A 144,179-nucleotide genomic window follows, 5' to 3' on the forward strand; every position below is an offset into this window, starting at 1 on the left:
CTGAGACACGCCTGCCGGGCATCATCAAGCCATTTTAAAGAGTGAAACCAGGTGACATTATACTGTATATAGAGAACCCTAAAGAGTCCACCAAAAAACTACTAGAACTTATAAATGAATTAAGTAAAGTAGCAGGATACAAAATAAATATCCAGAAATCAGTTGCATTTTTATACACCAATAATGAACTATCAAAAAGGGAAATTAAGAAAACAATCCCATTTACAATTGCAAAAAAAAAAAAAAATTTCTCACTGGCCAGTGTGGCTCAGTTTTTTGGAGTGCTATCCCATACACTAAAAGGTGGTGGGTTCAGCCCTGGCTGGTGTTGCTCAGTGGTTAGTGTCACCCAGGGCACAGAGGGTTGCAGGTTCAATTCCCAGTCAAGAGTATGGACCTGGGTTGCAGGTTTGATCCCCAGCCCAGTTAGCTCATGTGGGAGGCAACCAACGGATGTGTCTCTCTCACATGGATGGTTCTCTCTCTCTCTCCCTACCTCCCTTCCACTCTCTAAAAATCAATGGAAAAAAATCCTTGGGTGAAGAGTAACACAAAAAAGGTGGCAGGTTCGATTCCAGGTCAGGGCACATGCAGGCAGCAACTGATTGATGCTTCTCTTTCCCTTCATCTCTCTCAAAAAATCAATAAAAAACTTAGTAGTACTAAGTACTAATATTGCATACCAAGGACAGACTGACAGCTGTTAAAGGGAAGGGATTTGGGGGGTTGGGTGAAAAGGGTGAAGGAATTAAGCAAAAAACAAAACAAACAAACAAAAACCCCCCTCACAGAGGCCTAGAGACAACAGAGGGAAAGGAGGGGGGAGGGCACAGAAGAGGGTAAAAGGTGAGATAAATGGCGATGGAAGGAGACTTGACTTGGATGGTGAACACACAATACAATATACAGATGATGTATTGTAGAATTGTACACCTAAAACCTATATAATTTTATTAACCAATGTCACCCCAATAAATTCAATAAAAAACAAACAAGGGTGAAAAACAAACCACAAAGTATGAGCAATACATTCCACCAGAAAAGAACTTATAACCAGAATATATAAGTTCTAAGAAATAATAAGAAAAATATAAGAAGCAAATAGAAAAATGTGTAAAAAAAATTAACACACTTCATAGAGAAAAATCAAATAGCCAATAAACATATGAAAATAAACTCAACCTTAGTATTAATCAGAAAAATAAAAATTAAAAATACATTTACACTCAAAATTATTTTTCATGAGGAAAATACAAATCAAAACAATGAGATCCCCCTACACAGTTATTAGAATGACTAAAATTCAAAAACCTGACAATACCAAGTGTTGATGAGGATGTGGAGCAACAGGAACTCTCATTCATTGCTGGTGGGAATAAAAAATGACATCGCTCCTTGGGAAAAACAATTTGGCAGTTTCTTATAAAGTTTAACATAGTGCTTGGCTTATGCAGTTGTTCTTTTTGAAGAATTAGTAGAAAGGCCTTCTAAGTAAAAGTCGCAGCAAATGCAAAATGCTAAGACAGGAATCAGCTTGCCATGTCCAGGAACAGAGAGAAAGCCACTGTGGTTGAAACATGGTGAATGAGGAGAATGGAGAAGCTTAGTCTGAGTTTATTTCCTTGATGGCTAATGATGTTAAGCATCTTTTTATGTGCTTATTGGCCATCTGTATTTTGCCTTTGGAAAAATATCTATTGGGATTCATTGCCCAATTTTGAATTGGTCTATCTTTTTACTTTTGAGTTCTAAGAGTTATTTCTATATTCTGAATACTATGCCCTTATCAGATATATTATTTGCAAGTAGTTTCTCCTATTCTGTGAGTTGTCTTTTCATTTTCTTGATAGTATCCTTTGATGCATAAAATTTTTTTAATTTTAATGAAATCCAATGCATCAAATTCTTTTTTAGATTTTTTTTTTTGGTGCCATATCTATGAAACCATTGCCTAATCCAAAGTCAAAAAGAGTTATACCTATGCTTTCCTTTAAGAGTTTTATAGTTTTAGCTCTTACATATAGGCCTTTGATGAATTTTTAATTAATTTTTGTATATGGTGTGAGGTAGAGGTTTAAATTAATTCTTATCCATGTTGATATCCAGTTGTCCCAGAACCATTTGTTGAAAGAACGATTGATTCTTGCATATTAATCTTGTATCTTGCAATGTTGATAAACTTATATATTAGTTCTTAATTCCTTTTGGTAGTTTCAATTGGATTTTCTACATAGATGATTATATCATTTGCAAATAGAGATGGCTTTACTTCTTCCTTTTTTAAAAAGTATGTTTTTATTGATTTTAGAGAGAGCCCTAGGGAGATGGAGAGATAGAAACATCGATGAGAGAGAAATGTCAATTTGCTGCCTCCTGCACACCTCTACTGGGTTATTAAGCCCACAACCTGGGCATGTGTCCTGACTGGGAATCAAACCGGCGACCTCTTGGTGCATGGGTCAACACTCAACCACTGAACCATACCAGCCAGGCATACTTCTTCCTTTTTTGATCTGAATGTATTTTATTTTCCTCGCCTTATTGCACTGTCTAGAACCTCCAGCACAATTTTGAATAAAAGTGGCAAGAGCAAACATCCTTGACTTGTTCCTGATCTTAAAGGGAAAGCATTCTATCTTTCACTATTAAATATGATGTTAGCTGCATTTTTTTTTTTTTTGTAGATGCCCTTTATCAGGAAGTTCCCTTCCATTTGTAGTCTGCTCAGAGATTTTATTGGGAATGAATGTTGGATATTGTCAAATGTTTTCTGCATCTATTCAGATAATCATACTTTTTCTTTTAAAATCTATTATAATGGTGAATTGTATTGGTTATTTTTCAAATGTTAAGCCAACCTTACACTATGGGTAAACCCCACTTGATCATGGTGTATTCTTCTTTTTTTAAAATATGTTTTTATGATTTTAGAGAGAGAGGAAGGAAGAGGAATAAAGAGAAACATTGATGAGAAATATCATCGACCAGCTGCCTCCTGCATGCCCCCTAGTGGGGACTGAGCCCCCAAGCCCAGGCAGAGCAGGAACTGAACCATGACCTCCTGGTTCCTAGGTCAATGCTCAACCACTGAGTCACACCTGCTGGGCTGTATTATTCTTTCTAAGTCAGATTTGGTTTGTTAAAATTTGGTTTAGAATTTTTACATTTATGTTAATAAGAGATTAGATTGTAGTTTTCTTATAGTGTTTTTGTCTGGTTTTGGTATCAAGGAAGTGCCGTCTTCATAGAGCTAAGAAGTATTCCCTTCTCTTCCATTTTCTGTAAGCGTTTGTATAGAATTTGCATTCTTTCTTTCTCCAGTGATTGGTAGATTTCACCAGTGAATCTATCTGATATCTACCATAGCTCACTTCAAGAAGAGAGAGAGCATGAGCTTCACATCTATTAAAGAAATTGAATTTGTAGTTAAAAACATTCCCACACAGACTACTCCAGGCTTGGATAGATTCACTGGTGAAATCTACCAATCACTGGAGAAAGAAAGAATGCAAATTCTATACAAACGCTTACAGAAAATGGAAGAGAAGGGAATACTTCTTAGCTCTATGAAGACAGCACTTCCTTGATACCAAAACCAGACAAAAACACTATAAGAAAACTACAGTCTAATCTATTAACATAAATGTAAAAATTCTATGGTAGTTTGTGTTTCAAGAAATGTGTTCATCTCAGTTGTTTATTGGCATAAATTCATTCATAATATTCTATTATCCTTTTAATATCTTTGGACTCTGTAGTGATATGAACTCTTTCATTGTTAATAATGGTAATTGTGTCTTTCCTGTCCTTTTCCTGAATAGTTTGACTAGGTGTTTATCAATTTTAATGAATTTCCCAAAACTAGTTTTTTGTTTCACTTGTTTTCTCTATTATTTTTGTTTTCTATTTCATTAATTTCTGCTCTGTTATCATTTTCTTTCTTCTGCTTACTTTGGGTTTAATTTGCTCCCTCTTTTCTAGTTTCTTAAGGTGGAAGCTTAGGTCACTGATTTTAGATCACTTTTTCTTCCGTAATTTAGGTTTTTAGTGTCATAAATTTCCCTGAAGCACCGCTTTAGTGGTATCCCACAAATTAATTTTGATGTTTTTATTTTCCTTCAGTTGAAAATACTTGACAACTTATCTTTTAATTTGTTCTTTGATCCTTGGGTTATTTAGAAGTGTGTTATTTAGTTTCTAAATATTTGAGGATTTTTCAGAAGTGTTTCTGCTATTGAGTTCTAATTTAATCCATTGTCAGAAAACTTACTTTGTATGACTTGAATCCTTTCAAATTAACCAAGAATTTGGTCTATATTGGTAAATATTCCATGTGTACTTGAAAACAATAGGTATTCAGCTATTGTTGGGTGGAGTGTTCTAAAATATCTATTAGGTCAAGTTGGTTGATAGTATTGCTCAAGTCTTCTTTATATTTATTTTCTGTATCTTCTATTAATAAGAAAGGGATGCTGAAGTCTCTGGACATAACTGTAAATTTGTCTATTTCTATCAGTTTTTCTCTAATATAGTTTGAAATTTTATTAAGTGCATGTGATTTTAGGATTATGTCCTTGATGTGACCCTTTTCTCATTAGGAAATGATATTCTTTTCTTTGTGTTGATAGCATGTGTATATATTTTCAATCCATTTTATCTATTTATGACTATTTTTAAAGTATGTTTTTTGTAGGCAGCATGTAGTTAGATCTTTTTAATATTTAATCTAATGATCTACGCCTTTTAGTTGGGGGTAGATTGTTTACACTTAATGTAATGATATGCCTAGGTTAAAATCTATCATCTTGCTATCTGATTTATATCTCTTCTTTGTTCCCAAGTATGCTCACCGCTTCCCTTAATGACAAACATCCCAGATAACCAAGAATCACTGTCCTTTGTTGCTTTCTGTCCGATGTCTTGAAAACCATTGTTTCATATATTTTGCTTTTGTTTTTTTCATGCAGAAGAGAACATCTAGTGCCTGTTAAACTTTATGGGCCAGAATCAGAAGACCATGGCCTGAGAGGTGATATTGAGGCATGTTTCTAGGTTGGAATGACCTAGGAGAGAGAAAGAGAGAGAGAGAAAGCGCGCGCGAGAGAGAGAGAGAGAGAGAGAGGAGAGAGAGAAGAAAGAAAAGAGAGAAGACCACAGAGAAAGGGGGTAATTGCAGGAGGAAAATCCTTGAGAAGCAGGAGGGATGTAATTCAGGTTCCTGGTAGAGGGTGTAACCTTACTAAGGAACTGAAATACTTCTTCCATTGTGACTATAAGAAAGTCAGGTATGTGGGTCCAGATGAGAGTAGATGAGTAGTAACAGCGGCTGGGACAGTGTCTTCGTTTGGGTTCCGCCAGCAGATCCCGAGACAGGGAGCTGTGTAAAAGTTATTCACTTAGGAGGGGATCCCAGGAAACACTACTACAGGAGTGGGGGAGTAAGACAGGAAGAAGGCAGGCAGCAAAAAAGGGTAACATTACCAAGCAAGTTACTACTCTTGGTAACTGGGCCTAACTTAATGTGGGGAAAATGCCTGTGTTATCCCAAATTAAGAGGGAAGAAAGCTGGATTATTTTTACATCAACTCCCATCAGTTCTTGGTTGACTGAGATGTATAAATTCCCCAGCACTCAGTGCCTGCACAGGGCAGAGCAGGCCGGGGAAAGCTGTTAACCAGATCAAATCCAGCCATCCTGCTCTGAAATGGAAACGCTTGAAGGGGTGATGGGTGGGGCACTGCCAGTATCCTAGCATGTGACCTCAGCATGTCACCTTGCTGCTTGTGGATCCAGTATTTAGCCTATACAACACCAGGCAACATCATCCGAGGGTGAAGACTTGAGGACAGAGGAAATGTTCTCAGTTGCGGTGTCCTAAGTGAGATTGCATGGGCCCCGTGTGCTACAGCTGTACAGCTCAACCTTTCGTTTTCACACAGGCATACACATGTGCATGCAGATGTAACCATTTCCCCCAGCATTGTCACAGCACCGACAGTCCACAGAGCTGTGTATGGCACACAGGTATGGAGGAGACAGGAAGCAGCAGTGAAAAGAGCACTAAATGTGGAACTGTGGGCTCCGGTTTGGCCCCTTTGTGAGCTGTGGGATGACAAGAATTGGTAGGTAAAATGGTGCTAACTTATCTCCTAGGACTATTGTGAGAATGAAGAGAAACAGAAACTAGGAACACAAGACCACTCTATAAACTTTACAGCATTGTGCACATGGAAGAATTATTACTGGTAGAGGCCTGGTACTTGTAAGATGCCCCAGAGAAGGTCGCTAAAGATAAGCTTCCCAATAAAACTGATGCACAATCACAAGAAAACCTCTGGGAGGTCAACTAAGACTTGATATTGAAAGTAGGGTCTGTAGTCCAGCAGCACCGGCATCTTCTGGGATCTTGCTAAAAATGCAAAACTCAAATCCCGGCTCAGAACTGAATCCAAATCTACTGAATTGGAATCTGCGTTATAACAAGATCACCTGGTGGTGTGAAGGCACACTGAAGCTGGAGGCTCGCTGGTCCTGTTGGTGGGGTCTGGACCTGCCCCTTTTCCCTTACTTGGCCAGTTTCTGGGGCAGCTCAGCTGCTCCACCTTAGATTTGGGGCTCTCATCCAGACCTGCTCTCGGGAGAAACTGCTCATGAATTACCCTGCTCTTACTCCTTGAGCAAGGTTCTGTATTCTCATTCCCGAGCTGCAAAATTATTATAACTGTGACCATAATAGTAATAAGAGATAAGAAATGTTCAGAAAAGTATGACAATGCATTTCTGAAACTCACCACCTAAAATTATTAAAATGAACAAAACAACAATATCCTATTGCTTAATTGATTTGCACTGTGGTAATCCGGAAAAGCCGTCAGTGCAAAATGACTCATTCCCCGAGGGTTTTAAATAAGATTATAAAATCACCTCCCATGGTTTTCCTGCACTTTGAAGTGACAGAATGACAGCAGAGATGGGCACTGTCCCCTTAGTCCAGAATGGCTGATACACAAACACCACAACAATAACATCCTCATTCAAAAATAATCTGCAATAAGGATGCTATTTCTGGGATTTGCTTGTGCACTTTAGTTAACAAGCATTTGTGCACCTGTGGGCAGATCCCCAGGACCAGGATGGTCTGGGGGGCAGGGTTTGTTCAGTAGATCAGCAAACTTGTTGATGCTTCCTCCATAGGAAGTCCTGTTCTAAAAACATGCAGATGACTCCAACTCTCAGAGCAAAACTCACGGAGCAAAAATTGGGAGCGATAATGAACATATAGATAAGGAGGCTGAGAAGGAAAGGGTCTGGGACAGCATCCCAGGAGGTAACCTTGGAGATGAAGGGTGAAAAGGGGGTTCGATCAATAATCAGGTAAGTATGAGGAGACAGCCTGCGCAAGGCCCAGAGCGTTCTCCCAGCAGGACAACAATCTATTGTATGGAAGAAAAACAAGATAAGTAACCCTTTGGATTGTGAACAAACTGTGGATACCTTCTGGACCCTGCCAGAATGCTTTGCTGGTCTCTGGATGTGTAACAGCTTTCAGGTGACTGCTCTGAAGGCCCATTGCTCCCGTCACCCCACATCCAAGCCGTTTCCCACCCCATCTTTGGGTGTTCTGCATATTTCATTCTTCAACCCCTTTGCCCATGAAGATATCTACTGGTCTTCCAGTTTCAGCTCTGGGATTTCCTTTTTTTGAGGCCTCCACACCACCCAAAAACTGGACTCTTCCTCTCCTCACCATGGACAGGTAGTAATGCAGCAGAAAGCATGAATTAGAAGAAAAGGAGCTTTTTGGTTTGGGAAACTTGAAGTACTTGTAGGAAATCCAGGTGGGGATGTCTCAGGCAGTGTGTTTGGGTCAGGGAAGAGATAATGATTGTAGATATGGATCTGAGACTCATAAAATTGAAGCAAATGTATCTACCACCTACCTGCTTCTGCCTCTGTGTATCTTCTCTTCTGTTGTAATGGGTGAACCCAGTGCCTCCACAAATCCCATGCTCTCCTACTACTCAAGAACAGGGCACCAGCATTCTCTTCTCATGCATTATAAACTTTCTTCTCTCCATTGGATCAATGATGCTGGGAATTCCATTTCTTTAAATTATTTTAAACCCAGAAACCTCTTGACCTCACTTGCCTTTCCAACAAGTACTCCACATCTCTGCTCCTCTTAAAGCCATTCATTTGATTATCTGTATTCTCAGTCTCCAATTCCCTCCTTACATTCTCCTCTAGCTTCTGTTGCCAACCCCACCAAAACTACTCTTGCCAAGGTCACCAATGACTTCGCTTGGCTAACTCCATAGTCGTCATTTTATTGACTTAGCAGCTTTCTTTATGTCCAAGACACTACAATATCAATCTCCAGCTTCACCTTCCATCCTTCTGGCTACACCTTCTCAGTATCTTTTCCGGTTCTGCATCTTCCTGACTCCTATGTGCTGGGCTGCCCAGAGATGAGGCCTTGAACCTCTTTTCTACTTATCTACTTGACTTCTCCACTTGATGTCCAACAGACATCTTGAGTTTAATTTATCCCACACTGAGCCCTTGATATCCTCCTTCAAAATTAGATTTTACCTTTGATATCCTCCTTCAAAATTAGATTTTACCACCTCAGTTAATGGCCATTTTACTCTTCTAAACTGCTCAGGACAAAACCGTGTTGAGAATGTCAGCAAATTGCAGTGTACGCAGCTCCAAGTTCTTATCCTCCCAGAAAAACATTGTAAAACAAGCAGAAACTGTCAGAATCAACTTTGTCAGAACTCTGGAACATAGTCAAACGTAACCACTACCAAATGCTGCATCAAGAAAATGGCAACTTCAAAAGTGTGAGGTGGTTAATAGGGGAGATGGGAATGGGAGGCTATTTATAATAGGCAGAGTTTCAGTTTGGGATGATGAAAGTTTTGGAGATGGACAGTGGTGATGGTTGCACATATGAATGTACAAAATGCCACTAAACTGTACACTTAAATGATTAAAATAGTAAATTTTATGCTATGTATATTTTATCACAATACAACAAAATGAGACAGAAAAAAATGGTAGGACAGCTTTGTGGCATTTTTTACTAGCCTTTGCCCTACCTTGCTCAGAAGCAGTCTTGAACTTGTTAACCCATGTTACCAGTGTGAGGTCCTGTTCCTTAGTTCTCAAAAAAGCACAGCAGACTTTATTTGCAAATTATTGTATACATCTGCTCTAATCTGTCTCAGGGCTATTTGAAGAACTAATGCAAGGCACTTGTCTCGGTTTTACCGAAATCAGAACTCACAGAGTCTGGAAAAGCAGCAGGCATTGCTTAAAAACATGTTAAGGCTAACAGCCCTCAGACACCTGGGGCAAAAGATTATGGTTAAGATATAAAATAGACCACCAAAAGCCTGGGAGGAGAATCCAAACACAGTTTCTTTGGGAAACTGGGGCATTCAAAAGCACCAATAATATAAAGGAGGAATTTCGAAAGCCACACAAATGCTTAGAAAAGAGCCAAGAAGATCTCAAGCTTTCACCTCAGATTGGTCCCTAGGCTCAGTGAAAGTGATGGTAAGTGTTGAAAAGAGCCATAGCACAAAGCAAATCTGCAAAGATGAGAAGTGTGTTTGTTCATTTGTTTGCTTAAATTCTGGGGTTCAAGAAAATCTCTGTCAAAACACTAGTTGAACACATGCTAAGGAACAGAGACTTCTGTGACCACATAGGAAAAGGAATATAGTCTCTGGAAAAAATAATTAAGTCACTAGACAAATGAACCACTATAGCCTTTAACAATCAAAAGACCAAACCAAAACAAACAAACAAAATCCCAGAAAACACTGAGGGAAAGGGAAAATCTAATTTCCAGAGTTACCACATCATAATATTCAAGCATTTCACTTTTCAACAACTAAAAAAATGACAAATATACAAATAAACAGGGAAGTACGGCCCATTCAAAGGAACAAAATTAATTGACTGAAACAGTCCGCAAGAAAATCCAGACATTGGACTTACTACACAAAGACTTTAACTCTTAAATATGCAAAAGAACTAAAGGATAACATGGACAAAGAACTACAGGAATAAGGAAAGTGCTGTATGAACAAAATGAGAATATCAAGAAAGATAAATTATAAAAAGGAACCAAATGGCAATTCTGGAAATGAAAAGTAGAGTTATTGAAAAAACTTTGTGGGAAACAGTATAGTGTTTCCTCAAAAAATTAAAAATAGAATACCATAGGATCAACAATTCCACTGCTGGGTATATCCAAAGAAAATGAGATCAGTATCTCAAAGAGATATCTGCACTTCCATGTTCATTGCAGCAGTAATATTCACAATAGCTAAGATATGGAAACAATCTAAGTGTGTCAACAGATGAATGGATAAAGAAAATGTGAAATACATAACACACACGCACACACATACCACACACACACAATTATTCAGCCTTAAAAAAAAAAAGAAATCCTATCATTTGCAACTACATGGAGGACATAATGAGAAGTAAAATAAGCTGGACACAGAAAGACAAATACTGCATGATTATCACTTATAGGTGAAATCTAAAAAAGCCGAACTCATAGCAGCAGATAATAAAATGGTAGTTGCCAGGGGCTGAGGAAATGGGAAATATTGGTAGATAAAAATTTAAATAACCTCATGAGGGGTTCAACAAAAATTTGAGCATGCAGAAGACAGAATCAGTGATCTTGAAGGTAGGACAAATGAAATTACCCAGTCCAAGCAGCAGGGGGAAAAAAGAATTTAAAAAAGTGAACAGAGTCTATGGGACCTGTGGGACACCATCAAAAGGATTATATTCATTTTGGAAGTCCCAATAGGAAAAGAGAGAAAAAGCGAGACAGAAAAAAAAAAAATTAAGAAAAACTGAAAATTTCCCAAGTTTGATGAAAGGCATGAATCTACACATTTAAGATGTTCAAAGAACTTCAAGTAGGATAAACTCAAAGATCCACACTAAGACACATTATAATTAAACTGTCAAGACAAGACAGAGACTCTTAAAAGGATCAAGAGGACAGCAACTTGTCATGTACAGGCACTACTCAAAAACATTAACAGCCCATATCTCACCAGGAACCATGAAGCCCCCAAAGCAGTGGGATGACATAAAGTACTGAAAGAAAAAAATCTGTCAATCAAGGATCCACTATCTGGCAAAACTGTCCTTCAAAAATGAGGGAGAAATTAAGACATTCCCAGATAAGCAAAAGCTCAGGGAGCTCATTATCAGTAGATATTCCCTAAAATAAAGGCTAAAGTGAGTCCTTCAAGTGCTTTTATAACGCCACATAAAGAAGTAAAGATCTCCAGGTAAAGGCAGCTACATGGACAAATATAAAAGTTCGTATTATTCTATTTTTGGTTTGCAACTTCACTTTTTATTTCCTACATAACTTAAAAGACAAATGCATAAAATAATTATAAATCTATGTTGTTGGATATACAATCTTTAAAGATGTAATTTGGGATGACAACAACATAAATACAGGACAAAGCTGTATAGGAGCAGAGTTTTGTATGTTACTGAAGTTAAGTTGGTATCATTCAAACTAGAATGATAAATTTAAGATGTTCAATGTAATCTCTATGGTAACTACAAGGGAAATATCTAAATATCTAAAAAATGGACACTAAGGAAATGAGAAGGGGATCAAAACATTTCACTACAAAAAAAAAAAAAAGATAAACACAAAAGAAGGTTGTAATAGGGAAAATGAGGGATTAAAAGGAATTATAAGACATATGGAAAACAAATTCAAGATGGCATAAAAAAATTCTTCCTTATTAGTAATTACATTAAATGTAAATGAATTAAACTCTCCAATCAAAAGGCAGAGATTGGCAGATTGACTTCTAAAAAAAGAAGATCCAATATGCTATCCATGAGACTTATTTTAATAAGTTGCAAGTGAAAATATGGAAAAATATATTCCATGCAAACGATAACCAAAAGAGCGCTGAGGTGACTATGTTACTATCAGACAAAATAGACTTTAAGTAAAAAACTGTTACTATACACAAAGAAGGACAATTTTAAAAAGGAGTTGAGTCATCAAGAAGATGTAACAATTATAAACATATATGCACCAAACAGAGTCCCAAAATATGAGGCAGAATTGAAGGGAGAAAATGACAGTTCTACAATAATGGAGACTTGTGCAGACTTAAGTACACCACTTTCAATTATGGATAGAATATCAACAATGGAATAAAGACAGAAATTACCAATAGAAGTACAACTGGAAAATTCAAAAATATGTGGAAATTAAACAATACACTGAATCAAAGATTGAAGAAATCACAAAAGAAATTATAAAATACCTTGAGATAAATGAAAAACACATAACATACCTAAATTTAGAGAGTGCAGAAAAAGCAGTACTCAGAGGGAAACTTATAGCCATAAATGTCTATATTGAGAAAGAAGAAAGATCTCAAATCAATAACTTAACTTTATACTTTGAGGAACAAGTAGAAAAACTAAACCCAAAGCTAGCAAAAGGAAGAAAATAATAAAGAATAGAATGGAGATAGGTTAAATAAAGAAGAGAAAAACAATAGAAAGCATCGATGAAACAAAAAATCAGTTCTTGGAAAAGATCAATAAAATAAAAAACCCTTTACCTACTGACAAAAAAAATAGAGAAGAGGTGCAAATAACTAAAATCAGAAATCAGAGACATGACTGCTTCCTTAACAGAAATAAAATTATGAGAATACCATACACAATTATACACCAACAAATCAGATCGTGGAGACTGACAAATTCCTAGAAATATACATAATACCTAAACTGGCTTAAGAAAATCTCAACAGACTTATAACAAGAAAAATAATTGGGTCACTAATCCAAAACCTCCCAACAAAGAAAATTCCAGGATCAGATGGCTTTACGGGGGAATTCCACCAAACATTTAAAGAATTAACACCAATCTTTCACAAACTCTTTCAAAAAATAAAAGAGGGGAACACTTTCTAACTCATTCGATGAGACCAGCATTACCCTAATACCAAAGACATAACGAGAACATTTCAGATCAATATCCTTCATGGATACAAATACAAGAATGCTTAACAAAATACTAGCAAATGGAATCCAACAGCATATTAAAATGAAGTGGGGTTTATAACAGGAATGCAAGAATAGTTCAACATAAGAAAATCAATTCATTTACACATTAATAGGTTGAAGGGGGAAAAACTCACATCATCTCAATTGATGCATAAAGAGCATTTCCTGGCCCAGCCGGCGTGAGTCAGTGGTTGAGCATCGACCCATAAACCAAGAGATCATGGTTCAATTCCTGGTCACAGGAAATGCCCGGGTTGCGAACTCAATACCCAGTAGGAGTGCAAGCAGCAGCTGATTAATGATTCTCTAACCATTGATGTTTCTCTCTCTCTCCCTCTCCCTTCCTCTTTCTGAAATAAAAAAAATGTTATTTTTTTAAAAAAGCGTTTAATAAAATTCAGCATTTTTTTTCATAATAAAAACACCTGGAAAACTAGGAATAGCTTTCAGTTCTCTGACCATCTATTCTACTGCTCTCTCTCTCCTCATTCACTCTAATCCTATCTCATCATTCTCCTGTTTGTTTTTTAAAATATATCTTTATTGATTTCAGAGAGAGGACGGGAGAGGGAGAGAGAGGGATAGAAACATCAATGATGAGAGAGAGTCATTGATCGGCTGCCTCCTGAACGCCCCCGACTGGGGATAGAGCCCGTAACCAGGGCATGTGCCTTGACCAGGAATCGAACCATGATCTCCTGGATCCTGGGTCGATGCTCAACCGCTGAGCCACGCCTGGCCAGGCACTCCTTACTGTTCTTGAACATGCCAGATACGCATTTCAGGGCCTTAGCACTTGCTGTTCCCTCCACCTCAAACACTCTTCCTAGAGACATCAGCCTGACTCCCTTATTTACTTCAGGTTCTTTTCAAGTTGCCTTCATGTGAGTACTTCCCTGTCTATCCTTTCTAAAATTTCACACATACCCATAGACAGACCCTGGAATTCCATACTCTATTTTTCCTCCTTATTATCACTAAGATACTATGTAATTTTAAATTTGTACTTATAGTCCATTTGGGATGTAAACTACATAGGGTAGGAGTTTTCTTCTCTTCCATTTTGTTCACTGCTATATCCCTATTGGCTAGAACAGTTCCTGGAACATAGTAACTGTTCAACAAATATATATTCAATGATTTAACCCATATGCAGGCATTGGTTGAAGCCATAGTATAAATGATAGCCTCAGTTAGACTGCAGAGTAAGAAGGGATGTAGGTTGAACACAAACCCTGATAAACTCTACCACGCAGGGAAAAGCAGTTGATCCCATGGAGAACCAAATAGAATGTTATTAACTGAAAAAGAGTGAATCCTACCTACCAACATTATCAATGATCTCAGAAAATTGTAACAAACTTGAATATTAAGCCTTGAGATTCAAGGGCATAAAGAGAATGGAGAAAGCTCAGCACCTTTCACTTAAAACTGAAATAATTTTTTTAAAAAAATATATCTTTATTGATTTCAGAGAGAGGAAAGGAGAGGGAGAGAGAGATAGAAACATCAATGATGAGAGAATCATTGATCAAGCCCATAACCCGGGCATGTGCCCTGACCAGGAATCGAACCCTGATCGCCTGGATCCTAGGTCGATGCTCAACCGAGCCATGCCCGACCAGGCCTGAAATAATTTTTTAGAATAACTCCCTAGCATGTTGCATTTCAAGGATTCACTGAGAGGCACATTGTGGGGAATTCCTATTAGATATTATATGAGACTGAGTGACTTAAGTGAATCCTTGCCTACAGAGAAAACCGTTATGCAATGCAAATAATTCACAGTAGGTAATTATCGGTGAGTGCTAAGTAAACGTGTTTCTCCCCAAATGCTACAGGAACCCAGCAGCGGGGTGGGATGAGTCCTCATTAAAGAGATCTGGGGAGTCTTGGTGAAGGAGGGGAATTCAAGCTGGACGTTGAGGAATGAGACTTCCAAATGCAGAGCATAATATGTGTGTGCTGGGGGAAATAGGCAGGTCAGGGTAGTGAAATGGGTTTTGAATCTAGAAACAAAAGCTGGAGCTTTGGCTGAGACCCTCGTATGCCAGGTTCACAAGTACAGTATTGGGGAAACCACTGAAGATGTCTGAGAAAAGAACGGAAGTTGAGACTGGGATCAAAAAAGTAACTATCAAATATCTATTTCTGTTCTAATGGACCAACAACGTAACTTCAAATAATTTGTAACTACAGTAATTCATTTTGCCAACTCCAATGCCCCTGAAAACTTTTCAGTGACTTCTCATTGTTCTTAAAGACCCAAACCTTTATCATAACCCACTGGACCCATCTAGTTGTCTGTACTCTGCTGCCACCACGCTGGCTGTCCTTGCTCTCTATGCTGCTGCCCCACTGGCCTACTCGAAGTTCTCCTCCCACCACAGGGCTTTTATATCTTCTGTCCATCTGCCTGGACAGCCATCCCCCCTCCTCTTTGCCTAAGTTTCTTCCTTCAGATCACAGCTTAGGCATTCCATCCTGAGGGACACTCTCCACCCTCCCCATTTCTATCCTGACACTGAAAATTTCTCCATCACAGCACTTAGTGTATTCAGTAATACACTTAGTTGTGATCTTTGATTGACATATCTCCTTTACTGGGCTGAAGCTCCATTAGGGTAGGGGCTTTTCCCCTGGCTGACAACTATATCCCCCATATCCGCACATAGAAAGTACCAATAATTATTTGTTAGATGGGAAGAAAAGATGCCAGAATCATTCAGAATCATTCGGGGGAAGATTGCTTATCAGCTTTTTTTTTTTTTTTTTTACAGTGGGAATTAGATAATGTGGCATTATAATTCATTCCGTCTTCTGCTGTTTTAACCCTTTGTGGTCGTTTGTCTACTCTCAGCCACCAAAGCTTTTTTACCGTTCTGGTCGTATGCCTGCTCTCAGCCACCACAGCAAGGAACCATACGAATCTTAACTCCATTCATGTATCAGTTCATAATTTCTCTGAAAGCTATTAATTCTGACCAGTACGACACCCATGTCCAAATTTAATACGACCGCAAAGGGTTAAGCCTCTTGGAACGTGTCCAAGTTCACATGGCCTGTCAAGATTCAAACCCAGGCCTGTCTGGTTAAAAACAAAGCAAAAGCAAGCATGTATTTTCAGTTATAGTGTGTATATGTGAGCAAGGAAGTAGGAGAAGATGGAGCAAGCCTTCTCACAAGTACAAATCTGATCCCATTGTTTCCACTTTCAATATAGGTCATCAAGCCTTGCTTACTTAAAAAGCTTATGAACTTACAAGCAGACATAGCAGACTGTTTTTTCACTGTCCTTTCTTGGAAAAGCCTTGCTCATATGCTGCTTTTTCCACTCTACTTCCTTATCTGGGATTTGTGACACATAATTGAACTAAAAAAAAAAAAAAATCAATTGAACACCTGTGTGAAATCACCCAAGGCTGGGAAAGAGATGATGATGTAGACTGACGCCAAATCCCTGTACCTTCCCAAAGGCCAGGCCTGTCTTTGGTGGAACACTCCTCTATAGAAAGTAGCAACTCCTGGCTCAGCATGCCTATTAGCATTTAATCTGTGAGTTTTAGTACATCATTTGTCTCTGAGTTTTCTGTTTATAAAGTGAGAGTAATATAAATACCAGACTTCAAAAACAGAGCGCCTAACCTTGTGTCTGTCATTTTACATGCACTATTTCATCTACTGTTTACAATAATCCCATGGTGTCAGAAACACATTGTATTATGGGTAATGTGACTTGCTCAAGTTCATATGATCAATAAAAAGAGGAGCCTGGGACTCAAATTTAGACCACCTGACCACTATTTTTTTTTGTACTATGTCTCCTATCCCAGCAGTTTTGAGAGAACCACTTCACAAAGAAATGTATTTTAAAATATTTTCAACTATAAAGCTCTACAGTTTTAAGAATATTAAGCAATTTTTTACACTAGAGAGGAAGAATTAGAACCTGATTAAGATTTTAAGGATGACAAATTAATTACCAGAGAACAGCTTACTTTTTCTCTTACGAATCATAATATTTTCTGTACTTCAAAAGTTCTCAATTTAAAGAATAAAACAGAAAATAATTCAATTGAAAAATGGGCAAAGGACCAGAACAGACATTTCTCAGAGATATATGAAGGGACAATAAACAAATGAAAAGATGCTCATCATCAGCCATCATGGAAATGTAAAGCAGAACCACAATGGGGTAGCACTTCACACACTAGGATGGCTATAATTTAAAAGACAGTAGCAAGTGTTGGCAAGGATGTAGAGAAACTGAAACTCTCCTACACTGCTGGTGTGTAAAATGTGCAGTCCCTGTGGAAAACAATTAGGCAGTTCCTCAAATCATTATGCATAGCTACCGTACGATCCAGCAATTGCACTCCTAGACAAATACCGGAGAAATGAAAACACAGATAAAACTTGTACACAAATTTTCATAGCAGCATTATTCATAAGAGTAAAAAATTGGAAACCTAAACGTCCATCAACTGATGAATAAATAAAATATGGTATATGTCACCCATGCAATGGAATATTACTGAGCCATAAAAGGAATGGAACACTGCTACATGTTACAACATGGATGCACCTTAAAAATACTATGCTAAGCAAAAAAAGCCAGTCACAAAAGACCACATATTATATGATTCTATTTATAGGAAATGTCCAGAAGAGGCAAACTCACAGAGACAGGAAGTGTTTCAGTGGTCGCCTAGGGCTGGGGTGGTTGGTGGTGGTGACGGTTTCAGGCGTGAAGGCTAAGGGGTACAAGGTTTCTTCTGGGGATTATACAAACGTTCTAAAATTGACTGTAGTGATAACTGCCCAACTCTGTGACTTAATACTACCAAAACCCACTGAACTGCACACTTTAAATGGGTGAACTGTATGGCATGTGAATAAAGCTATTTTTTTAAAAAGTTCATTATAAACTGCATTTTCAATACGAAGTATTTATCAAAGCTTACTTTAAACCAAATGCATTTTTCTTATCACCACCTATAACAGGATTCTAATATTTTTTGGAACATTATCTCTGAGTATCTTTCACAGGGATAGCTTAAAATTACATTTAATTCATGGATTTAAACATGAAATTACTAATGCTAAGATGAAGTACAAGGATGCCTGGAGATCCATATATGGTATCATCATCCACTTAATCAAGAAACCTAGGAGTTTCTTGTTTCCGCCTTCCTTGAGCCCTCATATCCACTTCATCAGCAGGAAGCCCTGTTTGTAAACTCAATAAGGGTAGAATTTTCTGTTTATTTATTATAGTACCCTGGTACTTAGAATAGTACCTGGCACATATTAGATGCTTAATTAATATTTGTTGAATAAAATAATTCATGCTGCCCTTGAAACTAACACCTTTAAGAAAAAATAATTTAAAACCCTCATTTGATAATTTGTTAACATATGCACTAATTTTTAAAAATGTAGACTATGGAAGTTTCATTTGCCATTCCAGTTGCTGAAACATGTTAAGGCTAAATTCTCAAAGGGAGACAGGTATGCTATGCTGCCAAAATATTTAGAAGTAGAATGTAATAACTTTATTCAAGTTTGCTCTTGTTACCTGATCCACAAATATTTGAAAGATATTTTATTTTATAAAAACTTACATCTGTAAGTAATGGACTGACCATAACAGAGGGCTTAATCTGGAATATAGGATATGCTGAGGGGCCCATGGACCCCTAAAATTGTATGCAAAATCTAACATGTATATTGGCATGTGTATCTTTTTGGTGAGAGAGTTCATAGCGCAATCAGATTTTCAAAGAAGTCTATGACCCGAGAGGTTAAAAAAATTACTTAACTATAAACAGTCACAAAGTCTTTTAAACACGAATTTGTACAATAAAGTAATATCCAACAGCTCCATCTATGGGTAGGTCATTATTACCTAACAGAAATAATGACAGCTACCAGAGATCAGTGCATCTTATGAATGCTTGTGTTTAAATCTTCAGTGTCACTCTAGTGGGAATTTATTAACTATAGTATCACAGTTTTTCCTTCCAGATATAGATGCAAAATTAGGAGACTGTTGATGAATTCTACTTACAGTACTTCAGCACCAAAAAATTGGGCAGTTATGCTGATATATGTATGTACAGTTCAACATCTGTCAGTCTTAAAACACTTATTTATAGTGAAATCTATATAAAACCGTTAAAAACTTTTCTATTTACATTTTTTAAAAAATGAAAAGTATAATTTTCTTTGCCACAACTTGTCAAAACTGCCTCTTACCCTCCCACCCTCTTACCCCTCACTCTACTTGTGACAGACAGTGATCACAAGAATCAAACATACTGCTTAAACAAACTGTGTCCTAAAAAGGTAGAATACTTAAAAACATTACATTTAGAACTGTAAGTGAACTATTTATACATTTCAAAGGGGGTTAAACAAAAGTATGTAAAAGAGTTGTCAAAGTCTCAGTCCAACATGAATGTGCAATTTCAATGTAAAGATAGCAACATATGAATAATTTGCTTTCCTGAACATTTCCTTTGGGTCAGAAAATGTTTCTTTTTCCTCTGCTTCACAATGAAACATTTTCTTGTAAGTTTTCTTTAAGGGGGGAAGGGGGAGATGGAAATGTAGGCAATCCTGGTTTACAGGAAATTTGTCAGAAGGAATAAAGTCTGCTTTGAAATGTTTACATTTAAATAAATAGAAGGCAAGTATGCCTGCCTAGAGCACAAAGAAACAACACAATAAATTAGCATACAATTGGTGAGAATGTACAAGCCACCCAAAAAGCGTTCCCCACTGGATAGGGACCTGATTTTCACCATCCAACAAGGATTCTTTAATGCCAGTATTTTTCTAGTTATTTTATAAACTATGATCTGAGCAAATTCAAAATGTTGAATTGGTTAATTCAACACTTCCAGGGATTTGCAAAAACATACAAGATTAAAAAAAAAAACACAACTGTTCCTGACACACTATAGTTTCAAAGTACAAACTATTCACATTCTCTTTTTTCCACGGTGTTTTGCTCAGTAGAAAACAGTTGAGGAACATTCACAGAAAGTCTCTTTCCATTGCAAGACAAACTTTTCCATCAGCCATGGTCCAACAGAGGAAGAATATCAAGACTTATGCCACTGCTGCAGATGTGCATCTTTTTTTCTTTTTTCCTTTTTCTAAAACTACATTCCCCTGTGAGTTTTATCTTGTTTTAAAATGCTGCTCCTGCAGCAATTCTTGCTGAAACACTGCTGCTGCGGGGTCTACAGCCTAAGCATGGGCAAAGTGCTTTCTTTAGACATCAAAAATACAAGGGCTTCCCTGGACACTTGGTAACCAAGTAGGTTTTAAAGTGCACTCCTGTGTCCAAAACACTAGGACCGTTCAGCAGAACTCTGAGAGGGGCTGGGCTCAGTTCCATCCTCTGTGCTACTGTCTATGTCCTGTTCCATTGCCGTTTCATCATCATCCAACTGCTGACTGGTGAAGTTGTTTAGCTCAAGGAGCCCGCTAGGCTCTACTACCACATTGGAGCTGGAGTGACAAGGAATAGCATACTGAGGGATGGCCTGGAAGAGAAGACACAGGAGAGAAGTTTTATGGTAAGAAAAGGTAACAGAAGGATCTCTCTAACAACACTAAAGAAGGAAAAAGGAACCTGACATTTACTGGACAATTACTACACGCTAGGCACTGTGCTAGGTACTTTTACATATGATACTCTACTAAATCCCCATAATATAACACTATAAAGAAAACACTTCCCATTTTACAAATGAGGAAACTAAGAGGGTCAGTGACTTAATCAAGGTCACACAGTTGGTCAGGGTTAATGTCAGGATTCAAAGCCAAGTCCTATAAAATTCAAAGTGATCTTTCTACTCCTTGATGGCTCCTCTTCTAACAAAGGAGGCTGAAATCTGTGCCTAATTCAAGAGAGAGACTTTGAAGCACATTTTCATTTGATCATTAAGCACATTTTAAATGTATATGTAGTCAGGTTTTTTGTTTACCTCCCTGCCCCCCCCAACCCCCCACCCCCCCGTTTCATATAGCTAACCACTGTGAAAAAGCCTCAGTCAGGAAACCAGAACTTTTGTTTAGCTCTGGCTCTAACCATGGACCTTTAAAAAGTCACTTCACCTCCTTGAGTATGCTCTTGTGTAAATAAGATAGTTGGAGAAGATATACTCTAAAGATCCTTGCAGTTTTAAAATTCTATGAATTCCACATATATAGACTCTTTCAGGATAGTATATATATATTCATCTTGTTTATTACTGTATCCTTAGCACCTAGCACAGTACCTGGAACATAGGGGCTAAATAATATATGTGGAATGAATGAACAAATGAATGAATGAAATACACATTATCTCTGTCTACAAATAACCATACTTTTCATTCAAAGCATTTAATATCAAAGCACTTCTGCAGACTTCTTTCACTCATCCCCATAGGTATTTTTCTGAATTAGCAAAATCAGTATGTACTTCAGATCAAAGCTAAGTACAACTAATAAGATCTGAAAATGTTCTGACAATGTATTAATGATGATTATAATAACAGGAGTTATCTTTATTGAGCCTACCAGACACTTGACCAGCTGCTTTCTATGCCATCTTCTCCCCTAATCCTCAAAACAACGCCGTAAGGTGAATGTCACTGTTTCCATTTCATAGATAATAAAACTGAGGTTAACTCTGTTGCTCAAAGCCAAAATGCTGGTACGGAGTAGAGGTGAGATTCAAATCTAGGTATTTCTGACTCCAAAAGCTTGATTCTTAATCACTATGCTGCCCTTCACTCTGACGTAGCCATCTAGCACATGATACATGCTGAAAGTTAGCTGAGTATTCTGTGGAAAAACTATTAATTAGCCTATTCCTTCTAATGCTTACCTGGATGATATCCTAATACATGCAATAGGCTGTATTTTCACCCCTGTTCATAAAGTGCAGAAGCTGATTTTCAATTAAGCTATCCAAAATTATTTTCAATTTAGTGAGTACACCAATTTAAACCCCCAGGAACCCAGTAAGTTTTAGTAAAAATAGTAATAGCTACCATTTATTCGGCAATCATTGTGAGCCAGGCACTGTGCTAGGTGCTTCATCTCAATTTTACATAATCCTTACGTCCATCGTGTAAAGTACGTGTACCTTATTCCCATTTTACTGATGAGGAGACTAAGGTACAGTGAAGTTAAGTAGCCTTGCCCAAAGTCACACAGTGAATGGTAAAGCCAGGAAACCATTCCTTTTTCATTATACTCTACCTCTTCAGAGGAAGAGAAAAAAACCACAACAAATTTCTTTGTCAAAGATTAATTAAACACTAACATTTGTTTTAATAGGGAGAAACAAATTATTTGAAAAATTCAATGGCCAGTTCTATTTGCCTTTAAGCATTTCCCCCATATTTAATTATATTGTATTTGGACTGATATTGGTTAATTTGCATTCTCTCATAGCTTGGCATCATGGAAAAGGGAACGTTTACCATGGAAAAGGGAACTTCCAAGTGTGAACCTATGGTAAAACCCTAGACTAGCCACATTTCATCAATCTAAAAATTCTCAATTAACTAAAATGTGTTGCTCTAATACCTTCTGAGATAAGTATCAGTTTATCAAAAGATGACACCTGTCAAGAAAACAGCCTGGTACTCTGCAAGGGGAGAGGGAAAAAAAACACAATTTCTAGGGGTTAGTCTTAACTAAGTAACTCCTCAGTCTTGATCTTTTATGCATGATGAAAGACGAGTTTAGAATGAAGGGAATGTGAGACATTATGTTCACTAGCCTGTACTTACCAAAGCAGGGCAGTAATCATAACAAGATTTTTCAATAATAATGATTGAAATAAAAAGCAAAGCTTTATGGTTAATCCCAAGTTAGACATAAAATTAAATTATTTAGAAAATTTTCTTACAACATGTTTCTCCAGACATTTCAGTTAATTGAGTTTTTATTATCCTGAAAACAATAAATTTGGATCAAGATCAAGAACTGTGTTTTTCCAAGGAAACAGCCCCTGAAATGTACTTGAAATATAAGTACAATCCAATTATATCCCAGGAGTGTCTGAGCAAAGATTAGGGAGTCTAAAACTGCCCCCAGGAAGTTTCAGGGGTGACTTGCTGAATTAACACTGGGAAGTGAGGCTTACACCTATAAATCAAGCTGACATATGGGCTCAGGGCCCTTGACCGTCTCTAAGGTGTGACAATGTCCAACAATTTTTCCAGGACTCGCTTCTAAAAAATAAATATAAAATTATATATTTGAGTAAGTATTAAACCAAATTTGTCAAACACCATTTCAAAGTAATTTCTGTCTTTTCCCCATGTAGGTTTGACTCTTCATGTGATACCCCAAAACACACCACCCTCAAGATGCCCGAGTTCTCATGTTCCTTCTAATTCTTACCTGGATGATAATTTCTGCTGGGCTCTCTTCAGCTTTCTTTTGGCCTACATTCTGAATATGCATGAACTGGCCTGTCGTCGGCACTCCCGGTGCATCGATTTTCCTTGTTGTTAGGGGAGGGCCAACAGCAGATGGACTTGAACAGGACTCTCTACATTTCTGTTGCTGGGCAGTGCAATTTGCCATCCCTGCCACCACTACGTGGGTGGAGGTTAATGATCCTGTTTCACCAGTGAGCATACTAGTGGCAAGAGCCTTCTTTGGGGGATCCACTACCATATGCTCTACATTTGTATCAATCTGAGCTTCCATCAAAGACATTTTCAAAATGTCTGACACTGCTGTCTTCTCAGAGGCCTGAATGGGAGATATGCTTGTAACTGGTGATGTCAGCTTAGGCACAGAACTGCCACCAGTTATCTTTGTAACTGTGGGTGGCTGGCGCCCCTCAAAAGTTATCTTTGTAACAGAGGATCCTTGTGTTATAATTGGCTGCTCCACCTGAAAACAAATTGGGGTTGTGTGTGTTACAGCTACATCTTTTTGAAAATCTATCAAACACCCCAGACAATATGGCAAAAGAAACATTCGTGCGGTATACTAGGAAGACATTTTGAAGCTTGGTGTTTCGATAAGAGGGCTGGGTAGGAAAGTAACTGGTTACTTTTAACGAACCTAGGGAAAGAGGAGGGGTCGAAAGAACCTTTGTTCAGCCAGCCAAGGTTCATAGCAGTAAAGAAAAAAAGTCACAGCAGCCTTGTTTTCCTTTGGGATATATATTCCCACACAGTATACCTTCAACCTGTCTCAAATTATTTCATATAATCTCCGGTTTTTTAAAATAAAAAGGTTTTAAAAAATATTTTGCTTCAAAATACATTTATACAAACATATTCTATATATATATATGTATCTGTAATTTACACAAACATACGTCACTCCAAAGCCACTGATTTTCCCGAATATGGTTTTTCTTTCAAATATCCACAGATAATTTATTAACTAGAGGGTGATGATGTAAACTACAAAGAAGATGTTCAATGAAGCTCCTTAAAAGACTGTAGTTTACTTAGCATTATTGCCACAGATGTAAGAATTTACAGGCATGGAAATAAATATTTTATACCTAAATAAAAATAATTTAGGGATATTGCTTTTATGCACTGTTGATCAATGCTGAAGTGATTTCATTTTTTAAATGCCTGGAAAATCGAGTTCTGAGTGCTATGATTTTTTTCCTTCCTATATTAATGTGTGCATTTCTTCCCTATTGTCAACCTCCTGATGGGGTAAACTAACACCAGCGTAATGAGGCTTTCGAGTTTCCTCTTGCCAGGAGAAAGCACTGCTAATCACGATAGGGTCGTGATGGTTTCATTTTTTCCGTGAACAGAGAAGTTTAACTTTGCATGCTATCAATATTCCGTTACCTGGCTTGCCGGCTGTTTCTCTGACGAGGCTGGGAGCGCCATTTGGCTCTGGGGGGTTTGGGGTTGCACGTAGATTTTTGGTTGGTTCGGAGCCTGCTGCAGTTTAGGGAGCTGCTGTGTGGTTTTCACTGCAAGCACCTGTACTACAGTTTGCGGGGGCTGTGCCATTAAGGTAGGAAGCTGCCTGTCTTTGGCCACGATAGGATGCTGTGTGTGCTGTACATCTGGCTTGGGCTGTGCTTGTTCTTGCTGGAGAGGGGTGAGTTTTTGATGCCTGATGGAAAGCTGGGGCATTTGCGGGAGTTTGTGCTGGAGCTGGTCTGCCTGCAGGTGGATGGTCTGCTTCTGTTTAGTCTGGAAGCACTGCAGAGTTTTCACTTGCAGCTGAGTCTGTTCCAGCTGGGGCTGGCTAAGTTTCTGCTGTTTAGCGGACTGTGACTGAGTCAGGGCAGATCGGTAAAACAGACCTGTCTGAGGGTCTAAAGTGTCCATCTCTTCAACCTCGCCCTCCTCAGTTCCAAGTTCCTCGCTGTGTTTGGTAAAAGCAGTGTGACTGCTTAATGCCTAAGTAAAAAAGGCACAAATAAGAATGAAATAAGAAAAACACCTACATTGCTACATTTTCCTCAAACTGGAAAATACTTGGTTATGAGATTCATGCAAAAATTTTCAGAGGGAAAAGCCTAAAAAGACAAAGAAACCTCAAGGTTTCCAAATCTAAAGAGGACTTTACACTGAGACTCTCGTAATTTCAACTCTCAGACATTAAGTACTGTAAAAACTGGTCTGCTAACTTCTGTAAGAAACGTTCGAGAAGGCCCAGAACTTACAGGTGAGAAGAATAAGGCTGCTCTGCAAGCACAGCCCAACACAGCAAAAGAAGAAAAGGCTCCCAGGCTCAGGACACAGCTCTCCAGCCTGGTTGTCAGAGATGCTAAACATCCAAAGAAAGATGCAACCCAGGAGTGAGGTGTCCAGAGAAAAGCCAAGGTTCAGAGAAGCCCACTTTGGCCATGTGCATGTCCAACACTGTCCGGAAGGTAAAAATTGTTGCCCGAGGGGCATGCCCATCCCAGTCCCCACAGAGGGCCTCTGCTCAGAGTGGAGATGGTTTATCAGACTTCACGAAGGTCTGTGAAAGCACCCTCTGCACTAGCCCTCTTTGCCCCCGTGCTCAGATTCCAGGCCACCAGGCAACAGCTTCCCGGAGACCTGGCTCTCTGGAGGGAAGGAGAGGGAGGAGGGGACAAGAGCACTTCTGTCCGTAAAAAAGGAGACTGTCTGGTGTGAGTTATAATAGTGTTGGGAAGAGGCATCGATCTTGAGTGACATGGTTAGGGCCGGCCTGTCTGACTTCTCTGGGTGTCTTGAGAAAGGTCAATGTCAGGACCGGCCAGATGAGGGTCAGACTCCAGGCTGAGATCTGACACCTAGCAAAACCTCTGGCCATCTGGCTTCCCTCAGTGACACAAGATCCACTCCAACCCATCCTTCCTGCTACCTTGTCATATGCTACACCGCTACTCTAAACTTTAAAACTTTGAGATTTAATTAAAACCCTCCCCTATCTCATAATGAACTTACACATACAGGTTTTTAATTCAACAAATTCTTCATTGCCTTTCAGGTAGTTTGCCTACCATTAGGGTCAACTGCTACTAGTAGTCAGGTGAAGGTGATTTATGTGAATACTAATAAATCATGCTTAAATCTGATATCTATGATATCGCTTTATAATAAAGGCAGGCTGCTTTGGGTTTAGATCCTGGTTCTGCCACCTAGGATAAGTTACTTAACTTCTGTGAGTATGAGTTTCCTCATTTGTAAGAGGGATAATACATCCACCTTACATGATCATAGAATTAAACTAGTGTATTTAAAGCCCAAAGCACAGTATCTGACACAAAATCAACTTATCGACATGTTTCCTTCCTTTTTCCCATTATCCTTGGTATTAGATATTCTGTTTTAATTAATTCATTCTCCTTACTACTGAGTCTTTTCCTTTTTAACTGATCACATATAGTAAAAAAAAAAAGTCAAATATTTATTTACCTACTTATTCTTAATGCTCCCATGAGGATTCATTATAAAAACAAAAAGTAAAACAAACAAAAACACTACGGCAGCAAACAGTGAAACAAGCCAACTTCTATTTCCTTTGAAAATCTTACCTCAGTGATAAGTTCTTCCGTAACAATAAAAATCATAGTAGCAGTGACCAATTATGATGTCATAAATTCATCTAGATAGCCCCACCCTTTCAAAATAGTAAGAATTCACAGAAAATCCAAGAATACTATTTCTTAATTACTTTCTGTTAAGACTTTCAATTCATTTCCTCTATTCACTCCTCACAGACAAAGGAACTACACAAACACTCTCTGATTCAGTTATTTCTCCTCTTATAATAGGAGGTGAAACTGAACCTTATTTCAGGAAAAATGCAGTTACAGAAGGTAGGGGGGGGAAAGAAGATACAACCTGCTGCATAATGTGGGTGATTGCTCCTGGGGAAGATGCTGGGATGGACTTCACCACCACTGAAGTCTGTGTTGCAGTCTGTGACTGAGCCACATGCTGGAGCAGCGTCCGCTGGGGCTGGGAGGGCTGTTGGGGCTGGGAGCGATGGCTGACTGAAAATAGAGGAGGTGATGATATTTCTCCAGAAATCACTATAGCATCTATAACCAGTAGTCATTTTAAACAAATTCCTGTGACACTGTGAACTAGGAGGCAGAAGACCAGAGTCTGCCCATCTAAGAGCTGTGTGACTCTGAGAAAGTCACTTACCTTCTCTGAGGCTCTGTGTCATTTGTAAAATAGGAATAACAGAGCTATTATAATGATGAGATGAGAAATGTATGTGGAAGTGCAGTGAAAACTACCACCACAAAGAAGGAACAAACCCCTTAGAGTTACATTCTCCTATGAGTTGCACTCACTTTCTCCAATGATCTTTATCCCACTAAGTAACAAAAAATCATCAATTTCTGTAATTGAATCCCAGATTAATTTCTTTAATGATAGTAAGACAATACAAGTTTACTTAATCTCTTGATTCTGGTTCCAAATGCAACAAACACCAGAAGCATCCACTCCTTTATATGAAGTGACACTGTCTCATAGCCTTACAGTTCCTAAAGATGAAAGAGGTCAAGATGATACTGCAGAGAGAGTGTCATCACTGTCACACCTGGATTCTGCCCCACTCTGCCACCAACCAGCTATGTGAATTTGAAGAGGTCACTTAAACTCTATTTAACCTCTAAAACTTAGAGATTTTATTTTGTTTGATTTTTCTTTTTTTAATGGGATAATAAAAATTTGTTTCTACCTACAAGAAGACCAAATGAAGTAATAGATTGAAAATGGTCCTTAAATTGTTAAGTACTAAAATACAAAGTTAACAAAATAGAAATATCAGTGTTCTTTCATTTTCTCAAATTTAGCTCATCTGACACAAATGGGTAGTAAGAGTACAGACTGAAATAAACCCACTTCTTTTTCTCTTGCTATAAAAGGTCCCATGGAGTAAACTTTATTCATCTATATTGATGCCAAGCGATCACATTTTACCAGCCTGAATTTCAACATTTTAAACAGTATAAACATTCACCACTTCTTATCCTATAGAGCTTTAAAAATGCTTATATTTACTGAGAAACCAACTTTCTGAATCAGGGACAGAGTAAAAAACCCCTAGAAAATTAGCCAAGGATTTTGAGAATATCAAAACTCTCGCAATAATCCATGATTCTAATGCCCATATATCTTGATCTACAATTTCAAGTAGTAGAGGTTCCATACTTAGAAAAGTCATTAGTGGGGTAGCCAAGGGAAAGATGATCATTACAGAAATCAATGTATAAGTGCGATTTATGTGTTATAAGTACAGAACTTTAAAACTATCCAATGAAATATAAACAAGCTTTATTTATTTCTATAACACATTCTATCTATATTCAAAAATGCAATTTTTCTATTGTTGCTGTCTATACATATGCCTACATCTGATATAAGAGATTACAGGCAGCATCACCAGTCTTCTTTTATAAATGTACTGTAGTATCACAGTTTGCTTTATATGTACATTTTAAATTATATGAATTAATAAAATCTTCCGTATGTGCTTAACCAAACTGGGAAAAAAAGGAGTTAGGGTTTACATCAAAACAATTATTGAAATCATTTACAATGTGACTAAGAGAAAAAAAAAAATCATACTAATATTAAAATTAAGCAAGCAAATTAATGAAGTTTTTATTGATGAAAGCATCATCAGAAATGACATTTGAAAAATAAAGATAATTTCTGGTGAAATTGTCAGATTATATAAAACATTTCTGCTGTCCATACTAATCTTTATAATTACTACATTAATTTTTTTTATTAAGAAATGAGATGGATTTAATAGAAGACCAACCAAGACCATTTTAAAATAATTTTTATTCCAGATACTATAAATCTCTTCCCCAGAGTGCAGGAAAAGTTAAGATAAAACTAACACCCACTGCAGGATAATACAAGAGGCTAGGGCCAGGAAGCTGGCTTTGAAATCAAAGAAAATGTTCCATGTGACTGACGATATGATGGGAGGAGATTATGGAAGGAGGTCACAGAGTGAACATTTGGAAAACAGCTGAAGTGACCTTAATTGGGTCAAATAAATACCATAAAATAGTCGCTTATTTCTTTAAAGAACTCATTTTTTCCAATGTCAAACTGCTCATTTCTGAGAAACAACCCCACTATTCTGCAAAAGGAAAATCTCTCTTCCTTTTCTTTCACTGACTGGAGTTTCCCTTTCCTCTACCAGATCAGAATAGAGTGCATCCACTTAAGTGGTTCTCCCCCAATCATCTTTTATCTTTGGTTATACAACAAATGGATGCACATCACTCACCTAGAAGGGGAAAAGCAATCTCTGTCCCCTCATCACTGCGTTCTGAAAAGGGTAAGAATGGGAAGAAATCATAGGTCTTTTCATCTATTTGTGATAATTTAGTCTATCCACAGAAGTCAATACAGATTTCCCTAACATAGTGCCCTCTGCTTTATTTAGCTTTCTGCTAAATATCTCTAAAGTAAGATGCTAGATGGCTTTCCATAATCTTCAAATGGATTTTCTCATTTGGCAATTTAAAGCTGTTAGTCTTAATATCTCCTAAAATGATGCCAAAGAATTCCTTTTCTGCTTTGGTATTTACATCCTTCAAATATTTTTAACTTTATGTTCTCTTTTAATCACTGCTAAAGAATACTTAAGACAGGTGTTCTTTACATAGTGCCTCATAAGTCCTCTCTCCTAACCTCTAAATATTCACATTACTACTCTCTGAACTATTTCAAATCTCAAGGTAATGAAGTGTCCAAAACAGAAAGCAGTATTCCAGGTGTGGTCTCAAGAATCTGAGAGAAAGAATCTATTATCCTTCCTGCTCCATTCTCTATATATGCCATCCAAAAATCTCATTAGTGTTTTGCTTGCCAGACTATATTTTAAACAAATCCCTAATTCACTTTCCACCAGAACTCCTAAGTATTTATAAGAATTTTAAATTTTCCACATTATTTTCCTTTACATTAAAAAAGGGTTGGATTTTATACTCTCTTTCTCCCTTGATCCACCTCCTTCTCCCCCAAAATTAAAAAATTCAGATGCATAAAAATGTTTATTCTTAGATAAAAAATATTTATCCTCTGATAAATGTTGCCCTATATTCATAAATATTATTTATGATCAACTTGCAGTTTTATATCACTTGCAAACTGTAACAACCTATTGTTTTTTTCTGCCCTAGTTGTACAAGAGTAAATCCCAAGGACAAAGTGAAACTGCTCTCAGAGCAAACTGAAAAAGATCTAGAAATATAAAAAATATATTCTCCCCCAAACAAACCACCCCATGAAATCCAGAAAGGTAGCTCTCCTACCTTAATATTACTTTTTAAGAGGACACCTACCAGTAGTGATGTATTCAGCAACTAGTTCTGACTCTACCACAGCAATTGATGGACTCTCAGGAGAATGTCTCTTTTCCTGGGTCATCTGAATAGGCACTGCCATTTGACTCAAGTCAATAGTGGGTTGTCTTGGTTTAGATTCCAATTTTTCCTTTACTGCATAAAAAAGTCAGGGAAAAAGTTAACTTTTATTACAAATAAGTACCAAAACCAGAGTTGTCCATGGGAATAACGAACCAGACCTTCTGAGGTGTCACACTGGCAGTGACTAAGGAGACAATGAGTTGAAAAGAAAAAAGCAGACTGCTATGCAGGGCTATAGAATCCACAACTTGTGCAACCATACCCAGAAGCCTAGCAAAAAGGACTCATATGCAATGAGAGTAAAATACCTCCTATTATTATCAGACCAGACAGCTGGTTCTGCTTCTCTTAGACACTTTCCCCTTAGGAAATTTCCTTTACCCTTCGTCAAGGTGTCCCTGGTGCCCTTGCGCTCACCAACCTGAAAATAAGGGGCGAATAAGCAGTACAAAGCATGATCCCCATCCAGGCGCTCCTGCCCAGGACAGGACAACAGCGATCAATTTAACTTCATCTATCAAAAACTTAGGATGATCTCTAAAGATATGTTACAATGTTTCAATGACTTTAAAGAATAAAAATTTTCAACATTAGGGAAAAATGGCCTCTGTGTTCCTGCAAAAAATGTCTTATGGAATAGTCTGGAAACAGGAATGGTTTCCGTGGACAGATTTATTTTTCTATCTTATCACTTTTTCTACAGAATCTATTCATTTAGCTTCTACCCTCTTTAAGGCATTAATGAAAATGGATGAGTATGTCAAAAACAAGGAGCTGAGGAAATGACTAAGGTAAAAAAATAACACCAATATTTAGAAATGTTAACCAAAGACTTACACTAAATGCTAGTATTCTTGGGGTAGTGTAGAGTGGATGTTACAACGAACAGTAGTAACTAGTAATCAAGTCCACTGAATGATCATTCAGATTATTCCCACAAAGCATATAATGTGACAAAATCAAGATAATAATTTAAACAAAGAAAGTAAAACAGAACCAAAGAATACAAAAGTCATCCCACAAGTAGAGAGGACATTAATCTAGGAATCTCTCACTCTGCCACTAACCAACTGGGTAACCTCTCTAGATCTCAGTTTATTTATCCATAAAATGAAAGGGTTGGATGAGATCATTGTTAAGGCCCCTTAACTACTCTGACAATCTTTGACCTATTATAACAGAAAAGTCAGTATTTATAACAGGTTTTGCCTCGAGTTCACTGAACATATTTACTAACTAGAAATACTGATAGGATCTTGTTAATCAAAGATAGTTTTGCATGGAAGTAATTAAATTATACAAAGAAATAGAAGATAAAATTAAAACAAATTAGAATGCTAGAAAGGGCCATTAATGGTGTCTTATGAACATAAAACTGTCCCACCAATATCAAGGAGGATGACAGGGGCCCTTCAACCTGCCTCCTACTATTTTTCAATAGAACTGGCAACTGTACTGTATCTATTTTTCCACTTGGAAGTGACAGACCTATTCCTTTCTGGTAACAAGAGGCAACAGGATTGTCTACTGAAATCAGGAGATAAAGAAAGAGCTCTCCCATTTTTTTCCACCTTTCTACTGACTACATCTATCCTTCAGTACTCCTGTGCACATCTTAATGAACTGACAAATAAACAGACTGCACCAATGACTATAGACAAGTCCAGAGGGGGGAAATGTGCTCAAAATAATAACAAAGAAAATAGAACAGTGGTAGTATTTTAGCACAACCCATCTCTAGAGAAAACATGCTTCATTCAATTGAGCATGTGAATTCATACCTGTTGTCTGTTGGAGTTCTAATAGAGCTTTGATTGTTGAAGTAGCTGATTGTGATTCACTGGATACATCCTGATAAATTATGGTGGGGCTAGTCTCCATTGCAATCTCATGTTCTGACCAATCCTGACGCCGGGAAGCAATTACATGAACTACAGGCTGGGAATCTGTTTTATATTAGTTAAAAAAAAACAAACCCTATAAACAAAGTTTCTCTTAAAAAAAAAAAAAAAAAAAAAAAACCGTTTTTTTAAAATTTTGTATTTATTGTAAACTTCATGCTTTATCTCCCCAAGAAGACTTGTAAGCCCCCAGAGGGCATAATGTCTTTCATGTCTGTATTTACTTAATCCATTCATTAGTTCAACAAACTGGGCACCTATGTGCCAGAGTCTATATTTGGCACTGAGGATACAAAGGAGCTCACAGAATAATCAGAGGATTCTCAAGAAGCACACAATCTGGTTGGGGAGACAGACATGTAAAAAAGACAAATTACAATTCAATGTGATAACTGCTGTAATAAAATGCTGTGCATTTGTGTAAGTGGGTGCATATTTGTGTAGAGTAAGAACAAAGTGCTATAGGAGTCTTATTTTCCCCAATACATCTGAAAACATGCTCTGTATTCCAACCTCAGCATTCAGTCAACACTTATTGGATGACTGATTTACTGAAAGGAAATCCTGTCCAATGACAAGAATGGATAGATAATCTAGAAGCAGCCTGATATAATAAGGACACATAACATTTGGAGTTCAAAGTCTTATGTTACAGTCTCAACTCTATCAATCATTAGCAAGTTGATTCTTTGGGTCTTAGTGTCATTATTTCTAAAATGGCAACAATATAATCACTTCTCTACCTCACAGAATTTCTGAGGATATAAAGAAATCATATATATAGAAGAGTTTTATAAACTATAAAGGACAATAGAAATATTATTGCTGTGGTGGTGGTGGCCTGAAAGTGCTCAATTCTAAGACTTTTTGTTAGTTTCAAAATAAAGTACACCCTAATTCAAGGTTTATTATATTCATGCTATACCAGTATGCATGTAAATACTAAATGTGCATCAAATTGAGCAACAAATTATTTGAGTTTTCCATCTACAGAATAAGCAGGTTGGACTAGACTACTGTTAAGTTCCTAAACTCCTGTGTGTGTCCAAGACACCACACAGAAAATTATGCAGCATATTTAAAGGCATGATTCCTACTCCCAAGTTTGGATAATAATGGAGGAGACATAAAATAAAGATATACATATAGCTTTGTATTTTGGGGTAAAACCAAATGATTAGGGAAAATAAGGTAAATATATAGAAAGAAAAAGACTGCTCTGAATTGGAATGGTCAGTGAAAGAATCACAGAATAATAAAAAGAATTCACGTAGCCCTCAAAACAAGAATAAATAGAAAATAAGTTCAACCTCCTTCGAACATTATATTTTTGAAAACCACAAAGTTGTCCAAAAATGTTGGGGCAGGGGAAACAACTCTTCAAAAAAAACAATAGCCTTCCCAAAGAAAACAAAATCAGTATATAATAGATCTGGAATTTTTAATTACCATTAATAAGTTGTATTCCTCCCCCAGGGAAAAACACACACACACACACACACATACTAGGTAGGACATAAGCCACACGAGAGATGTGTAATTTCCATTAAAAGTCCCCAAAAATCTAGAAAATTGAAGGACACTATCCTGGAATACCAAATGCCATGTGAAGCATATAACAATTTTTCTTTACTCATTCTAAGTAGATATATAGAACTTAAACTTAAGAGAATTATATTAGGGAATCATTCTTTTTATATAACCTAAATTCTCAAATTTAAAAAATTCCATTGATGATATAAATTCCCCTTAGTTAGGTGAGAGGACCGATAGGCAAAGAAAGACTTGGCAACCGGACTCTATATACACTGACTATCTAGAAGCAAGCAAGGACTGTATTTGTAGAGGGATATGGTAGAAATAGACTAGAAAAGGAAGACAAATTTCCACTGAGAGCACCTATTAGAGACATCACCACAAATAACATCATCCCTTGGAGACTGGGAAGATCACTCTCTTTCTGCCCATACTCGGAAAGAGTAGCTGACCATCACAAAGTATTACTGCAACAATTGTGACACAGAATGAGAGAGTAAACCTAGATGTGATTTTCTTCTCTACCTTTGGCTTATGCTTAGTCTGGATAAATCTACTGCCTATCAAGTCTGATGCTGGGGTCAGAAAGTAATGACTGAGATACAGGGAGCCTTATCTCACAGTACCATTTGATTATGTGATTTGCATTCATCTTCTACATTTTTTTGAAAGTTTAATGGAGCCTGGCCGGGCGTGGCTCAGCGGTTGAGCATCGACCCAGGATCCGGGCAATCGGGGTTTAATTCCCGGTCAGGGCACATGTCCGGGTTGCGGGCTCCATCCCCAGTCGGGGGCATGCAGGAGGCAACCGATCAATGACTCTCTCATCATTGATGTTTCTATCTCTCTCTCTCCCTCTCCTTTCCTCTCTATGAAATCAATAAAGATATATTTAAAAAAAAAAAGAGAAAGTTTAATGGAAATTATACATCCCTGGTGTGGCACATGTTCTACCAAGTTTTTGTTTTGTTTTCTTTGGTGGGGGGTGGGGGAGGAATACAGTTAGCAAATGGTAATTAAAAATTCCAGATCTATTATATATTGATTTTGTTTTCTTTGGGAAGGCTGTTATTTTTTATTAATGACTTCCCTATGTCTTTTGAAGATGGTGGCCTGCTGACCCTGAGATATCTTTCCCCACAAGTCACTTAACAAATATTTATTAAATACCTACCACATGTTAGATACTAGAGATACACACTATACTGTCACATCCAAAGGCAGACTCAGGCATCTCTATGAAAGAATGTCTCCTATATCCTTTCTATAAAATGCCTATATCACACTTTCATAAAATCATAAGATCTGTCAGCTAGAAAAGATGTAAAAGTTTGTTTAGCATTCTCATCAATCCTAGGCCATAACCTTCACAAAGTATCACCACCAGTGTGGGAACTCTGGCACCAGAGAACTCACTACTTCCCAAAACAGTTTCCTTCCCATCTCTGCACAGTTATGACAATTATAAAATACTCTTATATGGAGCAGAAGGTTTTCCTAGGACTTCTATCCAATGGTTCTAGTTTCCATCCATGTATCCACAAAGACCAATTCTTTTCCCTCTTCCACATCACGGTCCTCAAAATCACTGATGACAGCTTCCATGCCCCCGCAACCCAACCCAATCTTCATCTTCTCATCCATGATAAATGTTCTGTCTCCACTAACCATTCCTCAAATAAAAGGATTCTCAGATGCCTTACCATCTAAACCATTTCAGTAAATCCAAGATGTCTACACCCCTCTATGATGTAACATGTACCTTCCCTCTGAAGTACTATCATAAAGCCTAAGGCCTTTATAGTATTTAATTGCCTAGACAGCATTGCCCAAAATGTTCCAGAGAACATTAGTTTCTCAAGATGGTCTACAAAAGAAGGGTTCCATGGTCAAAAAGTTGGGGAGCATTTTACATTATGTACTGTACTCTTCATCTTTCACAATATATATTAGCACATAACAGCTTTGAAAAGTTCTGCAATAAGTATGTTTTGCTTAACTTGGATTTATTTCCCACCTTCACCATGACTGCCCAGATCATGAAGCTTCTAGAAGAATCATCCTAGAAACCAAGCTGTGGCCTACTTAAAGCAATGTCTTAACAGGATGCATTTTTCTATTTGCCTCATGCCCTGTTCCATCTTAAATCTCTACCCTGGATTTCTTCTCCTTGTTCTCTTCCATTTTACTTCAAGTAATCCTGTATGCTATCTAACCCACCTTAAAACTTTTTGGAAATAAACAGAATATAAGAAAAGGAACCTTTAATATTTTTTCTTTTTTAAAAATCTGGAACCCCTTAAGTCTAGCCTATTCATAAGTAAGAAAGGGAAAATAAAGAAGATCCAATTAGGAGGAACAGTTCAGGAGCTGTGAAGGGTATATGTCAATCTTCAGTAGGTGGCCTAGGCAAGTATGGTCTTAATCCATTAGTCTTGGTCATCTATCTGTCTAACAAGATCTAAAAATACTCCATATGTATACCACTTAAAAGGCCTACCCACAAGATCAGAGGAAACTCCAGAAAGGAAACAACATTTTGGACTCAGGAAACAAAAATGGGTTTATAAGGCTGAAGCTTACACTATGCCACAGATACTATGATTGCTGTTTGTTCATTCAGTGAAACTTTTACTGAGTGTCTACTTAGTGCTAGTTTAGCTAATTATTGGATATATAGAGATAACTATTACCCCTGCCCTTAAGAAGCTAGTAGCCTTTTGGAAAACAATTATTCTAAACAAACAAATAGTACAAAATAAAATGATCAATGATAAAATAGCTGGTAGTACAAAGCAATTCTGGAAGCATAGTGTAGAAGCAATGATAAACTCTCCAGGGTGATCTAAAAAAGTGGTACAGCAAGGTGGAGAGGAATGCCTCTATTCTAGCCCATGAAGAGCTAGTTTAGGAATAAGGTATAAGGACTAAACTGTTCCTCCTTGGGGGTGGGAGACAATGGGAAAAATTTAGAAACCAAAAATAGAATCAAGAAATTCCCCTGGCATAAGAAACATTCTTATTTCCAGGACCTGTGCAAGAGAAGTATTCCAAAAAAAGATCTGAAATTTTAAAAAAAAGGTTGATTCATTTTTATAGTAGAATGCCAACTATCAAATATATAAATAATGGACTTTAGAAAATCATCAATAGATGCTAAAACTAGTAGACAAATGTTTTAATGGAGAACATGGTATTTATATAGTCTCAAAGTATCTCCCCACAAATTAATATAAATCTCAAAGGAAAATATGGTAACTTCATAATACAAAAAAGGGGAAGACATCACTTTAGCCAATTGATAAGCATTAACATCATCAATACTGGGACAAAATGACATCATGTGCCTACTGATGAGAAAACTAAAGACACAACATTGCCTCTGTGGAATTCCTGCTGAATCTAATCAAGAGGAAGCATCAGACAAAAACAAATAAGAATATTCTACAAAGTAACTGATCCATACTCTTTAAAAAATGTCAAGGTCGAGAAACACAAAGGTTGAAGGATTATCCAAAGTAAAAGGAAAATGAAGATTCATGCCAATTAAATGCAACTAAATGTAATGCATGGTCCTAAATTAGATTGTGGACTGGGGGAAAAAGTATAAAGAACATTATTGCACAGTTGATGACATCTGAAAGGAGTACAGGTTACAGAATCATAGCATTAAATTTCTTGATTTGATAACTGCATTTTAGTTATGAAGAGACTAACCCTTAAGAAATACAAACCTACAAATGTAAGTATTTAGAGGTAAAGGACATGACATCTACGACTTGCTCTCAAATAGTTAAGAAATTTAAAACTTGTAAACACACTGGGAGTGGGGGCAGGGCAGAAAGAGAATCAACAACAAAGCCAATAGGGCAAAATGTAAACTAGTGGTGAATCTAGGTAAAGAGTATACACAGGAGTTCTTTTTACTCTTCCTGCTACTTTTTCCTAAGTTTGAAATTACATTAGAAGAAAATGTTGCTATGATGGGGGGGCGAGGAGGCTGAAAAGCACAAAGCAATATAAAAAAAAAAGGGACCGCTAGGTAGTGCTTAGATTCCTAGTAGTTATGAGCCTCATATTCTCTGAAAAACAGCATGATTTTAGACTGACCCAAACCTTTATCCCTTTCTCTTTAAGTCACAGCATATAGATTCCCAATCTCTTGTCTTTGTGAGAATGTAGTAAGGAGCTAGACAAGGATATAGGGGAAAAAAGCAAAAGCAGATGATAAAAACTGGCTTTATAGTCAATTATATTAGATAAGCCTATTATGAATTAAAAACATTTCTGTATTACAGAATATTTTTAAAGAAACACAATGAAAGATAGAGAACTAATAAATAAACACAGATGATATCTGTATTATAATAGATCAAAGAGCAGACAACCTTATACTCAATCACATCTAGAAATAGCCATTGTACCATGAGAGCTCCCTTAGGAAAAGAATAATTTCAAAAGATAATCTGAGATTCCATATATAAAGACATCTACTGTTCATGTCTCCCTTTTAGCACCAACTCATAAGCTAAATATTTTACATATTTTATAAAAATGAGTGACATGTTCATTTATTAAAATCAACTTTTTTATTTACTTTGAATTGATAAGTTTTCAAAGACCATTTCAAATGCTACTTCCTTCATGAAGCTTTCTCATCCTCTCCTCACTGGAGTGTGAACTTTCAGCCTTTGGCATTTTTTGTTATTAATAAAATTTAGTTATTAATAAAATTCTTATACTGACGTTGTACATATATTTTTTTATCCCCTATTCTAGAGCTTAAGCTCCTAAGGGGCAAGAATTATATTTTACTCAGCCTTTGTAGGGTCTAGCATAATGCTTAGTACATAGTATAAACTAATAAATAATTCTCAAATTGAATTAATGGAATAATTAGCAATTTGAACCATTTAAGACTAACATGAGAGATCCTATTGAAGAGTTAAAGTAATAAAGTGTTTGCACAATATGAAGAATCTGTATTAGGAAAGTGTCAACAAAGCACTCCAGAAAGGATAATGGGTAGGCAGGGAGAGGAAATAGAGTGAACAGGAATGATCAAGGGAAGACAACCAACTTTGCTTAGATGCATCCGAGTGCATAAGCATAGGCATAACACTGCCTGATAATAAGAGTGATTTAAGGTAACTGAGTACTAGATTTGTATAAGGTCTCAAAGATTATGATCATGAGTTAATTTCAAGAGACTTCCTAGAAGAACAAAACAATTAAAACAGCACTGAGGACCAAAAAGCTTCCCTACTATGAAGTATGGCTTCATAGCCCCTAGTTAGGAGAGCCATACAATTATTATCTAAACTGGGATACCTTTGAGAGTGAAAGGGAATGCTATTAATAATTATGCTAGAACAGACATAAACTAGGACTTGTCCCATGCAAAACTGCAATGTATGATCACCCTACTTACAGCCAGCCCACTTGTAGCTACCTCTGGCCACCTTGATTCTTTTTCAAGATTCGGCAACTTTCTTGCATACTTCTACCTACCCAAAGAAAACAGGAGGAATCATAGCTCTAAGCAGTTTGATAATACCTACCTGTCAAAATCATCATCTAAAGTATACCAATTATTTGATGAACATATGCCATGCAGTAAAGAATGGTAAGCCTTACCAAAAACAAAACTTCAGCTCACTAATTACAGATCAAACAAAATTTTTTAAAAAATCAAAAGAAGTGACAAATCGAAGCATACATGTTTGTTTAAAATTTCTAGATGCAACTATTTTGGAACTAGGGCACTATGTCAGCAGTAATTATATAAAATGGATCTTACCTTGGGAACTTTGGGAGGACTCTGTAGAAGACGAACTATCTGTGTAATTCTGTGGTTCTTCTTTTCCCTCCTGAATAGAAGAATTACTGGCCTCTGCCACCCTGGACGCTTGCTGTAATGTTTCTGTGACCAGCTGCCTTGTTTGTTCACTAACAACTGTGGCTTGAAATGTTACTGGTTTGGGTTTAATAAGAACCTAGAAGAAAAGCAGAAATATTTCCAGTTTAAATTTTAGAGCACAATTTAAAATGTTAAACTTCTGGGTCATGAACAATAATATTTTCCTGGTGTGGGAAACAGCATTCTGTACATTTACTATGCTTTGGGCACAACATTGTTCATCAAAGACTAATTCAATCTATGAACTAATTATAGTCAAGCCACATAAAACGTTTTAAGTGGTACATGCCAGATTAGAACAGCCATGACTCTGACAAGAGCTTTTGCCCCTGTTTTTTCTTGCCTATGATGTCTTTAGGAGTCATTTTACAATCTAGGCTATATAGCAGAAATGATAGTCACAAGCTAAGAATGACAGAACAGAAAGATACAAGGATCCTAGATTCCCAGCTTTTTGTGCCACAATAATAGCCCCAGATTTCCCCACTCTGAACATTGATTAACATAATAAAAATAAAACTATAATTTCTTTAAGTCACTGTTCTTGGGGTTTCTATCATTAGCAACCAAATGAAATACCTAATTGACACATGTGTACAAAGTAATCTTGCTTGGGACCTAAATCATCTTCAAAGAAATCCCCAGAGGAACAATGATGCAGTCAACTATTAGAAGCAATATGGAACATGTGGCAGATCAACTCTTGGTAAAGGTGAAAACCAGACACTTAAAGCAAGTGAAATGGGAAAAATTTTTCAAAGTGAAGCATTCCTCTTCAAAATTTGGACTCTAGGAGTTGACTTCAATTGGGTGCATGGAGTAAAAATGTTAACTCACCACATTTATTTTTTATTTCTTTCATATACGAGATTCTAAACCTTTTCAGACTCTATTAAGTCACCCATTTCCACGAATTCAAGAATGAAAATATAATACAAGTTAGATGATGGAGGAAATACAATTGTTCCAGTTGAACTTTAAAGGCAATTTGGACTTATTTCTAATCACCAAACTTACTTGTTTAGATAGTAAACTTTCTGACTATAATTCTGAGGGAATCATATTCTAAAGGCAAATTATCATTTTATAGGTAAATTACGACCTTTCACAAAAATTCTAGTACAGCATTTCTCAACCAAAGCTGACTTTGCTTCCTTTGATATTCTCAGACATCATGTAAAATAAACAGAAGCCCAGCAACATAAGATTAATTCCTGAGCCTCAATTTCCCAGGCAAATTTCCAGAAAAGTTCCCTTAGTAGTAGAAAAATGAACAGATCTCTAGCTTCTCCATTATTTAGGTTTCAAGTAAAGCAAATTTTTTAGGTAAGTTAAGTGCTTTTGAAAGCCATATTAGCTTATAAAAAGTAAATACTTTTCTCTGAGAGATTTGGAATAACTACCATTTTCCCTCAATAACATACTCCACAAATAACAATATAAAACTTCAACAAATTTTATTCCAAGGAGATTCTTTTCTCCAATTTTTGCTCATAACATGACACAAATATTTAGATATTTAAAAAAAGCACTGAGAAGTGAAACACAGGTTTTGAAAATAGATGGAAAATTATGATAATTATACACATGCAGTCATAATTTTTTATAATTTGATCTTTTACATATTACTGATCTTTTCATTCAAATTTTTACCTTGGAATTTTAGGAATTTAAAATATATCTGAGCCAAGAAAAATCACCATATCTTATAGCATACCTGTGTTTTCCCTTGCTGCCCATAAACAATTTTTGTTGGGATGATTTTAGCTGCTGGTTGAACTGTAGAACCTATTCCTTTTGGTTGAGTTACAATCATTTTGGTGATGGGTCTTGTAGCAGTGATGATGGCTGGCTTTGCTCCCGTTGGCACCGTCTGAATAGTCTTTTCTCCCTAAATTGAAGTCAATATTATATGAGATTTTATAAGCACTTAAATGACAAAAACTGTCCTTTTACTGAAAAATCACAGAAAGATTTTACCAGGACGATGGGAAAAAGAGCTATAAATTGTGTAACAAAGTACAATGTTTCTAGGTGATCGACAATCCTAGACTTAGTTGAAATGATCTTAGAAGTCATCTAACTTTCTATCCAAAGAAGGCATTAATTATTTCTTGATGAGTGAATAAAAAGAATTACTGACAGAAGAATACCTATTATACTGTCTCATTCATAGAATACATATATTAAAAGTGAGAAAATTATAGAAAAATATATACTGAAATGTTAACAATGATAGAGTTGGGACTACAGGTCTTGTCCTATCCCATATTCATCTTTATTTTCTAATTTATCTAAAATGAACATTTATGTAATAAAGAAAATTACTGTGTATGACACCAATAACTAAATGTACACATATAAAATAAACTGCCTAAGTTCCCAAAAATAAATTAGAAGAATAAATAGCAGAATGTCTATGTGAAAAAGTATGGGCAAGAGATGAAATCAGCAAAGATTTAACATTCTGCTCGGCCAGGCATGGCTCAGTGGTTGAGCGTCGACCTAGGATCCCAGAGATCACGGTTCGATTCCCGGTCAAGGCTCATGCCCAGGTTGGGGGCTCGATCCCCAGTCAGGGGCGTGCAGGAGGCAGCCGATCAACGACAACGCTCTCATATTGATGTTTCTATCTCTCCCTCTCCCTTCCTCTCTCTGAAATCAATAAAGATATATTAAAAAAAAAAAAAAAAAAGATTTAACATTCTTTCTGAGGCTATATGGGAAAATACAAAGGAAAACTTAGGGCATTTCCCACGTTTTAGTACTAGTATGTTACTAATATCACTTTAGTCTATTGACTAGATAGCTTAAGCCCATTAACTTTTCACCATTTTCTACATTTTCATCTGCTTTATTCTTAAGTACCATTTTCTGGTCACTTGTGGAGTCAATACTTGAACTTAATTAAATTAAATTCAAACACAGTAATTTTACCAAATTATTAAAATTAAAAAAATTAAAATCCATAAATAAAAAGGGAAGGACCTGAAATATTTCACCTTATCAGTTTTTCTTAATTTTTAGTCATTAAATGTGTCTGTCTAAACTTAACAGCCAGTAAAAACAAAGCACCCACGTGAGCTGGCAAAAAGGTAATCACAATGAACTTAAAGCCAAAATTATTACAAAACTCACAAGATTAACTATCTGCTATAATTATCTGGGGGAAACATAAAGTGTCTGCCAATTGTGTGCTTACTTATTTTAACACACACACTCCCTTCACAGCTTCAGCTCTGGAAAGAGCTCTAGTTCATTTGCCAAGAACCACTGGTTTGCAAGCGGGCATGCCTATCTATTAAAATGGCTAGATGGGCCCTGTCCAAGTATAATGAAACCATTCAAAGCCAATTCAAAACCAACTAGGAGGCTATTTTTTGAAAAAGCTCTTCTGGTGTGCGTGTGAACATGCACAGGAGAGCAAGTGGTTAAGTACAGGTGCATGTACACGTGCGGTAAAGAGGATAGTCTTATACTCTTTTCTGCTTATAACTATCATGTTCTGTGTCAAACTGTTGCTATTAGATATATCTAGCAGTTAGGATTCACAAATAACTCCTAGATTTGCATGACCTTAGGACCTATGTTGCATGGCAACCACTCTTAAATAGAAATTCTATGAAATTACAAACCAGACTATAAAGGCTTCTGAAAATCTAAATTCTAATCCTGTATTTACTTTTGGCTTACTAAGTGAATTCATGCCAGGAATAATCTATGTCTTCCCACATGATGAAAAAATCTAACACTGGACCCCTACCAACCCTGTAAAGACTGTGACATCTAGCAGCTATAAGAGATCTTCTATAATGAAATATAGTATTCTTTTTCAAACAAAGTAGGGACATTACCAAACCTAAACAGTTAAGTACAAAGAGTAATAACAGTAAAAAAAAAAAAAAAAAAAAAAAAAAGAAACAACACTGAGGACTTCCTATATGCCAGACACTGTTCTGAGCACTTTCAATACAGCTACCAGTTAGTGAAAAAACTCACTGGTAGAGATTACCATCCTCAACACATAAATGATGAAATTAAGGATAAAAGAAGTTGAATAAGTTAGCCAAGGTCAAACTATGATCCTGAGATACCCAAGGTTTATCTAACTCCAAGCCTCTTAACCACTACCTATAAATATAAATAAAACTAAATGAATCTGTTATCTGAATTTTTTTACTAGCTCCAAAGTAACAAATCCCTATCAATTAATTTAGTCATAATCCCAAATATTTCTCTTTTTCCAGCCTAGGCTAAATACTAGGCCACTATCTACTGGCCATATGCAGGAATAAAATTATCCTCTAAAAGAGGTCCTCTTGTAGTTAAGCTAGTGGAATCCTCCATCGGGACCAAGCTAAGCATCTAAACCATTGTCATAAACAACCTGGGTATTGGCAACATGTTTTAGAAATTACTGTGAAAAATGGCATCAGTAGATGGTGTTTTAACAGTTATTACATCACAGTGGTGGTAAATCAAGCCATTCTGGCTATTGTGGGGTTGTGAAGTTCTTAAGCAAATATTTGCATAGCTGGTCTTTCAAGTCCTCAGTGGATTGCTGAGTCTGTAGTTCATGGTCTTACTTACTCCAGCATTTAGCAATGTTGTGACAACGTTTTTGCCCGGGAGGCCTTGAATGGTTGTTCCTTTTCCTGTAGTCTTTTGTACAACAATCACATTGGGCTTGGAAGTCATTGGGATTGTAGTGATTTTGGTAGTCGTTCCTTAGAGAAGGGGGAAGAAAAGGAGGCCTGAGTTAAGGACTAGTGATATTTGATTATTTCTGTTTATGTAGTACACAATTAACACATTGTAATCAATGTCATCCCAAGAGGACGTGAAGGCTGTCATGAGGAGGAAATGAAGGCGTAGAATAGTAAATTACAAGTTGTCCTAGAATGAGAGAATATTAAGAATTGACTCTTACAACAGTCATCTTTTTGGAACCTGAAGACCTACACATCAAACTCAGAACCTAAAAATACCACTATCAGTTTCGCCATCAATATTCCTCTCCCAACTAGTTAACTGAAACACATCAGAATGTCTATTCCATGACATATATTTCCCCCAAATTCAGTATCACATATCTATGTGACTAGTGTGATGGGAAAACTCTTCAAAAAGATCATAAAAAAGAGGTAGTTAAATGCTTATCAAAATTCACATTACACTCTAGAGAAAATGTATCAAAAAAAGACAAAACAAACAGTGACTCACAGACTAAGTTACAGATTAAACATGAGCTCTTAAAATCTGCAGCACTCTAAAAAGTGAGGATGAAACTCATCTATTAAGATCTACTTAGTAGAGCTGTATCTACTGACCCAAGCATTGTATTATCTTGCCCTCTCCCCCACATCGTTCCACATCTGCTTCTCTCCTACCTATTAAATCTATCTACCTATCAAATTTGTACCCTATATTCTTCTAACTGTCCAAGTTGGAAATACTGGTGCAAATCTTTGATTCATGCATTCTTCACTCCATGTATCCCCCAATAAAATGAAAGCCTCTTGAGGTCCACACTGTATCTTTTCATGTCACTGATTCCTCAGTGTGTAGCACACAGTGTATGGCAAGTACTCAGTAATGAATATGTGAATGAACTCAATTTGTCACCAACATATGTCTTCTTCAAAATGTTATCAGTATCAGCTCAATAGACAAGCCCTCACCTCTTTTGGCTTCCCATATTTTCTCTCCATTTCAACTTTCTCTATCATGCAAATAGTTCTAATGGTCCCTGTCATAGCAAACATCCCTTAAAGAAACAAAACAAAAAATAAAAAAACCTAATGTAATCATGTCAAGAACCCAGAACACATAAAATTGGTTAAAAACCTCCCTAATCCCTCTTGTATCTAGTTCCAACTTCCCATTTTGATTTTCAGATTCCTGTATGATCTGGCCCTTAATCTACCAATTTGATCTTATCTGTTCCTACTCCATGATACACACCATAAACTCTAGTCTAACGTAACTTCCTTCACTATGGCTTCCTATTACCTACCACATAAAGCCCAAACTCCTCTGCTTAGCTTTCCAGGTTCCATCAGGCTTTAATTTTCAGGATTATCCAATATATACCTCTCCTTCAGTGTTGGTTTTCACATTGGTACTTGAACATATCAGTCTCAATGCGAATTCTGTGCCTGTAACTTCCTCTGTCCATGGAAACAGGCAAGCCATATTTTTCTTCTATAGGCTTACATATCATTCATTAAATGACTACGCAAAGAACAGGTACTCATTAAAAACATGACTGATTAACATACTCTCAAAGAGAAACATTAAACAAAATTTTATTTTCTACTGAAAAACCTTAGAATTTCTTAGTAGAGATTTAAAAATAAGATTGTATTAAGAATAAAAATATTCTAGTTATATGTCAATTTTTGGTAATCTTGTTACAATATCTTTGTAATATGCTTGCCATCATCTAATATCTCATCAATCCAAGATAACACTCAGGTTACACAAAAAAGCACTTTTATCTATGCACCCCCACTTCACAACTGTTTCTTCCTTTATCTGTATCTAAATAGTAGGCTAAGAGCCACAAAAACCAAGCTGCCCATTACTCACCTATATCAACCCCAGTCCCTCATGTGTGACTGATTATGATGCTTCCCTTTGGCAATGCAGCCTTGCCAAATTTGGGCCAATAAAAAATTTTTAGAAAGTAAGCATTAAAAGCTAACTCAAGGAAATGTAAACCAAGCTTTAACTCTACACCAAAGTACAAGGACCACCAGCTTAACAAAATGGGGTGGGGGAGATGTTAGAAAATAGAAGAAAAAGGCATAGCATGAAGCAAAGTAAGTACAGCATTATATTGAAATATAATACAATTTATGACTAGAATTATCAAATTATAAAACTCTGTAATAGTCCAGTGAGCATGTTTCTGTATCTCAGGTGATACCTATGTTACACTGAAGAAAGCAGTACAACTCATTTTTTATAAAGGACTTCCTCTATGCTTTCATAGAATTCAGTCTATAGTTCTCATGTTACAACAGGATGTATACAAGTTTAGCATTCTTTAGGGCAGAGAATGTACCTCATGTACGTCCCTATGTATCACAGCACCCCACCCAGCATCTGATTCATAGTGTATCAGAGTACCCATTTACATATATAGTCTTACTTATAAAGAGTCAAGATGGATTGGGTGCAAATAACTGTGAATCACATTTGGATCATGGGCTATGACCCTGATGCATTCCAGGGATTCTTATTTAAAAATAAGGTATCTATAAAAGTTTGAGTTGGCATGGCTCAGTGGTTGGGCATCAACCTACGATCCAGGAGATCGTGGTTCCATTCCTGGTCAGGGCACATGCCCAGGTTGCGGGCTCCATCCCCAGCAGGGGGAGCGCAGGAGGCAGTCGATCAATGACTCTCACCATTGATGTTTCTATCTCTCCCCCTCTACATTCCTCTTTCTGAAATCTATAAAAATATATTTATAAAAAAAAAAAAAAGTTTGAGTATTATGGTAGGTTCGCTTGAAGAACACAAATTTTACTATTATTTACTACTTACTATTGACCCAGATTTTACTATTCACAGATTTTTTTCAGTGTCTGCAATCAATTTTATTTAATATCTAAACACATACACTTCTCAGTCTCTCTACCTTTCTCACCCAGTCCTCCAAGTCCCGTCCCCCTAGTTACCATCAGTCTGTTCTCTGTATCTGTGAGCCTGCTTCCGTTTTGTTTGTTCATTGTTCTTTAGATTCCACATATAAGTGAAATCATATGGTATTTGTCTTTCTGTGACTGGCTTATTTTATTTAGCATAATATCCTATAGGTCCATCCATTCTGTCACAAATAGTAAGATTCCATTATTTTTTATGGCCAAGTAATATTCCTTTGTATATATGTACCATAGCCTTTTTTATCTCAGATTCTTAAGTCACCCTAACAATCTTGGTCTCTTGGGTAATGTTTTTTTCTTCCAACCACAGTTTACATTCAATACCATTCTGCATCAGTTTCAGATGTACAGCAAAGTGGCCAGAAAACCATGCACTCTGCAAAGTGGTCCCCCCACTGCCCCAAGTATCCATCTGACCCCATACCCAGTTATCTCAACATTACTGACTTACTGTCTTGGGTAAAGTTTTATGTTGTTTTGCTCAAAGATAAGCAAATTAATAAATGAATTAAAAAGTATATATTCCCTGGCTGGGTGGCTCAGTTAATTGGAGTGTTGTCCTGTGCACCAAAAGGTTGCAGGTTCAATTCCTCGTCAGAGCACATACCTAGGTTGGGGGTTTGGTCCCCGGTCAGGGCGCATAATAAAGGCAATCAATTGATGTTTCTCTCTCTTCCCCTTCCTTTCTCTCTAAAAAAAAAATCAGTAAGAAAACATATCCTCAGGTGAGGATTAAACACTTGCTCCCTGCCTGGACACTGTACTAAAGAGATTAAGACAATCAGCGCTGGCTGGGGGGTTCAGTTGACTGGAGTGCTGTCCCATACACCAAGAGGCTGCAGGTTTGATCCCCAGTCAGGGCACATACTTAGATTGCAGGTTTTGGTTTTTTTAAATCCTCGCCCAAGGATATTTTTTCCATTGCTTTTCAGAGGGAGTGGAAGAGAGGAGGAGAGACAGAGAGAGAGAAACATCAATGTGAGAGAGAGGTGAGAGACAGACACCAATTGGTTGCCTCCCGCATGAGCCTCGACTGAGGGTGGGGATCGAGCTCACAACTGAGGCACTCGAAACCCTTCAGTCCATGGGCCGGAGCTCTAACCACTCAGCCAAGCCGGCTAGGGCAAGGTTGCAGGTTTGATCCCTGGTCAGGGCACACAATGCCCTGACCAATGTTTCTCTCTTATATAGATGCTTCTCTCTCTCTCTCTCTCTCTCTCTCTCTCTCTCTCTCTCTCTCTCTCTCTCAAAATCAACAAAAACATACCCTCAGGTGAGGATAAAAAAAAAAGATTAAGAGAATCAAAATCAAGTTTTGCCATTGTCAAGGTTCTTTGTAATCCTCTCAGTCAAGATAGTGAGTTTGCCTCTGAAGGATCCAATCATCTGCATAAAATATGCATGATTCTTCAACCAATCCTCAAAAAAACTCACAAAAAAAACATATATATGATAGTTTTTTATATACACATGTAAGTAAATATTTGACTCTATTAAGATATGAGTTAAATAACTGCAAAAAAGTCATGCTTTCCATTTAATTGCTTATTCCAAAAAGAAAAACTTGATCTTTTAATTTATTATTATTATTTAATCTTCACCAAGGATATTTTTTCCACTGCTTTTCAGAGAGTGGAGGGGGGCGGAGAGAGAGAAACATTGATGTGAGAGAGTCACACTGATCGGTTCACTCCTGCATGAGCCCTGACTAGGGCCAGGGATCGAGCCTGCAACCGAAGTACATGCCCTTGGCCGGAATCAAACCCGGGACCCTTCAGTTCGTGGGCTGATGCTCTAACCACTGAGCCAAAGTAGCTGGGGCTGAAAAACTTGACCTTTTTAGAATATACTTTGGAAGCATGAAGTTACTTTCTAGGATATCATACAAAGGAAATAAGACCTTTACATAATAATATGTGTATAATAATGTTCATCACAGGATTATTGATAATGACCAAAAAAAATTGTAAGCAACCTAAAATATTCAACAATAAGAAAATGGCTAAATTGTGGTGCATCAGATGAGGGGACACTGTTGTAGCCACTAAGCAGGGGTGGAGAGACATCAAAATATATTTAATGGAATGGAAAATATTATTATTATATAAAAAAAGATTAAAATTTATTATATTAGCTCTCAATTTTAATATATACTAAATATATACATATAAATATATATACACACAACCGCAAACACATTTATACAAAAAATGAATAGAAAAAGGAATGAACAGAAATATATATACTTGAATTTCAACATATTTCTCTGGATGGTGAAAATTATAAGTTTTTTATTTTCTTTGTATCTTTCTATATTTTCCAAATTCCCCACAATGAGGGAAAAACTCTCATTTTTAAAAGTCTTCTATTCTTACAGCTAGATATTTTCGTGTATTTTTTAAAAAGTGTTCTTTTTCTGTTGGGGAACAGTGATAGTGTGGGGGTGGGGTAGATACAGACTCTAGAATCCAGCATCTGCTCATGGATGAAAGCACAAAACTGTCTAAATTCATCCAGCCAGGCTTACCAGTTTACTATAAATAGACAATCTGGAACTGAAAACTACTAATAAATTAATCTATAATCCTAGTACTATGGAAAACAAGAACATTATAAAATAAGAGAACTGTCTTCAGAGAGGATATTGATATATAACCTAAGGTTCAGTTTAGAACAGCCAGAAATGAGAGTTCTAGAATAAAAGTGTGAAACAGTGAGGCAGAGGTCAAGACAAAATGAGCTCCATGCAATAAAGTTGTTTCAACTGTGCGCCAAGTCTATCATCTAGTGCTGAAAAATTTAAGAACTCCTCTCATGTATACCCATACACTTGAAACAGCAACTATGAGCTGCTTTGTATTTAAATAGAAAGGTAGATAAAATGTATACATGATAAAATCTATAAATATTATATCTGATCACCTCTTTGTGTCTAGAAAAATGTGCTTGCTTTGCATTGCTCTAACCTGGTATACAAAGCCGCTAAATCATAAATAATGCCTGAAAACAGAGGTCTTGTAACCTCTAAACATTCCTTCAAGCTACTAACCATAAATTTATATATAAGAAAAACCCTTTATAGTCATAAAAAGCTACATTCCAATGAAAAACATGATCATTTTTTGAGAAATGTTTAATTGACTATATGTTCTATACCATTTAAAGATATTGTCAGGTAATAAATAACTTGAGCTTTAACTGTGTTATTTAAAATATCCTGTTAAAATCTGGAGTATGATAATTCCTTTCCTACTGGTTTCACTCTCCTCAGTTTGGCAAATGTTAGATTTTCTCACTTATACTTAAAAGTAGAGCCAAAATTAACAGCTTTAAATATAGTACTTTATGCCAATACCATGCCCTGCTTTGTTTTTCACTCCCTGAGTTATCAGCAACATCGTATTACTGCCAGGAACTTCAATTCCTTCACTTTAAAATGTTAGGACAATTCACCTGGGGCATACAAAATATGGCTAGTCTACAAAAATGGTAGACAGTTAAAGTCCACAGGACTTGCCTGATCAAAGATTATTTACATCATTTTAATTAAAAAATAATAATCCTTGAAAACAAATGCCACGTTAACATTTCACTTCAGGATCCACAACCCAAATACTTCAGGAATTAATAAGCCAATAAAAACCAGGTAAGCTTCCAAAATACCAATAAATATTAGCCTTCACTATCTAAGTAAAATATTTTTAAAAAGTAAACAGTCCATATAAATGGTGAAAAGTAAATAAAGATATTCAAGCATTTTTATTTTTAATAAGCTAAAGTGACATTAGTAATTGAAATTATGAGTTATGGTTCCTCAAACACATTTAGATACTGTAAATAAATATTAGTTCTTCCAGTATGTAGCTTGGGTGGTCTTCAAAAGTCCGTTTCATCTCTATAACCTTAAATTTGTGTATTAGTAAAGAAGGGATGATACCAACCTTCTCAAAGTTATGAGGTCTAAACAGATTAACAAATGGAAGACTATTTTATAATGAAAAATCTCTGCAAATGTAAGCCATAATCTTTCCATTCTGATTAAAAGCAACATTTATGTTCTTTCTATTTTAAAACTATCAAAAGCTTAATATGTGAAAGTTTAATACTAGAACTAAAAAACTATAATTGCTAAACATCAGGACTAAAAAAAAAAGCTCTAGATTTCTAATCAGAAAACTAAGACCAAACAGAATCCTTCAATAGTTGAAATATATTTTTTCCTGTTACCAATCACCTATACCTTTTACATGTTTCAGATATACCTACCAGAAACTATATTACTGCTAATTATCTTGCCCCCCAAGGTAGCTAATGATTTGGGTACTACTGTAATGATGCTGCCACTGGTAGTTTTCACATAGGTTGCAGCTCCAGGGGTTGCAGCCATCCGACCTATGGATGGGCTCACTGTTGGCCGGGTATAGGTTGCTTGTGTGCCTGTAAAAAGAGAAAAGCCAAAAGGAAAACTACTGTAATATAGAAAACTATAAGTAATGACTTACTTACAGAAGAATGACAATTTATACAGTTTAACTATAATTCAATATAATCTACATTGCTTTAACTTGAATATGGAATTTCAAGGTGTCAAGATTTAAGTAACAATTTATAGCCAGTTTTTTCACATAGCAAGAACTATAGCCAAGTCAATTTGAATCAATTTTACACATAAAATACTGTGATGTGTTGCATCAAATTACTAACCCCAAGAAAAAGTTAACTAACTCTGTTCCCTTCTTCCACTACCCTTCTTCCATTAGTTTTAGGCTAAAAGAAACTTAAATTTAATCATCTTTCCTGCCAGAGCATTTTAGCTATTTCTGTTACAGATTTTAAGATCTCTGCATCTGTTTTATGCTGTCTCAGTGCCAAACCCAATGTCAGCACTCAGCAAATAAGGCAGTATTGTTTGCCTAAAATGTTATAAACTTTTACTGTTTTGTACTCTGCTACCCTGTAAATATATTTCCACCTTTTAAAGAGTTATGCCATCATTTTACTAGAGATTAAAGTTGATGCCAAGAGTTGCCAGGAATATTTCTTTTTAGCCTAAAAAGTTCACTATTTCCATATTTTCTCAACTTTAACTGACCTATTAAGGTATTTTTCTTCATGTCTCTCAAAGGATTTTACACTCTTCCCCACTATTTCTAGGACTTTTTTCTTTTCCTAAAGAGGAATTAAAAACTAACCAAATAAGCCTGTTATAGTTTCCTACAAATCCAGTAACTCAGAAATACTGTTCCTAAACTTGGGGAAAATGAAAATGACTAAAATAACACCTTCTCCAACTGTGAAAGATTTTTCATGATAATTAGATTCAGAGGTCACTGTGATAACCACTTTCAATAATTCCTTCCTCCAAAAATGCTTTTAGCAAGTTATTCACCATTTACAAATACAATCCCTATCCAAAAGAGGGAGGAAGGGAGGAATATTAAGTAGAATTAGTTTAAATTGGTTATAAGCATACATCTGAATCAGAAAAAAAAAAATCTAGTGTAAAGTAAATGTTATATAGATACACAGTTTGAATCAGTTAAATTATAACAGAAAAAAAATTTCAGCTTAAGCTTTTGTTTTTTAAAAAAGAAACACTTGCCCAGCCGGGCGTGGCTCAGCAGTTGAGCATCGACCTAGGATCCAGGCGATCGGGGTTCAATTCCCGGTCAGGGCACATGCCCGGGTTGCAGACTTGATCAATGACTCTCTCTTCATTGATGTTTCTATCTCTCTCTCTCCCTCTCCTTTCCTCTCTCTGAAATCAATAAAGATATATTAAAAAAGAAAAAAAAGAAACACTTATTCTAATATAAATACATAAGCATAGACATTATTTTTTTGCTACCTTTCCCTAACGGGAGGGACAATATACATTAATATCTTTGTACCAAGTGGTGAAAAGTTTTGGGGGAAGTATGATAGATTTAATACAAGAATAACAGTATTTCTAAAGCACAAGTTTTGCAGAGAGACAAAAAGTAGAATGGTGGTTGCCAAGCCCTGGGAGAAGGTAAGACTAGAGAGTTACTATTTAATGCATACAGTTTCAGTTTGGGAAGAGGAAAAAGTTCAGGAGCTAGACAGTGGTAATGGTGGAAAAATAACATGAATGTACTTAATACTAATGAACTGTACACTTAAAATGGTGAAAACAGTAAATTTCATGCCATAAAAAAAATTGTGGTAAAAATATATATAAGTACTGGGTTTGGAGTCAAACAGATCTGGGCCCAAATCCCAGTTCTGTCTTTTACTAACTATGTGAACTTGGGCAAGTTTAATGTAAATCTCTGTTTTCTTGCTGAAAATGGAGATAATAGAGCCTAAGGGAGATTAAGTGCAATGTTTGTACAGACCTTTCTTTACACACTGGCCAACAGCTGTTAGCTTATAAACTTCAGACAGAAATCATTTTATACTAGTTTCTATCATCTAAATACTGGCCATCCTCAAATAATTGGTAAGAGTCACGTAAATTAAGATAACAGCAATGGCTAATTCTAATATTAATTAATAGTAATAGCTATTAAGCACTCTGCTCGACACTTTACATACTTGATTTCATTTAAAACTTACAAAAACCTTATGGCAAAGGTATTATTATCCCATTTAAATAGAAAAGGGAAAAGATTGAGAGTGGTACTATTTTAAATGTTCTACACTATCACTTCCTTGGGCATAGCCTGGTTGCCCTCATATCTAGGCAAAATGTCATCCTGTGCCTCCCTTAGGCTGAGTAATGCTTACTAAACTGTAATGTAATACAGACTCTCAACCTCATCAAAGTGAGATCCTTGTAGACTGGGACTGTGTTTTCATTCACTCAAAAAATCCTTACTAAACCCTTATTTATAAACCAGCTCTATCACATACATATATAGTGAATAAAACAGACATGGTCCCTTATACTTATGGGAGCTTATGGGCTAATATGGTGAACATCACTAAACAAATCAACAAACAGTAGCTAAGCAAATCGAAACTGTAGTACATGCTATGAAGGAAAAGAACAGTAAGAGAAACAACAATAAGAGAAAGAACTATTTTTAGTTGGAAGGAAATGTGAAGTCAAGAAGGCTTCTTTGAAGAACTGTCTCAATAATCTCTGTAATTCTAGTGTCAACATATTGCCGGTACAGAGAAACTACTCAATGAATATATGACAAACTGATGCTCAAGAAAACTTACCAGTAGGCGTGGTTACCAGTTTAGTTGTCATTATTGCACCATTACTGCTAACCACCATAATAGGGGAATTGCTACTGGTGGGCAGAGTTGCTGTCACTGGTTTAGGTAAGATTTTACTTGGTTGAACTTGTTGTGTGATGATTTTAACACCTTTGAAAGAAGAAAGATAAAAATCAGTAAAAATTCTTTTAATAACATGTGCCTTATACCAACCCAAGAGGGCAGCAGTTATACACATTTACTCTGCCTTGCCTAAAGAGAAGCTTTCTTCATGTGGATAAAAATTCTTCACCAACTTTTATTTCTCAAATTCCCCTTTCCTAATTTCTCTCATCCAAGACAACAATGAAAACATAGAAACTATTAAATTCTTAAAGAAAAACAAATTTTTTATTTTGTCTATGATCACGCTATATAAGAGCTTTCAAAACAAAGAGCCATTGACTTGAACTTTTACAGACAAATAATCTGTTTCATGCATATGGAGGTGAAAGAGTAATATAAGAAGCCAAGAACACATGTTAATGTAGCTTTCATATATTCCCAACTGCACCAAACAGTTCTCTAACCTCTTAAATTATAAAGGACGTTGAAAACTATAAAGCAGCAAGAACATTTTCTTTTTGAAACTTTATTTTTAAATTGACAGCTTTTAAAAGAATTTTTAATAGCTCACTTTGTCAAATACATAATAAAGGATACATTATTATTGCGTGGACAAGAATATAAAGGCAATATGTAAAAATAAAATAAAACTATTAGGGAGGGTGAGGTTATGGGTTTTTTTACATTTTTCAAAAACTTTATTTAAATGTTACAATTGTTAACACTGCCTTTCTGAATGTAAAATGTTCATTTAAAAGAAATATTTTATGCCAACTACAACTTAAAGTACTAATAACTGTTAACTGAGCGAAAAAAATTTTGGTAACACTTTTCCCCCCATTAACTTCACTGAAATAATTCTGGAATTGAATGTATTGCACTAGGATCTTATTTTCATGGAACTGAATGTATTACTATAGACAACTAAAACTTTTATTAAATTTTTGGATGGTGATTAGGTTGAGACATTAGGAAGCAAACAAATAGCCTTAAATAATTTTAAATTTCTTATAGCCAACAAAGAAGTTAAAATTATGACATCTAACCATAATTAGGCAAATTTTAACCTCTATGACTCAGTTTGCTCATCCAAAATAAAAATACCGCCCTGGCTGTTGTGGCTCAGTTGGTTGGTCATTGTCTGGTGCACTGAAAGGGTGCCAGATTAATCCCTAGTATGGGGCATGCAGGACGCAGCTGATCAATGTTCCACTCTCACATCATTGTTTCGCTCTCCCCCTCCTGTCCCTTCCTCTCTAAAAATCGATAAATTATTCTTAAAACGAATAAATAAATAAAGATAATACTAATATATACCTTCTAGGGCTATTGTGAAGATTAAATAAATCAAAATTGTGAAGTGCCTAGTATATAACAAGAATTCAATAAATACAGTGCTGTTACAAACAAAATAAAGAAATCCTGATTATAATAAATCATAAACAGTGAAGTTGTAGAGGAAAATTATTTCTAGTATTATCTCATTGGTGAATTACAATAATGCTTAAGGCACATAAGAAGAAGTCCTTAAAGAAATAACCACAGAGAAAAATTTAAGAAAATCACAAGAGTCTATGCTTAGTCCTACAAATAAGTTGAAAATTTGGATAATTTTCTATGAAAGTATTAGTTATCAAAATTGACCTCAGAAAAGAGATATGTCTAAATACACATATTTCCTTAAAATAAAATTTTAAGAACACCTCCCCCTTCACCAAAAAAAAGCAGGCCCAGATAGTTTCACAGGATAATTCTACAGTCCTCTGAAAAGGTAATTACAATGTATTTAAAACCACTCCTCTTAACAGTTCTCATCACACACACACACAAATTGTAACTGTGTGGTGACGGGTGTTAACTGATGTTAATTAAACCTATGTCAAATCATTGTTGTACACCTAAAACTAAAACAATATTATGCGTCAATTTTATCTCAATTAAAAACAAAGAAAAACCATTCCAGAGATGAATTTCTGGAAAGAGAGCATGATGATAACTAGTAAAAATAACAGAACCAATGAAAAGCTCTGGAAATGGTCCCAAAGACAAATGAGAAAACATCTATTCAAGAAAATGTAGAAAAATTCAGTAAGAAAGGTCAGATCTGCGGTATTGAAACAAAGACCTGTTCCTCTTTCCCCTGCTTCAAGGGAGGCAGACTCCTCTCCAGATGACTGCAGTCAAGAACACAGGGTTTCCTCTTCCTCCAGCTCCCAGTTGGAGGGCTCTCTTCTGAGAAGCAACAGGACTTCAGTTTATCTCATCATGCCACCAGGTACCTACTGCTAAGACTAATTCTTCGCCAAGAGCAGTCAAGAGGTGGATGCTCCCTTCTTCTGCTCAGCCCCCAATTTATGGATCAAAGGCTCTACCTTGGGCATGGTGGCTCTGAGAATACTAGGGTCATGAACACCACTGCCATGGCTTTTGAGGCAGTGGCTTCACTGCCAGGAAAAAGAAGCTGAGAGAATCTCAGGCTGCTACTCACTCTTCCAACCCTGCCTTCACTGAGTAGTCAGCTCCAACGTGTCTGTCATTCAGAGAAGCATACCACTGACCCTACCACCCAGAGCTACAGAGCTGTCTGCAGGTAGAAATAGGTCATAAAATAGGTAGTTCTTAATTTCTTCCCAAAGGAATTGACTTCATTTGTAACAGAGAATGGAGAAATTCAAGCCTAAGGGTGGTCTCAAGAACAGTGGAGGATGTGATAAAAAGCAACTGGAAGGAGTCTATGTTCTAGACTATAGGCCAGATAGTTTGCAGGAGAAAACTGAGGAATAAGGAAGCTGAAAGGAAACCTCCTCTGGTCAAGTATCAAAAATAGACCTCTGAAACTATTCCTTCAAAGAAACCATCATTTGTATTAGTTTGTAGAGAACTAATGTTATGTTATGTTCCAGGGCATTGTTGAAACCAATAGAGCAGTAAGTAGAGTTGAACAGCTGAGTGTGGTCATGGAAAGAAAGGAAGAGAGCAATACCAAATACCACTGTCATCTCAGAATGACTGTGGGCATACCCAAAGCTGTAACTCCCTGAGGAACATCAGAGGCTTAACTTGACTAAAATAATTGATCTAGTCACTAAACAACAAATAACCAAGAAAATAAAAATAATACATCAGGAGTGGGTAGATAGGGGAAGACTAGTACCCAACTATATCTAATATCTAAAATAGCAATATAAACATCTAAAATGTCTAGTTTCCAACAAAAACCATTAGGAGGTATGCAAAATAACAGAAATATATGACCCAACACTAGGAAAAAAAGCTGGCAACAGAAACTGCCTATGACAATGATCAGATGTCAGGTTTAACAAAAAATCAAAGTAGTCATTATATGTTCACAAAACTAAAGGAAAAGCATGATTACAGGAGTAAAAGAGAATATAACGACAAAGTGGCATCAAATAGAGAACATTAATAAAATGACAGAAATTATAAAACATCAACAACAAAAAACAAATGAAAAGCATTGGCTGGGTGGCTCAGTTGGTTGGAGCATCATTGTCCCATACACCAAAAGGTTGCAGGTTCGATTTCCAATCAGGGCACAAACCTAGGGTGCAGATTCAATCCCCAGTCGGGAAGCATACAGGAGGCAACCAATCCATGTTTCTATCTCACATCAATGACTCTCTCTCTCTTTTCCTCTGTCTCTAAAATCAATCAAAACATATCATTGGGTCAGGATTTAAAATAATAATAAAAAAAGAATCAAATGAAAAATCTTTAACTGAAATAAAAAATTCATTAGATGCCCAGCTAGCATGGCTCAGTGGTTGAGCATTGACTTATGATTCAGGAGATTGAGGTTCAATTCCTGGTCGAGGCACATGCCTGGGTCGCAGGCTCGATCCCTGGTGGGAGAAATGCAGGAGGCGACCGATCAATGACTATCATCATTGATGTTTCTATTTCTCTCCCTCTCCCTTCCTCTCTCTGAAATCAAAAAAATATATATATTTTAAAAATTCATTAGAGAGGCTCACGAATAGATTTGTATTGGCAGAAAAAATAATTAGCAAATTTGAAAATAGATTAGCAGAGATTATGCAAGCTGAAGTACAGAAAGGAAAAAAATAAAGAAAAATGAGCAGAGCCTCAGAAAAATGTGAAGCATCATTAAGTGCACCAACATTATATAATGAAACTACCAAAAAGAAACAAAGAGAAAAGAAAAAAAGAAATATTCAAAGAAATAATGGCTGAAAATGTCCCAAATTTATTCAAAAATAACTTACACATCTGGGAAGCTCAGTAAACTCCAAATAGGATAAATACAAAAAGATTCACAAACAGACACATCATTCTAAAAATGCTGAAGATCAAAGACAAAGAAAAAAATCTTGAAAGCAGCATGAGAAAAACAACTTGCCACTTACAAGGGAACGACATGAGGGTTAACAACTGATTTCTCCACAAAAACAGCGGAGGCCAGCAAGCAGTACGATAATGCATTCAAAGTTCTCGAAGAAAAAAAACTTTCAATCAAGAATCAAATATCCAGCAAATAAAGTTTACCAGATAAACAAAATCAGACAGAATCAGTTGTAAGCAGACAGCCTTACAACAGACACTAACAGAAAACAGGAAACAAAACAATGATATCCACTCTTGCCAATAATATTCAACATTTTACTAGAGGTTCTAGTCAGGGAAATTAGGCAAGAAAATAACTACAAGACATCCAGATTGCAACAGAAGAAATTATCTCTATTTGCACATAACATGATCTTTTATATTAAAAAATCCTAAGGAATTTACTAAAGATTATTAAAACTAAAAAATGACTTCAACAAAATTGCAGGGTACAAAATCAACACACAAAACCAGTTGCATTTCTATATTATTAGCCAAAGACAATCCAAAAAATGAAATTAATAATTCCGTTTACAATAGTTTCAAAAAGAATGAAACGCTTACAAATATATTTAACAAAAGAAGTGCAAAATTTATACTCTGAAAACCACACAACACTATTGAAAGAAATGAAAGAAAATCTAAATAAATGGAAAAACATCCAATGGTCATGGATCAGAAGATTTAACATTGTTAAGATGTTAATACTTCTCAGTGCAATCCCTATCAGAATCTCAGCTGACTTCTTTGTAGAACTGACAAGCTGATTGCAAACTTAATATGGAATTGCAAGGAACCCAGAACAGCCAAAATAATCATTAAAAAAAGAAAAACAAAATAGAAGTACTCACACTTCCTGATTTCAATGCTTACTACAAACCAATGATAATCAAAACAGTGTGGTACTGGTATATAAACAGACATATAAATTAATGGGATAGAACTGAAAGTCCAGAATAAACCCATGTATGTGGTCAACTTATTTTCAACAAGGATTCCAAGACCATTCATTCAGTGGGGGAAAACATTCTTTTCAACAAACGATATTGGGACAACTGGATAACCATATGCAAAAAATAAAGTGTGATCCTTACCTTGCATCATAACAAAATTAACTCAAAATGGATCAAAAACCTAAATTTAAGAGGTAAATCTCTTAGAAGAAAACACAGGGATAAATCGTTATGAACTGAACAAAACTGAAACAGACTCATAGGAACAGAGAACAGACTAATGGTTGCCAAAGGGGAGGGGGACTGAAGGACTGATTAGGTGAAAAAGGTGAAGGGATTAAGAAATACAAATTGAGAGTTACAAAATTGTCACAGGGATGTATAGTACACCATAGGGAATATAGTTAGTAATATTGTAATAACTATATATGGTGCCCAGTGGGTACTGGAAATGTTGGAGGGAACACTTTGTAAAGTATATGATTGTCTAACCACTATGCTGTACACCTGAAACTAATACAAAATAATACTGAATGTAAATTGTAATTAAAAAAAAATTGTTATGACCTGGGATTTGGCAAAAGATTCTTAAATATGACACTGAAAAAATGAGCAACAAAAGAAAAAATGAACTGAGTATCATCAAGATTAAACACTTTTGTGCTTCAAAAAACATCATCAAGAAAGTGAAAAGATAACCTACAGAATGGGAGAAAATATTTGCACATCATATATTTGATAAAAGCTTAATATCCAAAATATGTATATTTTTAAAAAACCTCGTACAACTCAATGATAAAAAGACAACCCAATTAAAAAGTGGGCAATGTGTTTGACATCAGTCTTGGCAAAAGCAATAAAAAGAAGTAGGATCATATCTAACTAAAAAGCTTCTGCTTAGCTTCTGCTCAGAAAACTGCCAAGATGAAAAGGCAGCCTATGGAATAAGAGAAAATATCTGCAAATCATTTACTTGATAAGGGGTTAATATTCAAAATATAAAAAGAACTCATACAACTCAACAACAACAAAAAGCAACCCAATTAAAAAATGGGCAGACTTGAATAGTCATTTTTCCAAAGACGACATACTAATGGCCAACAGATAAAACAGTGCTCAACATAACTAATCATCACAATGTGATATCACCTCACACCTGTTGGAATGGCTATTATAAAAAAGACAAGAAATAACAAGTGTCGGCGAGGATCTGGAAGAAAGGGAACCCTTGTGCACTGTTGGTGGGGATGTAAATTGGTGCAGCCACTATGAAAATCAGTGTGGAGGCTTCTCAAAAAATTAAAAGTGGAATTACCATATGACGCAGCAATTCCACTTCTGTATATTAATTGGAAGGAAATGAAAACACTATCTTGAAAAGATATCTGCATCACCATGTTCATAGCAGCATTATTTACAACAGCCAAAACATGGAGACAACTTGTGTCCTTCAGTGGATGAATGGATAAAGAAAATATGGGGGCCAATCCACCTTCCTCTGCACGTGGCATCCTCTCCTGCCCCTGCTTGCCCCCCGACCCCGCTGCCTGCAGCATGGTGCCTCAGACAAAACCGGAGTTGTGGAATTTGCCAGAAACCGAACTTCTGTTGATTTGAATCTGGTTGCTTCTGGAGGGACTGCAAAAGCTCTCAGGGATGCAGGTCTGGCAGTCAGAGATATCTTTGTTTCCTGAAATGTTGGGGGTGGTGTGTGTGTGTGTGTGTGTGTGTGTATGTGAAAACCTTGCATCTTTCAGTCCATGCTGAAATCATGGCTTGAAATATCCCAGAAGATACAGCTGACATGGCCAGACTTGATTTCAATCTTATGAGTTGTTATTTGTTATCTGTATCCCATTGTGAAGATAGTGGCTTCTCCAGATGTAATGGAAGAGGCTGTTGAGCAAATTGATATTGGTGGAGTAACCTGTTGAGAGGAGCAGCCAAACACCATGCTCGAGTGACCATAGTATGTGAACCCAAGGACTATGCTGCCATGTCCACAGAGATGCAGAGCTCCAACAGTAAAGACACCTCCTTGAAGACTAGATGCCAGTTAGCCTTGAAGGTTTGCACTCATACAGAACACTATGATGAAGCAATTTCAGATTACTTCAGGAAACAGTAAAGGAATATCTCAGATGCCCTTGAGATATGGAATATACCCTCATCAAACTTCAGTCCAGTTATACACACTGAATCCCAAGCTTCCCATCACAGTGCTAAATGGAGACCCTGGATTTATAAACTTGTGTGATGCTTTGAATGCCTGGCAACTAGTGAAGGAACTTGAAGAAGCGTTAGGTATTCCAGCTGCTGTCTCTTTCAAACATGTCAGCCCAGCAGGCACTGCTGTTGGAATTCCACTCAGTGAAGATGAGGCTAAAGTCTGCATAATCTATGACAGGTATAAAACTCTTAAACCAGTATCAACTGCATATGCACAAGCAAAAGGGGGATGATAGGAAGTCTTTGTTTGGTGACTTTGTTGCATTATCTTATATATATGATGTCCCTACTGCCAAAATTATTTCCAGAGAGGTATTTGATGGTATTATTGCCCCAGGATATGAAGAAGCTTTAAAAATTCTAAAAAGAAAAATGGGAACTACTGTGTTCTTCAGATGGATCAGTCTTACAATCCAGGTGAAAATGAAGTTTGAACACTCTTTGGACTTTGGTCTTCGTTTAAACCAGAGAGAAATAATGGTGTCATCAACAGGTCATTATTTAGCAATGTTTTTACCAAGAATAAAGATTTGCTGGAATGTGTGCTCAGAGACCTCTTCGTGGCCACCACTCTGTCAAGTATACTAAGTCTAAGTCCTTGTGCTATGCCAAGAACAGTCAGGTTACTGGCATTGAAGCAGGACAGCAGTCCTGCACACGCCTTGCAGGAGATAAGGTGAATGTGGGTGATGGCTTAGAAATCATCCATGAGTGCTCTCAATAAAGTTTAAAACCAGAGTGAAGAGAGGAGAAATCTCCAATGCCATTGATCAATATGTTAACAGAACCATCAGCAAGGATGAAGATCTAGTAAAGTGGAAGGCACTGTTTGAGGAAGTCCCTGAATTTTGGGTTTTTTGTTTGTTTTTAATCCTCACCCGAGGATATTTATTCCATTGTTGTTGTTTTTTGAGAGAGTAGAAGGGGGGGGAGAGACAGAGAGAGAGAGAGAGAAAGAAACACTGATGTACGGCTGCCTCCGGCATGTGCCCAGGAATTAAGCCTGCAACCAAGTATGTGCCCTTGACCGGAATCAAACCAGAGACCGTTCAGTCCATGGGATGACGCTCTAATCAATGAGCCAAACTGGCTAGGGCGTAAGTCCCTGAATTATTAACTGAGGCAGAGAAGGAATGGTTTGACAAACTTTGTGAAGTTTCTATCAGCTCTGATGCCTTCTTACCTTTCACAGATATTACAGACAGAGCCAAAAGGAGTGGTATGGTGTATATTACTGCTCTGCTTGGTTCTGCTGCTGACAAGGTTGTGACTGAGGCCTGTGATAAACTGGGAATAATCCTCGTTCATACAAGTCGTTTTTCTCATCACTGATTTTATCACGTATTACTTTAAGGTTTGCTTATATGTGAGTAAAAAAAATCATGTGGGAAATTTTGAAAATGCTTAAAAAAAATAAAACACTAAGTCTGAATGATGTTTTTTAAAAAAGAAAATGTGGTACAATGAAATATTATTCAGCCATGAGAAAGAAATCCTGCCACTGACAACAACAGAAATGGCATTATGCTATGTGAAATAAGTCAGAGAAATAAACACTGTATGACCTCACTTATATGTAGATCTAAAAAAGCAAACAAAGATTAATTTGTAGAGGGAGGGAAGATGGCGGCACTGTGAGGGGAAGCAGAGGCGCCCCTGCTCCCAGCCACAGACTTGATTTACTCCTAAAATACTACGTAACCTGCTTGGAAAAACCAGAGAAATATACCTAAGTGGACATATTTCAAGTAGGGAGCACTGAAGAAACATCACAGAGTCTGCTAAGAAGGGGGGTGCGTAGAAAGGGGGAGACCCCTCTGAAGCCTGTGCTGGGCTCTGAGCCCCCAAGGCTTAGAGGCTGCAAAGTTCCCTCCCTTTGGGAGTGTGGACTGGCATCCAAAAGCAGGGATCTCAAACCTGGAGCAGAGAAGGGAAGGAGTGTCCCGTGCGGAGGGCAGAAGGACCCAGGGAAACAGTGTGCCCGCAAGGAGGGGACGGTGCCTTCCTAGTGAAACAAAGCTTCTAATGGCGTCCTCAACTGGGGTCTTATGTGCAGAATGCTGACCAAAGGAAAGGCAATCCCAAAGTGTATGGCACCTGAGGAGAAAGGGACCAGAGGTCTGCACTGAGCAGCCACCTACAGGAATCCTCTACCTTCCTGTAAGGCACTGTGTAGAGTCCCAGAAAGCATTTAATCTGTGTGGTGCAGGGAAGGGGAAGAGAGCCCTCCGGCCCTGAGCTCCCAGTGGGGAATTTCTGAGATTTCTGACCACCCCCAAGGGATGCTGTGGTGGCGCGCATGGAGCTGCCCCAGCTTTACTGAGATCAGCGGTGAGGGGGAACTGCGTGGAGCTGACTTTGTGTCCCCTCCTGCTGGGTGCCTTGGTGTGGGGGCAGCAGGACCTTGCAGGGCAGATTCTCTGCTTGTGTATTGCTTTGTGCATTTTTGAGTTTTTGACTGCTGAACTGGCTTCCACCCTGGCTTGTACTGGGTGGACAGACCAGCAGAAGCTGGGATTTGTGTCTGCATAGTAGAGTGTTCGAAATACGTGCCTGGTGAGACCAGCAAAACAGATCTGGGAAAGGAGGGGCAGAGCACACCTGCCTCTCCTGCAGCCTAGGAGAACCACCCCCAATAGGAAAGGGGCTGGTTTGGCTCACTGAAGCCTCAGATACCCCCTGTGGGGCACAGTCCTGAGGAGCAAGGGAGAGCAGCTCACAGGAGGACATTACAAAAATAAAGCTCTAAGGAACAATTGTTTGGGGACTGGAAGAAAAGCTGAAAACCCCTGCTGGGGGCTGGGCAGGCAAAGTGCTCACTGGAATGCTTTTTAATCGAATCCACTGTGCCCAGACTGCTGAAACTGCCCATACAGAAAAGGCAACAGGCTGAAGTCAATCTGAAACTGCAGCAGGCCAGCGCATGGGGAACTAGAATTGGAGGACAGCGTAGAGACTGAGGAGCTGGCTGTGGAGCAGAGACTAACTCCCTCACAGTGAGTGCTTGACAGCAAAACCTCTAAGTAAGGGGAGTGATGCCCTGAGCTACACTAGCCATCCTGTACCATGAAGACTCTACATAAGACTATGGAGTAAGACCAGGCAACTACAAGGTTGCAAAATAGCTGACAGGTGGAGGTGGTCCACAGAGAGCCTCCCACCAGCCAACTACCTAAGGACACCAGAGCCAAATCTAGACAGCTCCTCACATTGGATGATACACAAGTACCTCCCAGGAGAACAGAAATCAGCATACAAAACAGCAAGCCACAGACAACATAAGCTGCCCAGAAGAAACTCACCTGATTGACTTTCTTTGTATTTTTACTTTTGTTTCCCTTAAGAAAAAGAGAAAGGGAAAAAAACTTTTTTTTTTCTTTTTAAATTTTACAATTTTTTTTTAAGTTTTTAGAAATTTTTAATTTTTTTTAAAGAATTTTGCTTTGCTTAGCTTGTTTTTTGTTTTATTTGTTTTGTTTTGTTTTATCTTTGCTTCTATTATCAAGATTTTCTTAACATTCCCTGCTTAATTGCTGGGACTTTATCATTATAAACAATAAGCTTACTGCTTTTCTCTATTGTTTCCCCCATATCTCTTATTGGATTCCCTCCCTGCCCGGGCTTTATCTCTCTCTCTCCTCTCGATCCACTGGCATAACTTTTTCTCTTCTTCTTTTCTTTCTTTTCTTCCTTTCTTCCTTTCTTCCTCTCTCTCTCTCTCTCTCTCTCTCTCTCTCTCTCTCTCTTCTTTCTTTCTTTCTTTCTTTCTTCTTTCTTTCTTTCTTTCTTTCTTTCTTTCTTTCTTTCTTTCTTTCTTTCTTTCTTTCTTTCTTTCTTTCTTTCTTTCTTTCTTTCTTTCTTTTTTCTCCCTTCTGTCTTCCTGTCTTTTTGTTTGATTGTTAGTTTCTATTATTCTCTTACTGTATTTTTATTTTTTTCATTTTCAACTATTATCCTATTCCTATTCTCTCCCTTAATTTTTTGCTTGCCCTTCTTTCAGAATCTTTTCTTTGCCCCTTTTATCTCCCAGTAGCTTCTCTATTTTTTACATTTTCGTTTATTACTATTTTTTAAATTTTTGTCACTATTAACAACAATATAGTTTTCTCTCTCTAGCTTTACTTTTCTTTTTTATTTTATTTTTTTGGTTTAGAATTTGTGTTCTCCCTTCACTCTCCCAGTTCTATTTTCACTTGGGTTGTTTTCATTGTGATTGTCAAGATATTTTGTAAGATACCCCTTGTTTCCTGGAAGTTTAGTTGTATATTGTCCTGCCTTGCCAGCACCCGTACACCAGCTTACACGTCATGGTTGGGACTGAGACACACAGTTAGCCAACCTGAGAGGAGAGTCCTCCCAAGGACTGGTCAATAATATAGACCTAATCACAACAGGGGAGCCCAAAGAACCCACAAAAGGGACAACCAAAAAAGGGACACACCCAGAGCAAAAAGCTCAGAAGTATAAGGAAAACACACTTCTGGGCTCCACTGGACTCACACTATAAAATCCCTCCCTATCAGACTGGGAGACAGCAAATATATCTAATATATAGATACACACACTAAGAGCCACCAAAATGGGGAGACAAAGAAACAACTTCCAGATTAAAGAAAAGGAAAAATTGCCAGAAAAAGACTTCAATGAGATGGAATTAAGCAATTATCAGAAATAGAGTTCAGAGTAATGGTTATAAAGATGCTCAAGGAAATTAATGAGAACAAAGCACTTGATAAAGTTGAGAAACTTAGTGAAAATATGAAAAAAGAGATACATATCATAAACAAGAATCAGGCAGAAATAAAGAATACTATATCTGATATCAAGAATGCATTGGAAGGAATTAAAAGCAGGCTCAATGAAGCAGAAGATGGAATAAGTGACTTAGAAGATAAAGTAGAAAAAAACACTCAATCAGAGCAGCAAGAAGAAACAACACTTAAAAAGCATGAGGACAATCAAAGGGAGTTTTGGGACAACATGAAGCAAAACAACATTCGCATTATAGGAATGCCAGAGGGGGAGAAAAGAGAGGAAGGGATGGAGAACTTGGTGGAGGAAATAATGACAGAAAACTTCCCTATGCTGGCGAGGGAGAAAACCACACAAGTTCAGGAAGCACAGAGGGTTCCAAACAAGAGGGACCCAAAGAGACCCACTCCAAGACACATCATAATTAAAATGGCAAATGCCAAGGACAAAGAGAGAACATTAAAGGTTGCAAGAGAGAGAAAAGTAGTGACCTACAAGGGAACCCCATAAGGCTGACATTGGCTCTCTCAACAGAAACTCTTCAGGCCAGAAGGGAGTAGCATGAAGTTCTCAAAGTAATGAAAAGCAAGAACATGCAACCAAGATTGCTTTATTCAGCAAGGCTATCATTTAAAATTGAAGGTGAAATAAAGAGCTTCCAGAAAAAAAACGCTAAAGGATTTCAGTACCACGAAACCAGCATTCCAAAAAATGCTAAAAGGACTGCTCTAAGAAAATGAGGGATAGTGAGAGAAAGGTACATCAGCATAAAGGGGAAAAATGACATTAAATAAGTATATATCAATAGTAACCTTAAATGTAAACGGAATAAATGCTCCAATCAAAAGACGTAGGGTAGCTGAATGGGTAAGAAAACAGGACCCATATATATGCTGTCTACAAGAGACCCCCTGAGAGTAAAAGATTCACACAGGCTAAAAGTGAAAACATGGAATAAAATATTCCATGCAAATGGAAGGGGAAAAAAGCTGGAGTAGCAATACTTATTTCTGACAAAATAGGCTTCAAAATAAAGACTGTAACAAGAGACAAAGATGGTCACTACATAATACTAAAGGGATCAATCCAACAGGAGGAAACAACCCTTATAAACATATATGCACCCAATATAGGAACACCTAAATATATAAAAAATTTCTTGGTGGACTTTAAGGGGGAGACTGACAGCAACACAATCATAGTGGGGGACTTTAACACCCCACTGTCAGCATTGGACAGATCATCAAGACAAAAAATCAACAGGGAATCACAGACCTTAAATGACTCACTAGATCAAATGAATTTAATTGACACAGAACATTCCAGCCCAAGGCAGCAGAATATACATTCTTCTCAAGTGTACATAGACCATTCTCAAAAATAGACCATATGTTAGGGCACAAGGCAAGTCTCTACAAATTCAAGAAGACTGAAATCATATCAAGCATCTTCTCGGATCACAATGCCATGAAACTAGAAATCAACCACTATAAAACAGTTCAAAAATAATCAAACACATGGAGGCTAAATAGCATGTTATTAAACAATGAATGGGTTACCAATGAGATCAAGAAAGAAATCAAACATTTCTTGGCAAAAAAAGAAAATGAACAGACAACAACCCAAAATCTATGGGATACAGTGAAAGCAGTCCTAAGAGGAAAGTTCATAGCATTACAGGTTGACCTCAAGAAACAAGAAAAAGCTCTAATAAACCATCTAACACAACAACTAAAAGAACTAGAACGAGAACAGCAAGAAAATCCCCAAGGAAGTAGAAGGAAATAAATAATAAAGATCAGAGCAGAAATTAATGACATAGAGACTAAAAAACAATACCAAAAAAATCAATGAAACCAAGAGCTGGTTCTTTGAAAAGATAAATAAGAGTGATGCACCTTTAGCCAGACTCACTAACAAACAAAGAGAGAGGACCCAAATAAATAAAATCAGAAATGAAAGAGGTGATATAACAACCAACCCAACAGAAACACAAAGGATCGTAAGAAAATACTATGAACAACTATATGCCAACAAACTGGACAACATCGGTGAAATGGACAAATTCCTAGAAGCATACACTCTTCCAAAGATGAATCAAGAAGAGGCAGAAAACCTGAATAGGCTGATAACAACTAATGAAACTGAAGCAGTGATCAAAAAACTCCCAGCAAACAAAAGTCCAGGACCAGATGGATTTACAGGCGAGTTTTACCAAACATTCAAAGAAGAATTAACACCTATTCTACTCAAACTATTCCAGAAAATTCAAGAGGAGGGAAAACACCCAAACTCTTTTTCTGCAGCCAGCATCATCCTAATCCCAAAACCAGAGAAAGACACTACAAAGAAAGAAAATTATAGGCCAATATCCCTGATGAACATAGATGCTAAAATCCTCAACAAAATACTAGCAAACCAGACCCAACAATACATTAAAAAGATCATATACCACGACCAAGTGAGATTTATTCCGGGGATGATATTGTACACAGAACACCCTAAAGACTCCATCAAAGTACTACTAGATTTGATAAACGAATTCGGCAAGGTAGCTAGATACAAAATCAACATCTGGAAATCAGTGGTATTCTTATACACCAACAATGGACTTCCAGAAAGAGAAACTAAAAAAAAATACCATTTACCATTGCAACTAAAAAAATAAGATCCCTAGGAATAAACTTAACCAAGGTGTAAAAGACCTATATTCGGGAAACTACAGGACACTGAAAAAAGAAACAGAGGAAGATATAAACAAGTGGAAAAATATACCACGCTCATGGATTGGAAGAATTAATATCATTAAAATGTCCATACTACCCAAAGCAATTTTTAGATTCAATGCAATTCCTATTAAAATACCAACCGCGTATTTCACAGATCTAGAACAAACATTTCAAAAATTTATATGGAACCAAAAAAGACCCAATAGCTGCAGCCATCTTGAAAAAAAAGAACAGAGTGGGAGGGATCACTTTACTGGATATCAAACTGTACTACAAAGCCATTGTAATCAAAACAGCCTGGTTATGGTACAACCCAGACATATAGACCAGTGGAACAGAACAGAGACCCCAGAAATAGACCCAACCCATTATGGTCAGTTAATATTTAACAAAGGAGGCAAGAGCATACAATGGAGAAAAGACAGCCTCTTCAATAAATGGTGCTGGGAAAATTGGACAGGTACATGCAAAAAAATGAAACCACCAACTTTCACCATACACAAAAATAAACCCAAAATGGATAAAAGACTTAAATGAAAGTCACGAAACTATAAAAATCCTGGAAGAAAACATAGGCAGTAAAGTCACAGACATCTCACCTAGTGGAATTTTCACTGACACATCTCCTAGGGCATGAGAAACAAAAGAAAAAATAAACATATGGGACTACATCAAACTAAAAAGCTTCTGCACAGCAAAAGAAAACAGACTCAAAATACAAAGGAACCCCACAGTCTGGGAAAACATAGTTGCCAAGGATGCATATGATAAGGGGCTAATTTCCAAAGTGTACAAAGAACTCATACTACTCAGCAAGAGGAAGACAAACACTCCAATTAAAAAATGGGCAAAGGACCTGAATAGACACTTCTCCAAAGAGGACATACAGATGGCCAAGAGACACGAGAAAATGCTCAACGTCACTAATCATCAGAGAGATGCAAATTAAAACCACAATGAGGTATCACTTCACACCTGTAAGAATGGCTGCCATCAACAAATCAACAAACAACATGTGCTGGCGAGGGTGTGGAGAAAGGGGAACCCTAGTATACTGCTGGGTGGGAATGCAGACTGGTGCAGCCACTATGGAAAACAGTATGGAGGCTCTTCAAAAAATTAAAAATGGAGCTGCCTTTTGACCCAGTGATCCCACTTCTAGGAATATATATCCTAAGAATCTTGAAACACTAATCAGAAAGAATATATGTACCCCTATGTTCATAGCAGTGCAATTTACAATAGCTAAGATCTGGAAACAGCCCAAGTTCCCATCAGTACATGAGTGGATAAAAAAGCTGTGGGACATTTACACCATGGAATATTATGCAGCTGTAAAGAGGAAGGATCTCATACCATTTGGGACAGTATGGAAGGACCTGGAGAATATTATGCTAAGTGAAATAAGCCAGGCAGAGAAAGACAAACATCACATGATCTCACTTATATGTGGAATCTAAAGAACTTAATAAACTGATGAACAGAAATGATTCAATGACATGGAAGCATGGATCAGACTGACAAATCTCAGAGGGATGGAGGAGGGTGGGTGGGTGGAGGGGGAGACATTAACCAAAGAACTTATATGTATATATGCACAAACCAAGGACACAGACAATGGTGTGGAGAGGGACTGGGGAGGTGGGTGGAATGGGAAGGAATGGGTCACTGGGGAGAAAAAGGGTCATCGGTAATATTTTGAACAAAAATTTTAAAAAATTAAAAAGCAAACAAAAACACACACAAACAGAGCTCACAGACACAGGAGAACAAGCAAGAGGTAAGAGGTTGGCTGAAATGGTGAAGGTCAAAAGGTACAAACTTCCAGACTATAGCTAACAATACTGTATTGAATATTTGAAAGTTGTTAAGTTCTCATCACAAGAAAACAAGTTTGTAACTGTGGTAATGGATGTTAACTAAACTTATTAGAATAACCACTTTGCAATATACAGGGGCAGGCAAAAGTAGGTTTACAGTTTTTCCTATGGAAAATAAATTCAAGAATAAATTGTGTTTTGTATACTCACAACTGAAAACCTACTTTTTTGCTTATCCCTGTATACATAGACCAAATCATTATATTATACACCCAAAACTAATACAATGTTTTATGGCAATTATATCTGCAAAAAATAAATGCTCCTATCCAAAAAGCAGATAAAACAACTGAAAATGTCAGCATCCTCCAAATTCCTGTTCTACCACCAAGTAAGGTCCAGATTCATTGGAGAAAAAAGCATCCATTTTCTTTTCTTAAAAAGCCTGTTAGAGGCTTTTTAACTTCCCTGTGACTCAGCCTCCATCCTACCTGCCTTTCTATTCAATACTTTTATGATCTGATAACTTACTAATTGACTCCTATCTCTGAGTTCCCATTGTGCTGGAGATGCGTTCAATAAACTGCTAAATTGTTATTCCACAAACTTCATTGTACACAATGTCCTATAATCTTAGCACCTCTTCTGCTCATGACAATTTAATGTCATATTCATAAATATGAACTACCCTCTAACACAAGACGCCCCAGACTGATTTTTCCAGTGTCCACTTCCCATGACCCCAGTGGGCCCCAGAGTAATTCTAAAATTTGGGTTTATTGCCTTAGCTTGCTTTCTCTCTCTTGAGAGAGTTCACGTAAAAAACAAATTAAAAAAACTACAACACAAAAAAAACCCTCTTCCTGCTATGCAAACTGCTTTCTATTCCTTTTCTATTCCCAAACTCCAGTTCTCTTTATATAGGAGGTATTTCCAACAGGAAGGTCTCAAATATATTTTGGAATTTAAAAATATGGTGCTTGAGGAAACTGTATATGGAATATTTTAGCAGTCTTCAGAGAGGTGGTGATTGGAGAAGGATTACCATATCTTGTAAACATTTCCCAGTTACCTGATTCCTGTTTGATTTGAATGGTAGGCTTGATGCCAGGTGGTAAAGGAGACTGCTGAGGCTGTTGCTGATGAGATACTGAAGGAGGCTGGGCCACCTGTTGTTGTGTCTGTTGTTGCACTTGATGTAACTGTTGCTTAGGAGACTGTTGATGCTGTTTAGGAAACTGTGCAAGAATCTGCGTTGGGGTACCCACTAAGCTTTTGGGGGAAGGAAGTCTGGTTGATGCCATTTTGATTGCTGATGTAGATACACCTGTAAAAGAGTCAGGGAAAAGAAAATTCAATAGTAAAGCATAATTAAGGTTAATTCCGATTACTGTAGTAGATAATACAGACTAGGTAAATCAATAAAAGCAATAATTTATGAAGCACCAGTAAGTGTTAGATATAATGTGTGAAATTTTACATATTGGATATCTAATCCCCAAACTCTGCAAGGGAGGCATTGTTCTCGCACTCAAAAAAACTGATTTTCTCTTGGTGAAGAGTTTACACAAAAGGAACAAAGTATCAAGCAGGATATTCTTACACATGTCTCTCAATAGATGTTCATGACATCTATTAGAAAATGTAGGTTCTCAATGTAATATAAGAACAAAGCAAACTAAATTTTAAATCTTATTTCTAATACATTTTTTCAAAAATTGCTTTTCAGGTTCTGTGAGCCAATTTAAACATGGTATGAAATAAAATAACTGCACTGGCCAGTGTAGCTCAGTTGGTTGGGTTGGCTGGGTGTTGTCCCATGCACTAAAAGGTTGCTGGTTCAATTCGTGGTCAGGGCACATGCGCAGGTTGTGGGCTTGATCCCCTAGTGGGGCATGTGCAGGAGGCAGCCGATCGATGTTCTGCGCTCACATGGATGTTTCTTTTTCTCTCTCCCTCTCCCTTCCTTTCTCTCTAAAAATCAATACAAATATTTTTTAATAAAATATAAAATAAAAAATAGAAATAAATAAAATAATAATCCACAATGAAACACTCATCTTTTGAACTACTTAGCATGGCAAAGTAACTTTTCTTTATGTCATTTCCATTAATCTATAAATTAAAGTCATTTGTTGAGAACTCTAACTAGGTCATTAAATAATTACATAAAAAGTTACAAGTGGGCATACTAAATATATAAATGGCCAAAAAAATTCTAATGATAAAAGGTTGTAAGACATTTTCCAGTGCAATACTAGTATTAGCAAACATGCATAGGTAAGGAGTACCAATAACTTCCAGAAAAGATCTATGAGTTTAAGAGAAATTCTTCCCTCTCCCAGATTTTTCATCAGTAATTTCATAATTCATCAATAACACAATAGGACTACGATTTGTAAATGAATTAATATTCCTAACAGGAAGAACCTAGAATATAACTCACCATATTAACTTTTTTGAATACTGTTGAAACAATGAAAAGAAACTGATAAATTAATAGCCTAATTATGAAGTACTTAGGTTATTTCATACCTTTCTCCACCACACCCTCACCAGGTCATTAGAGAAAATTTTAAAAATAATATTACATCCTCATGTAAAATGTTTCTGGAGAATGATAAAGATGGAGAAGATGGAGAGTCACTCTGACTCTCGGCCTCAGCTTCCCCACTTGTTGAATTTTCCTTGCACTACAAGTCTAAGGGTTGCTGTGTAGATCAGGGAAAATCACAGAATGAGAAATACTTGAAAGGAGACAAAAGGTATAGTCACATTTCTGTCTACAAAGTGGGGGGATTAGTAACATTACTTACACATGCTCCTACCTCACCCACTCTCAAACCCAACTGAACACTAGGTATTTTGGTGACATGTGTGCTATATTGCTTAGTTGTGCTGAACAAGGTTATCTCTGGAGCCCCTTCAGACACCAAAATTTTATGACTCAATAAGCATAAAGTGTTATACAAGTGAAAGTTATTATTTTTAAACTATGTTAAAGCCTTAACCTTTATATTGCATTCCTAATGAATTCTTATATTAAGGTAAATTACACACATGAGTAACTCCCTATGTTCTCCATATACTTTTGTACACAAAAGGCAGTGAGGATGACTTCAGAATCAGAGAATTGTACTCAAATCATGCCTTCAACATGTAAACACATAAATATATAATATCTGTATGATCTGATTAAAGTACTTCATCTCTGAATATTTACTCATTCAATAAAAACTTACTGAGCAGACACTATGCTAGATCGGTGGGAAACTGTTCTGTATCCATGAAATATAACCTTCAGGAAGGTTAGAGAAGAAGATAATCAAATCATCACACAAATTTATCGTTACAAACTATAATAAATGCTATCTTTGTTTTAACAAGTAAAAGATCCTCTTCCTCTTCCTCTTCCCCTTTGCTTCCCAAATAATTCAGCACTAAAGCCATCAAGCAGCATAAAGCAAGATGGACAACTAGGCAGCTAAACAGAAGAGTGGCCAAGCATGGGGGTGTTAGAGCCCAATGCAGAGGCTGGCAGAGCGTGGGAGGCAGAGTCGAAGTAGGATGAGGAGGGTATCCACGATGGAGCTTAGGGGACAGCATGCATATAGAGTTCGAGCCCAGGCAGGATAAAGAGGAGTTCCATCAGTGTGAGCCCCCTAGCACAGGGTCTCAAAGCTTAAATCTAAGATGTCTCCGGGAAGGAGTGGCTAAGATGGGATGAGTCCAAACCAGGTGAAGAGGACTTCTGGGTGGGAGGGCAACCTGGCACAGGTGTCTGACCTGAGCAGGGTAAAATAGGCATCCATGTAAAAGGGTGATGTAGGGACAGTGTCAGAACTGGAGGGGGGGGGGCAGTAGTTTGCAGGATGTAAGAGCCTTAGTGGATTAAGAAAGGCATTTGCATGGAGGTTGGGCTAAATAGCAACAACGAAAGATAAGTTAGATACTGGCAGACTGATAAAAAGAAGTATATGAAAGATAATGAAAGCTAGGTTTTTCACTATCAAAGAAGGGAAGGGAGAAAACTAGAATTAATAAGCGGTACTTGAATGATACAGTTCTCAGAGCTAAAATATGCCATTTAGCAAACTCTACCAAAAAATTTCAACCTTTTCATTTGGTAATCCTGTTCCTTAGTTCTGGTTCTAAAAAAATAGAGGGCTCGATTAAATTCACAAAGATGTTCACTAGAGTCAAATCTATAATACCAAAACCGGGAAATACTCTAAATATCCAACATTAATAATTTAATAAATTATCCAATAGTAACAGATTTAATTAAACAGCTCTGGAAATAATTAGGATAATTACAGAAAAATAGAAGAATGTTGAAGCAATCTTACATGAAGAAAGTATGATACCAAATGGAATGGAGATTTTTTTTTATTCCAAATAAATAAAATGTTGTTCATATGGGTAAAAAGGCAATAATATATAAAATGAAAAGTGCTACTGTGATAGAGTGGTGGAATTACTGGTGGGCTTTTGCTCCCTACTGTTCCCTAAAATTATTTATTCCACTAACTTTTAGGTTTCAAAAAACTTGGATACTGAATGAGGACCAAATTTGAAATGACAGGGTTGAGGATTTCAAAAGGACAGGACTTTAATAAACAGGAACTGGATTCAGGGCCAGTCTAAAGAAAGGAAATACAGCAAAGAAAACAGAAATATTAGTGAGTATGATATAATCGAAAGTAACATGTTACTTAGGTTGACGTGGGATCAATCTAAAAGAGGAAAAATAAAATGTGGGCAGAAGACTGTCATAGGATAGGTATACCTTGCTTTACTGTGCTTTGCTTTATTAAGCAGATGCTGCATTTTACATATTGAAAGTTTATTGAACTCTGTGTTGAGCAAGTCTATCAGTGCCATTTTTCCAACAGCATTTGCTCACTTCATGTCTCTATGTCACATTTTGGTAATTCTTGTAATATTTCAAACTTCTTCATTATTATTTGTTATGGTGATCTGTGATCAGTGACCTTTTATATTACTAGTAATGTACCAATTAACAATGAAGATACATTTCTGAGAAATGTGTCAATAGGTGATTTTGTCCTTGTGCAAACACCACAGAGTTCACTTATACAAACCTGGATGGTAGAGCCTAGTACACACCTAGGCTATACAGTACAGCTCATTGCTCCTAGGCTACAAGCCTGTAGACTATGTTACTGTACAAAATAACACAAAATTAAATCAAGTCCAAGAGAAAAATGATGTAATAAAGGGACATAGTAAGCGCTAGATATATGAGGCTGCTGCCAGTATAAGATGGCATACTGTTTTATAGCAAACTTGTTTATAAGCAGAAAGAGTAAACTCTAAAATAACAAAAAGTATAGTATATTAAATACAGGCATACCTCATTTTATTGCACTTCACTTTATTGCGCTTCACAGATGTTGGTTCTTTTACAAATTGGAGGCAAGACCCTCCACCAGCAAAAATATTATGACCCACTGAAGGCTCAGATGATGGTTAGCATTTTTTAGCAATAAAGTATTTTTAAATTAAAGTATGTACATTATTTTCTTAGACATAATGCTATTGCACACTTAATAGACTATAGTATAGTGTAAATATAACTTTTATATGCACCAGGAAAGCAAAACATTCGTGTGACTCACTTTATTGTGCTATTCACTTTACTGTGGTGGTCTGGAACAGAGCCTGCAATATCTCTGAGGAATGCCTGTATTGGGTGAATAACTCATGAAGTCTACAAAGAATATGAGGAGAAGAATGAGATGGAAGACAATTTCTCTCTTCAAGGGAAGAGAAAAGACAATGTCAACAGGATTTATCTAAGCAACAGGTAGAATAAAAAATAGAAAGGCTACAGTAATCTATCCCAATAATAAATAGCCTATTCTTTAATTAATGAGAAATATTATCAGCTTAACTGTTATGGTATCATAGTGCTTGAGTTCAAGTATTCCTTACACTACTCTAACACTACATCACAATACCTCCATCATTCAAGTCCATCTCATCATGCAGGCACTGAATTCTCATATCATCACAAGGGAGAGTACAGTATAACAAGGTATTTTGAGAGAGAGACTACATTCAGATAGACTTTATTATAGTATATTGTTATAATTGTTCTAATTTATTATTAGTTATTGTTGTTATCTTACGGTGGCTGACTTATAAATTAAACTTTATCATAAGTGTGTATGTATAGGAAAAATCATAGTTTATATAGAGTTCAATTCTAGTCACAGTTTCAAATATCCACTGCGGGTCTTGGAACGTACTCCCCTAGAATAAATGGGGACAAATATAATATGTCACCTTTGATCTAAGACCAGGGGATATATAATATATACATATCTGCTTATACGTTAAAAAATGGAAGGATAAAGAAAAAACTAAAGGAAAAAAAGATTACTTATCAGGGAAGGGCAAAACAGGGTAAAAGAATTGTAGATCAAAGGGAGACTTCTTAGAACACACCTCGTTTGTGAATTTGACTTTGGAACTATAAAATACTATAGAACTATATAAATATTTTATCTAATTATAAATAAAATTAAGTCAAGAAATTTTTAACTATAATCCATAAAGACAAAAGAAAACAAGTTAACCTAATTGTATACTGAATTAGAGCTTCACCACAGAAAAAAAAATTATTTCAAGTGACTTTAAAATACAGCAATTCAACTACATATCGTTAGTGAGAATACCCTAAGAGCGAAAAGAACCATAATAAAATCTTAAATTCTACTCTGTAATTATATTTTCAGTTATCATTTGGTTTTGTTATTCTGGAACTATTATATATTACAGGATAAGTCAAATACACAATTTTATTAACCATTAGGGACCAGGATTTTCAGTGTAAGAGGAGAAAAAGATACAAATAGAAAAACAAAGAAAAACTCGTAATTCTAAATTGGAATTGGTAATATCAGTATAAACTCATGATGTATTTCCTCCTTAAAGAAGAAAGGATTCTAGCTCTGTCCAGAAAAGATCTAGAAACAATGACCAGCCCCTCAGTGCCCAGACTGTGGTGTCTAAACACCATTTCTCACCAAGAAACCAGAGCTCCTTGAAGAAATGGCTAATTCCAAAGGGGAAGGGATATGCAGATGAACCTATCTTGTCATACCACAAAACAAGAAAGCTATTAAGGACTAATGTGGTTGTGTCAAAAGAATTGAGGAGCCAACTTAAAGAGGCTCCCACTGAAAAGGATAGGCCTATTATCTGCGAAGGAGTGACATAAAAAAAATCTTAATATGGGGAATAAAAAGATCATTGGTCACTAAACCAACTCATTATATGAAAACATTTAAATAAACATTTTCCTATATGAATTGTACCTCAAGGTAACCAATGACGAAGGAAAGTTCTTCTCTAAAGATTCCAGCTAATAAATAAAGAAAAGAAAAAAAATTCACTTTGCAACTACCAATAAAATAATGACCTAAGCAAAGATTATCAATAGCTAGTAAAACATCTGGTAACATTTATATCTACTGATCAATGTCAATATACCATTAAAAAGAGAAACTGGACATTATGTGCCTTCTAAAGTAATAAAACAGGAAGTACACAATACCACTTATAAAATGTTCATTGCCCCTATCTCCAAAAACAATTAAACATGAATCTGATCAAGCTTCCTTTTTTAACTACCAGTTTTATGGAAATACATGGAACAGGAGACTTATTAAAATCAGCAAAATCCAGACTATAAGAAACTCTCAGGAAAAAGGACTGATTTCTTAAATAAATTGCAAAATTAAAAAACACATAACCATATCAATCACTGCCATGTGTGGGCCTTACTTGGATCCTAATTCAAAAAAAATTTTTTTATGATATAAAGAAATTTAGATACTAACTAGATATTTTATTATGTCAAGAAATTATTGTTAAAAATTCTAGGTGTGGCACTGTGATTAGTGATTTTTTTTTTAATTTATTTTTTTAAATGTATCTTTATTGATTTCAGAGAGAGGAAAGGAGAGGGAGAGAGACAGACAGAAACATCAATGATGAGAGAGTCATTGATCAAGCCCGCAACCCGGGCACGTGCCCTGACCGAGAATCGAACCCTGATCGCCTGGATCCTAAGTCGATGCTCAACCGCTGAGCCACGCACGGCTGGGCAGTGATTTTTTTTTTTTTAAGATACACATAATACCTTTAAAAATATTCCAGGTCAAGGGTGCGGGGAAGGAAATAGCAGATACAGATGAAACAAGACTGACCAAGTGTTGTACATCCCTGAAGCTGGGTAATGGGTACATGAGGGTTCATTTTACTATTTTCTCTACTTATATGTTTGAAATTTTCCATAATAATTTTTTTAAATTATCCTTTCTTCTAGACAACCAACTCAGAACCATTCTAATCAGAATTTTAAGACTTCCCATATTCCTAATATTAAGCAGTTTCTTTCCTTTCCCACAGCATGAGCAAACCATATATAATCCCCCTATTCTCTACATTTGGAACCATCTCTACATTTATAAACCTGGAGTCATCCACCAAGTTACTGCTACTAAGACTCTTCACACTCTTCCATTAGCTGCCTCTACAAGAATAACCAGAGATAAGATACATCAGCTCTAAAACAGCCTATCTTTAATCTCCAACAAAAGCAGACACTGAATGCATTTCTCCCCCAGGTACCCCACACAGGAGCTGTTACAGAAGCCCTATAGTCAGAATCACAACTACAGTCTGCACATTACCACTCCCACTAAATTTTATCTTTTTAAAAAAGCAGATGCCTTAATTTCTTAGCACTAATAATATAAAAATTAAATATCTCAAACAGATACTCAAAATAATCATACAGTTTCTTTGAATATCTACATTTAGATACTTTTACATCCCTTATGCTCTATTGAATTCCAGTGTATTCATAAGAAATCTCTGAGACGTCTTATCCAGCTCCGCTATAACTACTTAAGGCTCAAAGAGATACAGGAAGCAAGAAGCAAAGAAGAAAATAGGGAAGTCATAAGTTTGCAAGAGCTTCAGAGGGTACCTGGAGAAAATTAAGAATAAAAACATAAGCATGGAATATTCATTTTGTCTAAAGATACTTCATTAGTAACCAAGAGGAATACCTCTTTTATTTTAAATAATACCTTGGAAGAACAGTAAACTTTCTAATACAGTAAAACTTTAGCAAACTGCATAATGAGGGCTGGAAGGAAAAAACAACTGTCAATGGATGATAGTTTTGATACAGGGATCAATCAGGTGAGCAGACAAGTGGCCTTTGCTTCTCTCACCTTCAAATTTTGAAATGATGAATTCAGAACATGTTTGCAACCAGCATTTTAAACAGACTTTCTATATAAAAATTATTTCTGTTTTTAATAATACTAGAGTTTACTGCTTCACGAACAGAAAAGTTGGAATGATTTTTTAAAAATAAGGTAACAAATAAAATTTCAAACCTGCTATTTCCTGTTATTGATTGAGACATTAAATGAATATTAGAGCCAGAAAATAATGATATGCTCCCACATTCTACCATTAGGGCTATAGAAAAGGAATACTGACCACAGTTATATAGAACACACTAAACATGATTAAAGCAATTATGAAAAACACTATTTTCCTATTCAACTTCTTGCATTTGCTACTAGTTCAAAAACTGTATTTCCCACTCTCAGTCTATCTTGAGCTATATATTGTTCACGTAAATTCAATGAAAACTAATATTAAGTACTGTTCTATTTTGCTTCTATACTCCCTTTGACAAACTACACCATGGGGTATGAATTCTGTATAGTAAATATTTCCCTCTGACAACCAATCTTAAGACTTACCAAAACCACACACACAAAAATTTCTGACAGTGTGCTATTTGTCTTTCCTCTGGAAGGAACAAAAAATATAGAAGAGATCTAAACTGATATAAGCTCACAGAAAATTGACCTTTCCACATTTCCTTTCCTCTGCTATAAAGAAGCAACTGTCCTTCAGTTTAGCCTCAGTTCCTCTCAATATCTCCCATTACCCACCCACACAGAAAAATTTAGGAGACTGAAAAAAGGCCAATGCCATGTCCTTGAAATAATCCTCTTCCGCCTACTTATCACTGGGTAACTTACTTGGAAGAGGTTATGTACTTGATGTCTCCTCTGAAGAACCTATAGTAAATTAATTTCAAGTTCCTCATTTAAAAATCCCACTATATTAAAGATATTTGTACACACCTTTGAAATTTGTTGTGACAAGATTTAACCTATATTTTGGGAATGTTAATTGCCTAGGTGCCTAGATACTATGCATGTGAATTAAAAAATCTTGGAGTAAGTATATAAGAAAACAGTAACCCACTATCTTGACATTCTCAGACTGGGAGAGGGAGAGTGGTAATCTGTGATGAAACAGGAGGGATCTTCAGACCCAAAGCAGAAAAACATACCCATAGAGTTTTCTTCAAAATTCCAATATACCACAGGGACAGAATTACACGTTGAATCCCTACTCACCTTGTGCTACTGTTGACATGACCACAGATGGTGTGGAAGATACCACAGCTGTTACCGCAACTGTATTAGCAATAGGTGATGGTGTAGAACTGCTGCTGGCACTGCTGCTACTACTGACCAGAGAGGACTGTGAAGCAGTTATAACCACCGGTGGCTTCTGGGTTGTGGAAGCAATTACTGATGTTGGTACAAGCTTAGTGACTGCTGCATAGTTATGGGATTTGGAGAGAATGTTGGGCACGAAGGTTGAACTTGGTGATGTGGTCACTATAATAACCTAAGAAAGGAAAAAAAAGTTATTTCCCTGTACCTGCTATACTACTAATGTATCTAGACTCACAGTTATATATAATTCAGAAATAGCTTATGAAACACAAAACATGAAGAAACAATTTAACAAAGAGAAATACACAACTAAAAACATTTAAATGAAAAATTTTTACCAACCAAGTATTTTAAAAGACAACATGCAATGCTGTTCAAGACACAGCAAAGTAAGCATTTTAATATACTGCTTAGGGAATATAGTGGCACAATCTTTCTAGAAAGTAATCTGAATAGTCATTCATTTGTAAATATTTGTTGAGCATCTACTATGTGCCAGGCATGATTCTAGGTGCTGGGGATAGTGGAATAAACAAAACAAAGTTTGTACTTTCATGGAATTACATTCTACTAGGGGGAGAGTAACAAAAAATAAATAAAAAATACATGTCATGTTGGAAGAGACAATAAAGCAGGGTAGGACATAAAGATAATGGGATTGCTTTATGACTTTTTATAAAATATTTAATGAAGATCTTTATGCTAGGGTGACATCTGAGCAGAAACTTGAAGTAAGCAACCAAGGGGTATAAAGCATGTTGCTACTTAGAGGAAGAGCATCCAATGGCACAGGGAGCAGTAAACACAGGGCCATGACGCAGAAGCAAGCTTGGTATGTTCAAGAAACGAGACCTAATAAACAGGATTGAAATTTATAAGGTAGAGAGTAGTGTGAGACAGATTCAGAGAAGTAATGGAGGACTAGACGATGTAAGATCACGTTGATAGTAAATACCCTTGATCTGATATGATGAAAATGGCACTTTACATGTGTGGTCTTCCTTCTGAAAATCCATAATCCTTGTCTAATCATGAGAAAAACATTAGACAAACTGCAATAGTGGGACATCCTACAAAATATTTGACTAGTACTCCTCAAAACTGTCAAGGTCATCAGACATAAGGAAAGTCTGAGAAACTTTCACAGCCAAGAGGAGCCTAAGAAGACATAATAAGTAAATGCAATATGGTATCCTGAAACAGAAATTAACAATAGGTTAAAAACGAAAAAAAATCTGAATAAACCCTGGACTTTAGTTAATATGAGTGCATCAATATTAGTTCATTAATTGTAACAAATGTACCATACTAATATAAAATGTTAAAAATAATGGAAACTTAGTGCAAGGTATATGAGAGCTCTCTGTACTATTTTCCCAAGTTTTCTCTAAATCTAAAACTATTTAACAACTACAGAACTTTTTTATTTTATTTTTATTTTTAATCTTCACCTATGGATATGTTCTATCGATTTTTAGAGAGAGAGAGAAACATTGATGTGAGAGAGAAACATTGATCTGTAGTATAGTAGAGCAGAGACAGTAGAAACAGAAACAGGGAGACAAATTAGGAGGCTTCTGCAATAAACAAAGCAGAGATGATGGTGACCAAAGTGTTAGTGGTAGAAATAGTAAAAAGGAACAGATTCTGAATATACCTAAAGAAGAAACCAACAGGATTTGCTCATAGGTTAATACAGAGAAGAGAGAAAAAAGGAGGGGGCAAGAAAGAGACTTCAAGTTTAGCCAGTATGGCTAAAAAACTGTAAATGACATAGGGACAAAACATTTCAAAGAGAACAGGATAGAGCAAAGGTCCTAAGGTGGGAATTAGCTCAATGTACTTAAAAACAGAAAGCAAACTATATAGGGCAAAAGGGGGGGGGGGGGGGGGGAGGCGGTAGAAAAGTAAGCAGAGGCCAGATCAAATTTGTAAGCCAGAGTAAAGAATTTAAATTGTATATTAAGTATAATATGAAACCATGGGAGGATTTTAAGTAGGGAAACAACAAAATCTGATTTTTATTTTAAAAGATCACTCTAGCTGTTATGGGACAAGATGCAAGAGTGGAAGCAGTGAAACTAGTAAAGAAGGTATTGCAGTAGACCAGGCAATGATAGAGTCTGCTTGGACTGGGGTGTTAGTGGAAATAAAGAGAAGTGAACAGTTTCAGATTATTTTGAGATGGTAGAGTCAATAGGACTTGATGTATGGAAATGATGGGGTTAAAGGGAAAAAAATCAAGATTAACTCCTAGAGCTAATATGCATTGCCTTATTTAAATCTCACAACAATCCTATGATGCAGATACTATTATTATCCCTATTTTACAGTTGAGAATACAAAAATCATTTACAAATCTGTAGTATCACAGTTTAATTCTGGGCATCATGGTGGTGTAGTGATACCTAGAGTAAAGTGTCTTTTTCCACTTTTACCAAAATTCCTTGTAACAAGGCCAGAAAATTATTTTGAAAAATCCAAAGAATTTAAGGGAGAGATTTTTTTTTCATTTTTATATCAGTCCTAAAGAAGGCCTGAAGTTAAGTCAGTCAAAATTTACTGAGTATGTCTTTACTCAGTACTAACATCTCCAAGAAGCTTTGATATATCATTATTACATATATTTCAAGTGTTATAGAGAATTAGTACATGTCCACTACTTTAAGGAGTTTGTTAATTATTTGAGGAGTCAAGAGAGATACACAAGTCTTGACCAGTAAACACCTATATAGAGTTGACCTGCATACTTCTATATAGACTTGATCAGCAAATAACTATATAGTATTATTACAAACACCAGCAGCCATCATATAAACTGAGAAGAAGTAGACCAATATGGTAAAAAGACCAGAAACTTAAGTCAAAAGAACCAGAGCTTAATCCTGCCTCTGCCATTGACAAATAGTGACCCCTGGACACGTTTCAAATCTCTGAGCTCCAACTTTCATCTATAAAATAGGGATAATAATACCTACCTTGCAAATCATTACAAGGATTAAATGAGATAATGATGTGAAGCATCTAACATAGTGCTAGGCACATAGTAGATGGTCAATATTTGGCAGTCAACAAATGGTACTTATTAGTAGCTTATTATTACTACTTAATAAGTGTTAAAAGGATATCAGCAAAGGCGTTATAGATAAAATCAATCTGGAAATGTATTTAATGTACCCTATTTTTGTTTCATTAAAAAATTTCAGATACCTTTTTCCAAAATTCTGATACCCCTGAGAATCCAAAGAACTCACAGCCAAACCAATTAGAGTAGTAATGACAATTAGGTTTCACATTTGCCAATTCTGAACTAATAGTAGTAGCTTTCTGGAGCAGTGTTCATAAGGACTCTGCAGCACAGACTGAGAATTCGCCAAGGTGTGGCAAGAAAGTATGACACAGTTAATTAGCAATGTCTGTCATAGGCAAGGAAAGGGGAAGCATTCACACTTGTGTCAAACATTTGCAATTTCAGAACTGGAGTATGCATGTAGGCTTCTAACATTAAGACAACAAAATTTCAGCAAAATAAATCTAGAGTCTTCAAGAGCATGTTTTAGATTATAGATACAAAGATAAAACAAATTTGAGATTTCAGTCTGCAAGTTGACTTTTTAATCTGAAAAGGGATTATCCACCTTGAAGAAAATTTACTTGCACTTTAAAGTTACTTATTACAACAGGGAAAATAAAGGGATTTTGAAACCAAGTGAACCAAACAGTGTTTATTCAGGCCATAATTCAAATTACTGACCTTCTATCACTCACAAAAACTCCTTAAGAGTGCTGGGACTTGCACCCTAAGGATAAAATGAAAAATATCAATCAAGCACATGAAAGCATAAAGCTATATTCCATTGCTTTGTTTATATAAGTGCTATACAATGTTATACTTAAAATGATGGCACCACATTAACATAGGTGGAAATCTGTCTACCCTGTAAAGATATGACCTATTAGAATTTGAATCAAGTCCACAAAATCATAAATAATTATATTTAATGTAAAAGTCATTTTACCTAAAATAATTCCTAAGTTGACTTACATAGGATTTGTGAGAAATCCAAGGTGAATGCAATAATGTCAACAGCTTTACAAAGATTTCAAAAAAATCCAACTATCCAGCAAAAAGAAAACAAAAAAACAAACAAAAATCCCAAAGAATACCTGTTAGTCCTACCCATACTCGACTTATCCAAGAAATAATAAACCTAATGGTTCTGAGAGTACATGAAGTAAAAGAGTAGTTTTGCTTCTGGAACACAGTAAATAATAAATATTTGTGGAATGAATGAGCCTAATTTTTAACATAATTTGTTTTAAATGTTTATTTTTTAAACACGGTAGAACAAATCTAAAGTTCTGAGCCTGAAATCTCATGGTATGGCTCATATACAACTTGGGAGACAAATATTTCCTCTTACAAGCATCACAAGTGTGACAACCTCAACTATCCATTTTCATTTAATAAGACCGAAAGAAAAAACAAAAATAAAGATAATAAAGTCACTAAATTAAAAAAAAAAAAAAAAGTTCACCAACTTCACCTATAAGTGAATCCCCATCTATTCCAAGTATCTTTATATAGGTCTACCAAAGAAGATTGAAAGGTTAATAACGTTAGGTGACATTAACTGAAAATTCAGCATATGCACTGTGTAAAGCACTTTCCATGCATCATCTCACTTAATTATCCTGATAACTCTAGGAAGCACTGTCATTAATTTTGTTTTATAAGCAAGCTTAGGCTCAAGAATGGTAGTAGAGCCAGTACTGGAACCAAATCCATTCATTCATTCACTCGTTCAACAAATATTAACATCTACTACATGCCAGACACTATTCTAACCACTGAGGAATACAGTGATGAATAAGACAAAGTCTCTACTCTTGCAACTTATACTCTAATAGGAAATAAATAAATATGTAATATGATATCAACTAGTTATAAGCATAACAAAAATAAAAGAGTAAGGGAATAGACGGGCATGGATGGGAGGTGGGTGCTCTTTTAGCTATAACTTTGCTACACTATTTATCAAATACCAAATTTGAAAAATAGGTAAGAAAGTGGGGGAGAGACGAATTATTGATAAAATAAGATTAAGCAAAGAAGGTAGTAAAAAAGTTACAATACGTTGACTTAAAAACTCATAGAGTATAGCATGTGATGCCACCTAATATAGGGCTAGCCCAGAAAGCAATAATTATAATAATATATAAAAAGTAGTATTCAGAGAGATTACCTTGGAGTCATCATATACAAATGCAAAAATTATATTCAGTGTAACTTTTAAAAAGTCATCAAACATAGTCAATTTCTATATTTTAAGGGGTAAGCTTCAGTTAATTGACGAATTCAGTTACTTGGAACAGCTCACTCACAACAGTGCAAATAAATAAAACACTGCTTTCCATAAAATAACTGCATGGGAAAGGAGCTAACACTTTTTAAGTATATGTGTTATGTTGTACTTTAAAATATCCAATCTCATTTAATCCTCACAATAACCTTGTAAGACTGGCATTATTCTCAACTCACAGATGGGTAAACAGATTTAGAAAGACTAATATATCTTAGGTCAGGCTGAAAGAGCTTAGGTTCCAACCCAGGCCTCTTTAACTGCAAAAATTCTTGCTTGATTTTAATACTACACCATAATGCTTCATTATAAGATGGAAAATAGAATCATAATTCCACAGATCAACTCATTATCACTTCTAGTTTATTAAGAAAGTGATAATTTTTATATATTATTTAATGATATCTTTCTAGGAAACTCAAGGAGGTTCTTTAAATGAAAGTTATAATGGGTCTGAAGATCCAAAGGTGGGAAGATCACACATTCAACACAAAAAATTACCTCCATTCTTTCCCCCAAATCCTTCTAACAGTATGAAGGGATTTTTTAAAGGAAAGAGGCACGTAAGCCTGTAAGGTCAAAATGGAAAGGAGACAACAGCTATAAAACTTTTGGAAACTGGAAAACAAATAGACAAACAATAACCGATCAAGCATTCCCAAGAAAGTGAAAAACCTTAGACAGCAAACAGAAGAACAAAAAAAACAAGACAACTTGCATCAGAGAACCCCAGAAAGACCCAGGAACTGAGAGCACCAGATACTTCTGAAGTGGAGATAAAAGTAGATCTAGAGAGAAAAAAATTAGTTGAAAGTCTCGTTTAAATAGCATTTAGATCCCTAGTTATCCTAAAGACTAAGTCCAAGGGAATTTGATGACACCAGGCTGAGTGGAGTGCATGCTATACTGAAACAGAGGTAAAGTCTATATACTGAATGATGGGGTTATCCAGCCCTCTTTCTCCATTCACTCTCAAAATAAGGGCAGAAAGACTTACTGCTCTAGGTAGGAAACTAAAAGATTCTCCTCTGAGAAAATTGACCAGTCCATGAAAAAGTCCTAATGAGAGTGACAGCTTGGTGGAGATAAAGGGATAGTGGGTGTTTTTCAACAAAACATCCCAGGCTAGGTCAACCTACGATGAAAGTCACCAGCCAACATATCTCACCCTATACACAGAGTTTTCTGTCAGCTTTTTAATGCCCACTTTCATATATAAACAGATAGCCAGCATCTAAGAAAACTCTGATATGAGAGAGATTAAAACAAAGAGATAAAAGGAACTTAGAGGTAAAAGAGAAAACATGAAAGAAGAAAACATCAAAAAAACTATCCTGAGTTATCATCAGATAAGAGGATATAGTGATTATAGGAAAAGAACAGGATGGTTTTTTTTTTAAAGGAGCTTTCAAAGAACAAAAAAGAGTTACTAGAAACTTAAAGTATGAGAGCAAAAATGAAAAATTCCATAAAGTAGTGAAGGATAGAGTTAAAGAATAAAGAAAAATAATACTTATAAAGGATTAATTATGTGCTAGGCTCTAGTCTGTTTTACATTTGTTATTTCATTTATTTATACCCAAAACCCTATAAAACAGATATATTATTTTCCCTATGAGAAAACTTAGATCTAGAGTTTAGTTTTCCCACAGTCATAGATAGTAAGTGGCAAATATTGAAATTTGAATTCAGGAAGTCTAATTCCAAAATCCGGGCTTTTAACCATTGTACTTTAGCAGAAAGAAAAAGCAAACAAATGGAAAGTGTGAGTGAGAAAGGATAAGAAAAACAAAAGGATTAATCCAGGCAGTTCAACATGGTGAGCAATAGGTGATCCAAAAGGAGAAAACAGAGAAAAATCAAAGAAATAAATGAAAGAGGCCACTGAGTACATGTAACCCAATGGATAAAATAAGGACTTACACTAAAAAAATTACCTTGAAATTTCAGAACTCTGATGAAAGCTACCGAGTTTTCAAAAAGACAAAGAGGATCTGAAATTAGAATGCATGGGTTTCTCAAAATCAATACCAGAAGCCAATAGCCAGCGGAGCAATATCTTCAAAATTCTTAAGGAAAATGACTGCCATCCTAAAATACTTCCCCATCAAGAAAGTGGGAGGGCCCGGCCAGGCGTGGCTCAGTGGTTGAGCGTCAACCTAGGATCCAGGCGATCGGGGTTTGGGCTGCAGCTGATCAATGACTCTCTCATCATTGATGTTTCTCTCTCTCTCTCTCCCTCTCCTTTCCCCTCTCTGAGAGCAATAAAGATATATTTAAAAAAAAAAAAAAAGTGGGAGGGTAGAATAAAAAAATTTTCAGTACACCATGCAAGGTCTCAAAAATGTACTCTCCATCCATTTATACACCAAGAAGTTACTGTAGGATATGCTCTAGCAAATGAGTAAATAAACCAAGAAAGAGGAAGATCAGATGTGGTGTGAAGGGGGATCCCAGAAATGCAGGCGCTCAACAAGCCTAGGATGCCATCAGCATCCAGATTAGTGTGGGAAGTTAGAGGGTTCTAGTAACATGAAATTTGACAGAATACTGATGATTCGAATATAACGAGAGAAGAGTTTAGGAATAAATTGATGATAGCAAACAAAGAATAAAAAAGAAGACAACAATTATTCACTTAATCATGTTTCCTTCTTCCATGAAACACTCCACTCAGACAACTTTGTTACTTTGGGAAAGTAAAAACTGAGTGCCTAAAGGTAAAGCCATCCTATTTCCTATTTCAGGTAAAAAAAATCTTTTATATTTTAATTTTTTCCAAGTAGCATCACAATAATGGAACAGAATGAGAGTCTTAGAAGCAGGGGATCTACTAGCTGTGGCATACTAGGCAAGTCATTTGGTATCTCTGAGCCTCATCTAGAAAAAGTGAAATAATAATACCTATCCCAAAGCTTTATGTGCAGAATTAAAGAGATGTAACATTCCCAGCATAATGCCAAGCACATAGTAAGCACTCAGTGCATACTTGTTAAATCTGAATCATACTGATTGAAAGAGCCAGAAATAGCAATTGGCAGGCAGAGACTCCGTCCACTACATACCTTCTGTGTTGTTGTGTTTGTCGTCTGTGTTGATGGTTTGGTGAAGGTTATTTTCACAGGAGACATGTGGGGTGGTAAGGAGTTGGCAATGCTCTGCATGATATTGCTCATCTTGGGACTTCCACTCACAGGCACAGTAATCGTCTTTGAGACAGGAACAACAGCCTTTGGAACTTCCTTTAGGACAACAGGGGAGGAGCTAGAAGAGTTTGTTCGCCTTCGTTTTCTGGGTTTTTCATCTTCATCTGAACAGCTAACACCTGAAAGGCAATGACAATATTGCTATATTTATACCAATCTAACATTGCATTTTATACCTTATTTTAACATCTTTGTGTCATCAAATGATCAGTAGTAAGTCCTATCAACCCTCCTTTAAAGAAGTTGTCTCTGAATGCCTTCTCCCCTTTCTTCAACCCCATGATGATGTCAAGACCCTCTTATCGCCTGCCTGTATTTTAGTAACAACCTCCTAAAAGGTTTACATGCTTTTAATCTCTACTTCTTTTCCACCTTCCAACCTACTACCAGTTATAAAATCTCATGGGAATGCCCTGCTTCAAATTCTTTAACAGTTTTAATCTCTCTACAAGATAAGGCAGGAAAGTACTACTATATCATTCAAATTCCCATATTTTTACAAGAACACAACAGCCTGTTCCACTCAACCCTGTGTACCTCTATAATCCTAGCACACCGAACTGCTTGCCATTCTATCCATCTGAAGTCTCTATATATTGTTGTTCTTTGGGGAACATCACTTCCCATCACACTGCTTCACCATTCTGCAGTCATCATCCTACATGCCATCTCCTCAGTGAATCCAGGTGTCTTGAGCTTATAAAGCACTTTGTATATTCTTTTCATATCAATTACCCCATGGCAATGTGACTGTCAGTCTGCATATCTCCCAAAATTAAGGGGTTCCCAGAGGGCAATGATTAAGTCTTACTGGTTGTTTCCCTGGTATAGTGCCTTGCACATATAGTTAGGTGAATGAATGACTATATCCCAAACTAATGTTGCCTGTGTGGCTTTGGAAAAATAAAGCAATAAACTTCCTGTTACTTCAAGCTACATATTATGTAAAATGGTTTCTTGATGTTTGGGATTCACTTTCAAAGTTTTAAAAAATTATTAAAAAGTAGATCTCTAAAGTTATTCTAAAAGATCACCTTGGCTAAATCCACAGAAATCAGACATAAAATCAGTAGTCCCAAATTCTTAGTTTTTTCTTTATGTACTAAAAGCCTCAACTGCTTTTGTAGATTTTTTTAAAAATTGAGTGAAACATACCCTTGCAACACATATACAAAATCTCTACAGAGCAGACATTTAAAAATTATACAGCATGATTTGTGGAACTGGTAATAAAATACAACTCTTTACACATTCAGTTTTTAGACTCTAATTTAAACAACATTGACAATGACCTAAAATCATTCCTGTCTAAAACAGCAAACTCTACCTCTAAAAGTTACAAAGAAATCAAGTTTATAACTATATTGAAAAAAATGAAAATCAAATATTAATGATCTCCAGTTGATATCAAAAGCAGAAAAAGAGACATTAAAAACAAAAAAATGAACTGGACATCAAACTGATTTACAGGGTAGAATCAAGGGGTTAAAAACTGCAAATAAACTTCAAAAAATTGTAGTCAATTAGAAAATAAAAGATGGACCCTATAGAATGCTTCACTGAATCTAACATATATGTTATATAACTTTTAAAACACTACAAAGATTACAATTACAGGAGTAAACGCTGAATAAATCACATAAGCACATTCCTTCATTTCTACTCACATTTCTATTCCATGACAATCAAAACAAGTAGATACTTGAAGGACATCACTGTTCAAGGCAGATTCCCCACAGAGAACAAAAGAAAAGTAATTTCTCAACCCCAGAACTGATAAAAAAGCAATACATACCCTAGTCACATGTAAAGAAAAGAATTCTTTAGAACCTTCAAAAACTAACCACTGCTAATAGCCAGTGGATCAATGATTTAAACCAAGAAGGCAGATCTAATCAGAGCCTATGCTGCAGCATTTAGCCAAGAAGGCCCTAATAACACTGAGAATATCACTTACTTTTGACATAAACAGTACTTCCACTTGGCAAGACAACTACATTGGAGGCAGGACTGGCAGGTCTTGGAGACTTAACCGTTGCTATGCTGCCACTTGGAACAGGGGTAGAGGTTGGGGTTGACGTGGTACTTGTGTAGGAATAGCAAACGACTACTGAAGGAACGATAAAAAAGTTTGCTGTTAACTTTCACCAAAACTGTCCACTCATACAGAATAAATTTTTATTGCAGGCCAATTTTAACATTATCATGTGATCGGAAGTTAGAGGCCAGTGCTAGGTATTAGATTTACAAGTTAAAAGGTATTAATGACCTTTCCTGAAAATCATCACTTAACTATGTTCCCCCCAAGTATTTAACAGCTGTTTACAGGTGACACTGCCAATGGAGAAAAGCACAGTTACAAAGAAATCAAGTCTAAAACTATACTGAGAAAAATGAAAATCATTTTTCATTCATGGCAGGAGTTAAACAGGCAGGAGTTAAACACTACTTGTATTCCCTTCTAATATTAATAGCAGCACCAATGATGGCGTGAGGGAAAATTTTTCCTAACCATAGCAATTTCCAACTTGGCTACTAGGGGAGAACCAAGGCAAGGTGCCTTTATTGTAAACCAGCTCACTAGTCACTTGCCATCCAAGCAGTGCAACAATAACTCAGCTAAAGTAATGACAACATCATATTTCAGTATCTTGAATAACAACGACAAGCAAAAGTAGCTCACAGGTACCATTTACTGAGTGCCATGTGGTATGCTAAATCTTTGTCTTATATTATTACTAATTGTTACAACACCACACCTGCATTTTAAAGATGAGGAACCCAAGCCTTGACAGAAGCTAAAAAACTTGCTGGAGGTCACATAGCTAGGAAATGGCAAAACTAGGATTCAAACATAGATTTCACTATTGGGAATCCTATATTCTTTCCACTCTATCACAGAGTTGCAGATAGAAAGGGGTTAAGAAGGGAGAAAAGACACCTGTCCTACAACAACCAAAACAGAAACTCAATGGAGGTCAAGTTTGCACACTGGTAACTGTCTCTCTCTGAAAACAGCTTCCTTCAACTTAAAGAGAGCCTACGCATGAAAAGCATATCTCACTCTGTTCCACAGCCCACTGCTAGTACAGAAAAGACATATCCCCAAAGTCAGCTGACAACTACATTATTTTCAGGGTCATTTTCATACAACACCAAAGTAAGCTACTAAAGTCAATCCATGTGCGCTCTCAAATTTAATATTACTCTTGGTATCCTCAGGAGAATTCAAAAAATTTTAAATTTTAAAGTATGTGTCATTTACTAGATTAAATAACAGTAAGAAAAGCTTTCTCCATCTGCCAGGTAATCCCTAACGGATTTGGCACATTGACTGGAATAGAGAGCAGCATATACCATTAATTCCAGAAGACAAAAACAGAGCTTTACATTCTCAAGTATAAGTTCAGCATCTTTCCCCAGCAGCTAAATGATGTCTATCATCTTATTTATTTTCCATGTCACCCATTAAGCCCTTTTATTCACCCCTGACAAAATACACACATATCAAAAATTCATTCCAAGACGGCTTTTTGCAATTTGTGATTAATGTGATTCACACTTTGAACAAAAGGGAGATTTAATTCTGGCTGAGACTAAAAACTTAGCAGTTTCTGGTTTCAGAATAAAAATTGTCCACTGTTTTGCAACGTTTAAACACTAGGATAAAAACAGATGAAAAATAAGACAACTTTTCTTAAAGAATCTAGGAAAAGTCACCTCTGTATACAAATATTTTTCTACTCACCTTCCTTGCTTCCTGTTTCTGCAGGCACTGGAAGAGATGCATTGTGCTGGATAGCTGCATTGGCAACAGCATTAGCTGTTACAGTGAAGGCAGTCTGGGGAACCAGCCGGGGCATCAGCGGTACCAATCGACGACCTTCAATGGACCATTCTGAAGAGCTATTAGGTCCAGACATACTGAACAAAAAAGAAAACGCTGCTACAAGGGTTCTCAATCACTAAGAGTGAATCAAATGTTTTCTCAAACAAATATAACTTTTTACATTTAAAAAGTACCCTAGGTGAATAGGAGAGGCTTCATTTCAAGCAAGCAAGATCAAAATTATGAATAATCAGAATTCACGGAATTTCACATATACTAAGTTTCTTACATATTTTATTCTATAATCTGAATCTTATAGTGAATATAACTGAAACTATAAAAACTTTTCCTATGCTTTCTAAATAAATATTGGCATTATTTTCATTAGTTTAAATCCAGTGGTGCTAGTGAAAACCAGTATTTCTACTTTTAGAACTTAATTTTATAAATTAAACTAGAAAGGTAAAAAGTACTCATAATTTTAAAAATCAGATTTTCCTTAATAATTAAGGATGGAATTCAGTGAACCTTTGCAAAATTATCTAACTGCCTGCATGGCCAGAGGTTCTAAGGCTTTCAAAGATGGGAAACTGAGGCAGTAAACGAAGGAGACTCGAGGGATAGAAGAGAGCTGTATATGTCACTGCATGTTTCACTGGCAATGTGTTGCATTATTAGTCTAATTGTTAAAAAATAACTATATCTGAGGAAATGGAAGAAACCTGCCACTACTTTAATTTTATTTATTTATACCACTCTTCACTCTAAGTATTTTGAGGTTGCTGAACTCTACCCCTAAGCAGATGCTATTCTCAGTTTCTCTACTCTAAACATCTTGAGCAAATTTTATCCCAGGAATCCAAACAGAGCTTGGAATATGAAAAGACAGTTGCATCACCTCTCTTGGCTCCATAAAAGGTAGTTGTGTCACTTCTCTTAACTAATGATTAGGGTTGAGGTTTAAAATTCACTTAGAATCAACCTCTTCACTAAATCAGAAATATTTCTGTACCTTTTTAAAACCAAAGATTCTATAACCCAACCTAGAGTTCAAGACTTTCTATGTCCACTGATTCTTCATATTTAGAGTACATAATTAGGAGATAGTGGAATGATGATGATGATGATGATGGTAATAATGATAGCTAACATCAATTAAGCACTTACTATATGTCAGGCATTGTTCTAAACACTTTACATGTATTGTTAACTCATGTAATTCTTTCAAAAATTCTATGTAATTGGTAATATTATCTTCATTTTATAGGTGGAGAAACTGAGAGTTTAACTTGTCTAAGGTCACACAGCTATTAAATGTCTCCTTCAACAAGCATATACCATGCTACTGAAATTTACATTATAAGTAGAGTATAAAAATTTTCAAATGTGTTTTATGTCTAACTTTTGCCTTTGATTTATACTAATTGCATACTGCTACCTAATTACTACCAACTTTCATTAAATGGAACAAATAAATTACTTAACAACCTGAGTAGGATTTACATTCAGTTAAGAAAGGAATTTCTAGGAGTTGATGAATTCAATTGGGTTACTGTGGGAAATCTGCAAATTCCCTCATGGTTTAACACAGTCCTACCTAAGATAAGAGGAGTTCCTAAGACCCCAATAACCCTCACAATCTGTTACCATATTATCTCCAAGTTGATGCTAGTTCTGAAACAGAGAGTGGTATAAACAAGAAAGAGAGGCAGGAAACAGCTATAGTTAATTGTCAAAGGGAAAATTCCTAAAAGCTATTTAGCATTTTCTTGGCTAACTCCTATTTTGCTATCATTTTATTAGGCTATCACTAATAAATTTGCTTGGTGAGAGTTTACCACACAAAGTGGTATCTTCACTTACCTGGTGCATTGTTTAAATGGCGGCAGAAATTGTGGAAGATTAATAATTTCAAACACATGACTATATGCTATTGAAAAGACAAAATTTGCAGCGCAAAAGACACAACTGCAACTTTTAAGCTATAAATCTTCCAAATTTCTACTCATGCAAACATGCTCAAACTTTAAGTGATGAAAAATTAAACATCATGTTAGAATTAGGTAAAGAATTCCTATCTGCTTAGTAATGAGGGTGTAAATATGCATTAGTTGCACAAATCATCTAAACTAAATTTTAGAAATTTCTGTAAACATCTTACTCCAGGGCTTCCCTGGCACACCTAAGTTATACTAAAATGGCAAAGGAGGGTGGAAACCTTGCTCCAGCCCCGTTTCTGAGAGATCTAACGTGATACTAATAAAACTACCTTGGCCCTCCCATCCTTTGGTGTGCAGGGCATCAGCAAGAAAACCTCATCCTCACATAGAAACTCACACAGTATTCTATGATGTTGGGCCCACAAAAAAGGGGTTAGGAGAACAATAATTCCAAACTACCACTTTCTTTGAGCTCTAGAGACAATGCTGGCAAGAGTGGCCCAATTAAAAACTATGAAGACCCTTGACATTCCAGGCTTTAATACTACAATATTCTGACATGTTTCAAAACTAAATAAAAGTATCAAACTTAATAAATGGTCTGGTACCAAACAATAAACAAGTGTTATGCTTCAAGCCACAAGCAAGGTTTTTCTTTGATCCCAGACATCCCACTCCTTTTGTTTCTACCTCCTTTGTGCTCAGTCTTCTCAGCTTTCTCTTTACCTTTCAACCACATTCCTTGGGCCTAAGCTGATGTTTTGAGTGGGGGAGGGAAGGGAGAGGAGAAAGGGAATGCAGTCAATTCAGATGCATTCCTCCTCAGCTGGAGTTGCTTTTTTCAGGCTCAGAGTATGACGCCCTCCTATAGATATTCTTGCCCTCCTATAGATATTCTTTGAAACTAGGTTCTATTGCTATCTCTGAGGGAAAGGCAAAGGAGATGGAACAAATGAGGGATCTATGCCTTCCTCACCATTCCCACTCACTGACCTTTGGGCTCAACAAGTAAAGGTGACATCTGAGCAAATTAAACCACAATACAAAATATTAAAACAGGAATATGGAAAGACCTAAGAAGCTTAAAATTATACACTGAAGTAAACTCTTTTCAAAAAATTAAATTCACGTATTAAAGAAATCAGAAAGGAGAGGGGGAAAAAAGGAAACACAGGCAGATAAAAGCCAACTCTCAATTATCCATGCTAATAGATAGAGGAGGGAAAGGGAGAGGTCGAACAGATTAAAGAAACCCACATATTATCTAAAATTACTTTGGCAAATACTTGAAAATTATTCCACCAAACTTTTCCAGGACAACTAATAAGTAGTAAAATAACTAATTAAAATTTTCACCTCCTCTCCCTTCCCACCCTCTGACTAGAGGTACTCCCAAGCAGCAAAATGGCTAAAGGATGGTAGTATTAGGTAGGGGAGAAGGGAAGAGAAGGAAAAGCAAGGGGCAGGGTTAATTTGTAAATGGAATATACGCCCCTGAATAATTGAGAGCTTCAATTTCGAAATAAATACAAGAAAAAGCCTGAAATAATAATAACCTATTTGCATACCTGTAACTTGGTCTTTCACCCAAATATAAGGATAAATTCATTCTTTAAAGGGGAAAAAAGGAAAAGGAGACTAAATAAATGTTATCCTTTAAGTATGACACTGATGCATCAACTTACAACTATTGCCCCACAATACTGTTCCAATGGTTTTAAGGTACTAATTTTATATCTAAGTGCCTCTGAATACAAGCTACTGTTAACAACTTTATTATCTAGCACATTACTTTCCTATTACCAGTTCTCAAATTAGAATCTAGGCTCAGTTATTACTTTTAGAGCATCCCGACTCAAAAGTTTACAGCAAATTAAAGAAGGAACACATTAATATTTTAATGTTTCAACCATGTTGGCCTGACAACTAAATACTTAATATTTCTAATGGAAAATTTCCAAATTTCTACAGTGCATACATATCTACCACTGAAAACTCTCAAAATTCAAATAGCTAAACTTTCAAACTATGCAGTTAAAAAGATAGCACCTCATTTTATAGGTTAAGTAAAATGAGGAACAGTGAACCACAACATGAAGCTAACGGATTTTCAGGGTCAATTAATTTAAATGTACTACTTATCACATTATGAAAATGCACTGAATTTTTTCCTTTAGTCTTATCTCACATTAAAACAAAAATAAAAAACAAATTAATTATACTATATTTTATGAAATGGTCCTATCATCTTGCATTGACATTTAAGGGATAATTTCTGTTCCTTTCTCTTCTTTAGGAGGCACTGTCTCCAAAAATACTCTACTGCCGTTAGTCCTCCACCACCCTCCACTCCATCTGCCAAATAGTTAAAATAGTCCAAAAACTATTTAATAAGAATCCTTTATGACTATATTTTGTTTGCTTTTTAAAAATATACTGGATTCATATTCCTTAAAAGCAGAACATATATTTTACAATCTTTCTGTGAGTCTCAAAACTTGTGAAATATTAGAGTCAGTTATAAAAAAATTTATAATGCCTACTTATAAAGCAATATACATATCAAATACCATTACAAAGAACCTCTAAGGGAATGTCAAATTTGGGGAGCACATTACTTTGTTACTGAACTTTGCTTTAAGTGACTCATCTATTAAATTCTAGGGGACTTTAACCTGAGCACTTAGAGCTTGCCTAACCAAATGCAAAAACTTAACCAACTGAACAAACAGTTAATACCATTATGGTCAGGATCCCTGAGTATAGCTGTATTACTATTAAAAGACTCAGGGATCTGCTACACAATAGGAAGACTATTTCAAAACTATATTATACTGTGTCATAAGAAATCAGGGGTGGTATGACTAATGGCTTACTTATGTGCAATTGTTGTTAACCGTTCATCGTTTACTGCTCTCCGAACTTCAGCACGGTGGCGTTCTGTTGAGATGCTATGGAAAAAAATAGCCATTATAGAACTCTGTCAAGCAGGCAGCTCTTTTCTATACTTTTACTAATGTTTAAGCCAACATTCTGCTTGGGGGGAGGCAAAGTTGATTCATGAAAAGATACAGATGGGGCCTAACATATACCTTCAAATGCTTTATTTAATTAAATTCATAGAAAAGGATTCATACTGATTCTGTGTAACTGCAGAAAGAATTAGCTACAAATCTGAAACCACAAATTCAGCTTGATATCAAGTCATTACCTCCAAAATGTCAGACCACGTTCAAGATTAGCAGAGGTTCCTATAATCTAAATATGCAAACAGCCACTGAATGGCCCTTAATCACTCAAGAGAAAGTCTTCTGAAGTCCTTTCTAAAGCTCAAGAGTCTATAATTTTATGTTCACTGAATATAATAAAGAAATGAAAGTGACAAGATAATCTGTTTCTGGTGACTATAAGCTAATGAAACTTAACACCAGGATATTACTCCTTTATTACCCCACATTTCAGCTGTGTGTGTTCTACAGTATATCATGTTACCACTATGGTAAAAATGTGCTTATATTAATCCTGATTAAAGCTAATACTAAACAATTGAAAAAAAGCTACACCATTCCATTCATAAATACTCAATAAAATAAATACCACTCTTCAAATTGTAGTCTTTAGTGCATTAGCTAAATCTATACCATGGACTAAAATAAAATTTAAGAGGCTAGAAAGCAGAATTTATGAGTAAATATAAACAACAAACAAAAAATATAAACTGTTAAAGATGAAGACAATAAGATTGAGGGTTTGGCTTAAAAATGTTCCCATATTAATGTTAATTAACTATAGGAAAAGCCTCTTCCCTATTTTCACTTTAAAAAGTTGTTTTTAAATATAGAAAGGAAACTTCAGTTAAAACAGAACATTTTCTGAGAAATCTCATGATATTAGAATGGATTAATCAAAATATCAAAGAACCCCTTCCACAAGAATTTTTTAATGGATTCAAGTGCCACTCTAATGGGAAGCTGAAGGGATAATCTATCCTTAAGGCTATGACTATATAATTACCACCCATTTCTATAAATTAAGACAACTTCCTAGCATCTCCTTCTTCCCCTCAAAAAATGTGACTAGGCCACTCTGTATCTTCACATCTAGTTGCTACCAGCTCTTCTTTCCTCTACCCATGTCAAAAATACCTCCCTTTCCCAGCTGGCCCAAGCCTAAAATAACCTGCCTTAAACCCTTTCTGATTATATTACAGAATAAACGGTAAATTGCAGAATTCTCTGTAACAAAGCACACAATTGGGATGGGATCTTTAAGCACCAATAACCTGAAGACCTGCCTTCAATTTGAGTGTGAGAAGTACTGAAACCTCTCAAAATGAAAATTCTATAGAGTCATGTCTCACAAACTTTTATGATAATTTACCTAAGAACTTTTGAGAGTTCTCCAAGAAGATCTTTCTTTTCCTTGGTGAGATCCCCCTGTGCCCGAAGTGCACTGATAACTCCAGCATATGCCTCCAATTCTAGAAGAAGAAAATTATTTTATCAAGAAAAGCCTTCAATATTTTAATACTGTGGCTACATATAATGAAACTTCAGGGCAAGAAACCTAGAAATCAATAAAATATCAATATACAAATACATTTTTTAAATTCCTCTCAAAAATGTTATCTAATAACATAGATTAAAATGTGGCTTTTATAATTTTATATCACTTTCTTGTTATTACCTCAAGAAGTCATGTATTTAAAATATGGAGGTAGAAAAATCTAATGGTAAATATTTTGTCTCACACATTATCACTAAAGGACATTTAACTCAAATGCTACCAACAACTAGAAACAGACTCTACATGATATAATAAGGCCGATAAAAAGAAGTTTGTAGCATTACTGAAAGGCACCTTCACCTTTAATCCTTGAAATAATTCCTTAGGCTTGCTTAAGAATTCAAACTGTATTCCACATACCTCCTCAGTAGTTAAGAGTACTGTGAGTATTGTGCAGTTGAAAAACTACCGGAACAAAAGTCAAGTGCCCAGATTCTGGCTCCAGCACCACCACTTACTAGTTCTATGACCTTGGACAAGTCCTTTCTCATCTCTGAGCCTCAGTTTCTTTATCTAGAAGAGGCTCTGAAGGTACCTTCCAGATCTAAGAGTTTCTCCAGCTATAAAAACCACCATCAAAATGATTAAGGCAAATTAGGAAACATGAATTACTCTTACAGCAACCAGGACTTAATATACTGAACCCTAATGCCAGAAAGTTTCATTTCACTACCTTTCCACAGCAACAACCATTATAAAATAAAACTGTCAATCCCTAGTACTGGTTAAAATATAAAACCAAAAAGTCCTCAATGCCCAGCCAGCATGGTTCAGTGGCTGAGCATCAACCCAGGAATCAGGAGATCATGGTTCAATTCCTGGTCAGGGCAGATGCCCAGGTTGTGGGCTCTATCCCAATAGGCGGTGTGCAGGAGGCAGCCGATCAATGACTCTCATCATTGATGTTTCTATCTCTCTCTCCCTCTCCCTTCCTCTCTCTGAAATAATTTTTTTAAAACCCTATTTTTTTTAAAAGTCCTCAATGGTTCCCAATGAACCATGCCTGCCTTCCAGTGCACTCATCTACTACCTTTGTATATAGTCCCCTCCCACGCTGACTTGCTTTCATCCATAAAATATCAGCATAAGTGATGCAAACAGGTAAACACTTGCACACAGGGTCTACCTCTCTTGGAACCCTGAAATCACCAAGCTGTGAAAAAGCCCAGAATGAAAGGCGACATGGAGAGAGAAGCCCAGTCATCTCAGGTGAGCCCAGTCAACCAGCTAAGCTACCAACAGCTAAATGAGGGAGCTCAGGCAAGACCAGCCAATCACAGATTCTTGAGAAATAATAACTGTTGCTTTAAATCATTAATACTATGAGACAGGTATATCTAAGTAAAACAAAATGGTGGAAAATAAGTGTCCAGACTGCAGTTATCTTCTTACTAAATTCAATTTGCTACCAGTATTTTCCACTAGCCAATGCCTGACACACAAGACAATGTTAGCCAAATAATGAAAGCAAGAATACCTGCATCCCAAGTACTACATTAATAATAAACTAATAGCTCCATTCAGTTCGTATTATTCACAGTTCTGTCAGGGAAAAAAAAAAAAGCTTTATATGGAAAGGTGAGCTGACTGTATTAAATAGAAATCTCTGGTCCAAATGAATTATCCCAGCTGTAAACATCCTACATCTCCAATCTGTGCTGGACACTAGGTCGAAGTTTCACGAGAATCTCTCTGGAAGGACAAAGCTCTGCTACTCTGGAATAGTGAAAGAAAATACTCAGCTCCAGAAAACATATATTTTACCTATTATCAGGACCCAAAGTAGAGTTCAGAAAGACTTGGAATAACCAACTAAGAAATCACTGCACTCTAAATGTTTATGCCCCACTTAAATATTTTGAAATATTTTATTTGACAAATCAGTATTGAGTCCTACTGTATATACCAGACAGTATGCTAAATACTGCCCTCAAGGAGTTAACTCTAGAATAAAGCTACAGTGAAGCAAGTCATGGGGCAATTATGATACAGTTTACAATACAGTGGTAAAGGCACAGAGGAGAAACACATCATCTAGTCTGGAAACATAAGCTTTAATCAGAAAGAGACCCATGCTCCAGGCAAGCAGGGGGAAAAAAGGCAAATGTGCAAAATAGAGAATAAAAGAGCAGATAATGTTTCAAACAGACATCAAACTTCCAGTAACAGTCAGTGACTATTTTGAGAGTTTTATACTAGGGGAAGTAAAAATATGTCTGTACTTAGATAGTCACTAATTCAAACCAAACTACTAGTTGAACATTACTACTACAAGGTACCATGGAGAATATTTACAAAAACAAATCAAAGTCCCTATCCTCAAGGGGATTAAAATCCAACAAGGGACACATGGAAGGGAATAGAGGATAAAAATGGAAAAGTAGTTTGGTACCAGAGTAAGAAAAGCCTCCAATTCCAGTCTAAAAAGGTAGGACACAGTAATTGAATGTGGAAGGAATGCCAGAAAAAAAGGAATCAGATTTTGCAATTTATAAGATATTTAGGAGAATATCAATATCCTAAGAAATGGAGAAGTCAGAGAGAGAAAAGTGATTGAGGAAAAAGAAAAAGAAGTTGACTTTTGGCCTTTGGAATTTATGGTGATCAAGACACTATTTCAAAAAAAGTAAAATTAACTAAAGAAATGTGACAGATTTTTTTTTAATCTATTGATTTCAGAGAGAGGAAGGGAGAGGGAGAGAGGGATAGAAACATCAATGATGAGAGTCATTATTGATCAGCTGTCTCCTGCACACCCCTGACTGGGGATCAAGCGGGCAACCCCAGAATGTGCCCTAACCAGGAATGGAACCACAATCTCCTGGATCCTAGGTCGATGCTCAACCACTGAGCCAGGCCCAACAGGGCATGACAAAGATTTTTGACACTGCAAGTCTCACTCCAAGTCTAATTAAAAAGTCATGCACAAGCCCTGGCTGGTATGGTTAGAGCATCAGCCTGTGCACCAAAGGGTTGCAGGTTCAATTCCTGGTCAAGGGCATGTACCTGGGTTTCAGGCTCATTCTGGCCCCAGTCAGGGCTGGTGCTGGAGGCAATCGAGCTATGTGTCTCTCTCACATCGATGTTTCTCTCTCTCTCCCCCCACTCCTCCCTCTCTTCCACTCTATCTAAAAGTAATGAGAAAATATCCTTGTGTGAGGATTAAAAAAAAAAAAAGTCATGCACAAATATAAGAGGTGGCAACCTCACACAATACTGGGACTCAGAACAGTTATCATAGCTACACAATCAAAGGCACTTCCTCTCCTTCTCCAGAAATTCACTCATTGCAAAGAACTTTTAATAGCTTCCCAACCTTCTTCACATTTGCTGATTTCCATTTTGATGGGTATCCTCAGATCCTGACAAAAATCAATTTCTGATATTAATTTTGATGCCATTCTATTATAGTGTTAACTTTAATGACACATAAGTATAATGAAATAGTAAACACATGCAAAAACCACAGAAAACAAAAAATTTACCAAATTTTTATAAAATCCTCAACCCATTCCATTTAAACAAATCAGCCATTCAATTTTACTAGAGTCCACAAAGCCCCATTAGAGTTACAGCTCAAGAATCCTCATTCACACACACACACACACACACACACACACACAATAGGGGAAAGGCAGGATAAAAGAAAGGAAGCATTTAACCATCTCTGGTATGTTCAATACACCATAAAAAAATTCTCTATCCCAGTTTCTTTATATTTAAGTAAAATCTAAATGTTTAGCATCTTACCTTACAATTATTTATAATTATTTTTAAAAGGACAAAGCTAATTCTTAAAATATTTTAAGCTAATTCTTAAATACAGTACCTTCTCTAAACTTAGAACCTGGAGCTAGTATTTGAAGGAAAGGTTGCATTATTATGATAATCAGCTGATGGGTGGGGAGCAAGTCTCTGCAAATCACCATCAAGGCTCACCTCAGAAGTGAAGGGTCACTGAAGATGACATTACCCAGTAGGAAGGCTGTTTTCTTTTGTATAGGGCAGCTCTCCAGTAGCATTACCCACACAGCTCTGACTAAAATCAAGGACAAATTTAGACTTAAAGGTTACCATTTTTATATTTAAACATAATGTCTTGATTCACGGCCCCAAAAGCCCGGAAACCTTAATCAATCTACTGTAGTTGTGATCTGTTCCTCTTAATTATTTCAGCTATGAAATAATAACAAGCCCAACTTCACAGTTGGTAGCTAGCAAGTTATAGCAACTGCATTTAAGTGTGTAGAAAACCATCCTCAAATTAGTACTAAGTTTGGATCTAAGGTTAAAGAGGAAAAAAGATAAAGAAATGATTGACCACAAACAAAAACAAAAAACAACTCTCTAGTTGTGCTAAAATACAATGCTAAGTAGTTCAAAATAGAGAATTCCTCATAGCGGCATAAAGGGAAATATAGACAGCCAAAGTTATTAACAGGCAGGGCAAAAGCAGCTATGACCAGATTGATAGGTAGAAATTCCCAACAAACATTTATTTTGAAAAGATTTATCTGCAAAAAAATAAATTAATGTCTAAAAGCAACTGCTTTAAAATACTATATACTCAGATGTCAGGCACTATGATAGGTCCTTTTTATATACAATTAATCTACATAACAAACTTATGCAGCAGATATTATTATCCTTCCTTTACAAGTGTTGATATTACCCTTGATCATGTGGATCATTAATAACAAAACCAAGACCCCAGGCCCATCTGAATTCAAGGTCTACATTTCCCCTTCAAAATCACAGATATCTAATAATTCATTTCTACTGCCAAAACATTTAACGTTCTTGTCAAATACTTTTTCATTTATTGAGCACCTACTATGTGCTTGCCTGAGACAACAGTGGTAAATGAGACAACAAGGTCCTTCTTCAACCTTATAGTCTAAAGCAGCATTTCTCAACCAAGGATCCTCATCTAAACCACAGAAATACAGAAAATGATTTGAGTGACTCTTTTTCTCAATCTTCCCACAACTAATACCATTCTAGATGCATGAGAAGTTAGTTCATTATATACAACAGATACCTTAGCATTAATTCCCTAAATGCTAGTTAAGAAAGGCTGCTCTAAAGGAAAAGAAATACTATATAATTCATTACAACCACAAAGGGTGTTTTATTACTAATAGTAAAATATAATTTAGGAAAGTCAGCATAGCTTACATTAACTTACAATTCAGAAACAATATGTAATTCACACATACATTCATGAAGGTTAAAAGTATGCTAAAGTGAGACAGGAATCATATTCCCTGGGTTGAAACCCTGACTCCAGGACATACTATCAGCATTACCTTGGGTTCTAAGCTTCAGTTTTGTCATCTGTAAAATGGGGACAAAAAAAGGAAAATACCTACTTTTTTGGTTTGAGGATTAAATGAGAATGTAAAGAACTCAGAATAGCCCAGTAACCCTCAAGAATTCTCGGTTGCTATGATTATTGTTATGATTCATGCACCTACTATGTACAAAGCACTATGGTAGGAACTGGAGAAATAACAATGAGTAAGAGGAGAACAATACCTCTAAAGAATTTCTAACACAGCAAGAAATATGCCATCCATGCAAACAGCCATGATGCAAACAAAAAGAGAAAAGTATCATACAGGCATAAAACACAGAAAATGAAAAGCATACCCAATTTTCGAAGAATCCTTTTGCATTCATCCCTGCTGAGATCCAAAAGGGTTGGCCACACAACAGGCATTGCTGCTTCTTTTTGGTAGCCCCAAAGAGCTTGTCTTCTCTACCAAAACAAAAAATCAAATTACCAAAGTACATTCAAAAGGCCACTCACCTTGAAATCCACAGGCTAAGAAGTAATACCAACAATAAGAATATCTCACAATCCTATTTCACCACACTTTCCAACTTCTGACAAATGAATAACTAAACCACCATTTGGAAGCATACTATTCCAGCCCATGACTTGAAAGAGCACGGGCTATAGAGTCAGACACCTCTAGATTTAGTTCCAGGTTTCATCTTACTGGTTGTGTGATCCTGGGAAAAATGGCCTGAACACATCTATCTCTAAAGCAGAGGTATCATTATCACCCAGTTTGTTATGAGGATTAGAGAACTGTGTATGTGAAGTTCTTATCATTGTGGCCGGTACATTGTTTAACAAACAGGCACTACTACCTGTGTAACCTTGGAAAAGTTACTTGACTTCTGTTGGCTTTTTCACTTATGAGTTACATGAGATAAAATACGTAAAAGCTCCTATGGAACTTAATAAAGAACTTTCTCCTCAATCCTAACAATGAAAGATGATGAATGCACACCCTGTAGTCTTTAAGCCAAAAGTTTAGATGCCAGGAACTTACCTGGTAACGAGAATTCCCTAATCTGGAGGATAAAAAGACAACAGTGCTGGGCACTTGCACAATACCTGCTTAGCACATAGTGGACCCACTGTAAATGTTTTTTAAATAGATAAATGAATGACTGAGAAGAGTAAAATAAATGAGTGAATGAACGAGTGAGTGACCTCACTATCTGGTCTAGGAGTCAGGCACCGAACCCTAAGAACTGCTTAGGCGCTGGGGCTGCTAACTCCCAACTCCTCATCAGGAGTTGAGTCCCCCTCCCCCTACTTCCCATAGTCCTCTCAGCGAAGAACCAACCCAGAGCAAGGAGAAGCGTACTGCGCGCCCCAGCCGGCAGGATGACATAAAGAAAAGGGGTGGGGAGGAGGAAGAAGGGGCAGAGCCAAAGGAATCCGCTCCCTCCACAAGCCAGTCCCCGCCTCCCGACAGGATTTTGGAGGCGCCGGCGACCGCCGGAATCAAGCACCACGTCACGGCATCTCGACGCGTCCCCGCCAGCGGACCCCACCGCGGGGCCACATCGCACTGGAAACCTGGGCAGCCAGTTGCCGGAGCCTGATCCCGGAACCGGGATCCCGTATAATCCTTCCCCGACTCATGTGTCAAGGAGACAAGCCCGCCCCGCCCCCTCCCCAAACGCGCACTCGCGCAGCACCACAACAAGAGCAGCCAGCCCACCCTCCTCACCGTTGCCCGGTTGGCGCCGACCCTAATATCAAGCCCACGACCCAAGCCCTTCGGGGCCCGTAGCCAGTGTCAAGGGCCCCGGTCAACATCAGCGCTTCGCTCCCTCCTCTACGGAGTGGACAACGAAGAGAGAGGAGGCGCGTGGACAGCCAGGCAGATGACCAAGACTCACCGAGAGGCTCCCTGGGCTGGACCCCCGGAATTCCAGCACGAGGCCTGCTAGAGTCCCCCTCAACCCACCTCGGGAGCCCAACGATCCCGTTAGGAGACAACGGAGGATGGGGCTGGGCGCCCCAAGCCGGGCTCTGAATGCTTGGACCAGCGCTCCTCCTGCCTGGCTAATCTGCCACCTCTTCCCAGCACCCTGTCTGCGAGTCACCCACCTGCCCGGCCTTTCGGGGCTCATCTAAAAGGCTCCTCCGCCAAGACTAGGGGACACCAGGAATTGGGTTTGTTTGCGGTGCCTCAGAAGGGGCAAGATGGCGACAGGTATGAGGGCGCAGGCGCAGCTGCGCGCTGCCAGTCGGGAAATGTAGTTCGCCTTTCCCGCCCTTGGGAGAACAGACAGCAGAAGGCCGCCTTTCTCCCTTTCCTTCTTTTCCTCCGCGTTTTGAAAAGAAACGAGAGACATCGCGAGGGGAGCTGGGAGTTGTGGTCCAACCCAAACTCTCCTTTCGCCTTCGGTCCTCCGTCGCACGCGCAAGGAAGACTGGGATTGTAGTTTCTTTGGCTTCTTCATCCCCCTCCACTCCAGCTTCGCGCGCCTCGCCTCCGGCTGCCACCTCTCAACCAATCAGCTGCGCTCTCTACTACGTGTGGCGTCACACGTAGCGGTCAAAATGGCGTCGGTACCTGGAGCTGAAGGTTTTTCGCGACCTTTATTTTAAGTGAGGTTAGGGACGGTAGGAGAACAGCTCTGTCCCCGAAGTGACACGGAGTCTTAGGATCAGGTTCAAGGGAGTCATGGGAGCAATTCTCAGCGGCTGTTAACATCCCCCCCAGATGCATCTCGGAGAGAGAGTCTGCGCTACGAGCACCGATGTAGTGGACATCACAGTTGGCTTGTGCCTGATGTGGGGGTTGCGAAGTTGCGGAGAAGGGGGACCCGAGCGTCCTCGAATTAGGGTTTCTCCACATGTGAAGTGGGAATGATAGTGCTATCTCGTGCTCTGTCAAAGGCAAGAAGGAGAAGGGATTTATTTGAGTCCCTATGACGTGTTAGGTTCACCCCGTTAGCCTTTGTTCTTACAGTTGTGTGAAGAAGGTATTGTCCGTTTTACAGATGAGAAAAGGGGACAAATATATAGTTACTCGCTGCCATAAAATCGAAGCCAGTGCCTGCTATTGAAGATTCAGTCAAAGGTTGTGATTGCCCTCACTCTTAAGTTTTGTACTTTTGGAAATAGGAACTGGTAAAAATGCTCAAATCAAAATGGTTTTTAATATGCTTTCTGATATTAACAAAATTTCCTTGAAAAAAAAAGTGGGGTCCGTACTACCCTGTGGGGATGTTGTGTGATACACAACGTAGAAAAAAGTTATTTGTAAATTGTGGACCACTGTACAAACGTGTGAGACAGTTCATGTTCTTGAATAGTGCTGTAGGTGAGAAAGAAAAAATAACAGCATTTAAATTTCCTACTATTTGCCCATTAGCCAAAATACTCTCCAGGGCAATTACTCCTGTAAAACTAAAGTCTGCCCCTTCAGAAAGTCATGAAATGGGGCAAGTAATGGCAAGCTCTCCCTCCTTTCTTCTGATCTTCCAATGCATTCTCTTCCATCTATTACCCCCTAAATTGAGGCACCACCTGTTCTCAGTCCAATTTCTTAAGAACTCTTGGAAAGATAGTAAATGAAACCTTAATAGGATATTTTGTAGTTTAACATACATTCTTTGAATTGAGCCTCACAGCATGTCAGTGAGGCAGGCATAATTACTATGAATAAGAAAAACACATATTCAAGAACTCACCCAATTTCACAAAGCTCAGAATTGAAGGGAGCTGGGCTTTATAACCCCAGGTCTTCTGACTGTCTAGTGTCTTCCTCTACAACAAATGTCAAGATGACAGGTAGTGGAGTAGAAATGGAAAGACAAGCTGCTTATGAAACCAACCCTGACCATAATAAGGAGCATATGAGTCAGGAATTAGTATAGCTTTTGTGCTTACTAGGTGCCAGTACTGTTCTAAGCATTTCACATATTAATTCACTTAGTCCTTAAAACAACTTAATTAGGTAGAAACTATTTGAAGGAGGAAATTGAAGCATAGGAAGGAGATTAAATACCTTGCCTAAAGTCACACATTATAAGTAAATGGTAAAGCCAGGATTTAAACTTAAGCAGCTTGACTCCAGAATCTGCTCTAGACCAGTGGTTCTCAAGCTTTAATGTTCAATAAGAACCATTTGAGGATCTTGTTAAAATGCAAATTTCGATTGAGTAGGTCTGGGTAGGGCTTAGGATCCTATATTTCTAAGCTTTCAAGTGATGCTCTGGCATCAACTACCTCTTGTTCTGGCCACCATGGCCAGAAGAATATACCTAAGGAACTAACAGTAAAGGTAGAACAAGATCCCTACTGTACAGGACAAGGCCTGACAAGCTAGCCCAGCAATCACCGCCGCCGCCCCGCCCCCCACCCCCGAGTTCCCATAGAAAGAACAAACCAGTCTCACTCCAACCAAGCATAACCCCATTACTCATTGTAAGACATTGTGTTTAAATAGTTCCTTTTGTGTTGCTAAAGATCCCCCCTTGTTTCCTGTACCAAAAGCTGACAGCCTGACAAATTATTGGAAACCCCTTTACTGCAGTGCCTTTGTGGTTACTGAGTATAAAGTGAGAGAAGAACTGAGGGTCAGTGCTGCAGTTCGGCTCTTACATGGGTGAGATGCCACAACTGAAGCCGCTGGCCAGCTAATAAAGGCTCCAAAATTCAAACACAAACTCTGGTGGTCGTCTGTCACGGGTCACCCCAGAACACTCTACTACATATCTTCCCTTTCCTCCTAGCCCATATTTGTCTTCTGTAGCCAGAATCTGCCTTCCCCATGCTGCCTCTGACTGCTTCATATTCCCCAAATTAAATTCTCTTCTTTAGGTATCAAACTTAAACTTCATCCTCAAGAAGCTAATCCTTTCCCTACCTTTCCTTCAAGGATGAGACAGGCATTCCCATCTCTGCTCCCATACCACTTACTACACATCTGTTACAGAACTCAAAACATTGAGTTATGGTCGTTTGAAAATTGTCCTGACTAAACAATGAGGTCCTGAGAGAGAGAGACCAAATCTGTGCATACTAGTGCCCAGCACAGAAGAATAATAGCTAATACTTATCCAGGGCTTTCTCTACTCTAGATGCTATTACATACATTAACTTGTTCCATCTCCACCAAACCTTATGAGATATAGTATTATCCCCATTTTATGGCTAAAGAAACAGAGAGGTTAAGTAGTTTGCCCAAGGTAACAAGCTAGTAAATAGCAGAGCCATGACTGCAAGTGAAGGCACTTTGACTTCAGGAAATGTGTGGTAAATAAAATGAGAGCCATCCTCCACTTCCAAAGAAGAAAAACTAAGACATCCTACTAGACATAACTACTCTAGTCTGGGAAAACGTACTGGAGTATAATACCTGTCTCAAACACTATTACTCTATTGACTAAGCAGTTTTCTTGAAACAGACTCCAAGATGCGTGCCATTCACCGTTCTAATTTTGTAGTGCCATATTAGACAAGGTAGATTCCACTGTTGTCATGAAAATGTTAACCTTCTATAGTATTATACAGGTAGGCAAATTGAAATGGATAAGACCTTAGAGATTTATTTTCTAAATGAAAAAAACTAGTTCCAAAGAAGTTGAATGAGTTAACCAAAATCATACAGGAATTTCATGGCAGGCCTGGGACGAAAAACCAGCCTTTAAGTTACAGGCTTCTGCTCATTCCACTGTACCACACTGCTCTTAGGTTCTTACCTTCAGAAAGTTTTACCACACTGGTTTAGCCAAGGAGCCATGGTGTGTACTAAAAATGGGAATAGAAAGACCAAAAAAAAATATTAAAAACCCAAGTAGAATATTAAATAAATAGACCAAAATGAGTAGACTTGGGGGTCAGAAAAGAAAGAAGGAAAGTAAACGGGACAACTGGCAATTACACATCCAGTCTCAATGGAGGATCAGAAGTGTTAGAACAGCCCTAGCCGGTTGGGCTCAGTGGTTAGAGCGTCGGCCTGCAGACTGAAGGGTCCCAGGTTCGATTCCAGCCAAGGGCGCATACTTCAGTTGCAGGCTCGATCCCGGCCCTGGTCGGTGCTCGAGCGGGAGGCAACCAATCGATGTGTCTCTCTCACATCGATGTTTCTCTCTCCCTTCTGCTCTCTCTGAAAAGCAATGGAAAAAATATTCTTGGGTGAGGATTAAAAAAATAAAAATAAGCGCTAGAACAGCTTCAGGAAAGAGGTGAAAGATCTGGCCACTGCCTTTACTCCTTTCCCTCGCTGTTGTCAAATTCTGTAGTCTCTGCTTCCTAAACAGCTGACCCATTGTTTCAGTGGGCTGATGATGAGGCCTCATCACCTCTGTGAAATGGACCTTTTCACCAACCCTTTTCTTTCAAAGGAATCTCTCTGCACTCCTTGCCCAGTGCATCCGCCATACTGTCAGTGCTGTCAGGGTGAGCTTTTAATTATAGAATTAAAAGCTCACCCTGTCAGTCCCCTGTATAAAACTTTCCAGTGGCTCCCAGTTGCCAACAGAGTAAAGTTCCAGCTTTTTTACAGGCAAACCCATGCCAATGCAAAGAAACTTCCTTATACATCTAACCTTTTCCTAGAGCACTGCTGTCACCTCTCTCTTGTCTAAAATGTGACATTTAACTTAAGTTCACTGCTTCCCTTGAAGCCCTTTCAAATAAAGTTCTTCCTTCTTCCCCCATCTTCAATATATTGAGCAAGAAGTAAAGGCTGGCATTCTCCTAGCATGTCACTACAACTTCCAGACCAGCTACCCCTGCACTGAGGCTTTCATCATCAAGCCATGCAAACTCTGTTTCAGCCTCATTCCATCACTCTAGGGATGAAGGGATCTTAGGAAGAAAATTTTTTAACAGTCTGCTGTCATCAGCTTAGGTTCCCCCATTTTCCACTCTGCCTTTGTACTCACAAAAGAGGTGTAAAAACCTTTCCCCAACACTGACATTCGAGCACCTACTTATGTGACTATATGCTGTACTTTGTTCTCCAGAACTATTCCACCTCTAAAACCGGTAACCAAGGTATTCCACATTCTAAACAAAACTTTCTTTTATTCCAGATTTCTCACTCCTTTACCCTCACCAAACCTGCTCTTCAACTTCAGTGAAATCTGCAATTTACAGTTTCAGTTCCAAGTCTGTTCCCTCAACTCTGTCTTCCCCTGTGTTGGCTTCACTCTCAGGTTCCATGTGTTGGCTCCCAGCAATTCTAGGCTTGTATCATGCTTCCTGCTCATAGCCTCAGCAGAAAAGAGCAATGCCATCTCTTCCAACAGGCTTATCAAAAGTCTGCCTGCTCTGTTGCTGTTGGTTCCTTCTGGATCACATACCCACCCCTGCACTGTGGCCAGGGGAATATGATGCCCTGATTTGCCAGGCCTGACCACATGCTACTCTCTGGAAAAGGGGGAAGGGATATAGATAAGTCATTTATTCCCAAAGCACGTGCAGTGGGTGTGAGGTTGGGCTTGGTTTTCCTTAAGAAAGCATACTGTTTATCAGAGGAAGGTGAAAGAATGCTGTACAGCAAAGTCACAGATGCTTATGAAAATAAACCATGGCAATGTGTGATGAATCATAAAAATGTTCATACCCCTCAATTCAGGATTCCCATTTGTGGGAATAGTCCAAAATATGGGGAAAGCTATATTTATAGAGATTTTAATTTCAATGCTATCAAAAATTGCAACCTAATTATTTTATAATAGAAGACTATTTACATATCCCACATATCTACTCATTATGTAGTCGTTTAAATTAAGAATTACAAATACTTAACATCAAGGAATATGCTTATGATATGTGGAAAAAAGCATATACATATAAATATAAAAAAAAATAATGGAAGAAACATGCCAAAACAATAACATATTACAATGATAGAACTATGGGTGATTCTTTTTCCTTTATTTTACAAGTTTTCTTTTAGATATTTATATTATTGTTATTTTATATAACTCCTTAGTCTCTTATTAAGAATACCACAATCTCCTAGGTATGGAGTAGAGCCAAAGAAAGAAGCTGCTGTATCAGTTGATTAATGATTCTGGCTAAGGTAATAGAAACTCAGAGATACACAGTTTAACCTCCCATTTACAGAAGAGGTATCTGAGATCCAGAGAGGTGAAGTAACTTGTACAAAGTCACACAGGAACCAGGGGGCAGGTCCGATTTTTAGGCTAACATTGCCTATACTGACTTAATCATCAATTAAGATTTGGATTTTTGTGAGATTGTTTGATTTCCTTGAGAACACTTCCTCAAGTTCAGGTTGATAGTCCATTACTAATTCAAATCAAAGCAGCTATTATTGCTTTTTTTGGGAAAGTGATATTTTTAAAAGAATATTAAAAGCTAATATCATGGCTCTTTAGGTTCTTCCTTTTCACACATCCTTCTTTGTAAGCAACTCAGTGAATAAAGGCAGAGGAAGCCCAAATCTGGCTAAATTAAATAGACCAAAGTAAAGTCTCTTTATTTCTTCTGGGTATCCTTCCCCTCATTCATTCAGTGATGACTGTCAGGCCCCGTGACAGGCGCTGAATATAGGAAGATGAATAAAGTACAACCATTATCCTCCTGGAGCTCACAGTTGAATGGAGAAGCTAGACACAGGCAGATAGTTCTATATAGGAAACCTGGTAACACAGAATGTTCATAAAGGTGTTTAAGAAGTGCTCTGGGATCAGGGAGGAAGGCTCCCCATCACAGAAGGCTTCATAGCAGGTAGCATTTGGACTGGGCCTCATAGTGTGAACAGGATTTGACCAGGCAGAGAAGTGAGGAGAGGATGGGGTATCATAGCAGAGGAAGCAGAAAAAGCAAAGGGGGGAAGCATAAAAGGATGCATAGAATGGCAACCACAGAAGCAAAATGAGGGATATTGTACACTCAGTGGTTCTTAACTGGGAATACTTGTCAGAATAACTTGGGGAACTCTATCAAATTTCAAAAGATGGTGATGTACACCCATAGCTAAAAACTATGAATGGCCACTGATATCTTGACTATACCCTAAAAGTCTCTGGGTTTTACTAGAGTAACTCACAAGAGAGCACTGACCTAATAACAAGTTATTGCCATTTAATCCACATTGGACCCCAGTGGCAAAATACTGTCTGTGCTGTGGAAGGTGATTTGACACTGATTAATGACTCGATCATTAGAAAGCCAACGGGAATTGCAAATGAAAATCTCACACACTGAGCTTTCCCTAGTTAATTTTTTAAAAATAATTTTTTTTTAAGTTCACCCAAGTGCTAAGCCATCTCAGCTGAAGAGTTGATGATAATCAGTAATTATCCAAGGTGAGATCCAAGATATTTCATAAAGATGGAAATAATAACCCTGTCGGAAATGGAAATCAGCTATCATGGGGGAGGGGGCTATAAATCCAAACATAATATCCAGCTTGTCTTCACCTCAGAGAGTTTCCAGCTGTTTATGACATTCTGCTGTGATTCGCCAGAGACAAAATGCATTTTTTAAAAACTGCTTCAGCCAGCTGAACGAAAGGCTTGGAGCCATATTCTCTTTCAAGATGTGTTGAGCACTTATAAAGTGTGCAGAGGAATGTTAGAAGGTGTCCGCTTTCTTGTCAGCTCCAATGAAGATCCTTTCCTTGCAACCCTAGAGTTGATCAGTATTTTTCAAGTGAGCTAGTAGAAGACCATGTCAGCTCTCTTGGATTGAAAGGATGCTTGTTGAGATGCTATGATCTTTCAACTTATCACATCAAGGCCAAGCCTTGCTAAAGGCAGAGGCAATAAAAGAATGCACACTTATAGAGAACCCAGGGAATATATGTGTTGAGAAATGACTGTGGGAAGGAAATGGCCCAAACAATACTTGTGTGAGTATGTACACATGTGCGTGCAAACACACTCCCTGAGCTGAAGTGTACAAGATAATCAGTGGTGACAGCAGTTATCTCACCAGACTCTAATTAGATTGGAGGCTCCTTGAGAGCAAGGACTAAGGTTTTTGAGCTCTAAATCCCCAGCACTGTTGAGTAAATTACTGAATGGCATGTTGAACCCAAGAAGACAGTGGTGTGGGCATGTGACAGTCTTCCCACAGTAACCCCCAACTGCCTAAGACGCCCCAGACCAGCCTTCCACCTTCACACCTGGCCTGGGGCTGTTCTCCTCCTGGGCCCTTTTACCCCATCCCTTCTTCCACTCCCTTGCTTTTTGAAGCCTGTCAAAATCCGTCTCATTTTTTATAGTCCATCTCAAATGTCTTTTGAAAATCATTCTCCAAGCCCAGATGGAAGCAGGGCATGTTCTTGGAAGTCAGAGAGACCTGGGTTTGAATCCCAGTTCTACTGCTTTCAAGTTCTTAAGCAAGTTATCTCACTTCTTTGTGCTGCAGTTTCCTCCAGATATTGTATGTACAGTGCCTACCTCAGTGACTGTCGTAGGATAGATGATCAGTGAGTAATTATTAGCTCTCTCCCCTGGTTAGCCTTCCTCTGTGAAACCCACTTCGTGCTTAATGAACGTTAGGCCGCTCTGCCTACATATTCTTTAACACCTCTCTTAGACTTCTGTTCCCCACCCCACTACTCCCTTAACAGGCATCGTTGCTCCCTCCTCTGTTCCATGGTGCCTTGTTTATGCCCCTTTTCCAGCACTTATTATAGGCTGACTTGTGCTATATAACTCATTGTTTCCCACCCATTTTGGCTGAAAATGCTTCAAGGGTAGTATCTCCAGCAACTAGCATAGGGACTGACTTAGGACAGACATTCCATAAATGGCTGTCTAATTGAAACAACATTTAATCCAGCTTCCAGGAGGCAAAATGAGCTTGTAACATGTCTTCTCCCAAGAAGTGCTGAATGGTCTAAGTAACAAGGAGGAAATTCCCTGGCAATTAAGTGGTTCAAAGTTGATTGCTGTCCGTCCAGCCCAAGTGAGCAGAGCCTCCACTTCCAGATGTCTTTGTTTCTACCTCTTCCAACCCAGCCCAGCCAGAGGCACATTCCCATAAAGGTAACCCAATATGTCTTTTTTTGTTTTTTTTTTCTGATCTGATTAGAATGTGAAATACTTTCTTTGGAGAAAATACACAAGAGAGAGGAGAGGCTTTTCTCTGTTTTTGCAAGGGATGGAAGGTGAGGGAGAGAGAGGAAAATTGAAGCCAGACGAAAATCTATCATATCCCCAGGAGATAAAGAATACATGTAGCCAACACAGCAGATATGATCCTGGGTCAAAACTTCAGTGTCTGATCCATAAAGGACTCCACACCCTTGCGTTGATCCTAGGAAAAGCATTAAACAGAAGCAAAAACAAAAAAACACTTCTTCCCTGGAAGCTATTCTTTGCAAGGATATCTGTACCAACAAAGAACTGGAAGTAATGTAAAAATTCAATGCAATTCAACAAATATTTACAGAACTACTAAGTGCAAAGGCACTAGAGTTATGGAGATATTGGTGAAGCTGACATTTAACTTTAGTTTGTTCTATCCACTCAATTATTTTCATCCTTGCACAGTATTTCAGTCAGTGTTCAACTAAGGAAGCAGAACTGAGTTAAGGGATAAGGGCTTTCCTATAGAAATTAGAAGTTACATAATTGCTGGAGGAGCTGGGACAGTAGAGCTCTGAAAGTAGAGGGAGTGAGCGTCAGTGGAGTTGCCAACCAGTCGTTCGCAGAAGAAGCCAGCACATCAGTTTCTACGAGGGGGAGCTGAGGGAAAAGTCTATGGGAGAAGTCTGTCGGTCCACAGCCAAATGCCTGGTGGTGGGCTTGGAGCTACTATTGGCCAAGACCGTCAGCAGTTGGAAAGAGCTGGATGTGGAGTGCAGGAGAGTGAAGACAAGCTGGAATCTACTGGCACCTCCATGTCTGTTGTTGCTGTAACTACCCCATGATCTTCAGAGAGCAATGGCTGCTTATTCACTGCCACGTCCCAAATCTCAAGCAACTATCATTTTTAACCAACTTAATCTAGATCCAGACAGTTGCAGCTTAACCAAGCTGACACACATAAATTCCCTCCATCACCATAAAGTCATTTCTGTCTTCTCCCAATTTTCTACAATAGAAAAAGATTGGACTTTTAAGTCTGAGAGGCCTGGGTTTTCATCCTGGTTCTGCTCCTCCCTAGCTGTATGACCGCAAGTAAATTACCATTTCTGGGCCTTAATAGGTCAGGAGCCCTTCCTCTGTGCTATCGTAGACCCCTGTGCTGCTCTCTGTTATAGCATTTATTTCATTTTCTTGTCATTATCTATTTATATGTCCATTTCCTTCACCAGACCAGAAGCTGAAGCACAGGAATCATATCTGATTCCTCTCTTATAGTTATGGTGCCTAACACTGTCTGGCACAGACTAGATGTCCAATAGATATTTGCTGAAAGAATAAATCCTTGAAATGGAGAACAGAAACGCATCAGACTATCACTAACAGTGGATCCCAGTACTAAGACATTAAGGCAGTGAGACCCATCTCTGTTCCTATCACCTCTCAGCACCCTGTAAGAACAGGCTCCAGGCACCCTTACCTCACCTGTAGCTTCTATGTTAAATCATTCCACGTTCCAACCCGTTTTAATCATCCTGGGTTTGTCTTCTGTTTTTCACATGCTATCACCTCTTGAACATATTACTTGAAATGGTCAGGTCTCTGGCTCTCTATCTTGTTGGAATTTTCATTTTTCCCTGTGATGAAACTATTTTTACTTTCTTTGTATATTTATCACTCTCCTACCGTAGGTTCTCAGGTCAGAGATTAGGAAAGGCCCGCCCTCAGGGAGTTCTCAAACTAGTAGACAATAGACAAGGAAGCCAGAAATTTCAGGGCAGTGTGGTAAGAGGTCGAAGTATGTTCAGGGTCCTGTGGAAGCATAGAAAGAATGAAGAGCACCTAATATCACCTAATAAAGAAAAGGGTAGATTTCAGAAGGAAGTATAGTTTGGTCTGGATCTTGAGAAACTGCTTAAAAGATTCCCAGGCAGAGAAAGGAGGATGTGCCTTACAGACAAGAGGCCAGCAGTGTAGATGTGTGAAGACAGGAGATCAGGGTCTAGGGCACTGTGTGTGGGTTGGTTTGGTGGGAAGAGCATGGAAGCAGAATTGGGAAATGGAGGGAAATGAGCAAAAGTCAGGTCATAAATGGCTTGAGTTCCAAGCTAAGGAGCTTAGACCCGACCCTGTAGGACAGAGGTGATAAATTGTTAGGATAATTTGGCCCAGAGATGTGCTTTCTTTGTATCACAAAATTTTCTTTTAAAATTGTTTTGCTAACATTTTAAAATTGGGAGATTTCACATAAAATTCTGGACCTCCAGCTTCTGTTGAAAGATCAGAAGATCTAGCCACACGAGGCTTTCATTCCCACATGAGCTAAGTGTTGTTTTCCTTTTCACGTGCCACACATGTTTTATAAGTTGCTCATCTCCACCACACTTTTGTCATCACACTTGCATTCTTGTTTTTCTTTATCCCTATGTCTCTGGGGAAATGGAGGTTAGACCACAAGAGTGAGGTATTCCAAAAATGGGGACTAGCATATTTCCTTGTGAAAGTGAAGAAACCAGTGTATCTGTTAGAGAACTTCAGTTTTCTCTTAAACCCATCCCCTTCCCTCATTTATGTTACCTGCAGGGTTTGCTTTATAAAGAGTGATGACTGAATGGGGCCACCTTACATTTCATAAAACCTAATGGTCATGTACACAGACTATCAAGAAGGGAAGTGCCAGGGATGCTAGTCTTAAAGAAGGTGTAGGAAACAAACATATACATGTCTGGCCAGAGCTTGTCAGAGAAGAGCCAACACTGACTCTCAGAGCCTCACAAAGGTGATGAATCAAGTAGAAAGAAATTGAGAGGACTCAGAAAAGGGCTTGTCCCTGGCCCAGAGGCAGCTAAATGACAGGAGTTCTCTGCAGCCAGTGACAGTATGGAGGAAATGCAGTACAAACCCCACTTCTAGATCCAGGGCCAAAAGACTGAGCTGCTCCCAGAAATCATGCAGAACTGGCCCAGCTTCTCAGTAAGAGCATTCAATGGGTCCTTCAGGAACCTCCCTGGTCCTCACATCCTGGGACTACATTGCATTTCCAAGTATCTAAGGCCTCTGACCCTCCCAGAGCCTGGAACTCCTGCTCCTCGCTCCTGCAGCTGGCTGAGAAGAAGCTGCCTTGGGCTCCTTCGGGGCCTCCTGTCTTCAGTGATGATTCTCTGCACTCAGCTTTGGCAATCTTACCTCCTCTCCCTATGTAACTGATCCCAGTCCTCTGGCTCTGTCAGCACCTCTGCAGTATGCACCATGACGTGTGTGAGCCTCGAGCCGGGCAAGAACCCTCAGAGTGAGGTGTGAGTTTCTTCCCGGGACACTGAAGCTGCCTTTCTTCAGTATGCCAGATACTTGGGCTCCTCTGATTGGAAACAGTGCCTTCACTAGGTGGTCAGGGAGAAGGGATTCCCTAAGTCTTCAAAGTCACCTCCCTGCTCTCCACCTTTTCCCACGTCAGTTCTGCTTGTACCTGCTGAATTAACATACAGTAAAGCATAACGCTAAGCGTGTTATGTTTCTGATCAAAGGTCTCATTGGCTCCTCATTTCTTACCAAATTCAAACCAAGTCATCTGCCCTGGTATATTGGACTTTTCCAAGGACAACCCCAAATGCCTTTTCTAGGTTTATCTTCCACCATAAACACCAAATACTCCAGCCAGAAGGACACTTGCCATTCTCTGCAGACATGAGGTGTTCTTGCCTTGGTACCTCTCTTCCTTTCTCCCTGCCCATTCTCACCTGTCCAAAGCCTACTCATTCTACAAATTGCATCTCAAGGCTACCTTCATTGTCCCTAAATGGCTCCAGTCACATGTCACCTCTTCTTGCTTGAGGTTCCTGCCACAAACTGTGTTTTCCTAGTTAAACACTGGGCATAGTCTCCTTATTTTAATTATGTGGTCCCATGCCTCAGACCTTCCTGCTAGACTGAGCTTAGACAACAGGGGTCATGTATATTCATCTGTATCACCACATCCTGGACAGGGCCTGATACAAACAAGGTGCTCAAAAATATTTGAGTTGATTGTGTTCCTCGTTACTGCCATATTTTTTTGGTAGGTTCAGAAAAAAATCCTCCTGGTACCTCTTGTATAATCCTAGACTCTTCAGCAAAGGAATGGATTTTAGCTGTCATTTTGTCCAACCCTGCATTTGATGATAGGAATCTCTTTTCCTGACTCCCCTAGCAGGGGATGATGCCAAGTAATTTCCCATTGGAGCAGTTGGAAAAGTGGGACTAAATACTTGGGTCAAGACAGGAATTTCATGTACAAAAGCACCAGAATTAGTTTCAGTTGTGTCTCATTGGACACCAGGTTGTCCCTTTCAACAGATGTTCCCTAGCCTGTAGCAGGAAAGGCCCAGTCTGCTGGTAAGGGGGCACTAGGCCAAGCCAACTTATGTGTCTGGCTCCCTCTCACTTGTAATCATTCTGCTCTGCGTCCTCCTCATCTTAATAGGAACCATAAAATCTTAAGTACCAAACATCACAGACTCAAGTTTCTGGGAATTTCATTCCAGAAATTGGGAAGCAGTGAAATATGGAAGAAAGAGCATGGTCTTTGGAGTCAGCCAGACCAGTTTTAACTTTCATTGTCTGGCTTAGTATGATGCAGTCAAAAACTCTGGCTCTGGAGTTAGGCAGAACTAGGTTCAAATACTATTCTGCCATTTCCTATCTCTGTGTCTTTGGACAAATTACCTATCTTCTCTGAGCTTTCATTTTCTAATATGTAATATAGGGAGAATAACACCATCCTCATTGATTTCTGGTGACAATTAAATGAGAAAGTACATGTGCATCAGTTAGAATGTCTGCAGCAACAAGTAACAAATAAAAACTCAAAATGGATGAAACAATAAGGAAAACTTATTATCTCACATAAGAAGTCCAGAAATAGGGAAGTTTCAGGATTGGTTAATTCATCAAGGATCCAGGTTCTATCTTTATGCTCTTCCAACCTCAACTTGTAGGCTTTCCTAGGCTGGTTTTCCTCATGATCATGGCTTTAACAATTCCAGGCATCACATCCAGACACTACAATATGCAGCCCCAAAAGAGGGTCATCTCTTTCTTTTGTGTGTGTGTGTTTTTTTGAGTGAGAAAACCTTTCCCAGGTATTCTCAAAGACCACACAATCTCTCCTCTCAAAGCCTTTGCATATGCTCCTCACCACTGATGGCCCCTCCCACATCTTTAGCCTGAGTTGGGTCACAAACCTGCCTTATATCCAATCACTTACAAAAGGGAATCGGGTCACCATGATTGCTTGGCCAGTCATACTAAAGATAGAGCTCTTTTTCTTAAGGGCTGGATATCTAACAAAATTAGGATTCCATAAGCAGATTCTTGTTGGGTAGGCAACCAACGGTGTCTGTTACAATATGGAACCTGGCACATTGTAAGCATTAAATATATGCTAGCTATTGTTTTTAACTCTTACCCACTTTGGGAACTTATTCACGTCACATACTGCTAGAGCATCAATCACTTCATTTGTAAAATGGGAATAGGATTATCTGATTTGTTGGATGGTTATAAAATTAAATGAAATGGCATATGCAAAGTCTTTGGGCTTAGTAAGTGATAGCTACTTATTATAGTTGTATATAACTATTACCAGAGTACTCGGGCAGCAGGCTGAGATCTCTAACAAGGGCTTCTGGGGTTGACCTCGGCCTGAAAGGCTCAAAAGCATGAGCACTAGAAATATTTCATACTTAATGTTCTATAGTTGTGATTGTGTGTATTAATTTTCTAGACCCTACCCCTTCAGGAACAGTTGCCCATGTCCAGTAGTTCTCCCTTTGTGTCAAGAGACCCAGTAAGACAGTGATTCCTCCTATGTTGCCCACTGCCCTGGTGCTCTTGTCCCAAGAGGGCATTACAGGCAATCTTACCTCTCCTACTGAAGGATTCAATGGCCTAAGACTAACAATTCATCCACCACCAAGAGTAGATCTCATTCCTTGGCCCTTGAGTCCTCAGCTTAGGATGGGAGTTTGATGGGCAGGAACCATCTTCTGTCTCCTTTGCTCCTTCACAGCACCTAAGACTATAGCTGTGTCAGATCCAAGTTCCCATCCCAGTTCTGCCACTTACATTAATGGACCTTACAGCAACATGACCTTAAGCAAAGCTCTTTATCTCTCTTTGAATATCATTTTCTTCATCCATAAAATAGAAATGATAATATGATACCATCTCATTGAGTTATGGTAAAGATTTAATGAGATAGTGTCTATACATAATGCTTGTCAAATTGAATGAGTCTTGATAAAACGGTGTCTGAGTTCTTGTAAGCAGTCAGTAACTATCTGTGATTGGTTATAGAGAGTAAATCCCTGCACACACACACACTCGATGCACTTGAGGACAGTGATAATTAACACAGGTCCAGTGCTTACACTTTTACAAACTAAGTTTTTCCTGGAGAGATAATAGAAATTAGCCTTATCCTAATTTTTATACATGATGATACTAAAGTTCAGAAAATAAGAACTTGGTTAGAATCACACAGCAAGTTAACGGCAGAGCAGAGATTTGAACCCATGTACCTGTGATGCCAAAGTCTCATACTCTTCCACTGACCCATTTTTCTCTCTTAATCTACTCACTTAACCCCCTCTCTGAAGGCAGAAATCCTCACTGACTACACCTTCCACACCCCTGCATTGTGGTCTTGTTAGCCTCTGAGTTCCTAGAACACTTGCTTGAGCCTCTCATTTCTTCACACTTTTGAGTACTTCCAGTTAGCCAGGGTAAAAGCCTGGGGTAAGCCTTGATCCTTCCCTCTCTCACATCCTCATATCTACTAAGGTTGCTAAGGCCTGTCAATTCTACCTTTTAAATAACCCTCAAATTGTTGCATGCTTCTGCCATCCCACTAACTACCCTGTTGCAGGCCTCCAGCATCTCCTGCCTGGAGTAATGCAGCAGTCTCTCAACTACTTTCTCTGCCCCCATGTCATCCTCCAGAATGACATTTCTGACAGAGAAAATGAACCACGCCACTCATAAACTTAAAACTCTTCCACCTGGGCAGCATGGCTCAGCGGTTGAGCATCGATCTATGATCTAGGAGTAATATGTGCATAGTTCAATTAAGTAGGTCAAAATGACCACACTGTGACTACTGTACAACTAATCACTCCCCTGAGGAAGGAGACTGGCTTATTGACTGCTTGCTATAAAGGTTCTGAGCCACTGGCACAGGGTTCCTCAGCAACAGTATAACCCCATTGCATGTGTTAGCTGCCATCTGGGCCCGTTTCATTGCCCCATGGGGCTGGGGGTGAAACCAGCTATACTATGCCATAGCTCCTGCTGTTTGTGGTGCTGTGAAATAAACTCTCTTTCTCTGATCCACTGAGTCTCATTGTCTTACTTTCAGCACCTATGGAATGTGGCAAAACAACTTGGAGTCCTGTTACTCCTTGCCATCTTCCATGGGGCTGGGGTTCTTCCATTACACACTATCTCACTTTCCACTGTCAAGGAGGTCATCACTGAATTTAAGCCCAATCAGGTCATATAACAATCCCAGATTCCCATCTTTAAGGGTCAGTTTCCCATGACCACATTCCGTATCAACTATAGTATCTGCCAGTGTCCTGTCAGTAAAACAAATTATTCTAGATCTGTGTTGTCCAATACAGTAGTCATTAACCACATGTGCCTGCTTACATTTAAATTATTAAAATTAAACAAAATTAAAAATTCAGGTCCTCAGTCACACTAGCCATATTTCCAGAGCTCAGTAGTCACATTCCAGTGGTAGATTCTGTATTGGTCAACACAGGCTGTTTCTATCATCACAGAGCATTCTATGAGACAGCACTACTCTAGGTCATGTCAAGCAGAAAGGGATTTAAAGCAAGAAATTGTTTACAGAGATGTTGGGCACATGGAAGTAGCCCAAAGAAGAAAGGGCTTAGAGGGGTTAGGGGAGAAAAAGGGAAATCAGGAAGGTGCTGCCACCACTGGGTGAAGCCAGCCCACAGCAGGTACTGACTTACTAGGGGTGCTGCTGCTGAGGAGGAACCCAAGACCCTGCGTTTAGTGCTGCTGCTGCTGGAGGAACCACCAAAAAGAGGGTTGAAACAATGGCTTCTTCCCTCCATGTGCCTTTCAGTCTCCTGTCAACACCTTCCATCTAGCAAGCAAGCCTACAAAAATGGAACTGGCAAGTTTCCACACTTCCCATAATAATACTGAAGAGAGGGAAGAGAGACTGGGACTTACAACAAATAGACAAATAACTTCAGAGAAGGAATTTTATCAATAATAATATTATTAGGAGGTACCAGGTCTCCCAACCTGTACCTTACAACCATTCCTTTATCTCTACAAACTGCCCTCTACCTTTTATGTTCCAGCCATATGGAATTGCTTTCAATTCTGCTCTAAAGCCTTATAACCTTGCTCCTCCTCAGATCTGGCACATAATGCTCCCTCTGCTTAGAACATTCTTTCCTTTGCTCTTCAGGTAACTGGCTATTCTCATCCTTCAGATATCAAGTCAGATGCCACCTCTTCAGAAATACCTGCTGTGATCTTGCCAACCTGCCTAAAATAGCCCACCTTTACCACCACCTCCCGCCCTGGCCTTTCCCCATCATGCCACCCTATTTGTTTGTTTTTCTATTGAAAATTATCTTCTGTGTTTATTATCTGCCTCTCCTCACTAGAATGTAAGCTACAGGAAGGCAGAGGCCTTGTCTAGGTTGTCCAGGATGGTGTTCTCAGCATTTAGAACAGTACCCAGCAAGTAAGAGATACTCGGTAAATATATTCCATCTGAATGAATAGTTTCTATCCATCCTTCAGGTCTGAAATCTTTCTTGTCTCTCTAGCTGGGTGAGGTATTTCTGCTATGTGTTCCCATAAAAGCCATACTTCTCTCATTGTAACACTTAAAGCAATTGTAATTACTTGTACCTGATCCCTTGCTAAACTACAAATTTAATGAAAGCAAGGACATATCTATCTTGTTCACAGTTGAGTCCCCAACGCTTAGCACAGTTGACCTAGTATATAGCTAGAAGTGAGAAATTACATGACTTGGTCATGATATTGTTCTATCAAAGAGTTTGGGAGAAGATTTAGTGGTGAGTACATAGAAACTTAGCCAAAGAAACCAACAAGGTAATTATTAATTCTAGGAAAATTAAAAGCTTACCAAGAATGTAAATATAATCACAAAAGCCTACACAGTTTAGCTCTGAATAATATTTACATAGTCATAATCAGAGCCAACAGGACTATATTCATTCTATTAGACTGTATTAGTTGTTAAAGTGTTGAAATTTCTCTGTAGTGGTTAGTAAACAGTAGTTACCCCAAAGCTCCCTGAGCACTACTGCTCCAGCTGCCCTGCTCTCTGTCTTAGAACTCCCTGAACCTTCTCAGATCCATCAACTAAAGAGATAGTAATTGATACAGCCAGGGGCTCCAGAACCCTGCTAGAAAAGACAGCACCTGTTTGGCTCAGTCAGTGCCTGTGCCGATCAGCAGCCTCCAGCTCCTCCTGGGCACTGCCTTTGGCTCCCCCAGAAGGCTTATCTCAGCCTTGCTTGCTACACCTACCTGGGTCCAGGGAGCCCTGCATGGGAACCATCAGAGACTATTCTGGTGCCCACGACCTGCCAGCCAATGGCTGGACTGCCCCACCTCCCATATACCAGCCCCTTTTCCTCAGTGTTTCACCCTCTGCCAGCAGGCTCAGACCTCACCAGGAAGGGCAGCAGGCCTGGAGGGGATGCAGGCATCTCAGAGGGCAAATATTTTTAATGGTACTCCTGGCCATAATATGTAAATACCATGTAATGATTTAACCAAAAACTGTGGTACAATTGTATGGAAGGATGGGGCAAGGAAGTGGTGTTAGAGAAGTCTTCCATTGTTCAAAGTCAGTAGATAATTTCTGAACTTAAAAATCAAGAACAATAGTATAGGTATATTGTTTGGAAAACAGAAGTAAATACCAAAAGAAACAGCTGAAAGGGTATCTGAGCTGGGTCTTGAAAAGAATAAAGAAGTTCCCAGTTGCACAAAGGGTGAACTCCAAGGTGAGAGGGTGTGACAAAGGACGGATATTCTCACACAAGCGTGATGGAGAAAAATAGTAAATACAAAGGCACAGAAGCATAGGAGCATCATTTTGAGGGGGAAATGGTGAGTTGTCCCATGCGGCTGCAGTGTGGGAGGCATGCTGGGGGAGAAAATGGTGGGAAACAAAGCAAGAGGGGAATTTGTGGCCAGAGCCCAAGAGCCTATCATGTAGTCCAAGTGGTCCTCTCCCTGTAGCTGGTGGCAGAATAACAGGTACAAACCTCTGTAAAACCATTTGGAAATACACGTCGGAAGCCATTAAGATGTCCTAGTGATTCTATTCTTGGGGATTGTTCTTAAGGAAATGCATTTTTTTAAAGGATGGAATGAGCAATATACATTAAGGTATCTATTGCATCATTATTAGAAATAGTGAAAAATTGGAAAACAACCATTTCCATCAGAGGAGACTACTTAAGTAAAAGATGGTGCATTTATCCAGTGAAAAATAAATAAGCAGATTGGTGTGCCTATCAGAATTTAGGTGGGCTCACCAGGAGGCCTGCTGGGCCCAGGGGAGGGGAGAAGGTCCAAGATGGGCAAAAAAGGAAGGGTAGAAGTAGAGTGCACCCTAGGTTGTCCCAGCAAGGGCACGGAAAGGGGAGCTGCCATTTGTTTATTGGGCATTTCCCTTCCAGTATCTGATTTCATCCTCACAGCAATCCCCTGAGGGTGGTATTAATACCATACCCATTTTACAGACAAGGACTGTAAAATGCGTGATTGGCCCAGGACCATCTAGCTTTGAAGTAGAGGAGCTGAGATTCCAACCTAAGTCTATGTGGAGGCAGAGCAGTTAGTGCTTTTCCTCTGCACCTGGATGCCAATTATCAGTGACAATCATGTTGTCTATGGGGTATCACTTTTACATGGCCGTGGCATCTTTCTTCAGTCATGGGGAAGCAGGGCCATGCTTGTGTGGAGACCAGGGGTTGGCAGGAGCTAAATCGAAAAAGCTGTATGATACACTTCTTAGCAATAAAAATAGAACATATAATTGTGTCAGTGATGAAAGCAGCCAAAAAAATTATGCTCACAGTCAACAGCAGGAAGGGGCAAGGAGAAATGGAAACAGATAATGTGTGAGTAAGGGTTCTCTTTCCTTTCTCTTGTTTTTGGGGTTTATGTTCTTTTCACTGTATTCTTTGCACAATAAAAAAACAATTTACAGTGAAAAATGGAAAGACTGAGAAAATATGAGCCCCTGGGGTGGCCCATGGCCGTGCCTTGAGTCCAGCTGCAGCTCCGGGCCTTCCAAAGCTGTTCTGACAGCAGTGCTCATAAAGAAGTTGGCTTCTTCTAGACAAAGCCGGGAAGGAGAGCAGCATGGCACGTGACCCATCCCGAGAGGCTTCAGGTCTTTGTCGTCATGCTCCAGACAATGGTGTCATTGCTGCATTCCTGTGATGCTCTCACCTGAGCTGGGGAGGCGTGGCTGTGACTGGCACTTCCCAGCCTGGGCAGCTTTGCATCTCATGGTTGTTGCTGTTTCCTGTTCATTCGCTTGCTGTTGGCTCTCCCGCCTGGGGCTTGGGTTCAGCCTTGCTGGAGGAAGGACCAGTGTGGGATTCTCTCTGATTGGGACAAAGGCCAAAGTGACCCCAGCCAGCAAAAAGGACAATGGAACAGCAGCAACCATGCCTAGGCTTCAGAGCTGGGGCCCAGTGATTTTCCTTTGTTCAGACTCACCCCCCATACCTCACTGGATTTTATTTTGACCATTCCTTTCAGGATTCCATGCATTTGCCGTTGCTCTTCCCTCAGTCTTCCTGTGCTTCCTGAAAAGCTAAACCTGCCCATCCTTTAATACCGCTTCCTTGAGGAAACATTTCCCAATCTCCTCTGGCTCCCCCAGCACTTGATTTGTATCTTTCCTATGGCAATTGTTTTTTCTGCAGTAAGTTACAGTTATTTATGTCCTTGTCTGTTTCTCCCCCTAACTGGTGAGCTTCTCAAGGTGACCAAGGAACCTATCTTATCCAACTCTGATTCCCCACACAGCATGGTCAACGTCTGGCGTATGGTAGGTGCTCGATCAATGTGTGGAATGATATTAAATTACAATGGGTGAGTTCTTCCTCTTTCTGTGTCATGGACCCTCTAGGGAAGCTGTTAAAATTGTAGGCAGATGACCAGTTGGTTTTATACTCATTTCTTTCCCGTGCAAGAGAGTTAAATCTAGCTGTGGACCCTTATTCCAGAGCTTTCAGCCAGTTCTTAAAGGCTGTAATAATATGAATAATAACTAACATGTGCAGAGACTCTTACTTACACTTTCACACACATTAACTCTGCTGGGTCTCACCAGGACGCTAGGAAGTAGGCTGGGTGGGCAGTAGTAATTGGCTTGTCCCAGTGTTACAGCTGAGGAAACCAAGGCTCAGAAAAATGAAGTGATTTGCTCAAGATTACATCAACTGAAAGTAGAGCTGGGACTCAAACCTGGATATACTGACTCCAAATCCCATGCTTTGGGGATTGCAGAGGTGACAGGAACACACTCTAGTCCGCTTAATAAACATTTGCAGAATGAAGGAAGGAAACCCATGAGTTAACCCTTGACAGGTGTGCTTGCATCGGGTTCCAGTTATTACTCCCATGAGTGTCTATATGCTCATTAAGGGTTTAACTCTTTGAGGATAGGGATCCATCCCTTCTCCTTTATTTCTCTCCCCAAAGCTCAGGTGTCTAGCAAGCCCCCCACACTTGCTAGGTCTGGGTTTCCATGTCTCTAGAGCAAGGAGGCTGAGCTAGAAGTTTAAATTGGGTCACATTTCCCTCCAGGGCCCAGCACAGAGCCTGGCCCACAGTTTCCATCCCCCGCCCGGTGGGTGACTCCCAGCTCCAACACTAGAGGCCTCCAGGACTCCAGCTGACATGATGGAGTGTGTACCATGCACGTTGCAGCCTCTTCCGAGGCTGGATGTGGAAACTGAGCCTCCTCCAGACAGCAGGGCTGCTCCGCTCACGCGGATCAAGTTGGGAGCCTCATTAGTCATGTCAGATGACATAGTTAACACTTGGGGCCAGCACAGCCAGTTCATCAAAAGCTCCTATGTGCCTGGCTCCATGGCTGCAGCTGAGGAACTACTGTATGTGGAGCAGGCAGCACATCAGAGGAGCAGCGCCAGAGTGCTTCCAAATTGGTTTTGATTAATTGCATGGACATGTCTTTAATTGGTGCCAGGGTAGCGGCCAGGGAACTTATGGGAAAGCAGGATGTTATGCTTTCATTCCCTGAAGTCCCATAAAGCATGAAAGATGAGGAACAGAATCACTGCTCGTTGAAAATTTATCGACCGTGCAGACCCAGAAAACACAAATAACTATCTGAATCGAAACCTAACCTCATTTTCCCAACTCATTGGAAGCCATGCATGTTCCCCTCCGTGCCCCTGCCTGCCTGCTGAGATGTGCAACTGAGCAAAAGGTGTGATTTCTAAGAAACCAGTGCTTCACTACGGAGACGGAGACGGCACGCTCGCTTTCCCAGATGGGCACGGAGGCCTCTGGGAAGGCCCCCCGCTCAAAAACATCTCGCCCTCCAGCCCATCACCATCCCAGGAACTGGCATCAGAGGCTGGTTCACATTGGGTGGAGCATTTATTTACACGTTCATACTTTCTTTTCCACTCCTTGGATGTTTAGGACACACGTTCTGAATGTGTACAAATACGAAGCACTGTGTGGTGTCATGCAAAACACAGAGTGGAGTCAGGCACAGGCCCTTCCTTCGGGGAAATGGCTGTCTAGGAGACAGGAGAGGACAGGTTCACACATTAACTCGCGCATGCCGGGTGCATCACCTAGGAGATGAAGCCTTGCGATTTGGTGTCAAGAGAACCTGGGCTGAAATCTCAGCTCTGATTCTTATTACTGAGTCACCTCACAAGTCACTTTGATTCTCTTGAGCTTTGACTACAGAAGGGGATAATAACGCCTCACATGGTGGCCATGAGGCTTATGAATTAGCAGAGTTGAAAGTGCTCCACATAGGGCCTGGCTCTGATCAATAAATGGTTGCTAATTCTGAGTCAGTGTCACCAAGGAGGTTCTGATAGAGTGATATGTGAGAGTTCATATATTGAAGGAACAAGTGTTTACCACCGATCAAAGACTGTGCCAGGCTCTGTGCTGGGCATTAGGGGTTGAGTTAGGAAGCTCTGCCCTGAGGTCCACTACGGAGTAGCGATGCTATACTATGGTAAGAAGGGCAAACTGTCCCAGATGTGCCTACAGAAGCCTACTCAGAGTCAACGGTGAGGAAAGGAGGCAGTGGTCACTTCTACCTGGGGAAATCAGGAGAGATTTGCCTGAAGAGGCAATGCTTATGCCACGTCCTAAAACATGAGAGGATTTTCCTTTGCAGATAAAGTGCACAAGGCCAGGTTCCTTCTTTTTGTTCCTAGAGCAAACATAGGTTAGGATCTTGGAATCAGCTGCTCTCCTTATACGGAAAGTTCTTCCCCAAGATTTTCCTAAAGCTGACTCCTTTTATAACCTGATATTTTCTTATTTGTTCCTCTGTTTGTTGTATATCTTCCCCACTATCATGATGGTCCATGAGAACCATGGATCAAATGACAGGTCCGTGAAGACATGAGACCTTGTCTTCTTCTTCACCATATTACATCTAGAACACTGCGGGGCGTAGCATAGCGTAGGTATTCAATATATGTGTGGCTTGAATAAATAAATAAACAATAGGAAGGACAGGAGGGCATGCAGCTGAACATGAGGAATGACTGAAGCACAGGAATTGAAGGGTGGTAAAAGAAGAGGTGGCCTCTGAGCTGCACCGTGAAGGCAGAGAAGGATGGCAACGTGGTAAGAATGTTGGGGAGGGGATCAGGAGGATTAAATCAGATAACTTTTAAATCCCTCCCAACCCTGGCCTTCTAACGACTTCTCCCAAACAAATCATACCTTGCCAGCCTTCCTAGTCCCCTCACTCACACCCCTCCTCCCCTCGCCACCCTGTCTGGAGGCCGCAAGGACATCTGACACACCATTTCCTGCCAATGTAAATCATGGGCTGCTGTGTGATGCTTGTTCTCGGTTTTTACCATCCCCCAGGTGGAGATGGCCCCATAACTCAGGGTAGAGGCCCCAAGCAAAGCCAGCCTTTCCACAGGGTGGCAAATAAAGGGGAATTGTTTACCTACCAGCACCTTCCTGGCCCTGCTCCCAGATAATTTTATGTCTTCTGGTCCTGGATCTGCTCCTTAGTTGGATGCACCTCAGTTCACTTGCTAGAGCACTGATGTGTGACTGTTTAACTGCCGCTGCTTCCTGTCCCAGGGATCCTGGGCTTTAGGAAGCATGGGAAAGAGACAAGAAAGAGCTTTATATGAGGTAAACTGTGACAGTAATAATAAAGGCCCCAAACTAACTTATGCTTACATAGTGCTTAATAATTTACAAAGCCCTAGAGAACTCCTATTCATCCTTCAAGACCCTGCATAAATGTTACCTGTTTTCACCAACCCTCAACTCTCCCAGGAAGAGCTCATCTTTCCATCCACACTTTGTAACATTTCCATTAGAGCCCTTACTACCTTTTAATAAATTTATTTGTGTATGTGTCTCACTTCCTCCACTAAACCATCAGCTTCTTGGGAGCAGGTCTTTTTTCCCAGTAAAACACGTTTATTTATTTTTTAAAAAGTAATTTTCATTATACATATTTTTCTAATTATAAAAGTAATATTTATCATTACAATGATTAAAAGTTGCATATATAAAAGTAAAATGAAGAAAATTTAAAACCACCTATAATTTTATCACCCAGATAAAACCACTGGTAACATTTTGAGTCTATCTTGAGCCTTTTTTTTAGCATATAGAAAGTAAAAGTGGGGCTGTATAATTCATGTAGCTTTATAGTTTTATTTTTATCTCCTATTCTATTGTGAACATCTTCACATATCATTGACAATTCTTCAAAAACATTTTACTTTTAAAAATACCTTTATTGATTTCAGAGAGAGGAAGGGAGAGGGAGAGAGAGAGACAGAAACATCAATGATGAGAGAGTCATCACTGATCTGCTGCCTCCTGCACGCCCCTGACTGGGGATTGAGCCTGCAACCCGGGCATGTGCCCTGACCGGGAATCGAACTCTGATTGCCTGGATCCTAGGTTGACACTCAACTGCTGAGCCACGCCAGGCCGGGCAAAAACATCATTTTAAATGACTGCGTTATTTCATCTAATGAGTACACTAAAATTTACCTGACAATTTCCCCATTGTGGGATTTGGGTTATTTACTTCTTTTTACTATTTTACAAATAACATGAATAGCAGTACACCTAAATCTTTGTCTGCCTCTTTAACTATTTCCCTAGGAAAGATTCCCAGAAGTGGAATTTCTAGGTCAACTGATTTAAACTCTTAAAGGTTCTTGATGCTTATTGCCAAATTGCTCTGAGAAAGTGATACCAATTTACAATTCCTCCAATGCATGAGTGGGCCCATCTCACAGTGCCCTGGCCTGCATTAAGTATTATCTCATTGGAATCTACCAAATCCAGAGTTCTTTTCCCAATGTCCCTCAAGGTGAGTGACTTTTCTTACACAGCAGAAATTATACAACCAAACCTAGAGATGTATTCTTCCAACCTGGAAGGATATATTTATTTCAACCTGGGAGGATATATTTATTTCAACAGTGCTCCTGCTACTTTAAACATTTCTATAATCTTGATTTGAAAATTGCCTGCAGAGTGTTCAACCCATTCTTTTGCATCTAAATTACAATACAATTCTATCTCCGGGGAATGATTTTTTTTATTTTTGGCAACAGTCAAAAGCCATTTGGAACTCATGGTAAATGAGATGAGGAGCTGCAGCTGGGTTTGGGATCAGACATGCGGTGTAATTTTACAGTAATAGGGTTGAGGTCTTTTCATGACTTGTAAAGGGAAAGTCCCACAGGAGTTCTGGGCAATAGCGGTATCATCAGAAAAAGTGCCAAGCCTCCCAGCAGGACCATTCCAAAGTGACTACTCTCAGGTGGAGGCACATGTCTAGCACATGTAATTATGGAACCTCTTCTCATGACTTCATCGTCACTCCATGAATAGCCCCAGGGACAGGCATCAACTTATTTCAGAGCTGATCCTTGTCTTTTCATCAGTCCCTCTTGGGCCTGATGTGATTCTAAGACAAAGACCTAAGAGGGCCAGTTTAAGGGAAGGGTGGGTCATGGCATAGCAATGGAAAGAGCCCTTGGACTGAAGTCCGAAAGAACTGGGTCTGAGGCCTGGCTCTACCTTTTACCAGCTGTGTATTAGGCCTCATTTGTACAGCATCCAACTTCACAGGATTGTTAGGAGGAATGGAGAACACATATAACCACACACAGATACACAAATACACATACACACACACAGGCATTCAAAATAGCTAACATGTTGAGCACTTACTCTATGCCAAGTAATCCACTTTATATGCATGTGGCACACCACATTGGTTGGTCACCCAGAAGCCACTTGTCCCTTGTTACCTCCTATCAAATCTTCCTTCCTTCCTTCCTTCCTTCCTTCCTTCCTTCCTTCCTTCCTTCCTTCCTTCCTTCCTTCCTTCCTTCCTTCCTTCCTTCCTCCCTCCCTCCCTCCCTCCCTCCCTCCCTCCCTCGCTCCCTCGCTCCCTCGCTCCCTCGCCAGTCCTGGGCCTATTTTTCTCAGACCCATCCTCTAGCTCTCTCCTGCTCCCTATAACATAAGGAGGTTGATCCATTCAGCCTTCGAATTCAGGCTCCAAGGCATCTGACTTCCAGCTGAGATTGGCCAAAGGGAAGTACTAGCAGGAGAATGTGGGTAGGTAGATGGGGAAGGAAGAGGCCAGGGCATTTCTTCTCCCCCCCATCTGCCTCAGTGGCATCTCTGGCTATACATTCTCCATGGCTCCCACCAAGAGGCCTGATAGGGTTCAAGCTTCTGATCACCTAGTTCTTGGGTCCTGAGTCCTGGTGACACACCTTCCCACCTCTGCCTCTTTGCCTTATGGGTGGCAGTGGTTTCCTGCTCTTGCTAAGGTCTGAGATGCCTCTCTAACGTATCCCATCACTTGTGTAGCCAATCCACTGCATTAAGACCCCTGTAATGTAAATACTTGAAGTGGCTTCTTTTCTCTCAGTTAGACCTGAACTGATCCCCATCGGTCCCCCACACCTTTGCAGGCCAGGCTCCGTGCAAGATGCCCTAGGCAGGATGTGCCCCCAGGAGTGAAGTGAAAAGCCTCAGAATATGCCAGTCTCTCCTGAGACATCACTAACCCCACAGAATTTACAGGGAGATCCTGCCATAGCCTGGGCTTTCTCTTCCTTCCAGAGGCAAGCCAAAAGCAATATGCAGGTCCCTGGGTATGTCCCCTTCACTGCCCACTGCACAAATTGGGGATGCTTATGGATGGTTGTGGAAATGCTTGTTGGTTTTCACATACTCCCAGCCAAATGCTCTCACCAGCAGCTCTCAGGTTCAGGCTTCCACAGCTTACTTTCTACTCCCTTGCCAGAGTATTTGCTTCAGCAAAATGCCAGGGGTGAATTGTCCAGAAAGGTTAACAATGAAGAGAAGCCAGAGATACTGAGCTACTGTTATGATACATACCTGCCATGGGATTTTGTAGACAAACAGACTGAACACAAAACCCATTTCCCCATTTAAAGCTTTATGGCTTTGGCAATTTAGACAACAATTCTGAGCTTCAGTTTTCTTATCTATAAAATGGAGACAATAAATGTCTTTCTCACAGAATTATTGTTTCTAGTCTGACAACTTCCAGAAACATGATCAATTATTCTAGCGTAGATGGGTCTCCCATCCCACCCCCTGCTACAGGCACATAGAGATTCTGGATGAACTCTACCAAAAATGTCATGTTTTTATTGCCAAATTTGAAAACTATAAAGAGAAATCCCCAGATGTCAGAAATGAAAAAGAAATTAAAAAACAGGGTACTGATGATGTTCCTTAGCACCACACAGGGAATTCACACTTAGCTATAGATCCTGAGAGCTGTAGGCCAGGTTCCACTGTACACTAAGGAGTAGGACATGGGGCTTAAGTCCCAGCCAGGTAAGGAAACTTGAGCCGAGCCCCCTGCTTAAAGCCCTGACATTGGAAGCTTTGCCCCCTTCCATGAAAAGGAGACTGGAAAAACTATACCCCAGGGTTAGAAAAGTTGCAAGGAAGTTTGATGTCTGAAGGCCTTGGGTGGGAGAAAAAATGGCACTCATGAGAAAAAGAAACTCTAATCTCTGCCAAATGCATATGGGGGTTTAAATGTTCTCTACCCGCATATGTTGGCACCTACTGAGATAACCTAACATAAAAATTGGTCCAGACAATTAAAACTCTTAGGTTAGGGCTGAAGTAAGACCTATTAAAATTCTTAGGTTAGGGCAGAAACAAGTTTGAAATAGCTCTGTAGGAATGCCTAACAATATAGGGCTTGCAGAATCCACTAAAAAAGCAATCTCTGATAAAGATGCTCACAAAAAGTAACAAACCACATGAGGAAAGAAATGACCAAGATGGAGAGTCAACAAACACAACCAACTAGAGAGAAGAAGGGTAAAAATAGAAATCTGAAAGAGACTATGAATTACGGTGATTAAAATAGAGAGATAAGAAAGTAAGGGAAACCATAATAACAGAATAGAATAGTATGAGGGGAAAAGAGTTGGGAAATTTTTTAAAGAACCATATAAAACTTCCTGAAATATAAAACATAGTCACTAAAATTAAAAACTCAAAGGATGAGTTAAAGTACATATTAGATCTAGCTGAAGAGGGAATTAGGAGAGACAATGGAGGAAATAAATCAAAACAGAGTAAAGAGACAGAAAGAAATAGAAAACCTAAACAAGAGTTTAAGAGATATGAAGAATAAAATGGGAAAGTCAAGCATATGTCTAACAGGAATTCCAGAAAGATTTAATAGGGGGAGTGGTGGGAAATAATTTTTAAAAATATTATAGCTGTATTAGTCAGGGCTATCCAGAGAAACAGAACCAATACATGTGTATGGAAAAAAAAAATCTATCTTATATCTATACCATATATATACGTATGTATATATATCCATATCCATATATATTTATTTATTATAAGGAATTGGCTCACACAATTATGGAGGCTGACAAACCCCAAGATTTACAGTGGGCAAGCTGAAGTGTACTTCCAGGCTGAGTCTAAAGGCCTAGGAACCAGGAGAACCAATGGCATAAGTCTGCAGTCTGAAAGCCAGCAGGCTCAAGACCCAAGAGGAGCTGATGTTTCATTTTGAGTCTGAAGGTAGCAAAAGACTGATGTCCCAGCTCAAACAGCCAGGCAAAGGGAAATTCTTCTTACTCCTCATAGGGTCAACCTTGCTGTTCTGGTCAGGCTTGGTTAGATGACAGCCACTCACATCGTGGAAAGCAAGCTGCCAAACTCTGCCTATGGATTCAAATGTTAATCTCATCCAAAAACATCCTCACACACACATACAGGTTAATGTTTGACCAAATATCTGGATAACCCATGGCCCAGCCAAGTGGACACCTAAATTCAACCATCACAAAGGTCGATAATTTTCTGAAATTGAAGAAACATACCAAGATAGTCAATCAACAGTTTTATAACTAGTCAAGCCCCAGTGGCACTGCACAACCACAAGTCCAGAGAAAAATACAAAAGCCTTCAGTGAAAAGAGACAGATTACCAAAAGGGATGTTAACTATAGTGGCAGCACCCTTCTCATCCGCAACAGTGGGAGCCAAAGGACAAGAGGATAACATCTTCACCGTGTGGAAAGAAAATAAGTCTCAAACCAGAATTCTACACACAGTTAAATTTATAAGTGAGAGTTAAATTCTCAGACAAGCAAAAACAATGAGTCTGCTTCACATAAACTCTTGCTGAAAGAGCGCTGATAAATATACTTCAGTAAGAAGAAAATGCAATCAGAGAGAATTGAAACGCAAGGAGTGCAACGCAGGTGAGGTGCTCGAGCCAGCTCTCATCAGTCCAGAGGGCTGATTATTAAAATTTTAAGAATTTTATGAACTGGTTGTTAAACATGGTCATGATAAGAAATGAAATTATGTAAACTTATAATTAAATGAATTATTTAAAAATAAAGGTAAAAAAGCATCACCACGCATTACTTCTTAGTTATTTTACTAAAATTTGGCTATTACCTATGCTCTCGAGGTTATTCATACCTCCTGTATCTATAGGTAAAACTACTGTGCAATGGTGTGCTACTGTGCATCTCCTCCCATCTTTGCATTTGGTGATGTCACATTGGTAGCTGGAGTATTTACATCCCAGAGACCAACAAATGCTATAGATCAGGTCTCCACTACCCCCTACCACATGAGAGTTGATTGTTAAATACTTATCAACACACCGCTGATAGAAGAAATTGGTTTTCACTCCCAGGTATATATCTAAGAGAATTAAAAATGTATATCCACCAAAAAACTTGTAATGAATGTTCGTAGCAGCATTATGCATACTAGCTAAAAGATGGACACAATCCAAATGTCAGTCAACTAATGAATAGATAATAAATTGCTATATCCATAAAATGGAATAGTATTCAGGCATAAAAAGGAATGAGGTACTGATGCCTGCTCTAACATGAATGAAACTTATAAACATTGTGCTAAGTGAAAGAAGCCAGACAGACACAAGAAGACCATATAGCCCGCCCGGGCATGGCTCAGTGATTAAGCGTCGACCTAGGATCCAGGCGATCAGGGTTCGATTCCCCGTCAGGGCACATGTCCGGGTTGTGGGCTGCAGCCGATCAATGACTCTCTCATCATTGATGTTTCTGTCTCTCTCTCTCCCTCTCCTTTCCTCTCTCTGAAATCAATAAAGATATATTTTTTTTAAAAAAGACCATATATTGTAAGATTACATTTAAATGAAATGTACGGAACAGGCAAATCCATAGGGACAGAAAATAGATTAGCCAGGGGCTGGGGGTAAGAGAGTATGGATAGATAATGGGCATGGGGTTATTTTGAAATGATAAAAATGTTCTAAAATTAGTGGTGATGGTTGCATAATTATGTGAATCTACCCAAAATGATTGAATTGTACCCTTTAAAGGGGTGAACTTAATTGTATGTGAATTATATTTCAATAAAAAGAAAGGTAGGAAAAACAATGGTATAGAGGTTTGTAAATCTAAATAGATACTAGTTGTTAAAACATCTAATGGAGGGGTTAGTGGTTAAAAGTAGGTTGGAACTAAAATAATAAAAACCAAATTACTTTGAAAATAGGAGGGGTGGAGATCACAATTAAAGAATTCTAAGGCTCCTGAAATCTTCACAGTGAGCTAGGGATGGTATTAAGTTGACAATGGTAAGTTAACTGTGCACATTAATAATGTCAGAACATCCACTAAAAGAATAGAATTAGAATGTATGACTTTTGAACCACTATGAGAATAAAAAGGGAGTAAAGAAAACTGGATCAAAAGATGGCAGGATAAGAGAACAAAGAAAACACTTGGCAAATAGAAAAACACAAAACAATGGGGGAAAATAGCCCCAATATGTCATAATAATAAAAAATATAAGCATGCCTAAGAAAAGACAAAGATTCTCAGACCGGGTTTTTGAAAGTACAGCTCTATGTCAATTATGAGAATAAATTCATAAGATAATGACATAGAAATGTTAAAAGGATGGAGGAAGCCCTGGTGTGGCTCAGTTCGTTGGACATCATCCTGTGCACAGAAAGGCTGCTGGTTCGATAGCCGGTCAGGGAATATGCCCGGGTTGCAGGCTTGATCCCCTGTGAGGGGCGTGCAGGGGGCAGCCAATTGATGTTTCACTCTAACATCCATGTTCTCTCTCTCTCTTCCTCTCCTTTCCTCTCTCTCTAAAAAATCAATTTTTAAAAAGTGGGAGAAAACATGTTAGGCATATTCTAAGCAAAATAATGCAATAATATATTTTAAGGCAAAAAGCATTATTAGGGAGAGAGTCATACGCTTTAAAGATAAAAGGGACAGTTCATCAGTAAGATATAATGACCCAGAACATCTTTGTACCAACTGGAAACATTTCCTCCAAATATATAAGACAAAATTACAAGGAGAAATGGACAAATTTATATAGTGGGAGATTTTTTAAAAGCAAAAATAAACAAAATGTAATGTTCTTTTTTTGGTTAATACTTTAATATTAAGAAAGCTAAAATTTTAAATATGACTAGGATTCTATACATTATATTTATGTAACAATTCTGGCTTTACCTTCTCAAGAGCAGTTGCCCAGAATGAAGGAAAGGCAACCTAGAGAGTGCCTGGGACCTGCACTGCCTTCTCAGGCCCAGGGTTCCCTGGTGGGACACAGATTTGAAGTGCGAAAGTAAGCGAGCCCTCCCTGTCCATCTCCCCTGCTCACTTTTGTTTTTATTTGAAGCATTTCTGAATAACAAATGCAAGCTTAGGTTTGGGTATAAAACACTAGATGGCCATTCCAATTCAGGATTGTCTTTCATTAGAGGTAACCTGGCACAAAAAGGACATGAGTTACCCCTCCTAACAAGGACACCGTGACAGAAGGCAAAGGTCATACGTAAGTCATTTGTGATCTCTGAGTATAAAGTCATCTGTAAAATGAAGGGATTTGACCAGATGGCCTCTCATGTCATAGTGGGAGATTTTAACACATCTTCCTTAGTAGCTGATAGATTGACAAAGTACTCGTAACGCTATAGAGGATTTGAACAACACAAACATAATAGTCCAGATTTTTTCCTTCCATTTTTCCATACTTACGTTCTTACGCCTTGAAAGTTCTTCCTCCCTGTTGCTGTTCACTGAGTCAGTTGCAAAGCCTTGTGGATTTTCACTGTATAGTGGTTTGGTTCTGTGCCAATACTCTTTCATCCTACAGCTAGTTCTTTGGGTCAGGCTTTAGTTGCCTCTTGTCTGAACCATTGTAATTATCTCCTAATTGATACTCCTGTTCATAGGCAATTATAGAGAATTGCTCAAATGGCATGTGGTTCAGTAGTTTCATTTTGATGTTATAAGTTCTATCTTTGGAGTAAGGCGGACCGAAGGTACTGCAATATTTCAGTCACAGTGAAATCACTTGGACTGAATTGAGCTCTGATGTGAAGCAATTGGCCATCTGCAGGGATGGTAAAGACAAAATCCTGGGAAACTCCCTCTGGCTGGTATGTTATTCCAGGCACATACAGTATCCTCTTTATGGAAAATGTTATGGGGGAGGGGAATATTTTGAATCTGTACTTCTCCTGTACAACCAGTTTATATCTATTTTACGGACAGTCGTGTAATTGATATTTCCAATTTGCTAGGTTCACTAGGAAACTCAAGCCAAATTTACTGTCCACTTTAAACAAATATGTAGAATAATATCTAATATTTATTGAATGCTTGCTCTGAACCAAGCACTGTTCCAAATGCTTTTCATGTATTAATCTATTTAACCTCCATCTCATTCCAATGAGATAGGGCCATTATGACCCCCATTTTAAGATGAGGAAATTGAGGCCCAGAAAGGTTATATAACTGGCCCAGGGTACACAGCTAGTAAGATGGAGAGTCAGAATTTGAACCCAGGCAGTCTGGTTCCACAATCCACACTCTTAATCACTATATGATATTACCTCTTTAAGTCTTATGACATGCAATTCTGTGTGCTAATCATATCCTCTGGTTTTATTAATTTCCTATGCTTATACTGTTGCTTCTGGCCAAGATGCAATAATAGGGACTGGATTTATCTTCCACTGAAGCAGCTAAAAACCTGGACATAATATATGAAACACAGTTTTTAAGACATTGTATATCAGGCAACTAAAGACAGTAATCGATGAGAAACAGAAAACAAGTGAAGTAAGCCCTACAATTGCCCCTGTTTATCTCCTAGAGAGAGTTTCTAGGCTGTGATGCTGAGGGAGTAAACTCAGGCAGAACCCAATAATTTCCCTGAGTTTAAGAGATGGATTTAGGAATCTGGGGCGGTCAAGGTGGTAAGAGTTCACAGGGAAGAATATCAAAGAGAAGAGAGCTGCACACCTGGCCATCTACTGAGGGTTCCCCTTGATCTTCAGTATGCATATGAGGAAACCACCTGAAGCCAGAGAGAGCACAGTCTAAAAGGACTAGAAAGAAGAGCTCTTGGAGATCATATAGGTCTAGTTTCTATTCCCAACATTCAGAGTGGCAAGGCATATTTCACAAGCATCAGGAGAGCTTTGCCATAATAGTGGGGTAAAATTAGCCCTAAACTAATGTTGCTCTGGTCCCATCTAACAAAGCTTAAAAGTAATAGCCAAAAACTATTTCTAAAAGCTAAAGGACCCATACAGAAGCTTCCATATGAGGAGAAAAATCAGTCAAATGAAACTAACCAAGATAGGTATAATGGATAGATAAGAACATTAAAACAGTTATAACTGTATTCCATATGATCAAGATGCTAGAGAAAAGACTGAGCTTGTTAAGTAGAGAAATGGAAATATTAAAAAGACCCAAAGTCCCAGAAACAGCAAACATACTCAGTATCCATATCTTGGTTTCTAAATACCATTTTCCAATAAAAGGAACCATAGCTCTTGAGAGAAATGGTTAGTTGCAGATAAGGACCTGGGAAAATATAAGATGATCCTGGAGCATATTGTAGTACCAGAAAGTAAGCAAATCTTCAAAAAAAACAAAAGAATGAGAGGGAGTATGTCAAAGAGACACAGAAGCCAACCACAAAGAGCATTCAATGGCCAAATCTAGAACAATTTGAGCAACAAAATAAATAACATAGTATTGGATTACAACCCGAAATATGAAATAAATACACATGTGTCCAAACTGATATTAAATAACTGAATAAATAAATAAGGAAGAAAAAAATAACTCTTCTATATAGAAGAATTCCAAATAATATATGTAGATACTCCTCCTCTCCAGGAGGAAGAACTTAATCACTCTTCTCCCCTTGAGTATTGGCTAAACTTAATGACTTGTTTCCAAAGAACAGCATGGAAAGGGAAAAATAGTAGCTTCACAGTAGGAAAAT

General features: G+C 38.0%; 1 protein-coding gene and 1 pseudogene across 19 annotated transcripts; one reads left to right on the plus strand and one right to left on the minus strand.

Annotated features, from left to right (window-relative positions):
• Positions 1 to 15,720: 15,720 nt before the first annotated feature.
• Positions 15,721 to 111,203, minus strand: EMSY (EMSY transcriptional repressor, BRCA2 interacting). 18 transcript variants are annotated; one of them, XM_081155143.1, is made up of 22 exons: positions 109,082 to 111,203; positions 107,317 to 107,425; positions 101,479 to 101,578; positions 99,975 to 100,049; positions 98,667 to 98,708; positions 95,078 to 95,253; positions 93,287 to 93,436; positions 91,189 to 91,448; positions 82,656 to 82,932; positions 73,241 to 73,495; positions 55,216 to 55,365; positions 52,291 to 52,461; positions 44,942 to 45,078; positions 42,069 to 42,242; positions 40,232 to 40,427; positions 32,776 to 32,940; positions 30,911 to 31,066; positions 29,851 to 29,892; positions 27,429 to 27,580; positions 24,945 to 25,508; positions 23,515 to 24,015; positions 15,721 to 20,654 (listed from the first exon to the last, which is right to left on the minus strand). In XM_081155143.1, the coding sequence occupies exons 2-22, from the start codon at positions 107,384 to 107,386 to the stop codon at positions 20,460 to 20,462; spliced, it is 4,008 nt and encodes a 1,335-aa protein (XP_081011269.1). In that variant the 5' UTR covers positions 107,387 to 107,425; positions 109,082 to 111,203; the 3' UTR covers positions 15,721 to 20,459. The 18 variants fall into 18 exon arrangements, with proteins under 18 accessions (XP_081011269.1, XP_081011268.1, XP_081011272.1 ...); XM_081155142.1 differs by lacking the exon at positions 109,082 to 111,203 and adding an exon at positions 108,871 to 108,952 and having other exon boundaries at positions 93,287 to 93,439; XM_081155132.1 differs by having other exon boundaries at positions 15,722 to 20,654; positions 93,287 to 93,439.
• LOC308564884 (bifunctional purine biosynthesis protein ATIC pseudogene) lies at positions 59,720 to 64,199 on the plus strand (annotated as a pseudogene). Its single transcript has 3 exons — positions 59,720 to 59,725; positions 62,192 to 63,704; positions 63,969 to 64,199. The product of its transcript is annotated as a bifunctional purine biosynthesis protein ATIC pseudogene (transcript).
• Positions 111,204 to 144,179: the final 32,976 nt, after the last annotated feature.

Source organism: Miniopterus schreibersii, assembly GCF_964146895.1.
Source record: "Miniopterus schreibersii genome assembly, chromosome: 12".
Taxonomy (NCBI): domain Eukaryota; kingdom Metazoa; phylum Chordata; class Mammalia; order Chiroptera; family Miniopteridae; genus Miniopterus; species Miniopterus schreibersii.

Bases quoted from the DNA above. Each gene is read 5' to 3' on its own strand.
- EMSY (XM_081155142.1), bottom strand. From the start codon at position 107,386: ATGCCTGTTGTGTGGCCAACCCTTTTGGATCTCAGCAGGGATGAATGC. The intron at 100,050-101,478 runs GTAAATTATCAT...TTTTTTCCATAG, and splicing joins GAACTCTCAAAAGTTCTTAG to CATCTCAACAGAACGCCACC. The intron at 40,428-42,068 runs GTATGCTATAAG...CTTTTCTTCTAG, and splicing joins GGCAGCAAGGGAAAACACAG to GTTCTTATTAAACCCAAACC.